This window comes from Scyliorhinus canicula, chromosome 21, assembly GCF_902713615.1.
Source record: "Scyliorhinus canicula chromosome 21, sScyCan1.1, whole genome shotgun sequence".
Lineage (NCBI taxonomy): Eukaryota > Metazoa > Chordata > Chondrichthyes > Carcharhiniformes > Scyliorhinidae > Scyliorhinus > Scyliorhinus canicula.
Genome location: NC_052166.1, coordinates 45456279 through 45587667, shown reverse-complemented (window position 1 = coordinate 45587667; position 131389 = coordinate 45456279). Strand labels below are relative to the sequence as shown.

General features: G+C 43.6%; 2 protein-coding genes across 6 annotated transcripts in view; one reads left to right on the top strand and one right to left on the bottom strand.

Annotated features, from left to right (window-relative positions):
• The first annotated feature begins 10043 nt into the window (after nucleotides 1-10043).
• On the top strand, nucleotides 10044-80090 carry LOC119955546 (proteasome subunit beta type-7-like). Its single transcript, XM_038781822.1, has 6 exons — nucleotides 10044-10181; nucleotides 12230-12370; nucleotides 18342-18457; nucleotides 40361-40419; nucleotides 75555-75706; nucleotides 79826-80090. The coding sequence occupies exons 1-6, from the start codon at nucleotides 10126-10128 to the stop codon at nucleotides 79935-79937; spliced, it is 636 nt and encodes a 211-aa protein (XP_038637750.1). The 5' UTR covers nucleotides 10044-10125; the 3' UTR covers nucleotides 79938-80090.
• Nucleotides 80091-93421: 13331 nt separating this feature from the next.
• The window catches only part of LOC119955497 (serine/threonine-protein kinase Nek6-like), a 373379-nt gene continuing 335411 nt past the window's right edge, over nucleotides 93422-131389 (bottom strand). For all 5 annotated transcript variants that reach the window (XM_038781740.1, XM_038781738.1, XM_038781735.1 and 2 more), the window contains exons 9-10: nucleotides 121380-121493; nucleotides 93422-96665 (exon numbers count right to left, since the gene is read on the bottom strand). In XM_038781740.1, coding sequence (XP_038637668.1) covers nucleotides 96555-96665; nucleotides 121380-121493 — 225 coding nt within the window. In that variant the 3' untranslated portion in view covers nucleotides 93422-96554. The remainder of the gene's footprint in view (nucleotides 96666-121379; nucleotides 121494-131389) is intronic.

The window sequence follows — 131389 nt, the reverse complement described above, 5'->3', positions numbered from 1 at the left end:
CCCCCCCCCCCCCCCCCCCCCCCCCCCCCCCCCCCCGAGTCCCGAGTGAAAGACCTTGCTGACCAAGACTTTCCTCAGTCTAACCTGGTCAGTTACTCTAAGGTGCATCTCCTGCAACATTACCATGTCCGCCTTCAATCCCCTAAGATGCGCGAACACACGTGCCCTTTGCCTGGCCCATTTAACCCTCGAACATTCCAGGTGATCAGCCTAGTTGGGGGGCCCATTCCCCCCCTCCACCGATCAGCCATCCCCTTTTTTAGGCCGCACGGTAGCACTAGTGGATAGCACCATGGCTTCACAGCACCAGGGTCCCAGGTTCGATTCCCAACTGGGTCACTGTCTGTGCGGAGTCCGCACGTTCTTCCTGTGTCTGCGTGGGTTTCCTCCTGATGCTCTGGTTTCCTCCCACAGTTCAAAGACGTGCAGGTTAGGTTGACTGGCCATGATAAATTGCCCTTAGTGACCAATACGTTTAGATGGGTTATTGGGTTACGGGGATAGGGTGGAAGTGAGGGCTTAAGTGGGTCGGTGCAGACTCGATGGGCCGAATGGCCTCCTTCTGCACTGTATGTTCTTTGCCTCCAGCCCGTGCTCCACCTCCACGGTCCCCCAGGCAGCCCCAACCTCCGCTCTGTCCCTCAGCCCAAGTCCCTCCCTCATCAGCAGAACATCCCCCCCCCCCACAACAACACCTGTAACCCAATCCCTTTACCAAACCAAACATATGCACACCCCCACTGCTTCTGAGAGCTAGCTCGCCCAGCTATCTTGGGGCCCGCATCCCTGGTGCCAATAGTCTCCCACCTATTGTTCCCCCCCCCCACGCTCATACAAACAAACTCCAACATCAAACAATCCCCCCACAATTGTCCAACAGAAAAACACCAAGATCAAAAGAACCACACTTCCATGCCTCAACAGTGCAAATGAAAACCGTAACTCACTCAACTCTACCGCTGGTTCTAAATCAATGCAAACGGCATCACAAACATCTTCCATGAAGCCTTCTCTATTTTTGTTTCTGCCCTTACGAACACTTCTAGTCCTTCTCTCCATGCACCGAAGTGGGAATTCAGTAAACAATTGCCACTAACATCCGTTTTACAATTCAAGTACGGTAGAAAAACAGGGGAAAGGCCCAAAAGTCCGACCAGAGCGGGAGCCACCAAATGGGCTAATATTTTTGACTACCACACAGGAATCGCGAATCTATGAAAAAATGGTTTTTGAGCACCACTTTATTAAACCAAGCTTGTTTGAATAATGCACTTAATCCTGGCATTACAGTATTAACTATAAACAAACTGCTTGTATTAAACTACAACTTTCTTATCAGCTTGTGCCATTAAAAAGAAACTTGAGTAACTTTTATGACTTTAACATTGCAGAGCTCAGCAGTTGCGCACAAACTACTAGTGGCTACACAAGAAAAGTGACATGTGACTAGTCAGAAATAATTGGGCCATTCTGCTGATTCTATTTTTTTTCTGCCATTGTATTATTTCACTTGAGATTTCTGATGTTAGAACTTCTGTTTAAAAACCTTAACGCAAAGATCATATTCACAGCAGTAACTAATATGAAATTATTTGTAAGAGCTTTGAACAGGAGCAAATGCTATCACTGGTAGTCCAGAAATTAACTAATAATGTGATATCGAACAAATAATTAATTTGTATGAAATTGCTACATACTAGGCACCAACATGTTGACACTTCTTGTTTTTACAGCAAAGTAATGTTAATGTGAGGGCATTTTTGTACTAATGCTGCACACCATAATTTTTAAGCTATGAGTTACATTTTCATTACAGTTTTTAAAAAGAGTTTAAGTATTGTATTGCAATTACTTTGTTGGGCAATGAATGCCATTGTGCGATACAGTGCACATCTGGCAGCCTTAAGTGTTTGACTTGGAATTAAGGGCTTGATATTCCTCCCCTGACAGTACATGATTTTTATTGATTAAGTTTTGTGTACGTTCTTCTTAAGTAGTCAGAAACTGTTTTAAACCAGGAATTGCTTTTTGCCTCGGAAGGCAAAGAACATGTTGATGCCGATCAAATTTAGTCAAACTATATGGTGAAAGGTCAATATTGTTTACATTTGTACCGTATTCCCAATTATTGTATCAAGAGGAAGTTCTGCATGCTGCTGTGCATTAGCACTCATGATTGCTAGACAATTCTTTAAAAGCATTTAGCTTTCCTTTGAACTCTTCAGAGAAATGTTGAATTTTCAGGCCATGATGTGGAGATGCCGGCGTTGGACTGGGGTGAGCACAGTAAGAAGTCTTACAACACCAGGTTAAAGTCCAACAGTCCAAATGTTGGACTTTAACCTGGTGTTGTAAGACTTCTTACTGCATTTTCAGGCAACTACGTTGTTAATTTAAAACAGTCTGATAGCTTTCTGACGGAATTGTACCGTTGAGAAAATCATAAACTAAGATTCATGTGCCAGATTATCTTGTCATTTCCGCTGAATAAAATCAATCAACAAATTTAGTTGCTTATAGGATGTTTTTGGAGAAACAAAATCAATTTAAAATTAGATTTTGGAGTTTTTTTTAACCTACATGGTCAGGTAGGATTAAGTTAGACCAGGGGATCATTGGTTAATTGGGTCAGGTGATTAACCTTTCAGATGTTGCTCCATTAGTCATTTATAACTACATAATTTTGTAGTGGAACCCGGAAGCCACTTTTTTGCGTTTTTTAGTTATGGCAATTTAGTGCAACAGTGCAGATACTGCTTGTGGAATGACATTAACCCCCTGCCAGCACATCCTGATGGATTGGATTGGATTTGTTTATTGTCACGTGTACCGAGGTACAGTGAAAAGTATTTTTCTGCGAGCAGCTCAACAGATCATTAAGTACACGGGAAGAAAAGGAATAAAAGAAAACACATAATGGGCAACACAAGGTATACAATGTAACTACATAAGCACCCGCATCGGATGAAGCATACAGGGTGTAGTGTTAATGAGGTCAGTCCATAAGAGGGTAATTTAGGAGTCTGGTAACAGTGGGGAAGAAGCTGTTTTTGAGTCTGTTCGTGCGTGTTCTCAGACTTCTGTATCTCCTGCCCGATGGAAGAAGTTGGAAGAGTGAGTATGCCGGGTGGGAGGGGTCTTTGATTATGCTGCCCGCTTTCCCCAGGCTGCGGGAGGTGTAGATGGAGTCAATGGATGGGATGCAGGTTCGTGTGATGGACTGGGCGGTGTTCATGACTCTTTGAAGTTTCTTGCGGTCCTGGGCCGAGCAGTTGCCATACCAGGCTATGATGCAGCCAGATAGGATGCTTTCTATGATCCATCTGTAAAAGTTGGTAAGGGTTAATGTGGACATGCCAAATTTCCTTAGTTTCCTGAGGAAGTATAGGCGCTGTTGTGCTTTTCTTGGGGTAGCGTCTACGTGGGTGGACCAGGACAGATTTTTGGAGATTTGCCCCCCTAGGAATTTGAAACTGCTAACCATCTCCACCTCGGCCCTGTTGATGCTGACAGGGGTGTGTACAGTACTTTGCTTCCTGAAGTCAATGACCAGCTCTTTAGTTTTGCTGGCATTGAGGGAGAGATTGTTGTTGCTGCACCACTCCACTAGGTTCTCAATTTCCCTCCTGTATTCTGACTCGTCGTTATTCGAGATCCGGCTCACTATGGTCGTATCGTCAGCAAACTTGTAGATGGAGTTGGAACCAAATTTTGCCATGCAGTCGTGTGTGTATAGGGAATAGAGTAGGGGGCTAAGTATACAGCTTTGTGGCGCCCCGGTATTGAGGACTATTGTGGAGGAGGTGTTGTTCATTCTTACTGATTGTGGTCTGTTGGTCAGAAAATTAAGGATCCAGTTGCAGAGTGGGGAACCAAGTCCTAGGTTTTGGAGCTTTGATATGAGCTTGGCTGGGATTATGGTGTTGAAGACGGAGTTGTAGTCAATATAGGAGTCTGATGTGATGTGGTACGATGTCGACTGCACTCGATGCAGGGAAGTTAGAAACAGACATCTATCACTGGAGAAGATCCAACACTGTTTTATTCAACTATAGAACTGCTATACATATTCAGCTGTGTGTCAACACTATACTGATCTAACTGGTGACCTTGTAGTAGCCTGACCAGACTTACTAGCTACCGTATGGTGTTTGCACTTGCTAGCTCGTGGACTCTGACTGTCTCAGTAGCTGGGTCCCGAGAGAATGGGAAACCTAGTGCCCTCTGCCTTTATAGTGGTAGTGTCCTATCTGGTGATTGGCTGTACTGTGTTGTATGCTTACTGGTCATCCTATGTGTCAATCACTGCCTGTCTGCATCTCATTATATACATGAACATAGAACAGTACACCACAGAACAGGCCCTTTGGCCCTCGATGTTGTGCCGAGCATTTTCCGAAACCAAGGTCAAGCTATCCCACTCCCTGCCATTCTGGTGTGCCCCATGTGCCTATCCAATAACCGCTTGAAAGTTCGTAAAGTGTCCATTATGACATGATGTAGGAGTCCTTGTTGTCGAGGTGCTCTAGAGATGAGTGTAGGGCCAGGAAAATGGCGTCTGCTGTTGGACCGGTTGTGACGGTATGCGAATTGCAGTGGATCAAGGCATTCTGGGAGTATGGAGGTGATGCGCTTCATGATCAACCTCTCGAAGCACTTCATTACGACTGAAGTCAGTCAGGGACGGTAGTCATTGAGGCACGTTGCCTGGTTCTTCTTTGGCACCGGTATGATAGACATAGAACATACAGTGTAGAAGAGCCCATTCAGCCCATCGGTCTGCACCGACCCACTTAAGCCCTCATTTCCACTCTATCCCTGTAACCCAATAACCCCTCCTGACCGTTTTTGGTCACTGAGGGCAATTTAGCATGGCCAATCCACCTAACCTGCACGTCTTTGGACGGAGGAAACCGGGGCACCCGTAGGAAACCCACGCGGACACGGGGAGAACTTGCAGACTCCGCACAGACAGTGACCCAGCAGGGAATCGAACATGGGACCCTGGCGCTGTGAAGCCACAGTGCTAATCACTTGTGCTACCGTGCTGCCCAATGGTGGTGGTCTTCTTGAACCAGGTGGGGACCTCAGAGTGGAGTAGGAATAGGTTAAAGATGTCCGCGAACACCTCTGCCAGCTGGTCCGCACAGGCTCTGAGTGCACGACTGGGCCCGTCGCCTTCCGGGGGTTCACTTTCAGGAAGGCCAATCTGACTTCGGAAGCTGTGATGGTGGGTATGGGTGAGTTATGGGCTGCTGGTGCACTCGACAGCAGATTGTTGGTTATCTGCTCGAACCGAGCATAGAATGCATCGAGTTCATCGGGGAGGGGTGCACTGCTGCCGGAGATACTGCTCGGCTTCACTTTGTAGCCCGTTATGTTGTTTAGTCCTTGTCACAATCGCCGAGAGTCTGTCTGTGATTCTAGCTTGGTTTGATATTCTCTCTTGGCATCTCGGATGGCTTTGCAGAGGTCGTACCTGGATTTCTTGTATAGGCCAGGTTCGTCTGACTTGAACACCTCAGATCTATCCTTCAGTAGGGAGTCAATCTTGCGATTGAGCCATGGTTTCCGGTTGGGGAACGTACGTACTGCTTTCTTTGGCATGCAGTCGTCTACACATTTGCGTGGTCAAAGAATGTTGCATGTAGTAAGACCTGAAAAGGAGTAAGAAATTAAATGGCATTCTTTAATTTCAGCTGCAAAAATAAATTTAAACGTTGCTTCTGTTCAATTGTTTCTTTTGAAGTATTTCTTGGAATGATACATTTAAAGTTAAATGAAACTGACTTTGAAGGAATGAGACATAAACTGACCATAGAAAGTTTCCTTGAACCGAAGAACAAATAAAGTAATTCCTCTGGCGGGAGGAACCCACAAAAGGGCATAATCTTAAAATTAGATCCATGTCACTCCAGAGTAAAATCAGGAGGCAGCTCCGTATGCTGGGCAGCAGAGCCTCTTTCCTCCAGAAGATCATGAATATTTGACTAATTGATACTTTGCAGACGTAACAGTCTTTTTGTTAGATATCCAGGATTTGGAACAGAGGTGGGTAAATGCAGTTGAGGTACAGATCGCCGTATTCTAACTGAATGACAGAATAGGGTCAGGGCTGAGTAGTTTACTGCTATTGCTAGAATCACCTTAATTTGGTAAGAATGTGCTTTCATTTTTAAAATTTCCCTAGAATATCTGCAATTTAAATTTCTGCGGTTGACCTGGCTATGCTTTATCTACTTTTAGGTGCATATTGCATAAATATTTCAAAACTCTTTGACCTTTTAGTAAGAATGTATTTCAGCAATAAGGCACTGGTGCAGCATTTCCATGAGATATGTGACATTGTAATGACCTATCTAGATCGTAAGTCACATTTTATAGCACTAAGTGCCAGGATATTATGGTTCAAGTAACTAATTTCCTGGGACTTTTGCACTACTGACCATAGCAGTTAACAATAAATTACAATAGCATTCTATCCCTTTAAAATCAGTAATTTGCAAATTTACTATGAAAGCTGTTACTTTGATCACTGCTACCACTTTTAGGACCCCTCAAGAAGCGTGCTTTTGGATTCCCACTGATTTATTTCACTCACACAAAGTGCACTCAAAGATAAAATAAATGAGCTGATGGATGAAATGAAGGAAAATCTTTTCAGGCTGCTTAACCGTTACTCAATGTTTCACTTTAATGCAAGAGCAATTTCCAGTTATAAGAGCACACCCACAAAATTCAGATGAGTTTGAACAAGTCTTTTTTTCTGCCACTTTTTTGTAAGATTTTATATCCAGGTGATGGAATTGTAAAGGTTTAAAAGTTGCATTTTCTGACTCGGGTGGTGACATTTACACTAACGAATGGTGGGGAGATCCTCTCTTGTAGGCAAACATGAATGTATGAATTAGCAGGCTGATGCGATTGTAATCTCAACCCCACATTCCTACCGCCACCGAACCTTTCACCCTCTTCCGAACCAAGAATCTTTTTTTCCCAATTAAGGGGCAATTTAGCGTGGCCAATTAACCTAACCTGCACATCTTTGGGTTGTGGAGGTGACACCCACGCAGACACGGGAAAAATGTGCAAACTGCGCACGAATAGTGACCCGTGTTGGGATCAAATTGGGCCCTCGCCGTCGAGAGGCAGGAGTGCTAACCACTGCACCACTGTGCCACCCTAAGAATCAACAATCTATCTAACTCTGCCTTAAAATATTCAAAGACACCGCTTCCACTTCCTTTGAGGAAGAGAGTTCCAAAGGCACTCTCTGCCTTCGAGAAAAAATAATTCTCATCTCTGTCCTAAACGAGCACTGCCTTATTTTCAAACTATGATTCTTCCACAAGAGGACACAGCCTCTCCACATCTACGCTCAGGATCTTAAAGGTTTCAATCAAGTTGCCTCTTCTAAACTCCAGTGGATACAAACATAGCCTGTCCAATCATTCCTCATTGGACAATCTGCCCATTCCTGGTATTAGTTTGGTAAACCATCTCTAAACTGCTCCCAACATATTTAAATCCAACTTTAAATAAGATGATCCATACTCCAGATGTGGTCTAACCAGTGTCCTGTGCAATTAAAGCATAACCTCCCTATTTGATTTATCAATTCCCCTCATAATAAACAGCAACATTCTATCAGCTTTCCAAATTTGCTACACCTGCCTACTAGCCTTTTGTGATTCATGCACTAGGGCACCAAGATCCCTCTGAATATCACAGCTCTGCAATCTTTCACCATTAAGTTTCTTTTATTCTTCCTGCCAAAATGGACAATTTCACATTTGCCCATTCCGTTTGACAGATTTTTGCCCACTCAGAATCACAGAACACTACAGAGCAGAAGAGGCTCTTCGGCCCATCGAGTCTGCCCCGATGCATTAAAACACCTAACTTGCCTACCTAATCCCGTATGTCAGTACTTGGCCCATAGCCTTGAATGTTAGCTTAACTTAACCTATCTGTCTTTGTGATCTCCTTGCGTCCGCTTCACATTTTATTTTCCTACCTATCTGTGTGGCAGCAAATTTTGCAACCATACCGTTGGTCCCTTCATCTAAGTTATGCCAGTCTTCTATCAATGCCAATATGTTACCCCCTACACCAGGGGTGGGCAAACTTTTCCGTGCAAGGGCCACATTCAGAAATTCACAATTCACAAAGGGCCGCATAGTATATTAAGTAAAATAATTACTTCACCCGGTTATGATTCTGGGCGCCTCATATAGAACATAGAACAGCACAGAACAGGCCCTTCGGCCCTCGACGCTGTGCCGAGCAATGATCACCCTACTCAAGTCAACGTATCCACCCTATACCAGTAAGTAACCCAACAGCCCCCCCGCATTAACCTTAAAAAAAATTTAAAAAAAAAAAAAAAAAATTTAAAAAAAAAAATTTTTTTTTTTTTAATGACTTGGTGGGCCGCAGAAATACCTTTGGCGGGCCGCATGCGGCCCGCGGGCCGTAGTTTGCCCACCCCTGCCCTACACCATGTTTGAAGCTCAGCTACAGCTCAGTGACTCTGAGCTGAAGTTCCTCAAGCCACAGACACTTACTGCAGATAGGCTTGCCCTGACCCACACTGTATCCAGAAGCTCCCACATGCTGCATCCATTTTTAAAAATAAATTTAGAATACCCAATTCATTTTTTCCAATCAAGGGGCAATTTAGCGTGGCCAATCCACCTACCTTGCACATCTTTTGGGTTGTGGGGGTGAAATCCACGTAAACATGGTGAGAATGTGCAAATTTTGCACGGACAGTGACCCAGAGCCAGGATCGAACCTGGGACCTCGGTGCCGTGAGGGCATACATTTAAAGTTAAGTGCTGCCCTGCATGCTGCATCCACGACACATCAACATACTTTTTTTTTTACATAGAATTTACAGTGCAGAAGGAGGCCATTCGGCCCATCGAGTCTGCACCGGCTCCTGGAAAGAGCACCCTACCCAAAGTTTACACCGCCATCCTATCCCCATAACCCAGTAACCCCACCCAACACTAAGGGCAATCTTTGGACACTAAGGGCAATTTATCATGGCCAATCCACCTAACCTGCACATCTTTGGACTGTGGGAGGAAACCGGAGCACCCGGAGGAAACCCACGCACACACTGGGAGGATGTGCAGACTCCGCACAGACAGTGACCCAAGCCGGAATCGAACCTGTTTTTCTTTTATATGTATTCATTTTATCACAACCTCCTGTACTATTTTAAACCTTGAGAGTAGTATAGACTGTGACCACTTGCTGGATACCCACCAGAGTAAAGACCTTTGACACCAAAGTGAATGTGATAGTGACACTAGTCTAGTCTAGTCTCCCTGCAGATACGTCTTTGGCAGTGATTTGCCTCTATAATCATCCGTGGACTATTATAATCAGTTCTCCACAAAATGTTGGTGTAAATTTGTCAATGGAGGAGCAGGGTGATAATGGTAACATCATAGATATACCATTGTCCAATATTGCAGGAGGTCCCTGACTCGTGGCGACTGTCATAATTTTACTGGTGTTGTCTGCCTCACTCAAAGATCATAGTTGTGTGAAATGTGTAATTTATATAGAGTCATGCCAAAATGGCCATTTTTTTTTTTGCAAAGTGGTTAACTTCTCTGAAAGACTTGAGTAAACCACACAGATGTTACAATTTTGTTTTAAGGAGCACGATCATGAAAAGACTTGTTTTAAACTGCACTGTTACATCTTCAGATCTATGACTTGTGAACTTTGTTTTGTCTTTTGAACTGAGGGTCATTAATTAACACCAATTTTTGGTGTAAGCCAACACAATCTCTTCATGCCAGTCTTACATTGGTTTAATTTCAAGCAGTTAGAACTTAACATTGGTTACTTTCCTACATAGAGCTATAAATAAACCACATCATTGCGGGACATGGCTCATACTTTTCAAAGCCTTAAAATAAATCAGAAATTTACTTTGTGGAAAGTAGCTTCATTACACTCAGTGGGTAAATTATTAATTTAAGTAAAATAGCTTTTAAATATGCTTTTAGAATATTCTGTTCAAGCAAACAATCTCAATTATTTTTTACCCTTTTCTTTAAGGATGGAGTAATCCTGGGTGCTGATACAAGAGCAACTGAAGGCATGATTGTTGCTGATAAAAACTGCGCCAAGATTCACTACATTGCTCCCAATATTTAGTAAGTAATAAATTGAACCATAGAAAAGTTATTCTGCACAGGAAGAGGCCAATCCCCCAATCATATCTGTACTGGCCGAAAACTTAATAACCAGCTGCCTATTCTAATCCCATCTTCCGGTACCTGCTGCAGGTTGCAGCACCTCAGGTGCACATCCAGGTACCTTTTTAAATGAGTTGAAGGTTTCTGTCTCCATCAGCAAACCAGGCGGCACATTCCAAACACCCGTTACCTACTGGATGAAGAGGTGTGTCCTTGTGTTCCCTCTAATCCTTATACCAATGACCGTAAGCCTTTGACCCCTGGTAATTCTATCTATCTAAATCCTTCATAATCTTGCACCTCAATTAAGTCACACCACAGCCTCCTTTGTTTTAAGGAAACCAACCCTAGCCTCTGCAAGCTTTTTTCATGGCTGCAAGTTTCAAACCTTGCCAAATTTCATGTACATCTCGTCTGTACTCTCTCCAGTGCAATCTCCTTTCTGCAACATGTCGACCAGAACTGTACACCAGTTCCAGCTGTTGCTAACCAGCGTTTTATGCAGTTCTAGCATTAAATTCTTAATTTTGTAGTCAATACCGTGACCAACGAAGAAAAAACATTCCATATGCTTTCTTGCCACTTTCTCCACCTGCCTTGCCAGCTATAAAAGGTGTTGCATATTTAAAAGCCTAATCACTAGTGGGACCCTACGGCTAGAATTCAAATTAGTTATCACACAGATTGAATGCCTCGGAAAACATGACAGACCTTCCCAAATGTTGTTATCTTGCAAATGTTAAAGTCTTACTTAGAATTGGGTGAGAAAGCTTAGATCTGATGTCAAGCGAGAAAATGCTGTTTAAGGAAAAATATACAGCAGGGAATCAACTTCTGTAAAGTGAAAATCGAGGTTGTGATGTTTTGATTGTGAAACCTTTCTAGATTGTAGAAATCATAGAATTGCTACCGTGCAGAAGGAAGCCCATTGTGTCTGCACCTACCCTCTGAAAGAGCACCCTCACCAGTCTCCCACCCTATCCCTGCAATCCCATAACCCCACCTAATCTGCACATCCCTGGACACTAAGGGAAAACTTAGCATAGCCAATCTACCCAACCTGCACATCTTTGGACTGTGGGAGGAAACCCACGCCTGATTCACTGAGAGATCAAAATCTATTGATCTCTGTTTTTAAAATATACTGAATGACGGAGCATTCCCAACCCTCTGAAATAAAAAAAATTTCAAAGATACACAACACTTTGAAGTAAATACATTTTTCCTCATCAGTCTTAAATGACCAATGGCTTATCTTTGGTCTGTGCATGCCCCAGACAGGGAAATAACAACTCAACATGGGCACTCTTACTTAATTAAGATAAATTCAGAAAAGTATGACATAATGGACCTGAATTACATTGGCAAATATTAGTGGGTCCAATTATCCAACAGCCTTAACCCTGCTTCACTTAGTCCTTGAATCCTTGCGTCCAACGTCATGAAGATGGGCTGGTAGTACTCTTATTTGAGTCAGGAAGGCTATAGGTTGAAGACGCAGTCCAGAGTTTTGAGAACATAACCCAGCTTGATACTTTAGTGGAGTTACTCTGTTGGAGTGTTGCCTTGGGCGTGACATTAAACTGAGGCCTTAACTGCCTTCTCAGGTGAGAGCAAAATACTCCGAGTCACTAGTTGAGGAAGACTAAGGGATTATCCTGTGTTTCATGGTTCCGTATTTATCCTGCAATTTATATCACTGCAGCAGGGTATCTCACCTTTATTTTGCTGCAAGTGTAAGTTCCTTCCGTTTTTTTTCTTTTCTGTCTTACTGTCTTTTTTCTTTTTTTTTTTGCGTTCTTTCTCTTCCTATCCATCTACTAGGTGGCTCAATGTGGTATATTTTTAAAGTCTCTCTCACTACTGACACCATTCACCATGTATAATAAAACATATTAATTAACTGTCTGCGGGTGCTCCCTCTAGCAATTATTAGCAGTTCTTAAAATCATCACCTTTTATTTCACTTATTTCTAACTGGCTGAGATTTCTGCAATTCCCTTTAGTTGCTGTGGTGCTGGTACTGCTGCAGACACCGAGATGACCACTCAACTGATCTCATCCAATCTGGAGCTACATGCTTTATCCACCGGACGCCTTGCACGTGTAGCTACTGCAAATCGTATGCTGAAGCAAATGCTTTTCAGGTAAATAAAACTTGGTGCAATTGCAATTAATGCTTAAATTGCCCCATTTCTTGTAACTTAGAATTCTGCTTTCTAACAGGCTGAGGATTTCTGTAATTCTATTGGGATTTATATGGATTCACCTTAAACTGCTGTTGCTAATTGACAGTCTCCACTTCAGCAGCAATGTGATAAGTATGTAAGCTGCTGCCTCCCAGAGGCTCCAGCACCTCGTTAACAGTGGTTTTCGTAATACTTACAGAAGCAATGGCTACCCTGCCAGCAATACAGATGTTGCTGCTGGAGAGACGCTTAGCCCTGTTGCCTGCTGGCCAATAGGATGATAGTCTTTGACTGCCCATGTAGGCCAGGATGTGTTTTTCTGATCATTAGCCGTAGCATGTTGTAACCCCTAAAACATTGCTGTGGAATCCATTGTGCATTAGAGATGGGGTGGTTTATAGAATGAAATCCTGAGGCAAATGCAGGCTTGTTGATTGTTATTATTCTGTAATACAAGATGCTACTAGACAGTGATTCTCCCTGTGTCTGTGTGGGTTTCACCCCCCACAACCCAAAGATGTGCAGGTTAGGTGGATTGAGTATAGATTATCATAGAATTACAGCGCAGAAGGAGGCCATTTGCCCATCGAGTCTGCACTGGCTCCTGGAAAGAGCACCCTACCAAATGTCAACACTTCCACCCTATCCCAGTAACCCCACCAACACTAAGGGCAATTTTGGACACTAAGGGCAATTTATCATGGCCAATCCACCTAACCTGCACCTCTTTGGACTATGGAGGAAACCGGAGCACCCGGAGGAAACCCACGCACACACGGGGAGGATGTGCAGACTCCACACAGACAGTGACCCAAGCCGGAATCGAACCTGGGGCCCTGGAGCTGTGAAGCAATTGTGCTATCCACAATGCGACCGTGCTGCCCTTAAATTGGCCACACTAAATTGCCCCATAATTGGAAAAAAAATAGTTGGGTACTCGAAATTTATTTTAAAAAGCACTCCACCCAATAAACATTAATTTCTGGCAATCGAGATTGATCATCTCAATGGTTGTTGGGGAAGTCTGACCCAGCTGGATTTCTTGCACATGGTGGCTATTGGGTGAGAGGATGATATGAGAACCAATCACTTATCCTAAGAATGGGCAATATGTACCACTGCAGTTGTACCATTGCCACTTAGATGAGGCTGTACCTCATCACTTCCACTGATGTGCAGGGAATTGTACCGGAGAATTTCAGTTATGTGATTAGTCTTGGTCCAAAAGCAAAATAGTGTGGATGCTGGAAATCTGAAATAGAAACACAAGATCAAGTCACCTCTTGCTCTTCAAACCTATACAAACCTAGCTTTTCCAACTTTTCATCATGAGACAACCCGTCCCATTCCTAGTTTTGGTCCAGTAAACCTTCTCTGAACTGCTTCTAAAGCACTTACATATTTTGTTAAATAAGGAGACCAAATACTGTGCACAATCCTCTAGATGTGGTCTCCACCTATGCCTATAATACAGCTCCCTGTCCTTTTTTCAATTTTTGCATCACAAACTTCACCAGTGATTTATATAAGAAGAACGGTCCCAGCACTGAACCCTGGGGTTATTAATATTCTCACCATGTCATTTGAACAAACATTTATATTTTGCTTTATGTCCCTCATCTAACCCGTACCCACAAGGTTGCATTTCCTTAAATACCATATACCTTGATTGTCTCTTGGTATTTTATCAACCAACTTCTGAAAAATTATACATTCAACATTATTATATCTGTGCAGTCTTTGATTTCCTCCAAGATCCAATTAAATTAGTCAAGTGTGGCCTGCCCTTTACAAACTAATGCTAGCTATACCTGAATATCTGTGCTTTTGGAAGTGTTAATGAACTTTGTCCTATAACTGAGAACAGATTAATTGGCCTATAATTTATTTGTCTTCTACTTTTTTCTTGAGCAGGGCTATACCAATTGCTACCCTCCTAGTGCTTTGGCATGAAAACAGTTTCCAAAAACTATCCAACCAACCTTCCTTACTATTCTGGGATGTGTGGTATATGAGCCTGGTAAAGTTTTTAGTTTTTTTATTTCTTCTTGGGAAGTAAGCAAAATGGAAGAGAACATTTATTTTCATTGCTCAGCTGTATGCGTTCTGATAAGGTGATAATAAACCCTCTTCCAGCATACTACACCAATATATTTTGGGGCCTTATTTGGGGTGTCGGACTTAGCAGAGTTGCAGGTGGCAGATTTTTAGTCTTCGCCTCGATTGCTCTCAGGTGGGTCCTGTTGGGTCGGAGGTCAACATCTGCACCCTGTGCATCGGTATGGCCAGGCGATCTAATGGAATTCTAGTATTTGGAGAAGGTGAAATTTGCTCTGAGGGGGGCGAGTGAGGGGTTCCACAAGAGATGGGGTTTGTTTGTATTGCATTTTGGATAACTGGTTGCTATCTACTGCTTGGGTGGAAGAGTGCGTGTTGGGATTTTGTTTTATTTTGGGTTGGTTTTATTTTGTAAATGTCATGTGTGTTACATATTTAATTGATAAAATATTAAAATTTGAATGAATATATTTTTCAAAAAAAAGATTGAACCATCCTTATGAATATTTATCTATAGGTTGTGACCAATATTCTAATATGACCAATAAATAATGCAACTGTACAACAAACCGGAGATTCTCATCCAGGCTGTGCACAAGTAGACCCCTTTAAGATATTGCACATGGAAGGCCATGCACACAAATTTACAAGGCGTGTGCACTTAAATGAATAGCCATGTACAACAAAATAAAATTAGGATACCTTGGTAGTGATCCATTACATCTTTCTTGGATATTTCTATAGTCCTACTTTCACTTTTCTCTGTAATAAGTTACGCAAAATACTTAGCCTGCATGGCCCCTCTAAATGACCTCCTCCTTTTGATTTTCTTTTCATTTCTTATGCCTTTATATTAGAAAGCTTGGTACTTTCCATTTATATTAACCACAAATTTGCTTTCATATGCTAATTAGCACACCTAATCTTATTTTGATTGTACCTTTAACATTAATATTCCCTTCAGGCTTCCCAAAAGTCCTCACACAGGCCATGCACAAGTTGGCCTTTTAAATTACTATCTGTGCAGAGCCACAAATTTAAACAAATAACCCGTGCACTTGAAAATATCGAAGGGATGGTACAGTGGTTAGCTCTGATGCCTCACAGCACCAGGGAGTCGGGTTTGATTCCAGCCTTCGGTGACTGGAGTTTGCACGTTCTCCCCGTGTCTCCATGGGTTTCATCCAGATGCTCCGGTTTCCTCCCACAGTCCAAAGATGTGCTGGCTATGTGGTTTGGTCATGGTAACATTGCTCTTTAGTGTCCAAAGATGTGCATGCTGGACAGATTGGTCATGATCAATGCGCAGGATTACGGGGATGGGGTGGGGGAGTAGGCCTTGGTAGGGTGCTGTTTCGGAAGGTCGGTGCAGACTCAATGGGCTGAATGGCCTAATGCACTGTTAGAATTCTGGATTCTACGCAGTGTTATTGAATACCTTTTGCATTTTATTCCTCTGTTATTCCCCCATTTCTATTTAATACCTTTTTTTTGAAGAATATATAATGGTGCTGTAAACCACTTTGCTCCCTTTGTTTGCCCCTTTTGCTCCTTGTCAGACTACAATGCATATTGTATTGAAATCTCTCTCACAGTTGGCCTGCAACTTTGTCTGAATGTTTTCCTTTAATCAATTAATCTGGGCTATTTCAGCTCACTGAATTTAGGTAATTTTTAGTTCAATGGCCTTAATTTGAACTTTTATATTCAGTGTACAGATACATACCCAAGTGCTTTGCCTTTGCAATGCTTAAATGTCCTCTTTTTCTAAAAATGATAGTTGTTTTCAGATTCTTTAAAAACTGAATTTAAATTCTGAAGCTTCCTGGTGGAATTTTAAATCACCATTTTTTTTTTGGATAATCAGGTCTCTGGATTATTAGCCCAGTAACATCGCCACTAGATTAAACCCTTTAAACCTGATTTGGCTTTACTTCCTTTAACAGTCATCAATATGCGATTAAATAAACAGTCCTGGATGCATTCAAAGAGCCCTATCCTACTTTGGGCACAGTCTTTTAGCCCAGTTTTTCTTATAATTACTAAGGGCCCCGCAAACCACGTCCATATGTTTTGGTCCCGTCCAAAGCTGGAAGATTACTGGAAGGAGGTTTTTAGGGTAATCTCTAAAATGCCACATGTGAAACTGGACCCCAGGCCCTTGGGAGGCCACATTCGGGGTGTCCGACCAGCCAGGGTTGGAAAGGGTGCGGAGGCAGATGTTGTAGCCTTCGCCTCGTTGATCGCTCGAAGGCGGATCCTGTTGGGATGGAGATCAACCTCTTCACCCTGTGCCCTGGCGTGGCAGGGGGACCTGCTGGAATTCTTGACTCTTGGGACGGTCAAATTTGAACTGAGGGGAAGGATGGAGGGGTTCTACAATTCATGGACGTTATTCATTATGCACTTTCGAGAATTGGATTAAATCGAACATTGGGGGTGTTTGGAGGGTTGGCGAGAGGGGGACTATGTGTTAATGGTGACGATGGGTGATTCCTGTTTCCTCTTTGTTATCTGTTTACGTTAACATGCGGGCTGCTGTTTGGGGGTTTGGTGGGAGGGTGGGATTGTTGTTGATATGGGGATTGACATTGCGTTCATTGCTGATTATTGTTTATTGTTGGGTATAAATTTGGGAGAAAATGTGAAAAAGGAGAATAAAAAATTTTTATATAAAAAAAATAATTGGGCTTTAACTATCACAACTATTACCGTTACATACCTATCTAAATTGTCTACAAATTTTATCTTGGGTTATTTTTTCTCTGTTCTGCTAAATGATCTATAATGTGTTCACTTACAATTTCTTACTGAGAATCACATTAATTCAAACTTTATATGACTGAAATGTTGTATTTAATTATCAAGTGCGTCCATTCAAAATTCTTGTTTTATTTTGGTCATTTTCTTTCCCTTATCATGCGGCTGACCCAATATTTTCTGACCCAGTGCAGTCTATTCATCTATTAAAATTTACTTGTTGGCTCATTGAACATTGAAGAAACTAAGTAACACAAAATAGAAACCTGTTGTTTAAAACCTCTTACCATCAGTTAATTTGAATTCAGAACCGGAAATACTCACTTGAAAGGCAGCACCTGTGGGTAGATTTATGATAATACTTCTGAAATGTTAATTCTGTTTCTCTCTTAGAGATGCTGTGTGACCTGCTGAGTGTTTTCAGCACCTTTAGTTGCAGATTTTCAGTAATCTACAGTATTTTGCTTTTGAATTAAGAGCAGATTGAACTTCAGGTCACTTTTAATTTGTGTTTGGATGAGGGAAAACGTATGTTAGGTTTCAAAATTCAAATGCACCACACTAAACCAAATTGGTAATCTCAATAGCGTCGCAGGCTACGATTGATGTACGGAATATATTGGATGGTAAGATTTGATTTCAGTAGCAGAGCCAGGAAGGAATGCATATTTCTAATTCTCTATGCTAATTCTGATAAATATTGAAACTGAGGGCAAATTATACATGTGTGCCATTTTTGTGTGAGGTATGGGTGGAAAATTTTGATGTTTTGAGTTCTTGTTCTTGGATGAAACAGCAAACTTAGGGCACTCCCCAACAAATTGAGAAAGCTCAAATCTGTGTACCTTCTAGAGGACTTTGGCAGAGTGCCATTGAAAGCCCGTGACCAAGTTCCTTGCCTTTCATTCTTAAGTGCTATGTGTTCAGAAAACAGCTGAATATCATATCAGTGTTGCTGTTGTATTTTCATCCACATTACTTCAGAGCCATTTGCTATCTAGTTGTTGTATATTTTCAGCAGATATGTTAGGTTGAATTGGAATCATCAACTGCCCTCCATGTATGCACTTCTACTAACAAATAAATAATCTGTTCCTCTTTTCTGAATTAGATATCAAGGATACATTGGTGCAGCACTAGTACTTGGTGGAGTAGACTGTACTGGCCCCCATCTGTATAGTATTTATCCACATGGATCAACTGACACATTACCATATGTAACTATGGGTGAGTGATTTTGTTTTAAGATCGCTCAACATTCTTTGCTTGAAAGGAAATAGAAAATTACATTCGGTTACGGTCCGCACATTTTAGAAGGGTCAATTGAATATCATTTTATTGTAACACTATATTTGAGTTAGCACTTTTCATTGGATGCATTGATTTTGAGGTGCTGAGTTAGTTTTAATTTTCCAGAATTCTGTAGATTTTAGAAAGATCACTGCAGATTGGAAGGTAATCTCCCTTGTCAAGAGAGGAGCCAAGAGAGAAAACATGAAACTTTATGGCAGTTAATCTGACATCAGTGGTAAGGAAGATATCAGAATCTGTTATTTGGAGTGGAGTAACAAAGTACTTGGAAAACCATTACAATTGGGCAGAGTCAAAATTGATTTATAAAATGGAAATACGCACTAGACAAATCTGATTTATAGCTTTTTTTGAGAGTTTAATTAACAGAGTAGATAAGGGGAAACCAGTGAATGTAGTGTATTTAGATATTCAAAAAACATTTGATAAGGTATCACATGAGATTATTATACAAAACTAGGATTCATGGGAATAGAGAGAATATATTAGCTTGGTTTGAGAATTCGTTTGGGGACAAAACCGAATGAATAAATGGACCATTTTTGGCTTTGCAGGCTGTAACTAGTGGGGTATAGCAAGGATCAGTGCTATATGGAATTTGTATCAAATACTTGGGTCAGGAGACTGACTAACGTATTTAGGTTTGCTGGCAATACATAGCTAGATGGGGAAATAAGCTGTAGGGAGGACACGGAGGAAGTCTCCAAGGGATATGCACAGGTTAAGTATTTGGGCAAGAATATGGCAGATTAAATACAACAGAGAAATGTGAAATTATCCGCTTCAATAGAAAAATTAGAAAAGCAAGGTTATTTTTAGACATTTAGAGAATAGGGAAACATTGATATCCAGAGGAATCTGGGTGTCCTACTCAAATCCAGAAAGGTAACATGCTGATACAGCAGGTAATTGCTCAAGCAAATGGAACGTACACTACAATCAATTACAGAGGCATTGGCATAAAGGAGTTCTGTTTTAATACAGTTGCATCGAATCTTGTTGAGACCACAGCTGGAGGACTGGTCTCCTTACCTAAGGAAGAAATGTACTCGCCGTAGAGTGAGCGAAACAGAGGTTCACTAAACTGATTCCTGTGAGGGGATTGAGAAGACAGGCCTATATTGCCAAGAATTTAGGAAATGAGAAGTGATATCCTAAGGGGCTAGATAGGGTAAATCCTGGGGGTTTGATTCTCCTTGCTGGAAGGAATAGAACTAGGGATTACAATTTTGGAATACGATTGGCCACTTAGGACTGAGATGAGGAGATACTCCGTGATTGAAAGGGTTGTGAATTTGCATGTACAGTTCTGTTTCTAGACACAAATGCACCCAGCCAATGCAGGAACATCAGATACGTCAACTTATTTTGAAAAATACATAAACTTGTAGTGTAGCATAATTGGTGTTTTTAACACTGAAGGACGTTGAGCCTTGTGCAGCATAATTTATTTATTAGCTCCACCACTGTGTATTTTGCAGTTCCCTTCAGCTTACAACCATCGCCAATAAAATGTACAGAATCTAACTGCACATCCCAGGTTTACATAAATAAAATAGTACATACAGCAGGGTAGTACAAGCTGCAATACCTAAATTATTTTCTGCTTTGCTTTTAAGCCTGCATGTTGCATTTTAAAAATGGAATTCAAGTAGCAGTAGAGTACTTTAGAAGCCAGTAGGTGGTGTCATTGCATTAAAATTGAGCTCCAGCATTGTGCATTAAGAGGCTTCTTAAAAATCTTGACGGTTATAAAAAAATTGATTTTGAAGGTTGCGTGTACAACTGTTATAATATAATTTGCTATGCTTCTCAAGATGTATTGTATTTTCAAATTCTGTTTAGACTCAGCCACATAATTTTATTACGTGAAACGTGTTGCTCTCTTATATTTTAAATAGGTCAAATATGATCGTAATTGAGAATGTTGTCAGCTGCTTTATACAATCTATTGTTGACTGACCCTCTTTTTGAAAAAAAAAGTTTTATTTGCTCTTGATGTAGTATACTTAAGTGGGGAAGGCCCATGTTGGACAGGGAGGAGAGTATCAAGAGAATCATCTTTTGTGTGCGCATATGTGCTTTTGAAAAGATTTTAAACCCTCAACCAGCATGATTTCTCATTGTCCATGCAGAATACTACTTATGAGCTGCTAGGCTTTTGCTGCTCCCATTGTCAATTTCATGAGAGTTTCTGTCAAAGGAAAGCGTCCCAGTGTCATAACTGTTTTACAGGCTGAAATTGTTTTCTAAATTCTAATGTTTCATTAAAAAATGTTCAACAGAGTCTAACTGCAACTTCAAAGGTGGCTGCAGAGGGGAGCTATTTGATGCTTTGTTTTCTATTGCTAATGGTTAAGGACATCCACGAGTGAAAAATAACTTTTCTTCCCAGAAGAATTTCCCTTTCGAAAGCATACTTATGCCAGTGACTGATGTTTTAACTCTGTGTGTCACCATACATTATGGAGATTGGTATAATTTTCAAGCTGGGTGAAAATAAATTCTGCTTTGATACAGCAGTAGAACAGAGAAGCTATTGCATGCCAGCTCTTCTCAGGTCATAAACCTTTATTAATCTGGCTATTTTTTAATAATTAGTTGCATGTTATAATATTAGTTGTATTAAATCTATCCATTATTCTATCAGGTGATTGTGCCTGAAGTTTTTTAAACGTATAGTTTGGATTATTTCTCCTAGGCTAATTAACAGTGACCCACCCCTCCCCCCACACAGGCAGGGTACTGCCTTTTTAAAACAAATCTTACATGGATCTGGGTGCCACTGGCTGGGCTAGCATTTGTTTCCCTGAGGGCATTTAAGAGCAACCACATTGCTGTGGGCCTAGATTAATTTAATTTAATGGGGTAAGACATGGCAGGGGAGCTCCAATCCATGGCCTGCTCTTCTTGCTCCATGTGGAAGACCAAGGAATATTTTGAGTTCCCAGGACCAGCATGTGTGCAGGAAGTATCTTCAGCTGCAGCTCCTGGAAGCCCCGATTTAGGAGCTGGAGTGGCGCCTGGGGACACTAGAGCATCCGCAAGGCGGAGAGTATTGTGGATAGCACGTATAGAGAGGTGGTCACACCGCAGGCTCAGACTCCATAGGGAGGAAGGGAATGGGTGACCACCAGGCAGAGCAAGAAGACTAGGCAGGCAGTGCAGGAATCTTGTGTGGCTATTACCCTGCGAAACAGAAAAAACGTTTTGGATACTGCTGAGGGGAATGGCCTTTCTGGATCAGTAGCAATCAAATCCGTAGCGCCATGGTTGGCTCTGCTGCACGGGAGGAACAAAGGGTGTAGATATGCAATAGTCATAGTGGATTCAATTGTGAGGGCAATAGATCGATGTTTCTGTGGTGTGTGACATGCACGTTTGTGTTATAAGCCTGCTATTCAAGAAGGGAGGTAGCTGGGTGACTACGTTAGTAACAACCAAAACATCACTCGCCGCGTTTTGGGAGGCACTGAAGGCTGTGATTAGAGGTGAGATCATAGCCTACAAGACAAGCAGAGACAGGGTAGAGAGGATGGCCAGGCAACAGCTAGTGGACGCCATTTTGGAGGTTGATAAAAAAAATACTTCGAGGCCCCGACCGTAGGGCTGCTGGCGGAGAGGAAAATGCTGCAAATGGACCTTAACCTGCTAACCACTAGGAAAGCAGTGTACCAACTCCGCCAGACACGGGGGACCTTCTAAGAACACGGAGACAAGGCTGGCCGCCTATTGCCTCACCAGCTGAGAAAGCAGGCAGTCACAAGAGAAATAGCACAGGTAAGGATAGCAGGGTAACAGAGCCAAAGGAGGTCAATTGGGCATTTGAGACCTTCTGCCGGGGACTGTTCACCTCTGAGCCCCCCAACAGGGACGCGGGGATGAAACAGTTCCTCGACGGACTGGAACTACCAGTTGTGGGGGAAGACAGACGGGGGAGCAAGAAGCACCAATAGACCTGGGGGAGATCATGGAGAGCATCAACTCCATGCAAGCGGGAAGACACCGGGACCCGATGGGTTTCCGGCAGACATCTACAAATAAAATTTGTACCAGTCCTGGCCCCACACCTAGAGACATGTTTGCAGACTCACTGGCAAGGGGCACCCTGCTCCCCATGCTAGGGCAGGCCGCAATCTCACTGATACCCAAAGACCTGACGGAATGTGGATCTTACAGACCCATGTCACTGCTGAACGTGTATTGCGAAAATACTGACAAAGGTCCTGGCCAAAAGGCTGGAGGGCTGCGTACCAGAGGTGGTCGCAGAGGACCAAACGGGCTTTGTCAAGGGTAGGCCGTTCACAGCGTGCATCAGGCGGCTGCTGAATATAATAATGACCCCACCCGGGGAGAGAACACCGGAGGTGATCGTCTCCCTGGACGCAGAAAAGGGCTTCGAAAGAGTCGAATGGAACTACCTCCTTGAGGTACTGGAACGATTTGGGCTCGGAGCGGGATTCACCACCTGGGTGAGGCTCCTGTACAGCGCTCCCAAAGCGAGTGTCCGAACTAACACCACCAGCTCGGAATACTTCAAGCTACAGAGAGGAACAAGACAGGGCTTCCCCCTGTCCCCACTCTTGTTCGTGCTAGCGATTGAACCCCTGGCGATAGCCCTGCGGGACGCAAAAAGCTGGAAGGGAATCCGGAGAGGAGACAGAGAGCACAGTGTCTCACTCTACGCAGATGACCTGCTCCTCTATGTCTCGAAGCCATAGGAGGGACTGAAGGCAATACTGCAAATACTAAAAGAGTTTGGAACCTTCTCGGGCTACAAACTTAACCTGGGCAAAAGCGAGGCATTCCCAGTGAACCCAAAGGGGGAGGGAAAGAGCTGGAGGGGCTCCCGTTCAAAACAGCCCAGAACAGATTCCGCTACCTGGGCATCCAGATAGCCAGAAACTGGACACAGATCCACAAGTGGAACCTGACCAGCCTGGTGGACAAAGTAAGAAAAGACCTTCAACGGTGGGGCTCACTCCCACTCCTCTGGCAAGGATCAAGATGAATGTTATGCCAAGGTTCCTCTTCCTGTTTAGATCCATTCCGATCTTCATCCCAAAGGCCTTTTTCCAAAACGTAGACAGTGTAAACATGGCGTTTGCGTGGGTGGGGTAAGAACCCGAGAATTCCCAAACAGACACTGCAAAGAAGAAAAATCAAAGGGGGCCTGGCCTTGCCAAACCTACAATACTAGCACTGGGCAGCAACGACAGAAAGAGTGGGGGAGGATGAGTACAAGAACCCAACACTGATTGAGTACAAATGGAAGGGGCGTCCTGTAAAGGAACGACCCTCCAGGCCCTGGCTACAGCAGCACTCCCATCCTCCTCAACAAGATACACAACAAGCCCAGTGGTAGCAGCCACGCTGAGAACATAGACCCAGTTAAGACAGCACTTCAGGATAGCTAAAAATGGCCCCCATCTGCGGCAGTCACAAAAATGGCCCCCATCTGCGTGGAGGTGGGACGGGGGCACACTGACAGTTGGGGACTTCTACATAGGGCGCAGACTGGCGACACTGGATGAACTGACGAGGAAGTGGAAACTAACAAAAGGAGACACCTCCAAATAAAACACTTCCTTCGCAAAGAGACAGTCGGGTACCCTGGGGCCCCAGAAAACACACTACTAGAAGACCTGATAGGCCCAAGCAGCGAGAAGTGGGGGCTATGTGGGAAAATATATGTACAGCTACTGGACATAGCTCGACCACCACTGGACGAGACCAGACAAAAATGGGAGGACGTACTGGGGACAGAGCTAGGATGGGGACTCTGGAGCGAAGCGCTGAGCAGGGCCAACTCCACCTCCTGCTGTGCAAGGCTAAGCCTAATGCAGCTCAAAGTGATGCACAGAGCGCACCTGACCAGAACCCGAATGAGCGGGTTCTTCCCGGAGGTGGAGGACAAATGTGAGCGGTGCCAGAGGGGCCCGGCCAACCACGCCCACATGTTTTGGACTTGCCCCAAACTTGCTGGGCCCTGGATAGCCTTCTCTGAGGCAGTGTCCAAGGTTGTGGGGGTGAGGGTGAAGCCATGCCCAATAGTGGCAATCTTCGGGGTATCGGAGCAGTCTGAGTTACACATGGGGAAGAGGGCCAACGCCCTTGCTTTCACTTCCCTAATTGCACACCAGAGAATCCTGCTCGACTGGCGATCGGCAGCACCACCCATAGCTGCAGACTGGCTTGCTGACCTCTCGGAATTTCTCCACCTGGAGAAGATTAAGTATGCCATCCAAGAGTCGGAGAAAGGCTTCCTGGATACTTGGGGGCAGTTTGTCGGCGTGTTCCAAAATCTGTTTGAGGCCAGCAACGAGGATCGATCCAGAGGGCAATGAAATGTACATGGTTAGTTAAATGAAGGACAAAATAAACCTCCTCTGTACAGTAAATAAATGAGCACGGGCAAGAAAAATGTAATGTATACACACAGCTGTTTACAAACAAGAGAAAAGCCAATAAAAAGATTTTCAAAAAAAGGCGAGGTAGAGAGAAAAACTGGAACTATACACCAGTCAGCAAAGCAGCGGTAGTAGGGACGTTGCTAGAGTCCATTATCAAGGATTTCATAGCGCAGCATTTGGAAAATAGTGGTTTAATCAGACGAAGTCGGCATGGATATATGAAAGGGAAATCATGTTTGATAAATCTACTGGAATTCTTTGAAGATGTAATTAGTAGATTTGACCAGGGAGAACCAGTGCAAGTGGTTTATTTAGACTTTCAAAAGACTTTGGACAAGGTCTGTCAAAGCAGATTATTATGTAAAGTTAAAACGCATGGGATTGCAGATAGTGTCTTGAGATGGAAAGAAAGCGGCTTGCAGACCGAAAGCAAAGAGTTGGAATAAATGGGTCTTTTTCTGATTGGCAGGCAGTGGCTAGTTGGGTACAGCAGAGATCTGTGCCAGAACCACAGCTGTTCACATTATATATTAATGATTTGAACAAGGGAACTAAATGTTTTTCTCCATATTTGCAGATGATACAAAGTTGGGTTGGAGGGTGAGCTGTGAGTAGGATGCAGAGATGCTTCAGTGTGATTTGGACAGGCTGAGTGAGGGGGCATATGCATGGCAGATGCAGTATAATGTAGATGAATGTAAAATTATCTACTTCAATAGCAAAAATTGGAAGGCAGATTGTTATTTGAATGGGTGTAAATTGAGAGAGGTGAATACTCAGCAAGACCTTGCTGTTCTTGTGCAACCATCACTGAACGTAAGCGTACAGGTACAGTAGGCAGTAAAGAAGGCATGTGGTATGTTGGCCTTCATAGCAAGAGTATTTTAGTAGAGGAACAGGGATGTTTTGCTGCAGTTGTATAGGACGTTGGTGAGACTACACCTGGTATTGTTTGCAGTTTGGGTGTCCTTATCTGAGGAAGGATTGTATGAATTTGAGTTTAGAAGAGTGAGAGGGGACCTCATGAAAATTCTAACAGGATTAGACGGGGTAGATTTCGAAAGAATGTTCCCGATGATGGGGGAGTTCAGAACTAGGGGTCATCATTTGAGGATAAGGGGCAACCTTTTTAGACTGAGGTGAGGAGAAATTCCTTCACCCAGAGAATGGTGAATCTGTGGAATTCACTACCACAGAAAGTAGTTGGGGGATATACTTGCCTGTGCGCCTCCGGCAGGTTCTCTTCGTCCTGCTTCACATTGCCCAGACCTGTTCCTAATGCTATTATATTCCCGCTAATTATATTCAAATGAGGTTTCTGGACCTTCCTGGGCAAGGTTTTTTGTTTTCCTGCTCTGGTGCGATTTTGCTCCTGCATCGCCACTTACCACTCAGGTGAAAGTGGGCAGACCCCCATTATCCTTGAGTATCTGGGTGATCTGCTTTTCCTCAATTTTATAAGTGTCCAGTTGATCCCCTAATTAACAAGTAAACCAGGATTAACATTGCATTGCAGTTATAGGCCTTGTATCACACAAAAGCTATATGTATATTTGAGATGGCTTATTTTAGGGATCTGTCATTGCTGCATGTTGAAGTCGGTTTGGAGCCCAATATTGGAGTTGTACTGTCAGTTCTCATGGAGCAGTAGCCGCGCGTGCAGTGGCAGTAATGCTCATTGTGTATTAATACTGTTAAGTTGGTTTGAATTGATATGCGTAGCCAATAATGTTTGTTGTGGTGCCATCCAAAGGCAAGAATGATGTACTACAAAAACAGATTATAGTTTGGTCAGTAGGAAATATCTACCTCACAACTTCCATGAGGTAAAAATTGTTCACTGTTTTTTTTGCTATTTTCTGGATGAAAACTGGGAGCAAAGGTAACCAAATTTGCAGGACACCCAAGGATACCTGAGGAACTTGAGACTCCATATTAGTCACAGGTGATTTCTGGACACCCCAAGTGATTGCTTAAAACAGCACATATGGGGCCTTTCTATACTTTAGAATACCTCTGAGAAGTCGCGCTGCCTCCAGCAGAGCCAGTGCCAGGTACGGCTAGCTCAGGTTTCCTCGTGTAGATGCAACCTAGGAACTCTCAGCCACCAAAATGGTAAGTTGTAATATGTGTGGAACCAGAAATACCCCTCCTGGCTCCACAGCATTCCTCATAGCTGCTGCTGGCCATAATAGACCTTTCTCAGATAGGAATTCTACCCTCGCGTCTCTTTAGATGTTGGTAACTTTGTTTCATTATGCGGTCGTCATTATCTCTCCCTTTTAAACATTTGTTTCAAAATATTTCATTATTATTCATAAATTCAGAAATACCTGGCTTTCTCTTAAATGTCCTTGTTAGTGCTAGTGCAAAATCTATGGTTTAAAAGTAATTTTTAATAAATAATTACCTTGTACAACTTGTGTTAATTTTTCTAAACTGGGTCCTTTTGTTGTTTGCAATTGGTCTGAAATTGAGCAGCATAATATTACAAAGAATGCACTGTTTTTATATTCAGCACCATGTGAGATATTTAGTAAATCCATTGCTTTACTGTGACCTTTTCTCAATTCAAGAGATTGCACAAGAATTAGGACAGCAAAAAGTAACCCATCAATTTAGAATAACGTGGAAGTATGTCCCATTTGCAATCATTTCGAATTGTGCTTCCTCTCTTCAGCTCACCAATACTCAGTAGAAGATTCCAGCCGTACCTTCATTTTTCCTATTGAGAATAGGCACAATAGAAAGTCACCACCATATTAAAAACTGTTCCTCTCAGTTAAATCAATTGTATATTCAGCAAAATCGTCACTGATGGGGAAATTTCAATAAAATCAAGCTTTTGTTTTGAGATGCTAATATTCCTACATTGAATTTGCGGAGGAGGTTTTGCTAAGTGCAAGGATATGGAGGGGAAACAAATTATTCTTTTTAACCACCATTTTTTTTTCATTCCTGGTGAGGAACTGACTTCTGACAACGCAATGCTATTTTGGAGAAGGTGTGGGATGCATGTGTTGAATGAACATCAGAGAAAATATTACCCTAAGGCCCTGGGTCTTTGAATTTCTTTATCGTTCAGTTCTTTTCACTAGCATTTATTTTCAGAGATTTTCCCAGACAATTTTAGTTGTTGGGTTTTCGAAGGATTTCTTAAAACTGCTGGTTATTGAATTATCCTATATAAGTTTCAGTCTGTCTCTGATTGGCATTGGAAGTAAAAGATGCAACTTTGGTGTAGTAGAAAAAAATTGCCCTTTTCTGTTGAGGATTAAACACACAAAAGAGTAGGAGTAGGCTATTCAGCCCATCGAGCCTGCTCTGCCATTCAGTAGATTGTGGGTGATCATCTATCTCAATGTCACTTTCCTGCGCTGTTGCTATAATCAAAGGACAAAGAAAAGTACAGCACAGGAACATGTCCTTTGGCCCTCCAAGTCTGCGCTGACCATGCTGCCCATCTGACCTAAAACCTTTTGCACTTCCGCGGTCCATATCCCTCTATTCCCATCCTGTTCATGTATTTGTCAAGATGCCTGAAACGTCACTATCGTACCTGCTTCCACCTCCGGCAGCGAACTATAAGCACCCACTACCCTCCGAGCAAAAAAACTCCCTCGCACATCTTCTACAAACCCCGCACCCCAAACCCATGCCCCCCCCCCCAGCAATCAACTTTATTTTATTAGTCTCCATCTGTCTTAAACATGATGGCGCAGTGGTCAGCGCTGCAGCCTCACCGAGCCAGAGACCCGGGTTAGATTCTGACCTTGGGTGACTGTTTGGACAGTCTCCCGTGCCTGCGTTGGTTTCCTTCCACAGTCCAAAGCTGTGCAGGTTAGGTGTATTGGATATGATAAATTGCCCCAAGTGTCCAAAGGTTGGGTGGGGTTACTAGGATAGGGTCTAGGTAGGCTGCTCTTTTGGAGGGTCAGTGCAGACACGATGGACGTAGTGGCCTCCTGCAATGTAGGGTTCTATGATTCTATGCTCCATGATTGAACTTCCATAGCCCTCTATTCACCACTTTGAGTGAAGCATCACTGGCCGCCTTGGTTCTAAATGGCCTGAGACTCTGTCCTCTGGTTCTAGACTCACCAGCTAGGAGGAATATCTTATCTACATCCACCCTACACACCCTGTATTAATTTTGAAAGTTTCAATGAGATCACCTCTCACTCTTTGAAACTCTAGAAAATATAGGCCCAGTTTCCTCAGTCTCTTCTCATAATACAATCCTGGAATCCCAGGGATTATTCTGACGAACCTCCATTGCACTCCCTCCATGGCCAATATGTCCTTCGTTCAATAAGGAGACCAAAACTGTACACCATTCCAGATGCGGTCTTGCCAAGGCTCTATAAAATTGTCAGCTGATCACAATTGTGTCAGCAGACACCTTTACTCTGTCCTCAAATTGCCTTCGATGAAGACCAACATTTGCCTTCCTAATTGCTTGCTGCACCTGCTGTTAGCTTTTAGTGACTCATTATAATAATCTTTATTGTCACAAGTAGGCTTGTATTAACACTGCATTGAAGTTATTGTGAAAAGCCCTGACTGCATCCAGGTCCCTTTGGGCATCAACATTTTCCAACATTTTGTGGTTTAAGAAATTCTCTGCATTTCTGCTTATTTTACCAAAGTGGATAACTTCACACTTATTCACTATATATTGCACCTGCCATGTTCTTACCCATTCACATGGCCTGTTGAAGTCTTCTTGAAGTCTTCTTAAAGCCTCCTTGGATCCTGCTCACTATGTACTTTCCCCCCCCCTAATTTTGTGCCTTCAGCAAATTTGGAAATGTTTCACTTGGTCCCCAAATCCAAATGGTTTATATCAATTGTGATCAGCTGTGGCCCCAGCATTGATCCTTGTGTACTCCGTTAGTAGATAGCCTGTCACCCCGAGAATAACCGATTTATTATTTCTCAGTTAACCAATTCTCAAACCGTGCTAACTATGTTTACTCTCCTGTGATGGACCTTGTCAAAAAGGCCTTGTGACATCCACTGCCTCTCCTTTATGCGACAGGCAACATCCTCAAAAAATCTCCCAACAGATTTGTCAAACGTGATTTGCCTTGCATAAATCCATGTTGACTCTACCCAATCATATCTTTATTTTCCAAGTGTCTAGTTATCACATCCGTTATAATACATACTAACATTTTCCCTAGTACTGACATAAAACTAGAGGTCTGTAGTTCTCAGTTTTATCTTTCCCTCCCTTCGTAAATAGTGGGGTTACATTTGCTATTTTCAGGTCTTGAGGAACCTTTTTGGAATCTATAGAATTTTCAAAGAGAACCCCCAGTGCATCCACTATCTTTACAGCCACCTCCATCAATAGTTTTGAGATATAGCTCATCAGGTCCAGGGGATTTATCAACCTTCAATTATTTTTTTGAGTACTACCACTCTATTAATACTAATTTCTTTTAGTTCCTCATTTTCACAAGCCCCTTCGGCTTCCTAGTCTTTCTGGGAGATTTTCTGTATATTTGTGAAGACAACCACAAGGTAATTGTTTAGTTTCTGTGTCATTTCCCTCTTCTCCATTTTAAATTCTTCTATCTTAGCCTGTAATTTGCCCATGGTAATATTTCATTTCGGCATGCATAAAGGTGCTTTTATAGCCCACATTTAGTTCTTGCTAGCTTGCATTCATATTCTCTTTCCCCTTTCTTTATCAGTTTCTTGTCCTCCTTTACTGGATTTTAAATTGCTCCCAATCCTCGGGCTTGCCACTTTATCGGGCAACCTTATAAGCCACTTCTTTTGATCTAGTGCAATCTTCAACTTCTTTTGAAAGCCACGGTTTCTTGTTTTTTTTTGTCTTAGAGGAATGTATATTTGTTGTCGACCATGTATTACCTCTGTAAATACTTCCCATCATCTGTCTACCATCTAATTTGTTGGGTGTATTTTCCCAATCCACCATAGCCAGCTATTTAAACACACTTAAAGGACACTCTATACGCAGGTTACCCAGCATCTGACTTCCTCCATAAACCTCCGCTCGTCCAAATCTCTGCTATATATATCCTAGCCCACAATGACCATTTGACCCAGCACTCCCATCCTTGCTGATTTACGCTGGATCACTTTCATACCCTAATAAAAGCACCTTATTGAATGAGCTTTTGTCACCTTCCCTAACCTTTCTATCTTTGGTTCCATCTTCATTTTCCTCAACTTGGAATGTTTTTCCGCATTAAAGACGTGACATTAATGCACTTCTTTTCTACCATCTTATCAGAGTACATGTGCTAGAGTGCCAGAAAACTCAAATTTATTTTAACCCCCCTACCGTGATCATTGCCTTGAGCCTGGTACTCGTATTGCTACATTAATGCCCCATTTACTTAAGGGTAACATCTATTAATTGAAAGCAATCAGTAATATAAATTAGAGGACGTTGGAATGTTCAGATGAATTTTTGATACCCTAACCCAGTAATAATCATAAGACTTGATTTTTATTGTGTGCAATTTTTGCACATGGATGTATTCAGGACTTGTAAAAGTACCAAAAGGGATAGCAGCAACCTTAAATAGAATTCTGGGTGTCTTGATAAGATTTGGGATAATCACTGGGAAGCCTGTTTAGTTGGTTTACTCCAGACCATTAGTTTACAGGATTAAATGTTTGATGTATACGGCAGTTTCAATGCAATTTGTAAACTAATATTAACAACAAGTATTGCATTGATATTTCACAAGCTTGGTGATATCTGCTTTTTTTTGGGGAGGTGCAGATTTTGTGTATAACTCAACAATGAAACATACAAAAGTAAGTTCTAGTAAATAGATATTGTGAAGCGTTCCGGAATTTGCTGTGTAGTGTATGTCTTGCTTGAGAAATAACTGAATTTAGTTGTGTTTTCATTCTAATTTTTTCATTCTGAATCTGAAAACATAAAATACCTAATAATTATCCCCTACTGGATTGAATATAGTACCTTGCTTAAAGTTGTTTGTCTATTGCAAAAAAAAAGCTACATTAGAAATTGAGACCCAAGCCACTCGAAAGATTAAGAATGCTCTGCTTACTCAGGAGTGAAATCATCAAATTAAACTGTTTGTGCTGACAAAAGACAAATTTGGTTTTCAGCAAACGGTGCAAGATAGTTTGATTGCTCGGCTTGTCCAGGGATGCTCTTGGCAGACACTTGTAATGAAATGTGGAGCGTTTGCATAAAATTAAAGTGTTGCAGGCGATCAGCAGTTCAGCTATAGGAAGGCAAGAAGAGATCTTCCTCAATCTCTTGTGAATAAACTTACTCCCCTGACACTGAAGTTGTTTCATATTCATAAATCAGCTTTTTGTGCATTGGCAATGTCGGCCTGCGGAGCAAGCATTACCACCTAGAGACTAGGCCTCTCAGCCAGGAACCAGGGTGAAAAATGATCACAATTGATGGGCTGCGGAGTGCACCAAATTTTTACACAGAACAAGCAGCAAATTGAATAACAATGAGTAAGTGTGAATAAGCACTCTGTCACACCATTCTGACACTGATGGATGAGAAGGTCCTAAATGTTGTACTTTCGCCGCTGCACAGATCCTGTACTGTGGCAGGCTTCAGAATAAGGAACAGGCTGAAGTGGCAAATGGGGCCTTGGGTACTTAAAATGGACTGCTGTGTAGCATTACAGCAGGGTTAGGAGAATGCCACAAAAGGCATTTAGGAAAAATGAGAAATCCTGTTTAAAGGAACTAATTATAATGTTCTTGAAAAGGTGACAGCGTTTCAAACAGTGAGACTCGTATAACCCCAAGACCTTCTGTTACGGTTTAAATTTAATACGTGAACTTGCAGGTGTATAGAAAAAATAGAATTCTTTAAGTCATCTTGAAAGTCTACTTATGAGCCTAGCTTGTACATTTTAAAAAGCTAAATGTCTTAAATATTCAAAAAGCAATGTCTTTAAAGGTCAAACTTCAGAATGTTGGCTTGCACCAGAACTTGTGTCACTGATCATGCATGTCAGTTCTTTCATACTCATTCAAACATTACACCAATTTTAACAACTAGTGTATCTTTGGTGCCTGGTTCGTCCATCACACAGAAAATCCCTTGTGCTGCCATGTTTTACAAAACTAACTTTAAGCCCATCAATGTTTAGCTTGGGATGAGAGGATAAAGGAGTACTTGCCCGTATTTCCATATTAATTGTTGAAGTAGACTGTAAGGCATTCAGTATATTTTCATTTTCAAAAAATATTTAAAATCTTGAGCTTTCCAAACTTAATTGAAGTGCTACCATTTTTATTATTATATTTGGGGTAGTGGAATAGGAGTATTAGGTTGTGAGTTTGTGTCCCGCATCTTCTGTCCTGACATCCTGGTCTCTATTGTGCTGATTTTGGGGGAGGAACAGAGTAGATGGCTCTTCGTAGTGGAGGGATATTTGAGAAAGTGTTATCCCAGGTTCCTGTTGTGCAATTCCTGATGACTAGTTTGAAAAGTTGCAATAGCCCAGGCTTGAAAGTAGGTTGATTTCTTGACCGGCAATGCTGCCTGGTGTGGAAAGACTAGAGAAAATTGATTCAGGACTACCAGTTGACCCGTGGAAAGGGAATATTAACACAAACCCATGAAAGCCAAGTTCTGAGACAGTATGGGAAACTAGGGCCAAAGAAAATTTAAATGCTTAATCAAACCACAATGAATAAGAGGATTTGTGTGTTTCACACTATCACTAATTGAAGCTAGTAGGGAGAGCCCATTTTGAAAAGAGGAAGTGCAGTTCAAAACTGACAAGTATGCATTGAGTATAGCACAGTGGTTAGCACTGTTGCTTTACAGCGCCAGGGTCCCAGGTTCAATTCCTGGCTTGGGTCACTGTGCGGAGTCTGTACGTTCTCCCTGTATCTGCGTGGGTTTCCTCCGGGTGCTTCGGTTTCCTCCCACCAAGTCCCGAAAGACGTGCTGTTAGGTAATTTGGACATTCTGAATTCTCCCTCTATGAACCTGAACAGGCGCCGGAATGTGGCGACTAGGGGCTTTTCACAATAACTTAATTGCAGTGCTAATGTAAGCCTACTTGTGACAATAAAGATTATTTAAGAAATTACATGCATGCAAAAGTCGTATATGGTAATCTTTACTACCACCAGACCTTGCTTCCTGAACGTAGCTGCAATAGTAAAATTTTTCTAGCTTGTGCCGTGGGTCCTGAGTAAACCTGTCCTCCTTTCTATGTGACCGTCCAGTATATTATGAACTTTCATTCATTATATTAAAATTTTAAATCCACAATGGCCACTGCAAATCATGTGCGCTTTGGCATTTTGAACTCCAGAAAGTCCTTAGTCGCAAGCAAATTCTTACTTAAATATGGACATTGACAGTCATCCGTCAAATACACATTTGTTTCAGGATGCACCATCAACAAAAAATTTGTAGTATTCCTGCATGAACAAAATAATAATCAAAATTCAACGTATGTTAGCCAAAAGTGAATTTTAAGGTGTCAACTGGCAACAATGGATGTGTAATCAACCTACCATCCCTTTTTGGGGGAAAAGAGACTTTGAACTTATGCAATTCATGTGGTAAGATTGCTATTATGTTGCCTGCATTTAAAATAACTGCAAGAGCTATTCTGCGGAGTTTATCAGAAAGCTATCAAACCAGCTGCACATTATCCAAGCAGCCACGGTAATAAATAGCAATACCATGAAAGTGGGAGAAAGGGCCCTTCCAGGTTGTTCCAACTTTAGTTGCATCTGAGAACCATCCTCCAGACAAATTGACTACAAGAAGCCTTGCAGCTCACTGAGAATCCTCTGCTTTGCAAGATCAACCCATTCAAGAAACTGCAGATCTGCCATGAAAGAGACTTGAGACATTAAAATTGTTGTGTGTGTGTGTTTGCTCCGTGGGTAAGAAAATATACACATTTTACATTTCAACATATTGATCACGGCAACAAAGGGAAAACACAAAAGTTGTTGGTGACCAACATTGCTACTTTTGGAGGATAAATTTGAAGATAGATTACTTGACAATTTATATATAATATTCCCTATCTAAGTTTTTTTTTATAAATTTAGATTATCCAATTTTTTTTCTAATTAAGGGGCAATTTAGCATGGCCAATCCACCTACTCTGCACATTTTTGGGTTGTGGGGGCGAAACCCACGCAGATAGGGGAGAACGTGCAAACTCCACACGGACAGTGACCCAGAGCCGGGATCGAACCTGGGACCTCAGCGCCGTGAGGCGGTTGTGCTAACCACTAGGCCACCGTGCTGCCCCTTCCCTATCTAAGTTAACGTAACCTACAATAGTAATTTTTATCAGCTCCTCCTATTTGATGTGTTGCATCTGCATTTTCCGCCACTAGTGCAGCGTTCAAGATAATAGTTTTGAACAGATACTTGTTTACCAATGAATATTATTGGAAAAGGGGGGGGAAATAATTAAATTATTTGGAAAGGTAGAGGAAATCTGATGCTGAAATAAAATTCTTTAAAGACGGAGATTTATCTTCTGTTTTTGCCAATTGTATTATCACATAGAACTGATAAGGTTAACACATAGAATGAAGAATTATCTTATTTAGTTGCAGTATTTGTTACCGAGAAAAGTTTTCTCTCTCATTTCAGGAGAATCCAAGAGATGATAATGTTGAAAATTATTTTTAAACAATGAACTCAATTTTATACATTATGATTTAAAACGTTCCTTTGGATTTCAGTTTGCCAAATTCGATGAGCACTCTCTTTTGCTTTGTGCTCTGAAATATGGTTCTTTTATATTTTTCACATAAAACCTTACTGCTCAAAACAGTGGCTGTCTGATTGTTTTTCTTGCCTTGTTTCATAGTTGCCCTTTAATCTTTTGGCTTGCAAAGTGAGCAGCTTTCCCACACTGGTCAGACATTATCGGTGGCCAAACTGATGTCATTTGGGAGCAGGGAGGGGAAAATGAGAATTTTGCCAACATTTAAGGGTATGGTCAACCCTTGCCATAAAATGTTCCATTTGAGAGAAATTTCAAATGACTGATTTAGTTCTACAAACACTTTAAGTGTCTCTATTCACAAGTTGCAATCCGATTGAAGTTGCAATTGTAAAATTTGGACGGTGGACTTAATGAAATTTGTTTCTAATTATTTTAAGCAAACTGTTAGTTCATTGTGTTCAACTAACCTTTTCAGAAATTGAAATTATCTTTAATTTTTAAAATGCATACATCTTATAAACTTAATTGCAAGCATGTAAACTGTTCTCTATATGTTATTGGATTTCAGTAAGGCCCTATTAATTGGGTATACAACCATCACTGTATTTCCGCATAACTCTGGAAAAATAACTGGCTGGAGGGAGGATGCAATGTTTTTAAATAATGCAAATGTTTTGCTCCTGTGTGACTGAGGAGCTTGTTTATCAATACTTGAGTGTGGCAAATTAACGTGAATATAGAATATTATAATATATGTTGCTGATGCAGAATTTGCATTTAACACCTTGCTGCCACTTCAGAATGTCAAGAAGCACATTGCTTTTGATGGATTACTTTTTGAAGTGCAGTTCATGTTATGTAGGTAAACATGGCAACCCATCTGTACACAGCAAGGCACCACAAACATCAGATGAGAGAATGAGCAAAGACTGTTTTTGGTGGTGTTGGTTGACACAGGAAAAACTATTTTTTCCCTTATTTTTGAATAGTCCCATTTTCTTTCCTCCTTTTGAATAGTTCCATGGTATATTCCGTTCTTATGCGGTGATATATTCTTATGGAGTCATACTAGCCTAGGTCTTGGTCAGAGAACTGAAATCTTAACTCTGTTTCTCTCTCCACAGATCCTGCCAGACCTGCTAAGTATTTTCTGTCTTTAATATGTCCAATATTTTGCAGGAGATTGTTTTTGTTGTAACCTCAGTCCTCCTATTATTGAAAACCAAAGTTTAGTCTAGTCTGAGCTAAGTCTAGATAAGATATAAACCTAGTGCCACATGAATTGTTAAACGGACTGCATACATTTATTGGATCTGCACTTGTTTGCTTGTCCACGCATGTCTTTACCCCAGCACAACTGTCAATTATGAATAGCTACCCAAGAATGTAAGTGTCCTGGAGGTTTTGGAATTGAACGAGATGGGTGGTTTCATTATTCAAATTCTTTAGAAGAGATCAATCTGCCAGGTGGACCCACTAGTATGCAACGGCAGCAGTCAGACTATGTATGCCCAAGGCTTCAGAACCACACATTTCTCTGCCTTGTCCTGAGGTGTAAATAAAGTTAAACTGTGATGTAAATTCTTGGTTCCTTACAGAAAACAGCTATACTTGCCCTCACTAACTTTAACCCAATTTGTGAACTCCAGGCAGCAACAAAGAATTGAAAATAAGTCTAATGCTGACAAAATGTATTTTGAAATGCATTATTCGTTTAGGATGCTAGCTACAAAGGAACGCTTTTTGTGGCTATAATGTAAATGTACTACTTGGAAGCAACACCGCAACCTATAAAGGTTGTTTCGGCAGCTATAGATTACTTGTTTTAGTTGAAGATTCACAACAATAAATTTTTGCTTCAGGTAAATGTCATCTGAACAAGATGCTGCTGCAATAACATTATAGAACAGCTTTTTGAAAAGTCAGCTGTTCTTTAAAAAAAAAATTTAGAGTGCCCAATTAATTTTTCCAATTAAGGGGCAATTTAGCATGGTCAATCCACCTAGCCTGCACATCTTTGGGTTGTGGGGGCGAAACCCACGCAAACACGGGGAGAATGTGCAAACTCTACACAGACAGTGACCCAGAGCCGGGATCGAACCTGGGATCTCGGCGCCGTGAGGCAGCAATGCTAACCACTGCGCCGCCGTGCTGCCCCATCACTGAATTTTAAACCTAGAATATTTTCTCAAGTTCATGGTTTGAATCCATAACTCTTTGACCGGGGCAGGTGTTTTGCCAACTGAGCTGAGCAGAGGCCTGCTTTCCTTTACTCCATCCCAGTGGATATGCACCCAGAAAATTAAGCTATTTTGATAGATGGTTTAACTCTTCAGTTGACAGTCATTGCTTTATTATATATCCTTTTGGTTCCCTGCAGCTTTAAGCAATAGATTTTGTTACAGAAAATTGCTCCATTTTAATCGTCCTGAATTTAGTGATATTTTATCCCAGGGTTATCTGTCAGATTGAATATGACTATTCAGCATACTGATCAATTTATTTCTTGTAAATCTGGTGCTTCTAGGCATTGTATTTGATCTATAATCAGACTGCTTAAATGTTGCTGATGAGAAAGTCAGTATTTTTTCTCAACACCATAACTGTCAAGTTGTATTATGCCATTACATATTCACCAGAATTGATAAAGTCAGCAGGACATCTCATTCAAAAGCCTTTAATCGCTACCTCTTTTCAATTCAAATCCATTGCGGAGGTCGACCAGTGTTCACAAATCACTTTAAATGGGAAGTGCTGTTCCTTGTGCAGGTCTGCTAAATGAGAAGTAGTATGCAGAGTTACTTAAAACAGTAATAAATGCCAAAAAGTTATTTTAATTGGATTGAAAAATAGGCACCAAATGCATTTTTCAGCAGAAATAGAAGTTTCTGAACCATTTAGTAACTATATAGCAGATGGGATGATGTGTTTTAAAGCCCCATGCTTTGCTCTATGTGGCACAAATTGTTAACATTTCTCATTTTCAAAATGATGCTGAATTGCTTTTAATGCCTAATATAGAAGCTGTTATATATTTGCTGTATGGAGGATTAGGTGTTGGTAAGATTACACCACATACAATTGCAGTCCCATCTCATTGGATATTCACTGACTGTTTGAAATTGACAGATAACCTATTTTTACACAATTTTAACATTTTGCAATTAGTATTTTTAAGAGCTTGGTAATTTCTTTAACTATGGCAGTCCAAATTGAGGCAACAGTGGTTTAGATAATGAAAATTCCTTGGTGTTGATGGACAGATGTCAGTGAAAGAGATCTATAGTTTATGGGAAAGGAGAACATTTTGGAATCCAAACTGTTTAGCAAAGCACAGTACTATGTGCAAGATGTAATTTGACCAGCAATCTGTTCCTAACTTCGAACTTCTGCAGGACCACTGAACTTCATTCTGTCTTGGCTCATCTGCTGCTGAAACCCTCATCCATGCCTTTGTAACCTCTAGACTACTATTCCACTGCACTCCTGGCTGTCTCCCACATACTACCCTTCGTAGACTTAAAGTCTTTCATAACTTTGCCCATGTCTTAACTCCAAGTAAATCCCATTTCCCAGTAATCCATGTGCTTATTTTAACGGTGCTATATAAATATAAGTTGGGTTTTTTCCAATTAAGGGGCAATTTAGCGTGGCCAATCCACCTAACCACATCTTTGGGTTGTGGGGGCGAAACCCACGCAGACACGGGGAGAATGTGCAAACTCCACACGGACAGTGACCCAGAGCCGGAATCGAACCTGGGACCTTGGCGCCGTGAGGCTGCAGGGATAACCCACTGTGCCACCGTGCTGCCCCTACCATCAAAATTTTAAACATGTATCTGGACAAGTCATGGTGATGGGACACAGTTTACCGTCTCATCCAAAAGACAATACCTCCACCAATGCAGCATTCCTCCTTTACTTCATTGATATGTCAGTCTTGACTATATGATCTATTTCTGTAGAGGGTTCAAACCAGTAGTGTTCTGACTCAGCGATGAAAGTAATTCCGAATAAAGCAGGCTGACCCTCCAGTACTTCAGCAGTCATTCTTTTGTCACTGCTAGTCCAACATCAGAGGTATTGTAATCCTGGCCTGAATTTTCTTTCTTATATGTTTAATTTGCTCTTTAATTCTGTAATTGACCTAAGCTTTAATAGCTATAGTATATATGTATTCCATTTTATCTTTTGTTTTGTTTTAAAAATTATCCTTCTAACACTTTTTTATGCTTCCAATAATGTCCCTAGATTTTATATCTGAAAGGGTGAGTTTGTCATAATTGAAACGTGTTCCCACCTATCTGCAGTCTGATTTTATTTTCAAGATTGCATGTGGTATAGTAACCAACACAACAGCCTTGCTTCTGCATCTGCTTTTGCAACTGACTGGACAGCGAATAGAAGGACCGGACCTAATTTGATTTGGAAGTCAATTTCCAAAACAAATTGGAAAAAATGTAGACAGTTACAAAAATTTGAGATTGCATTATTATTAGACCAGCAGGGGAGTAGGACAGGAAAACAAATTGTGTTGTCCATCTGCCTTCAATCCATCCAACCTGTGTACCAATGGTCTTTAAAAGTGTGAAGTTAATTAGTACATGCAACTACAACTAATAATATGCTTAAATATTTTTGCACTTTTATTTTTGTAAAGCTGAACATAATACGTGTGATTTTTAAATTCTTAAACAGGTTCTGGATCTTTGGCTGCAATGGCAGTATTTGAAGACCGATACAAGCCTGCCATGGAGGTGAGTGTGACCACTGTAAATAATAGCTCATGAGCTTGCATTCTTAATGATCCGTAATATAGAAAAAAAGAATCTAAATGTAATTTTCATTTTCTAAATGTTCTGTTCCCAAAAAGATGAAAGGAAATTATTTGAAAATCAGACTTTAAATAGAACTTGTAAAGGAGACCAGTCAGTCTGTTTTTAATGCCCTTAAGTAACAGGGTGAAGACAGTTTTGGATATGTTTTTTCCTTTCCTATCCCTACCTCACATATGAAGAAATTATTACCTTTAATGTGAACGTATGTTTCTTGTCTAGTCTGCATTATGTAACTTTAGATTTGATACAAATAAAGATCCAACCAAAATATCCCTTTTGAACACGAAGACTTAAAAGAATAACATTTATATTGTAGATAAATTAAAGAAATGTGAAACTTAATTTAAAAAAAACATTTTGAAGGATGATAAGATTATTTATTCTACAATAAAGGAAGGTAGATGAGGAACACCATAATCAAATGGAATAATTATTTTAGATGTTAAAGCCACGTTAGTGCAGTAGGTAGCGCGTCAATCTCATAATTATTTTAGATGTTATACAAGGAATTGTTTAATAACTAAGCAAGTTTTGAAAACAGCAAGAAATTTTTCTGGTTCTTAAAAAGCATGTTTTAAATTGCGAAGGGACCATATTTACAGAAGAAAATAAGATTGCGATGGAACATGATTGGTGTCGTCAAATCATTGACCCATATGGGCTTCAAGTGTAAACTCAGATTCTCAAGCATTAGGGCATTAAGTATAAAATTGACTAATTTCAACGAGGCTAGAGAAAACGCTCTTTCCCCAACAAAGTTGTAAAAATCTGAGTTAGTTGCACAAATTATTTACTTCTGTATCGTTCCCTAGTAAAGTAGGATGAAAGAGTTTTTCCCTTGGTGTCTTCTTTATTTTAAATTGGACAGAATAAAGTAAAGAAGGAACAGTAGTTGGCCCTTCAGTTTGTCTGTACCACAGGCAAGACCTGAAAGTGACTGCACTTTTTGAAGCAACAAAATAGGTACGAACAATTGGAGAAATTAGTCCAGCAAGGAGACAGTAAAGTTCAGTGCATTGTTGTACGAAAGGGGGAAAAAGGAACCGTGGAAAAGGACAGAAATATATATCTTTCGCAAGGCTTTATTAAATTTTGAAATTGGTTGTTGATTCATTATTGAACATGAAGTCAAAGAGCTTTTTAATTAAACAAGGTAATTTCGACAACACATGGAATTCTTTTTTTTTTTAAATAATTTTTATTGGAATTTTTTACAGAAAATATAAAATATAGCAACAAACAATGAAATGCAACAAAATAACCCATAACAACTGTAACACCCCCCAGACCGTATCAACGCATGTATCATATCCCCCCCCACCCCCCCAACCCCAACAAAAGAACTTAAAAATAAATTAAAATTAAATAAACAAACATAGTCATCACCTCCCCCTTTTCCCTTCCCCCCCCCCCCCCTCCCCCGGGTTGCTGCTGCTACTGTCCCAGTACCCTATCGTTGAGCCAGAAAGTCGAGGAAAGGTTGCCACCGCCTAAAGAACCCTTGTACCGATCCTCTCAGGGCGAATTTGACCTTCTCTAGCTTAATAAAACCCGCCATATCATTGATCCAGGTCTCCACGCTTGGGGGCCTCGCATCCTTCCATTGTAGCAAAATCCTTCGCCGGGCTACTAGGGACGCAAAGGCCAGAACACCGGCCTCTTTCGCCTCCTGCACTCCCGGCTCCACCCCAACCCCAAAAATCGTGAGTCCCCAGCCTGGCTTGACCCTGGATCCTACCACCCTCGACACTGTCCTCGCCACCCCCTTCCAGAACTCCTCCAGTGCCGGGCATGCCCAGAACATATGGGCATGGTTCGCTGGACTCCCCGAGCACCTGACACACCTGTCTTCACCCCCAAAGAACCTACTCATCCTCGTCCCAGTCATGTGGGCCCGGTGCAGCACCTTGAATTGGATGAGGCTAAGCCGCGCACACGAGGAGGAAGAATTAACCCTCTCCAGGGCATCAGCCCATGTCCCGTCTTCGATCAGTTTCCCCTCCCACTTAGTTTTCAGCTCCTCTACTGACGCCTCCTCCACCTCCTGCATAACCTTGTAGATATCAGATATCTTCCCCTCTCCGACCCAGACCCCCGAAAGCACCCTGTCACTCACCCCCCTCGTGGGAAGCGAAGGGAATCCCTCCACCTGCCGTCTAGCAAATGCCTTTAACTGCAGATACCTGAACATGTTTCCCGGGGGGAGCCCAAATTTCTCCTCCAACTCCCCCAGGCTCGCAAACCTCCCATCAATAAACAGGTCCCTCAGCTGTCTGATGCCCGCTCTGTGCCAACCCTGAAATCCCCCATCAGTGTTCCCCGGGACAAACCTATGGTTCCCCCTTAACGGAGCCTCCATCGAGCCCCCCACTTCTCCCCTATGTCGCCTACACTGCCCCCAAATCTTGAGGGTAGCCGCCACCACCGGACTCGTGGTATACCTCGTAGGAGGGAGCGGCCACGGCGCCGTTACCAGGGCCCCCAGGCTTGTATCTCCACAGGACGCCCTCTCCATCCGTTTCCATGCTGCCCTCTCCCCTCCATCACCCACTTGCGCACCATCGACACATTGGCTGCCCAGTAGTACCCCGAGAGTTGGGTAACGCCAGCCCCCCCCATCTCTACCCCGCTCCAAGAAGACCCTCTTCACCCTCGGGGTCCCATGCGCCCAAACAAAGCTCATGATGCTGCTGGTCACGCTTCTAAAAAAAGCCCTAGGGATAATGATGGGCAAACACTGGAAGAGGAACAAGAACCTCGGGAGAACCGTCATTTTGACGGACTGCACTCTACCCGCCAGTTATAGCGGCACCATGTCCCACCTTTTAAATTCCTTCTCCATCTGCTCCACCAGCCTGGTAAAATTAAGCTTATGGAGAGTCCCCCAACTCCTGGCCACCTGCACCCCCCAGATATATGAAACTCTTCACTGCCCTCTTAAACGGGAGCCTCCCAATTCCCTCCTCCTGATCTCCCGGGTGTACTACAAATACCCCGCTCTTGCCTAAATTTAACTTATAGCCCGAGAAGCCCCCAAATTCCGCTAACAGCTCCATCACCCCCGGCATTCCCCCTTGTGGGTCCGCCACATACAACAGCAGGTTGTCCGCATACAGCGATACCCGATGTTCCTCCCCACCCCGCACCAGACCCCTCCATCTCCCTGACTCCCTCAACGCCATAGCCAGAGGTTCAATCGCCAGTGCAAAGAGCAAGGGGGACAGGGGGCACCCCTGCCTGGTCCCACGGTAGAGCCTAAAGTACTCCGATCTCCTTCCATTTGTAACTACACTCGCCATCGGAGCTGCGTAGAGCAGCCTCACCCATTTGATGAATCCCTCCCCAAATCCAAACCGCTCCAGCACCTCCCACAGGTACCCCCACTCAACTCTATCAAATGCTTTCTCTGCGTCCAGCGCCACCACTATCTCTGCCTCCCCCTCCACTGCTGGCATCATGATAACGTTTAGCAGTCTCCGCACATTCGTGTTGAGCTGCCGTCCCTTGACAAATCCTGTCTGATCTTCGTGTATCACCCCTGGCACACAATCCTCTATCCTGGTGGCCAGGATCTTCGCCAGCAACTTGGCGTCAACATTGAGGAGCGAGATAGGCCTGTATGATCCACACTGCAAGGGGTCCTTATCCCGCTTTAGGAACAGAGAGATCAGTGCCCGCGACATCGTCGGGGGCAAAGCCCCCCCCTCCCATGCCTCATTGAAGGCTCGCACCAACAAGGGGCCCACCAGATCCGCATACTTTTTATAAAATTCCACCGGGAACCCGTCCGGCCCCGGGGCCTTATCTGACTGCATTTGTCCAATCCCCTGACTAGCTCCTCCAACTCTATCGGCGCCCCCAGTCCCTCTACCAGCTCCTCTTGAACCCTTGGGAAACATAGCCTGTTCATGAAGCTCTCCGTCCCCCCTCTCCCCATCGGAGGTTCCGACCGGTACAGTTCCTCGTAGAAGTCCCTAAAGACCCCATTTACTTCTGTCCCCTTCTGCACTACATTCCCACCCCCATCCGTCACTCCACCAATTTCCCTAGCAGCATCTCGCCTACGGAGCTGATGCGCCAACATCCTGCTCGCCTTCTCCCCATACTCATATACCGCGCCCTGCGCCCTCCTCCACTGTGTCTCCGCCTTTCTGGTGGTCAACAAGTCAAATTTGGCCTGCAAACTACGCCGTTCCCCCAGCAACCCCTCCTCCGGTGCCTCCGCGTATCTCCTGTCCACATCCAGGAGCTCCCTCTCCCTCATTTCCCTATGGGCCCGGATGGAGATCAGGTCCCCCCGGATCACTGCTTTCAGAGCCTCCCAGACCATCCCCACCGGACCTCCCCGTGTCATTGGTATCATGATACCCCTCAATACTTCTCCGGACCCTACACACTCCCATCAGCCAGCATCCCCACATCCAGGCGCCAGAGCGGGCGCTGGTCCCGCGCCTCCCCCATCTCCAGATCAACCCAGTGCGGAGCATGGTCTGAAATCGCTATGGCCGAATACTCGGCATCCTGCACCCTCGGGATAAATCCCCTGCTCAGGACGAAAAAATCTATTTGTGAATAAACCCTATGGACATGGGAGAAAAAGGAATACTCCCACGCTCTCGGTCTCCCAAACCTCCAGGGATCCACCCCTCCCATCTGGTCCATGAATCCCCTCAGTACTTTGGCCGCCGCCAGTCTCCTACCCGTCCTTGAACTGGACCGGTCCAGTGGGGGATCCAGCACCGTGTTAAAGTCTCCCCCCATGATCAGGCCCCCTGCCTCCAGGTCCGGAATGCGGCCCAACAATCGCCTCATGAAGCCAGCATCATCCCAATTCGGTGCATATACATTAACCAGCACCACCTTCTCTCCCTGCAGCCTACCCTTCACCATAATATATCTGCCCTCCTTGTCCGACACCACTTCAGCCGCCTCGAACGTCACCCTCTTCCCCACCAGAATCGCCACCCCCCGGTTCTTCGCGTCCAATCCTGAGTGAAAAACATGCCCCACCCACCCTTTCCTCAGACGAACCTGGTCCGCCACCTTCAGGTGGGTCTCCTGGAGCATAGCCACGTCCGCCTTCAACCCCTTCAGATGAGAAAATACCCTAGTTCTCTTAACCGGCCCATTCAGCCCCCTCACGTTCCAGGTAATCAGCCGGATCAGAGGGCAACCCGCCCCCCCTCCCCCGCTGGCTAGCCATAGCTTGTCGACTGCTCGCCCCAGGCCAGCTCGCCCCGCCCGACCCGTTCCCCATGGCGATAACGCCTCTCCTCTACCCCCCCCCCCGGCCCACACCAGATCCTTCCTGGCCATTCCAGCAGCAACCCGGTATCCCCCCCCACCTCCTTGGCACCGCTTCAGCGCAGGAAAGAAAACCAGTAGTGGCCACTCCCCCACCGCCAGCTCCGCCCCCCTGCCCCATGGCGTGGGAAACCAGAGGAAAGCCCGCGCTTTCACACTGCCACACCCCACCCTTCTGACGCAGCTCCCCAAAATCCAGTTTCACCCCCCCCAGCCCCGTACAGAAGAGAACATATAAAATACAAACCCCCAACATTCCCCACATACCCCACCCCCATACCCAACAAACAGACCCACCCGGAAACAGAGCAAAAAGAAAACCAGCATAAAAAACACACATGTCAAAGTTAAAGAACAGCAACAGCGAAAACAGCAACGGCCATAGTGTGTCCCCAGGCCCTGGTTCGAGTCCAGCTTCTCCGCCTGTACAAAGACCCACGCCTCCTCCGGGGACTCGAAGTAGTGGTGCCGGTCCTTGTATGTCACCCACAGGCGCGCAGGCTGCAGCATTCCAAATCTGACCTGCTTGGCATGCAGCACCACCTTCGTCCGGTTGAACCCAGCCCGCCGCTTAGCCACCTCCGCACTCCAGTCCTGGTAGATTCTCACTACCGAATTCTCCCACTTGCTGCTCCTCTCTTTCTTGGCCCAGCACAGACTCCCGGTCGCTGAATCGATGGAACCGCACCAGCACCGCCCTCGGGGGCTCATTTGCCTTGGGCCTCCTGGCCAGCACTCTGTGAGCTCCCTCAAGCTCCAGGGCCAAATGGAAGGACCCCGCCCCCCATCAACGAGCTCAACATCGTGGTCACATACGCCGGGAGATCCGACCCCTCCATCCCCTCCGCCAGGCCCAGGATCCTCAAATTCTTTCACCTCGTGCGAACGTCCAGCTCCTCCAAGCGGTCTTGCCACTTTTTGTGAAGTGCCTCGTGCAACTCCACTTTCCCCACGAGGACCGCGGCCTCCTCCTCCCTCTCAGCGGCCTGCTGCTGCAACTCCAGAATGGACGCCTCCTGGGCCGCCTGGGTCCCAAGCAGCTTGTTGGTAGTTGCATTCAGGGAGTCCAGCAGCTCAGCCTTCAGCTCCTCAAAACAGCCAGAAGAGAGGCCTGCTACTCCTGCGCCCACTTCCACCAGTCCTCGGGTGTTCCGCCGGCCGCCATTTTGTCTTTCTTCCCCCGCTTTTCTTGGGGAGCTGCTGCAGCTTTTTCCTTTGCCCCACTCCGGGTGAGCACCATAAATTATGGGGAATGCTCCTCTAGACACCTTCCCCCACCAGGTTTCGTCGAAACAGCGCCGTTTGGGGCCCTCAAATCGGCCCAAAAGTCCTTAAATAGCGGGAGCCGGAAGTCAACACATGGAATTCTTAGAAGACTAGAAAAAGAATAACTGGAGATTAAGCTGAAACAAATTATTGATATAAATGGTAGAGCTTGTCATAGAATTTACAGCGCAGAAGGAGTCCATTCGGCCCATCAAGTCTGCACTGGTCCTTTTGAAAGAGCACCCTACTTAAGCCCACACCTCCACCCTATCTCTGTGACCCAGTAACCCCACCGAACAATTTTTGGACATGAAGAGCAATTTAACATGGCCAATCCACGTAACCTGCACATCTTTGGACTGTGGGAGGAAGCCCATGCAGACACGGGGAGAATGTGCAGACTCCTCACACACTGTGACCCAAGACGTGAATCAAACCTGGAACCCTGGAGCTATGAAGCACCAGTGTGCTACCATGCCGCCCATGATCCAAAAGATGAGCCTTAAGTTTTAAATTCTTGTATTTTCAAAGAGAAAACCTATTCTTTACTTCTTAGCTACACCTTCCCCTCCACTTTCCCTAATAATTAAAATTTAGAAAATCTGAGTGGAGAAAAATATCTTTGAAATCTTCCCGAGTTTCCATCTGATAACTTGACCTTGAAAGGCTAATAAACAAACCAGATCCCATCCGTAAGTAATAGTTTTTTTCTAGCATTAAAGAAAGCTGGTAACGAGACTATTGACCCAAGTGCACATGTAGTTTTTAAAGTAATTATCTTCCAAGATGTTTTTATCTTGTTGAACAATGGACTATTCATTTGTAGCATGGAGGTTGAATGGTATAGATAGTTGTTATTACTGTAGCTCTACATTACTATTGCTAAGAACAAAAGAAAACTGTTGATAAGTTTGAGTCAGATGATTTCATTCAGTATGCATTCTCCTGCTGCATTTCCCCGAAAGCAGGAAATTTGGAGTGCATCAAGAACCAGTTGCAAAATGTACAGCCTCTATCCGAGGGCATAACATTGCACCAGCTTCACATCACAACAGCTCTTGTATTTTTACCTGATCAGTTGATGGCGTTTTTAAAACTGAAGCACATTAAATGCTCAATATAACACTGTTGTAAGAAGGGGAGAATCTCAACCCCAAAAAGTTAGTTGGGGTTGGTAGGGAGGTTACCAACTGCAGCCCACCACTTTTAGTTTTAAGGGGTGGGAGTAGATGGGTGCAGATTGATGGGTTGTGATGAATCCATTCCCTCGAGACAGATAATCAACTTAAATATAATAATGTGGCGTTGCCGGCGTTGGACTGGGGTGAGCACAGTAAGAAGTCTTACAACACCAGGTTAAAGTCCAACAGGTTTGTTTCGAATCACTAGCTTTCGGAGCACAGCTCCTTCCTCAGGTGAATGAAGAGGTGGGTTCCAGAGACATATATATAGACAAATTCAATGATGCATGACGATACTTTGAATGCGCGACTTTGCAGGTAATTAAGTCTTTACAGGGCCAGATGGAACAACTAGAGAGAGGGATAATCACAGGTTAAAGAGGTGCGAATTGTCTCAAGCCAGGACAGTTGGTAGGATTTGCAAGCCCAGGTCAGATGTTGGGGGGTGAATGTAATGCGACATGAATCCAAGGTCCCATTTGTGGCCGTACTCATGTCTGCGGAACTTGGCTATAAGTTTCTGCTTGGCGATTCTGTGTTGTCACGCGTCCTGAAGGCTGCCTTGGAGAACGCTTACCCGAAAATTATATAATGAGGCTGCATGCCACAAGGCCTTTCTCGCTTCACTGCTCCGTGTTCCAGACCTTACCTTCTGTCCAGCCCTGGATCCCTCTTCCAATCCTCCCCAACCCCACTTTGCAAACATCCTCACCACTGACTTACCTGTGCAATCCTGAGCCTCCCATGTAAGCGTCCGTTTTTGTGCTCTTCTCCCTTGTGCCGTAAGTTAAACAAGGAAAACTGCTGACCTTGCACACAACAGCACATCAGACAGGCGCGCACCACCGTTAAACCATGGTGATCTGGGTGCCATAAGATCCTTGTGCGCCACTGACTTTATTCTGAAAGTAGGGCCTTTTTGAAACTGTTTCATGTTGATGTGTATTCACTCCATGCAGATAGATTACAAGAATGAACTTGCCACAAGATGGCATAATGCTCAACATGCTGCAAATAAACCAGGGGCTGGTTTAGCTCACAGGGCTAAATCGCTGGCTTTTAAAGCAGACCAAGCAGGCCAGCAGCACGGTTCGATTCCCGTACCAGCCTCCCCGGACAGGCGCCGGAATGTGGCGACTAGGGGCTTTTCACAGTAACTTCATTGAAGCCTACTCATGACAATAAGCGATTTTCATTTCAAATACATCATCATAATGATACCTTTTTATTGTCACAAGTATGAAGTTACTGTGAAAAGCCCCTAGTCGTCACATTCCAGCGCCTGTCCGGGCAAGCTGGTATGGGAATTGAATCCGCGCTGCTGGCCTTGTTCTGCATCACAAACCAGCTGTCTAGCCCACTGAGCTAAACCTGCTCTATTGACTTTATCTTGGCATCTCAATGGGAAACTAAAATTTTGCATCTCGCCTAATTAAGTCACGCTGCCCACCACGTTTCCTGCCTTTTTAGGCTTCATAAAATATCCCCATCAGTTTCCTATTGTGACTATTGCTGGAGGAAGGCATGGATTGAAAGTTCATGTTCACACTGTAAAATGTTGCAAAGGCTTTTGTCAATTATGTAATACTGACTAGCAACATCACTATTGCTATACACATCAATATTGAGAAAGTGTAGTGGCTCCATTGAGCCTGCCATAGTGTAATGAAGTTCTATTGCAGCTGTTATGGAGAAAAGGGATTTAAAAGTGCCAAGTAGAAGAGGATCTATGCAAGTACCTACAGCCATATAAAGGAATTAATAAAGGATTAATAGTGGTATATTATAATGTTCTGTAACAGCTGTGGAATTAGATGCGGGAGTAAGTTTATTGAAACAGAGGAATAGGCATATTCAGCTCTCAAGCCAATTCCACCATTCATGGCTGAGCTCTTATTGGCTCTGCCTCCACCTTGGTTCGTAACTCTTAATTTCCTTGTCTAACAATCTGAAAATCTCAGTTTTGAAATTTTCAAATGACTCCCTGTCTCCTAATCAATTCCCTATCGAAGCCAATGGATGTTCCCAATTTCATGCCCAGTCGCTTTGGTTAATAGTTTCATTGCAGCCTTGTCAAATGGGGAGAGCGCTGTGGAATTGGAGTTTGAAAGTAGGAGAGATGAGAGATGGCAAACAGTAAAGTTGCCTTGGTTTGCAGATGGGACAGGTAGTGACATATTGCAGTATGTAGAGTTGATGGTTAATTAAATGGAAGGGCCTTGAAGTATATATGTGTTGTCTTTTGCGGAGAGCTAGCATCAGCCAAAACGTTTTTTACAGTTGCTAATGTCAGATAACAGTTCATGTTTTATGTTAAAGAACCAAAGGTGATGAGCATGCGTATAAATATAGATCGTCAACTGTGTTGCAGGATATTCTTTCCAGTCCTCTTGGAATCTGTTGTCTATGAAATGCATGGGCATGGGTTTGAGTGATCGGGATTTTAGTGCTGGAGGAATATCCTGTAGATTTTGCTTGATTTGTTTTTGGGTCAGGGAAAAAGAGTGTAATTGTTTGGAATTTAGACCTTTGTTCCCTTGGGAGATTAAAGTGAGCACTGTGTGAAATTTGTATATAGTGACCCTTAGTTTGTAAGTCTTAACCTTTAGGTTACTGGTGCTTTCTGTTTATATGCCACTCCCTGCTGAACCATTTTAATATGAACCATAATGTTACTAAATCACATAATTTAATAGGTTACATTGTAATGAGACATCAAAATAAAGGTCTTGAACTGAATTTTCTGTATAATACATGTTTGTTAGCTTTGTTTTTCAAACTGTGGTCACAATTTAGCTGTATGTTTTGCGACAGCTTTATTTTTTTCACTTTGAAGTGGCAGTGTAGCTGTTTTGACCAGTCAGTAATTTGGGAAAGATAATTCCTGTTAAAAGTTTTTCTGCAGACACCTATAATACATAGCCAGCATATCTCTCAACGTTGTTTGTAATTCAGTAGCAAATATAACATTTTTTTCTGGTTCTTGGGATGTGGGTGTTGCTGGCAAGGGTGACATTCATTGCAGGTGAGAAGGTGATGGTGAACCACCTTGAGCCCCTGCGGTCTGTTTGACTTTTCTGTAGAAGTTTGATGTAACAGAGTGGCTTGCCAGGTCATTTCAAAGGTCAGTTAAGAGTCAATCATGTTGCTGAGGGTCTGAAGTCACATGTAAATCACAACTGGGTACGGGCAGCAAATTTCCTTCACTAACGGATTTCATTGAACAAGATGAGTTTTTACAACAATGTTGATCATTGAGATAGTCCCCATTACTGATGCGAGCTTTATACTCCAGATTTGTCATTAATTGAATTTAAATTCCACCAGCTGCTGTGGTGGGATTTAAATCCATGTGCTGAATTCTCCGCCATTGGGATGCTCCGTTTTTCCGTCAGGCCGGAGTTTCCCGACGGCGTTGGGCTGCCCCACAATGGGAAACCCCATTGATCAGCCAGTGAAACAGAGCATCCCACCGGTGTGCATAATCAGAAATCTGGCACGGCAGGTCAGAGAATCCAGCCCCTTGTCTCCAGGCAATTAGCCTGCGACTCTGGATTACTCAATAAGTAAAATTACCACTGTACCACCACCTCCCAGCTATACCCTGTTTAAATAGTCCTGAATTGAGAAGTTTTGTTATTATGTAGTTAAAACACATAAACGGGTAGTAATTTTTTAAAATATTACCGACCCCATTATAAAGTAGTTGGGAATTGGGTGCAAAAGTTTTTTGTCACTGTCTGCATAGTTGTTAGCTGGGTGAATCAATGAAAGGGCTTTTGTTCCATTCTCTAGAACTGTTGGCTTAGGCTTTGCATGCATCCCCTTGGAACCTGCTCCTCCTATTGATGGCCAAGGACACATTCTTCTGAATCCACACTGAGAACTAACTCACAGCCACTTACACTCACACTTGTATAAGGAGGTTGAGCACAGGCCCGCTGGCTTGATCACCATCTGACCCAGACCCCCCGGGGCCTCTAAACCCTCCTAAATCCATGAGTTCTACCCCTTAGAGCCCTGGGAGGAAGAATATACTAATCATCCACCACATCACCACCCAGAGAGCTCTAACCCCTGCCAGAAGCTGTCCAGTAATGAGAAAAGCGTCCATGTAAAAGAGGAACACAGGCACAGGAAACTTAGTCATTTTAAGGCATGAAACAAATTAATGTGAATGTAGGTGAAAACAATGTTGCAAAAGTATGCTACCTGTACCATGTGGATGTCCTTTGTAGCTTTATTTTAGAGCAATTTGGAAAAACAAAACCTGTTCTCTTTGGTTCTTTGCCATATCACAGAGAATTGAGTCGATTTATTTACATTGTGTTTTGTTTATTTCATGTTTAGATTATACATAGCGAAATATCTCCGATTGGCAACACATTTCCTCATTTAAATGTGAAAACTGGCATAATATATATAGTTTTGATTTGAGTAGTGGTTTCCTGGTGTGCACCTACTGAAATGGGATATTCCTGTATTAGTAATTGGATGTACTGTTATAGAATTCTAAGGATATAGAGTGACATGCATTAGTCATGCAATCCCAAGAGTAGCAAGTCTGAGTTGCAGCCTTTCTGCAAAATAATGTGTATGTAGGCTATTTATTTTTGTTATATTGCCCATCTTCACATTATGCCCCACACATCGACCAGAGTGAACAACCTCATTGGACACAACTATTCTCTTAACACTGCATACTCTCAACGTCTCGCAGGCTCGAAAAGAAGCAGTCACTCCAGGAAGCGTGGAAAACGTGCAGGCCTGCAGGTGAGAGTGAAACAACGTGGCCCCAAAGCCCCTCTGCCTAGCTTACTCCTTGCTAATGTCGAATCTGTAGAAAACAAGCTAGATGAACTTAAAGCCAGACTCACTTTTGAAAGAGAACTAAGGGACTGCTGTGTGCTCTGCTTCACGGAGACATGGCTCATTCCTGCTTCACTGGACTGTGCTGTACAACCAGAGGGCTTCTCAATCCACCGAATGAACCGTACGGCGGCCTCAGGCAAGGCAAGGGGAGGTTGGGTCTGCCTCCTAATCAACACCTCCTGGTGCCTAGATGTAGCAACACTGGCGAGTTTCTACTCCCCGGACCTAGAATACCTGACGCTAAAATGCCGCCCCTTCTATCTTCCGCGGGAGTTCAGCTCCGTTATCCTGACGGCAGTTTACATCCCACCCCGTGCGAATGTGAAAATCGCACTGGATGAAATATTCACCACCACAAATAGCCTTGAAACGAAACATCCCGAAGCCTTGTTCATTGTAGCTGGGGACTTCAATCAGACCAAGCTCAAGAGCATACTACAGTAGTCCCCCGTTATAACGTGGGTGTTGGGGTCCAAGACAGCCACCCGCGTTGCATCCGAGCCGTGGATATCCACGATGGGGGTTTTTTGGCTCTGCAACTTTTTTTTTGGACCGGAAGCATTGGATAAAACCTTCGATCAGAGTTCTGATAAGAACTTACTTTAGTTGACTGCAGAATTATTACACTATGCTACCATAAGTTAAATATAAGTTAAAGTAAGAAAGTAGCACTTCTAAATTTATTTAAAAATCTATGCATGCGCTTCCCATTGTGAGTCTACGGGGGTCTGATCTCTCCCCCCGCCCCCCGTAGACTCACAATGGGAAGCGCATGCATAGATTTTTAAATAAATTTAGAAGTGCTACTTTCTTACTTTAACTTACATTATGCTACCATAAGTTAAATATAAGTTAAAGTAAGAAAGTAGCACTTCTAAATTTATTTAAAAATCTATGCATGCGCTTCCCATTGTGAGTCTGCGGGGGGAGAGATCAGACCCCCGTAGACTCACATTGGGAAGCGCATGCATAGATTTTTAAATAAATCTAGAAGTGCTACTTTCTTACTTTAACTTACATTATGCTACCATAAGTTAAATATAATAATTCTGCAGTCAACTAAAGTAAGTTCTTATCAGAACTCTGATCGAAGGTTTTATCCAATGCTTCCGGTCCAAAAAAAAAGTTGCAGAGCCAATATGCAGCAGTGGCTGCAGGTTTGATTGCTATAATAAACTGACAGCATCAATTTCTCCTGGTCCTTGAAACTATATGAATAGAATCTGCATAACCCACCACCTAGTTCCCTTAGTTCATATTAGGAAACCCACAGAAACTTACCAGGAACGCTGCTCCTCTCTCACTGAATCTCCCTCCAATCAGCCGGCAGTGTCAATTTCAGCGGCCGGCTCACTTTGATCCGGAGAGGGAAGCTGACAGTTGGGGGTCCATAAGCCCCCCCCGCCGTATATTGCAGAGCGCGGTATAACGGGGGACTACTGTACCAAGTTACCACCAACACGTCACCTGTTCCACCAGAGGCCCAAACATCCTGGACCACTGCTACACAAATATCAAACATGCCTATTGCTCTATCGCCCGCCCACACTTTGGCAAATCTGACCACAAGGCTGTGCTCCTGCTCCCGGCTTATAAGCAAAAACTGAAGCGGGAGAATCTGTCAAAGAAAGCCGTGCATTGTTGGTCTAAGGAATCGGATGATCTCCTACGGGACTGCTTAGAGTCAGTGGACTGGTCAGTATTTAAAAACTCTGCGACCAGCCTGAACGAGTATGCCACTACAGTAACTGACTTCATTAGTAAGTGTGTAGAAGACTGTGTGCCAAAGAAGCAAATCCGCGTGTTTCCCAACCGGAAACCCTGGATGAACAGGGATATCCACTGCGTGCTGAAGTCTAGGTCTGAGGCGTTCAAGTCAGGCGACCCTGACCTCTACAAGAAAGCCAGATATGATCTAAGGAAATCCATCAAAGATGCCAAAAGACAGTATTGGACCAAGCTCGAGTCCCAGGCTAGCCACACGGATCCCCGCCGTCAATGGCAAGGTCTGCAAGACATAACGGGCTACAAGATGAAGGCATGTAAAATCATCGGCTCTAATGAACCCCGCCCTGATGAGCTCAACGCATTCTATGCCTGCTTTGAGCAAGAGGTCAGTGAGAGCGAGCCCTCCACCCCAGAAGCCGCGGATGAACTTGTATCTGAGATCACCACTAAGACGTCAGAGCAGCCTTCTCGAAGCCACTGGCCCGGATGGGGTACCTGGACGAGCACTCAGGTCCTGCGTGGATCAGCTGACGGGGGTATTCGCAGACATCTTCAACCTCGCTTTACAACAATCTGAGGTCCCTATCTGCTTCAAGAAGATGACCATCATCCCTGTACCAAAAAAAGTAAAGCAGCGTACCTTAATGACTGTCATCCAGTGGCTCTGACATCCATCATCATGAAGTGCTTCGAAAGGTTAGTCATGGCACGAATCACCTCCAGGCTCCCAGATTGCCTTGATCCACTACAGTTCGCCTACCGCTGCAACAGGTCCACAGCAGACGCCATCTCTATGGCCCTGCACTCTACCCTGGAACACCTAGATAACATAGACACCTATGTCGGACTCCTATTTATCGAATACACCTCAGCCTTCAACACCATCAATCCTACAAAACTCTTCTCCAAACTCCTTGGCCTTGGCCTCTGCTTCTCCCTCTGCGACTGGATCCTGAATTTTCTAACCCACAGGCTACAATCAGTAAAGATAGGCAACAACACCTCCTCCATGATCATCTTCAACACCGGTGCCCCAGAAGGCTGTGTCCTCAGCCCCCTACTATACTCCTTATACACCTATGACTGTGGCCAAATTCCCCTCCAACCCGATTTTCAAATTTGCTGATGACACCACCGTAGTGGGTCGGATTTCAAACAATGATGAGACAGAGTATAGGAATGAGATAGAGAATCTGGTGAACTGGTGCGATGACAATAATCTCTCCCTCAATGTCAACAAACCGAAGGAGATTGTCATCGACTTCAGAAAGCATAGTGGAGAACATGCCTCTGTGTACATCAATGGGAACGAAGTAGAAAAGGTTGAGAGCCTCAGGTTTTTAGGTGTACAGGTCACCAACAACCTTTCCTGGTGCCCCCCATGCCGACACTATAGTTAAGAAAGCCCACCAATGACTCTACTTTCTCAGACGACTAAGGAAATTTGGCATGTCGGCTACGACCCTCACCAACTTCTACAGATGCACCATAGAAAGCATTCTTTCTGGTTGTATCACAGCTTGGTATGGAGCCTGCTCTGCCCAAGACCGCAGGAAACTACAAACGGTCGTGAATGTAGCCCAGTCCATCACGCAAACCAGCCTCCCATCCATTGACTCAATCTATAATTCCCGCTGCCTCCGAAAGGCAGCCAGCATAATTAAGGACCCCACGCATCCCGGACATACTCTCTTCCACCTTCTTCCGTCAGGAAAAAGATACCAAAGTTTGAGGTCACGTACCAACCGACTCAAGAACAGCTTCTTCCCTACTGCCATCAGACTTTTGAATGGACCTAAGTTGATCTTTTCTCTATACCTTGCTATACCTGTAACATTATATTCTGCAGTCTCTCCTTCCTTCCCTATGTACAGTATGCATTGTTTGTACAGCATGCAAGAAACAATACTTTTCACTGTATACTAATACATGTGACAATAACAGACATCTACAGACACTGAAAGATGCCCTCGTACGAACGGGATATGGCGCTCGACTCATTGATTGACAGTTCCAACGCGCCACAGCAAAAAACCGCACCGACCTCCTCAGAAGACAAACACGGGCCACAACCGACAGAGTACTCTTCGTCGTCCAGTACTTTCCTGGAGCGGAGAAACTACGACATCTTCTTCGCAGCCTTCAACACGTCATCGATGAAGATGAACATCTTGCCAAGGTCATCCCCGCACCCCAACTATTTGCCTTCAAACAACCGTGCAACCTCAAACTATTGTTTGCAGCAAACTACCCAGCCTTCAGAACAGCGACCACGAGACCATGCACGAGACCATGCAGACGCTGCGACAACGAATGAACGGATATCGCGCGACAATCACCAGGCAGGAATGTTCCCTTCCAGTTGGGGACCACTTCAGCAGTCAAGGGCATTTAGCCTCTGATCTCCGGGTAAGCGTTCTCCAAGGCGACCTTCAGGACACGCGACAACGCAGAATCGCCGAGCAGAAACTTATAGCCAAGTTCCGCGCCCATGAGGGCAGCCTCAACCGGGACCTGGGATTCATGTCGTATTACATTCATTCCCCACCATCTGGCCTGGGCTTGTGAAATCCTACCAACTGGCCTGGCTTGAGACAATTCACACTTCTTTAACCTGGGGTTATCCTTATCTCTGGATCTGTAAAGACTTAATTACCTGCAAATGCTCGCATTCTAAGCATTGTCTTGCATCTTTGAATTTGTCTATATATATATATATATATATATATATGTTTCTGGAACATACCTCTTCATTCACCTGAGGAAGGAGCAGTGCTCTGAAAGCTAGTGTTTGAAACAAACCTGTTGGACTTCAACCTGGTGTTGTAAGACTTCTTACTGTGCTCATCCCAGTCCAATGCCGACATCTCCATATCAATAATAAATCATATCATATCAAATCAAATCAAATGCTGAAAGTCTTCTGCCATGGTTATATCTGGGGAAATTGTTTCCAAACAATTTGGCCATTACTGGTGGTGAATGAATGTATGTGGCATTACACAGTTCAAGAGTGCATTTTAAAAGTGAAAACCGTGGGGAACGAGGAGGAGAGAAGTAAGAACGTATGAAAGGAGCACATATGTCCTCTTCAGCCTGTTACACCATTGAAAATGATCATGTCTGAACTTCTACATCAACTTCACTTTTCTGATCTATCCCTATATCCTTTGATTCCTATATTGTCCAAAAATATCAATGAGTCTTGAATATGTGTGTTGACTAAGCATCCACAACCCTCAGGGGTAGAGTACTCCTAGCCTACAAGAAGAAATTTCTCCTTGGCTGCACCCTAAATCGTTCACCCCTTATCCCGAGACTTTTAGTTACACTTTTTTTTTGGCCAGGAGAAACAGCCTTTCAGCATTTACCCCATCAAGACCTGTAAGTATTATATGCCATCACCACCTCTCATTCTTCTAAACTCCAGATAATATAGGCCCATTCTACTCAATTTCTCCCCTTGGGATAGTCCCTCTCTCATCCCAGAAATCAATCTAGTGAACCTTGTTGCATCCCTTCCAGGGTGAAGTATTCCCTTCGTTGATTAAGGAGACAAAAACTGTACATAATCTCACCGAAGCCCTTTTTAATTGCAGTAGGATTTCCTTACTCTTGTACTCCAACGCCATTGTAAAAAAAGGCTATTTGCTTTCTAATTGCTTTGTGTACTTCCATGTTAACCTGCACGCTTATAAGGACACCCAAATCCCTCTGAATAAAACATTGAAGCGTTCAATGCACAAGATGAACTGATTATTTTCTGTTTACTTGGAAGAGTTCAGTATCTGTATATAAGGGCTTAGTAAATGTGAAGGTACAAGAAAACTATCGCCGAGACTTTATAGCCCTGACAAAATTGGCGATCCATTTAAATCACCGTTGACTTCAGCGGGATGGAAAGATGCACCAGCGGGAGAGGTTGTAAAATCTTGCCGTATGTTTTTCACATCTGTTTAAAATCAATGTGTTTTGGGTGGCAATACTCAGCACATTAAAAAGACAAACGATTATAATTTACATGTTGAGTTCCAGCACATGAAGAGCTAAATCCTGACTAGTTAATATTTCATCTTTTAATGCCATCAAAGTTCATTTTCGCAGGCCACGAAAGAGTCCACATCATATAGATCAAAAAGAACTGAAGTTTTATTTGGAAGAACTATTATGTGTGGCTCCCTGCCGGGTTGGTGCCAAAACCAGTCGACTTTATATCACAGGTGATTGTTCCACATTTAGAGTTCCCACCCCCTTACTGGGGGAGCTCGTATTTTGCTCGCCCAGGAGAGAGCCCCCCCCCCCCCCCCCCCCCGTGTATGGGCCAGCACTGATCGGCATCCCGGCTGCAGCCTCCTTGGGGAGGCCAAAGAATCGCTGGAGGCCAGTGGATCCCAGGTGAGAAGGTCGTAAGTAGGCCATTCGGTCCCGCCCATTTGGGGTGGGGTTCCAACTCTGGCGTCTTGCGGGACTCCGGAGAATCTCACGAGGCGCGGAGGCTGTCAGGAGGCTCGCTGTAGGCCTCGCCCGGCATTCTCCGGCCATGGTACGCTCTCGCTTGTGCACATCGTGGCTAGAGAATCGCGCCCAGTGTCTGGAGCCACTGGATATGTGAGGCTTTGCATCACGCTGTAGGTATGTGCGCCATGATCTCATTTGCTCGGAAAAGGTACTTCATTGAAGCCTACTTGTGACAATAAGCGATTATTATTATCAGTGTCTATATCCGACCAGTCTCCCTCTCGTTGCCAGTTTTCTTGGCCATGAAAGAGTCCACACAAAGTAGACAAGAAATAAATAAAAGTTTTATTTAAAAGAACTGTTATGTACACCACATGGCAACCCCATGCCTGGTCTCTGTCGGTGCCAAAAGTGGCCGACCTTATATCACGGTGATTGTTCTACAATTAGAGTTCCCCACCCCCCTTAACGGGGGGGGGGGGCTCTTACTCTGTGAGGTTAATGGGGAGTCTGATTGTTGCTACCCAGTAAGTTCCATTCTGGTTACGACATTCATGTAAAATTTTACCTTTTAAAACTTTCAATATAATTCTAGTGACTTGTTATTTCTGTATGAACTGGTGAGTTGACCTTCCTAACAGCACAAAAAGGTTTGAGCATTCCTCATTGGTGGAATGACTGTTATTCTAAGTCCTAGATTGCTGTTTTCTTTTTTTAAATATAAATTTAAGAGTTCCCAATTTATTTCCCCAATTAACGGGAAATTTAGTGTGGCCAATTCATCTACCCTGCACATGTTTGGGTTGTGGGGTGCAACTCATGCAAACACGGGGAGAATGTGCAAACTCCACACAGACAGTGACGCGGGTCCTCAGCGCCATAGGCAGCAGTGCTGATCACTGTACCACCATGCCGCCCAAGATTGCTGTCATACTCTTGGGTATTCAGACAGGGAGAGCCAGCTTACAATTCGAACATGGGGGTATCACAAATGAAACAGATACCTACCAACACAACTGGTCATTTGAAACATTGGACTGCAGTTAATTGCAATGTCTATCAGAACAGAGGGGAGACCTTTCTGAACTCTGAACCGTTCCAACCTGGAGCAGTGTATAAATTCTCTGAGCCTTTGTGGAGTTCTATTCTTGCTACCAGCCACAAATAATTCAATGGCTAGTTTCCACCCTTGTTCTGTTGAGCAGCGAGAAAACTGTTTTATGAGCATCCTACAAAGGGTTGCAAATTTACAAAATTGATTACTTCGCATGCGCTACTCTGGTTAGAGATTTTGGGCTACTGAAATGTAAGAGATGTGTAGCAGCTCGTTTTAGCCTTAAGGTGTTATGTTTAAACAGACTTTTGTTTGTCATAGTTCCAAAGTTTTAATGGGAAGTGAACAGATGAATTCTAAAGAAGCATAGCCTTTGTGGGGCTGTTACCTTAATTTTAAATATGCAAGTTCTGTTCTTTTAACAATATTCTCCTTTGTACTAATTGTCAAATGCTATAGCAGGACCAGAGTGCATATAGGGTATGTATACAGCAGCAAATCTCAGGGCTGCAGTTGAAAAGCAAATGAAAGTGAAAATCGCTTATTGTCACGAGTAGGCTTCAATGAAGTTACTGCGAAAAGCCCCTAGTCGCCACATTCCGCCGCCTGTTCGGGGAGGCTGTTACGGGAATCGAACCGTGCTGCTGGCCTGCTTGGTCTGCTTTCAAAGCCAGCGATTTAGCCCTGTGCTGAACAGCCCCTTATGTACTGCAATCCTTGGTTTCAACTTGTAAATTAGTATTAGCATAATTAGGTCAGTTTAATTAAGGCAGCAATTTAAATCCATTGGAAATAAAGATACCTGCTGCACTAAATCTACTTCATTGGTAAAAGTAATCAGTAAATGAATAAGCAACATTAAAAGGAGACTTTTCGGAAGAACTGGCCTGCTTTTTCATTCTCTTGTGTTGTCATATAGTAGAGTCCCATGAGAAGCTCACCACGGCAGACACTGAGCAGTATTTATAAATCCATGACAGGCAATAATGGCAACTTGAAATATTCTTTTGCATGAATCTTGAGTACTACTCAAAACTGCAGCCATATCAGATTTGCGATGGCAGCTGTTGAGCCCTACAGTCACATTTCTAGGCTTTGAAGATACTCCAGCTTAAAGAATAGAGGCTGGAGGCTTACCCGGTTTCTGTGGGTTGCTAGCATTTGGGCCCACTGCCTTTTGAAGATGTGCCACCACCAGTTCTGCCAGCGCCTCAGGCAAGATAGTACCAGCAGGACCTGTTTTCTGCACAGCCTTGGAGTTGTAGTGCTCAGATGTAAGCAGCAAATGCTTTGTCAATGCCAGTTGCTTGATTGTCTGGTCCCTTGTTGCACAGCTGAGAGATAAGCTCTACCCAAGACCCTTCAGAGATGAGTGGTGAGATGGATGGTGATGTGCACAAGTGCCACTTCTGCAGCCTGATTTATGGTATCATATTTTATACTGATGCAAGTACTGGCCTCTGGAGGGACACTTATAGATTGCTGAAGATCTGAGCAGTTTCAGCCCTGATGGGGCCCATAGGCTTCAGAATTGTGATGCCAAGCACCAAACAACGACGGTAGAACGATATTAATTTGTCATTTGGGCAGTTATGGATCTACCTTAAACAACTAAATCAGTTCAGCTTATGCAGTACTTGCAATGCAGTGCTTTTATGAACTAGAATGTGCATATTGCGTGCTTGGATTTTAAAACTAATTTAATATGACAAATCGGGCATGAATAGGAATGAAACACTTACAGTATTGTCAATCGTCACCTCATCAAAGTCACCAGTGTTCCTTTTTCTTATTATCTTTTGCTTTGTTTTTGTTGTACACACAATAGTGCTTAGTGTACAAAAACGAATGCATAGAACAAGTAAGATGTCTGCACTTCATTTTATATTTGCCATTGTTTATACCAAGATTTTCTTTATGTAACATGTTATTATACATTTCTGATTTCTGGATATTTCTTAATTTCTTTCCTTGATTGTCTTCTGACTTTTTATTACCCTTCTCTTGTTATTGTAATTCTTCATTGCTTTATTTTCTATCTATCAGGCCTGTTGCCCTGGTCATTCTCGTCACCGTTTCTCTGCCACCTTCTTTACGTCTTTGGTTCTTAATTCTAATTCGGAGAATTCTAACTTCAGGAGGTTACATCGCCTTTTAAAGAACAGGAGCGATTAGATCCAGGCTGGCGTATCTCACAAATAAACTATAATTTTCTCAGAAGCTCACCCTCCATAGAGTTTGAGAGGTCTGAAATGAGCTGTGTGATTTTTTTTAACAACTGCATGTGTAGGTGAAAGAGAGACAAATTGAAGTCAGCTGGAATTCCTGCTCTAGATTGCAATCTCGTGACCCCACCAGAAAGTACAAGTTTGTGGCTGCAAGATCATAGAATCATAGAATTTACTGTGCCGAAGGAGGTCATTCAGTTCATTGAGTCTGCACCGGCCCGTGGAAAGAGCCCCCTACTAAAGCCCATGCCTCCACCGTATCCCCATAACCCAGTACCCTCACCTAGGGCAGTACGGTAGCATAGTGGTTGGCATTGTTGCTTCACAGCTCCAGGGTCCTAGGTTCGATTCCCGGCTTGGGTCACTTGTCTGTGCGGAGTCTGCACGTTCTCCCTGGGTCTGCGTGGGTTTTCTCCGGATGCTCCGTTTCCCCCCACAAGTCCTGAAAGATGTGCTATTAGGTAATTTGGACATTCTGAGTTCTCCCTCTGTGTACCCGAACAGGCGCGGGAATGTGGTGACTAGGGGATTTTCACAGTAGCTTCATTGCAGTGTTAATGTATACTTGTGACAGTAAAGATTATTATTAATATTATTAACCTTTTGGACACCAAGGATCTATTTAGCATGGCCAGTCCACCTAATCTGCCCAACTTTGGACTGTGGGAAGAAAGCGGAGCACCCGGGGGAACCCCAAGTAGACACAGGGAGAACGTAGAAACTCCATACAAACAGTGACCCAAAGCGGGAATTGAGCCTGTATCTGGAGCTGTGAGGCAGCAGTGCTAACTACTGTGCCACCATGCCGCCCATAGAATATGTTTGATGAACAGGATCAGGCTTGGGTGAAAAGATTAAATAGCTGATCACTGTTAATAACTGTATGAGTACTGCTTTAGTTACGGTAATATAATAATTTCTTTCTTTGCTGAAGCTCTTGCTTGCACAGGTCTGATCTTCTCATGCGCCACATCATTTACCTTTATGGAGTCGGTGAGATTATCAAGGACTGAATGATTCATGGATAGTTTTGCCTTGTGTATTTGTGTTTACTGGAAACTATTTTGAGATTTTTCTTCCAGTTTATTTAAACACTTAATAATCACCTGAATGGAAATTTAGAATTGACTTCCGGTCCCAACATCTAAGTATTTACAATGGCTAAGCAGTCAGCAATCAGTAACTGCAGCATGCGAAGTTGTGTAATAGCAAACTAACCAGGTGCTGAAATGTACTTAATACAAGATTGAACTGCAAATAGATCATTAAATGTCTCTTCACATTGATAAAACTGAAGTCAATCAAGGGACTAATTCCAGAGTTAGACATTTAATTAAGAATAGGTTTGCTAAACTAGAAGCTTAATTTAAGTGGTGTTGGTGAAAGTGGTCAAAGATTTATGAATCAGCATATTGCTGCTGTTCTATCAGTGTTGATGCTCAGAAATGTTAGAATATAATAACACCACCTTCATTATTGTTTTCTGGTATCCTAAAGAAGTATCAATCTTGGACAAAAACATACATTTTTATGGATGGCATGAAAGTGAACAAAGGGAATAAATATTTTCCATTGTCTTCGAAATTTCCAACATTTAAGATTCCATCGGTAGAATAAATATGAATTTGTACACTTGGTCAGTTTTCAAAATATTTGCTAGTCAGATGCTCTAATTTTGAAGAAAAAGTCAAAAGGTGGTGATGAAATACCTTTTTATTTAAAGCTATAAAAGGCTTTCTTTAAAGGGTACATCTAAGTGTCTTCTTTCACTGCAGCACTTTTGGGTAGTTTGAGCCACTAATTTGGTTTTTGCCCTGAAAGTAAAGTATTTGTTTTGAAAGACCAGGGGCTGGATTCTCTGTATTGGAGACTAAGTCCCCACGCCGGCGTAAAAACGGTGGTCTTTTACGCCAGGAAAACTGGCATCAAAAGGTCACCGATTCCCCATTTTGCTGGGGGCTAGCAGGGAGGCAGTGGAGAGCTCGCAGCTCTAGCTGCCCATGCGGCCCACAGCACTTCCGGTTCAGAGGCCGCGCATGCCCGCGGACCTGGACCGCTAAACTAGTGCTCCCCATCGGGCGCTCGGGCGACATGGACGCCCGCCCACGTTGCCCCCTGCCTCGAAATGAAGCCCCTGATCCTTCCCCGACTGTGGTGGACCCGGACTGAGTCCGCAGCCAACACACGTGCTTCCCGGGCGGTGTGAGCACACATAACCCACGCCCTCAGGAATTCTGCCGGTTGGGGACAGGACATCGCAGGGCAGGCCTCAGGCAATGGCCTGAGGCGATGGATAATCGGTGTGACATACTCTAGGAGTACGCTGCTTTTCACGGGGCAGAGAATTAAGAAACCGGCGCCGCTTCCAATTGTGGTGCCAAAACGGATTCTCCGCCTTGTCGCCAAACACGATTTTAGCGTCGGAGGGGGGAAAATCCAGCCCCAGATTCTTGGAGGCAGCAAAATCCCTCACGACCATAGCAAAAGAAAACCGACTATTGGCCAATTATATTGAATTGTACTGCATTTGATACCTTATTTATATAGGAAATTAGAGCTGGTTGAATACATCACAAATCGGCCCCCATTTACCTAATAATAGTGCAAATTCCAGAGCTCAGTGCCACCAGAGATTTATTTCATATTTTGCTATCCTATCACTAAATAGTGGCAGAAAATGCAACATTAGCAACAACAATGATAGCAAGACTGTTCCAAAGCCACACCCCCACTTTTATTAACTATCATGGTTTCACAATGCCAGTTTTGTTACAATAGAAAATTGACTGAAGTGGAATGCATTTTTTTTTCAAATTCTTGAGGGAAGGCATTGAAAACTATTTTGCTGTTAACATGGTAGAAATTAACTAGGAAAACTTTTTTCCCTCTGAATTACACACACTTTAATCAATCTCATTTAGATCACATCTGTCAGACGGAAAATGGGAGAGTAATGACAGGCTGCATATGAATTCAGTGTTTGTTACTGACAGTGATCCAAACAGCCTGTGTGTGCCTGCCACAGGGCTCAGGTGTGGAAGTCCACAGGCTACGACCACCAGCTGACATTTTGAGTTTTAATGACTCCATAGAAAGGTGACCGCTTGCTGTGAGGTTTGCTTACCAGATCAAGACAGCAGGCAATGGAGATAAAGCAAGACTATTAGTGTCGTGGTGAATACTCTGACAAAGCAGTTTTTTTTAAAGTCTTGAGGCTTTTACTATTGTGTCATTATTTCAGTAGCTCTACTCTGTTCTGACTGTTTGGACAATTACACTGCATAACCTGGAGGAAACAAAATTGCCATTTCGTAAAGACTTCAGAATATATTAATTGTTGTTTCCCATAGGAGTACTTACCAGACCCATATTTTATTGAATTATGCAACATGGAGCCAGATTACAGAATGCATTATGTATATTTTAGTTTATTTTCAAGTCGCTTTGTCTTGAGATGTAAAGAATTTATGTCTAAATATTGACACATTGCTATCTGCATTATTTCTATTCTTGGTGGATGTTAGTGGTGACTTTGTGAATTAATCATGCTAAATTTCTGTCGATAATGTTTGTAACCAAGTCAGTGTTATTTGAAAGATATACTGCCAATGAATTTGGAATTACTGATCAAACCTATCTGCCCTAACACCCCTAGGGGTGGCAGATGTTAAATTTCCATTAAAAGTAACATACTTAATGTAAGAACAATGAGATCAATGGGGAAAAGTCATTGTGTTTGAATTCACAATCATAATATTTGATTTTTGTTCATAATAACTAAAAGTAACAATGAAAATCATTTGCTTAAAAATTTCAAGTAAGAAACCAAGGAATACTAAATTTTAAACATTCCCGACCTTGTATATAAATCTTGTTTTTTAATATAAGGATAAATGGCAGTTGAAAAACATTGCTAAAATAGATATCTAACATTTTTAATCATCGTAGGCGCTACAAAATCGTCAGGAGGAGGAAGTAATAGGAATTGTTTTACCAGTTTATACACATGTCGTGATTAAAGAACTCCTTAGTTTTACTACTTCAATACATAAGAATAACAATAAAAGTTTAAGTTCACAAGCCTATAAATACTGAAAACAACTTTTGCAATGAACTAAAATTCAATGTTCTTAGTCAAAAGTAAAATTGTTGCAGGATTGCCAATCGTAAAACATAATATTGGGATTATGAGCAGAATATTGAGCTCTTGAGATTAGTTTTCATTTAAATTAGTTTTTATTAAATAGCTACAGACCAGTGTTCAAACTGTTTTTCCAGGGACCCATTTTTACCAACCGGCCAACCTTCGGGACCCACGCCGGCCGACCTTCGCGACCCATGCCGGCCGACTTTCGCGGCTCACGCCGGCCGACCTGCGCGATCCACCATTTTCTCTTACCTTGTTTGCTGCTGACAAAAATGGAGGAAATGGTTTTGGGCCCCTTTGGCCCTCGTACACGCTCCTCCAATGGAACCTGTTGGTTGAAGGTGAAGCCTTCCGGTGTCGGAAAGTATGGAGTCTCCATCTGTCCAAAGTTCTGCATTTTTTTCCTGTAAAATTTTATCAAATAAAACCCACCCGAACTTGTAAAAAAAAATGAATAAAATAAATGAATTAAACCCCCCTGAACTTGTAAAACAAAAAGCTGTGACCCTTTTTAAAAAAAAACGCCACACTGTGCATTCGTGCCCGATCATCAGCGCGCATGCGCAGTGCAGCCGCAATTTCTTTGCATGTTCGTGGCCATTTTGAAGTCCGCTTGCAACCGCCGTTATTATCAGCCGGCTGTTGCACGCAGATTTGTGCGATCGGGAGCGCCACAGCGGACAGCTCCGTGACACTCCCGACACCCGCCTGCGACCCACCCGCGGGTCACGCCCCCGAGTTTGACAATGCTATAGACTAACAAAGCACTATCAAAGATTGGAGATAAAGTTCTATACTCCCATGGTTTGGATCTTTTAACCCACATGTACCTTTTAATTTGCATAAAAATGTAAATTGTTACTCCATTGTAAAAATATAACTTTCCATTAACTATAGTTTGTATAAACAATTGAGGATTTTCTACTTTTGATCCTACAGTTTAAACTAATTAAGAGTTGAACACAAATAATGCCCGATGATTTTGTAGATTAAATGCAAATTAAATATAAAAGCTTTTGTAGATTAAATTGAGTGCAAAAATCATGTAAAAAATTTATTCCAGTCTCTTGAGCACAAAAAATCAAAGCTGCCGAGCGCATGCAGTATTGAGGGAGTGCTGCATTGTTGGAAGTGTCTCTCTTGGATGCAACGTTAAATTGAGGCTCAAATCTCCTCTCTGGTGTAAAATATCCCATGGCACAATTTCAAAGAAGAGCAGGGAGTCATCCCCGATAACTTGGCCAATATTTGTCCCTCAGTCAGCATCACAAAAAGATTATCTGGTCATTATCACGCTGTTTGCAGGAACATACTGTGCACAAATTAGCTGGTGCATTTCTTACATTGCAACAGGGACCACAGTTCAAAGTACTTCATTGGTTGTAAAGCATCTTGAGACAAATGCTGCTATAGAAATGCAAGTCTTTTCCTTATAGTTTTAATTTTTAAAATGAGTTCAAATTATTGTTAGATTTTTATTTGTTTTAAATGGAAACATTTCTAGTAGCTAGCTTAGGGCTATCAAAGATGTTTACCTTGGAAGACAAAAAATCCTGATAAGAATGAAGTATATGTAGCAGTAGAAATGTTATTCTACGTTGTTCTTTCTTCCAACGACGATGTTTCTAAGATTCAAACACCTAACATTCAAACAATATGTTTTCATATGAAGAGGTTGTCTTCAAAACATATGATAAAATTCATCACTTGGTGATGGCTGCTTCAAATTCCAGATGCTTCAAATTGGTTGTTATTTGTGCACACAAATTTGTTGCTTCCAAGTTAGGAATTCTTGACAACAATGGGCTATTTTAAGGTCTAGACTCTTCCCTCGATAAGCTCCAATTCCTGTTGGTGTGCAGTTCCTCAGATAATGAGCACAGATGCAATATATAGCTGTCAGAAATTAATTTGTATAATCTCAGATCGTATGACCAGGAACAGAACCTACATGAGGTTCCGTACTGCAGCAATATATAAATCACTTTCTAAACTGACAATGCTTAGAGTGCCTCCTTGTATTAAATGCAGCAGATTGGCAATGTTATAAATATTTTATCAAACACAGTTGTTGATTTGCAGTACATGCTGAGATTTTTATTTATTTCACAGTGTTAAATCCTTTGGTACATTCTGAAAGTGGCTATTAGTGGTCAATTTAATGACTTTTGGTGTTGCTTAAGCTTGCTGTGCACTGTGATACAGCTGGGGTGACCGTTACATGTCTGGTGTAGACCTTTTCACACTTTCCGCAAGTGCTGCTCATTTGTCATCTGGCAGTAAATCGAGCTGCACATAAGAGCCCAGGGACACATTCTGTGATGGTCTGATGGAGGTGAACAGATAGTGCTGTAAAGGCTGCTTGTCACAGATGACTTGTGTTGTAGAGCATCATTCTGTGCAGGCTCCTTTAAGGTAAAACACTTAAACTCTCGGGGATGAGATACTGAAAGTAAGTTATTGTAAGCAATTGTGTGTTTTCATTGTGTATTAAGTTAGTGATGTTAATAACTGTAATTGCCAGTGTGTGCAGTTGATCTTGAAAGTTGTTCAAGTATGTTTGATCTCTGTGCTGAAAGCTGAAGGAATTTGCTTTCGATTTAGAAATTGGATTTCACTGGTCGTTAAAACATTTTAGAAAAAATCTGAAGAAATTGCAGCTGAAGATTTCCATTTAGAATTGACTTTCAGACGGGAATGAAAATGGGCATCTAAAATAGTTCATGTAGCTGCATCATGGCTGCCCGTGCAAAAGATTTAAAAAAAAAAAATTATGCCATTATTTTTCCACACCAGTCGATTCCAAAAGCACATCCGTCTCTATTAAAAATCTTGTTTATATGCAGCTGTGGTGTATGTGATTTTAGTAAGCCTGTAACTTTGCTGCTTGATCCAGTTAATCCTAAAATGGCACAAAACCAATTAAGATTGTTGGGGGTTGGGGAGGGGGAGAGGGAGAGAAATCAACTTCCTTTCAGCTGTGGTGACATTTCCTCTCCCCACCCAATGACAAATGTACATTTCCTTAAAATAGACTTCAAAACATTTAAGAATTCTGGGGGGGAATTTTGCTACAGTTATCCTCACTCCAACCTCCAGAGGGCGAGTACTAACGGTAGTGAATGAAGAGAACAGATCGAAAAGAAAGGAGTAATACAGTCTCGGAGGCATCCCAGGGCAGCTTGTCCAAGGAGATGGAGATCTTTTCATTTGTCCCCTGTATGCTGAGTGCCAGTGAGACGAACACACAATCCATAATTCTGGCAAAACCTCCTCAATCCTCAAATGTTTGTGTTAGAAGATGCACAGAGCGGTACCAACAGAACCAGCCCAGCCTCAACCTTCCAACCCTCAAACCCGCAACCTTTAGTGCCTTTTGTTGTCCTGATGGATAAATGAAGCCTGTAAGAGACAGCTGCGAGTATGCGGAAAAACAAACTGGCGGCATCAGCTCAGTGGAGGCAACTTCTCTGGAAAAACATGCTTCAAGCCTTAAAGTACCCATGAGCAATGTCAGAGGAGATCTACTTTACATTTTCTAGCTTTACGAGCAAGGCTGCACTGGAATTTTCAAGACTTTTTAAAAATCCTTATTGAACCAGATATTTTTTTTCCAGGTTCATCAGAATAAATTAGGATTCTCCGCCACGCCACATTTCTATTTCACCTCACGGAGGGATGCTCCATTACGCCGGCCAGTCAATGAGGTTTCCCATTGTGGAGCAGCCCCACGCCGTCGGAATACCCCCGGGCTGCTGGCAAAAGGAGCATCCCACCGACGGAGAATCCAGCCCATATTTCTGAATAATTGATTGATATCAGGGGCCATCAACAATAATTGTGCACTTAAGCAGTTAACATTGTGTTTAAAATAGTGCACCACCATGATATATTTTTATTTGGTCTCAATATGCACTTAATAAGAATTTATTTTGCACAGCCTTCTGTAATTGGAAACCTGAATTGTTCCTACTTGTTCCTGGACTGAGTATTGAAGCGATCTTAATTGTTGACACTCTGTTATGGGCCCTCCAGTGGTGGAATGGCTGAAGATTACAATCTCTTATGGAGTAGTTGAAGGATAAACATAGGCAGTAGACCAAAATTTCAAGACTAGAAGATTGTATCTGACCTATAGGGCTGGAGAAAGCTAGTGTTTGAAACAAACCTGTTGGACTTTAACCTGGCGTTGTAAGACTTCTTACTGTGCTCACCCCAGTCCAACGCCGGCATCTCCACATGATGGCTATCCAAGACAAAGCAGTCCACTTGATCGTCACTCTTTCCAACATTTTAAACACTCTCTTCCCTCCATCACTAATGCACAGTGGCAGCAATGTATACAAATTACGAGGTGCGTTACAGGAGCTCAACCAGGCTCTTTTGACGGCATCTTCCTAACCACAATTTCTTATCAGCTAGAAGAGCCAGGTTGGCAGTGCATCAGAGCATCAACAGCAAGTTCCCCTGCAAGCCACACACTATCCTGACTTAAAACCATATCACCGTTCCTTCGCTGTCGCTGGACCAAAATTTTGGAATCCCTCCCTAACAGCATTGTGGGTGTACAATGTCACATGGACTGCAGCAGTTAAAGAGGATGGATCACCGCCACCACATCAAAGGCAATTAAGAATGAGCAGCAATTGCTCGCCTAACCAATGAAAGTGAAAGTGAAAATCGCTTATTGTCACGAGTAGGCTTCGAATGAAGTTACTGTGAAAAGCCCCTAGTCGCCACATTCCGGCGCCTGTTCGGGGAGGCTGTTACGGGAATTGAACTGTGATGCTGGCCCGCTTGGTCTGCTTTCAAAGCCAGTGATTTAATACCCCATGAAAGGTTTAAATAAAAAAATGCAAGCTGTAAAGTTCTCCACGTGCTGGAATTTTGTCAGAATGGAAATGGGAGGTTGACAATGGGAGTGTTACGGGGGAACCATCGGTTCGTCCCAGGGAGCATTGATGGCGGATTTCTGGACTGGCACAGGGCAGGGGTTAGGAGGTTGAGGGACCTGTTTGTGGAGGGGAGGTTCGCGAGCTTGGGGGAGTTAGAGGGGAAGTTTGGGCTCCCCCCGGGGAACATGTTTAGGTACATGCAGGCGAGGGCGTTTGCCAGGCAGCAGGTGGAGGGGTTCCCCTTGCTGCCCCCACGAGGGCTGCGGGATCGGTTGCTCTCGGGGGTGTGGGTTGGAGGAGGGAGGATTTTGGACATATACCGGGTAATGCAGGAGGTAGATGAGGCCTCGATGGAGGAACTGAAGGGTAAATGGGAAGAGGAGCTGGGTCAGGAGATTGAGGAGGGGACGTGGGCGGATGCCCTGGAGAGAGTGAATTCCTCCTCTTCCTGTGCGAGGCTTAGCCTCATACAGTTCAAGGTGCTGCATAGGGCCCACATGACTGGGACGAGGATGAGTAGGTTTTTTGGGGGCGAGGACTGGTGTGCTAGGTGCTCTGGGAGCCCAGCGAACCACGCCCGTATGTTTTGGGCGTGCCCAGCGCTGGGGGAGTTTTGGAAGTGGGTAGCAAGGACGGTGTCGAGGGTGGTGGGATCCAGGGTCAAGCCAGGCTGGGGACTCGCAATGTTTGGGGTTGCAGTGGAGCCGGGAGTCTAGGAGGAGAAAGAGGCCGGTGTTCTGGCCTTTGCGTCCCTAGTAGCCCGGCGGAGGATTCTTCTTCAGTGGAAGGATGCGAGACCCCCAAGCGTGGAGGCCTGGATCAATGATATGGCGGGGTTCATCAAATTGGAGAAGGTGAAATTCGCCCTGAGGGGATCAGTACAAGGGTTGTTTAGGCGGTGGCAGCCTTTCCTGGACTTCCTGGCGGAACGGTAGGGAAATAGACCGGCAGCAGCAGCAACCCAGGGGGGGAGGGAGGGGGGGGTTTGGATCGGGGGGGCGAGAACTGTGTACATGGGTCTGTGGGATGTGGTGGGTGCTATCTCTTTCCCTTTTGTTGTTGGGTGTTCTTTTGTTTTTCTTTTGTTTGTAGTTGCTGTTGAAGTTGGGTGGGAATTATTCTTGGGGTGTTACCGCGGTTGTCTTGTTAATAGAGTTGAGTTGTTTATATTTTGTAAAAATTTCAATAAAAATTATTTAAAAAAAAAGACAATGGGAGTGTTGAAGAGATAAAACCGTGCAGCAACAAAATAAGAGGATTTCAACAGTAATGTTAGCAAGTAGAAGTGTATGTCAGTGATGATATTGAAGTGGAAGTAAGCAGCCTTGATTATTGAGCTGGTATGTGGTATAATGCTCACATGATTAATAAATTCCTTTTCTTTTATTTCCTACTTTTAGTTTTATCGATTTCCCTCACAGTCACCGTGAAGTTGTCTCTTTCTAAAGAAAGCAATCCAAAATTCAAAACCTGTCCTTACAATTTGGTTTAATGGATGCCTTGTACAGTTTTGATTTCTAAAATGCAGATTCTGCTAATTGCCAGTGGCTCATGTTTGCAGCAAATATCAATACTGATGGTTTAGAGTTTAACATCCCCTAACGGACTCACTCAAAATGTACATGAAATTCAATCTAAAGTAAATGTATGTGCTAGTATCCTTATTGGTTAGCTGAATGCTTTTTTAAAATTCGGTTTGGAAAAAGATCTGTAATACAAAGAAAAAAGGCAACATCTGCAAAATCGTGAGGTTCAATCATTTAAAGTATTGTGTGCCCCTGAACAAATCTCTCAAATGATAAAAGAATTAGAGTATGAATGCTTCTAATAAGTACCACATGTATTGTGCAGGTCACAAGATAATGCATGTGATGCAGGGGGAATCAGCTTGATTGGTGTTGAGATAGTTTTTCGGATTCTCCTCCGATTCACTTGAGCATTGTGTGCACGCAGTAGCTGCATTACCTTTTCAGTGGTCTTTCTGCAGAATACAAAGCCATGCACTATTAGTTCATGTGTGCTATCCAGTCTTTTTTTGGTCAATACAAAGGCAGAAATACGTTTGAATGTGACTTGTGACTTTTTGTACGAGACAGTATTGAGAGTTATCCAGTAATTTGTGCAAACAAGAAGTTAATGAGCTCAATTTAATTTCTATACCTTTTTTTTTCTTTTAACTTCCTACTTTGACTTCCAGACATGCCGTCGCAAAACATTTAGTAGGTTGCACTGATGTTAACAGTGTTAAATCTACAGTGAGCAGATTCACTTCATTGGCAAAAAAGTAATTAAGATAGTGCAGTTTTCTCAACACACACATGCAGTCCTGCATATGCTATGTTGGTGAAAAATAATAGGCAAAATGTCAGTACTTAATGTAAAATAATTGCAATAAGAAAGCAAGTTATGCATGTCAACTCATTTCTGTAGTTCTCCCAATAGAGGGAGCTATTGCTGTTTAATTGTGATATGGAGTAAAATGTTGCACTAAGGATATGAAATGGCAAGTCTTGGAATAATAGCTAACAGGAAAACTCCAGTTACATTTTACAAAGAACCTCAAATTATCCTTCAGTCCAACCCCCAGTTGATGTTATAACTGATCGGGAAGAGCCCTCAAAAGACCGTAACTTTCACTGTAATGAAACATAGAGGATCAAAGTCATAAGATTCAATTGGATTATGGTACGATATTCCTTTACTCCCCCCTTAGCTTAACAATTGCACACTGAGTTTAAGATAAACACCGATTACAAAGTACATCTTAGATTACCATGGTCTCATGAACACACAAAAGTCCCTTTTAAGTACACAAAATGACTGTGGTTAGACACACTCCTATCTGAGCCCCAGTGAATGTCTGTGGTTTCTCCTCAAAATCCCCTCCAAATGATTCTTATACCGCCAGCCACCTTGTCTCACTGAACTCCGGCATCCACACGAGTGATTTCAAATTCACTTTCAAATCTTTTAAATTCTACTTTCTCTCCGTTACTTCCATCAAGGTTTCACTTTCCCATTTTACACCAGTCCCTTCAGGTTTCCTTGGTCTTAAAGGCTTTTACATGAGCTCCGAGGTCCAGCCATTGATTTCTATAATTATTTCAAATAATGTCTCCCAAACTAGTAATTTCTCTCAAACCTTACCATTATCGCAGATATCTTTCTGGACTCTCTCAATCCAATGTCTTTTCGACTCTGTGACTTTACTGAGCAGTAATCTGTTGTGGTTCCCAGTTTCCTCTGTTCTGTAAACTCCAGACTTCTTGGAAACTTTTCTTTATTTCTCTAGTACCCTTAACTAGCTGGACTTGGATTTCCAGCATCTGTTTTCTTCAGCATTACTCCATAGTATGACATTTCTTCTAGCAAGGCAGAGAGAGACATTCCCTCTTGCCTTCTAAACCAGTTGCTTCTAGCAGACCTGTGAGATTTGCCATCTCTATCACTGCCTTTCTCCAACTGCAATCAAATTTGCTAACTAAAAATTAAAAGCTTCTCTACCTTGCAAGGCCCCAGTTGCTAAGTAGCCACTATTGGTTTATTTGCCCTTATGCATTGCCCCTCTAAGCACAATAGAATCACTGTTGGAACTTAAACTTTCTCCCATATATACCAACACCACGTCCAGCATAGATTTATCCTTCCAGGCACAGAAACATTAAATTAAACCCAATTAAAACTGTGCCTTATTTATAACGTTTACCAATACAAATATAAATCCTTACCTTTTTGTTTTCCTAATAATACTGTCTGAAATTAGGTCTTCGAAACTAAAGACAAATCAGTTTATCCTTAAATTATAATCCAACACATATGTGTGCATAGATGTTTTAATATTTAACAATTTCCAAATTATTTTAAATTTCTCTCTTCATTCACTCAATTTGACAAGACATATCTATAAAACTTTCCTAATAGGAAGAAGAAGCTAAGCAACTTGTACGAGATGCCATTGCTGCGGGTATATTCAGTGATCTTGGGTCAGGAAGTAACATCGATTTGTGTGTGATAATGAAGAATAAGTTGGACTACTTAAGACCTTTTGATATCGCCAATAAAAAAGGTGTACGGTAAGCAACTTTTAATTTTCTTTTGCACTATACTTCTTTTACTCCTTGGAAATTCTACAATCTAAAATTGTATAGCAATGATGCAATGCTAGGTGATGGACATGGGTTAGACCTCTAGTTTCTTTGTATAATGATTTCTGGGTGTTTTTTGGACGACTGGGAATCTTTCTTGTGGGGAAGTGGTGTCAGAATGGGCGCAGGTGTGAAATGTGGTAGGAAGGACCGAGACAATAATTGACAGAAGGCTATCTACGCAGTCTTCTAAACATAAAATGTCCAAGTGTGCCTTTGTCGAGGCTTAACAAGAAGCAGACTTACAAAAGAGGATGAAATCTCACTGAATTGACTGTATTAAATGTAGATAATTTTGTTAAGTGGGAAAATTGTAGAAATACTATTACCATTTGTAAAACATCTAATGGTCAGATTCCTCAAGGTAAATATAAACACTTTCATATAAAACACTCTGTCTCATTTAAGTGGGAAAAGAGGAGGAAGACATTGTAATGTAAAAATTCAACCTGAACGATTACAGGTTTGATACTTGATGCACAAATGGAAAATTTGAAACTCTCCAGTGTGTGATTGTGGTAATTCATAACAGATCATGAGTATGCCCTAGTGGCGCAATCGGTTAGCACACTGTACCTGAACAGATCATGGAACATATAACATCTCCATGCCTGATTCATAAATATGAATGATGTAGCGATGCTGGCGTTGGACTGGGGTGAGCACAGCACAGTAAGAAGTCTTACAACACCAGGATTAAATCCAACAGATTTGTTTCGAATCTCTAGCTTTCGGAGCGCTGCTCCTTCCTCGGGTGAATGAAGAGGTGGGTTCCAGAAACATATATATAGACAAAGTCAAAGATGCAATAGGATACTTTGAATGCGAGTCTTTGCAAGTAATTAAGTCTACAGGTCCAGACGGAGAAACTGGAGAGAGTGATAATCACAAGTTAAAGAGGTGTGAATTGTCTCAAGCCGGGACAGTTAAATATGAAGGAAGAATCACAGCGATGCACTTTACTTCTGGTGCAATTATCTGGGTTAATCGCCTAAATGTAAAATTAGAGCTGTTGCTCTACGTCAGCCAGAAGAAGAGTTGGAGAGCTTGAAAGACAACCCAGCGAGCCGGGACCATACAGGTTAAGAAGGTTTCAGATTTTATACAAACGTAAAATATTGCACATGCTGGAAATACTCAGTAGGCCAGGCAGCATCTATGGAAAGAGAAATGGCTAACGTTTCAGGTCAGTGACTTTGTGTCCGAATACATTTTCAGATTTAGTCCCTAGCCTGTGCTGACTTTTTAAAAATAAATTTAGGGTACCCAATTATTTATTTTTCCAATTAAGGGGCAATTTAGCATGGCCAATACTCCTAGCCTCCACATCTTTGGGTTGTGGGGGTGAGACCCATGCAGGCACTGGGAGAATGTGCAATCTCCACATGGAGAGTGACCCGAGGCGGGGGATCGAACCTGGGTCCTCGGTGCCGTGAGGCAGCTGCGCCACCATGCTGGCCTAGCCTGTGCTGACTTAGCTAATCAAAGTCTGAATGGCCACAAAAATACTGTAATTGGGCTGGGTTGCAGAAGAGAAAATTGACCAGAATTTCTACACCTGATTTTGGCATTTGCGGACATAGGTTAAGGAAAATCAGTCTTAGCTGTTATGCTCTCTGGACCTCCTCCACTCTGCACGTCATCCATTCAAACTTTAAAACAATGTTCTTGCATTCCGTATTGGAACCTAAATAATAGTCACTTGTGTGAGATATTGCTAGATACCTGACGCCCACAGGACCATATCCATCCTGTAAACTGAAGCTTTTGGTCAATGAGGAGGGAGAACAGATGTCAACACTTAGCTTGGAAAGTGAATAAACACATTCTGATTTTATGATGCCTTGTGTTTGGCAATAACTTGTAAGTACTGTAGCCAATAGATATGCAACAGATCAACCAATGAGTCTTCGGAAACATCATATGAAAATGAAATGAATGAAAAATGAAAATCATGTTTGCAGTAATTAATTGGTTCAGAGATGTATCTCAGAATTAAGATTTTGAATTTTTGAGCATGGAAAAACTAATTACTTTCTAAATCAGCTTTGAAGAAGAGTCACACAGGCACAAAACGTTAACTCTGTTTCTCTCTCCACATATGCTGCCAAACTTGCTGAGTTCCCCTAGCATTTTCTATTTTTATTTCAGATTTTCAGCATCCATAGTGTCTTGCTTTTACTTTTTAATGAACAGATTTTATTGTATCTGGACTAGAACAGAAAGTGTAATTAAATGATAACAAAGGTTGTCACTAATTGTGCTGCTGTAGGACACTAGCTCATTAACTTCATATATATTTAGTTTCTTTTTCTGACAATATTTTCTCTCTGTCTTCTTCCGCACTCCTTCTCTCCTATGGGTGTTGATTCATGCTGTGATACAATCCTATAATCAGCAATGGTCCCTGGTACTTTGTCAGAGTGGTTATTTTAAATGGAGGTTTTTTGTGAAGGCAATGATTTGTTTTGACCATGGCAAACATCGCAGTCAATCTTATTCACATATATTTTTCAACTGATGTACTGAAAACTTATTAGGAGAGGAACCTGGATGACTTTTTCCCACTTGTAATAACCACACTGTTACACTAGCTGAGATCATCTGCCGCAGTACAGATAACAGATTTGTTCTGGAATCTTTCTTTTCTCACAAGAACCACTGACTCATCAATGTGGCACATGTGAATTTTTTTTTTGGTTGAGTTTACATTGGTGATTAATACAGGAAGAAGTGTTCCATTTTATGTCAGTGTAATATTTTTGTATCAACAAAATACTTTCAATCCTCTGTGCATCATGCAAACATTTATTCACTCTACTCAATTTTCAGTGAAATTTCTTTCATTTAGAAGATATATTCAATTTACAAAACCCATTTCTGAAATGTCAAAGAGCTGCTAGTATCTGCCCTTCCCATTTATCTGCCAGATTTGTCACTCGAGAAAGCCTTGTATAAGACACCAGTTTATTACGTAGCCCACTAATCCAATCTCCTCTCAGCAAATCAACCTCAGACCAAGAAACATTAAATCTATATTGTTTGATCTCTGGCTGCACATAAAATCACACCACAGAGAGGAAGGCCATTCAGCTGATGATGCCTTTGCCAGATCTTTGAAAGCGTTATCCAGTTAGTCCCATTCCCCTGCTTATTTTCCTTTCGAATGCTGCCATTGAATCTGCTTCCACCACCCTTTCAGGCAGTGCCTTCCAAATCATCAGAATTCGCTGTTTATGGAAAAACTTGCTGCTCACAACCCACTGCTAGTTCTTTTGCCAGTTACCTTAAAATATGTGTCTTGTTACCAATCCTGCCAGTGGAAAGTGTTCACCTCCATGTACTCAATTAAAACCTCGTGGAGGTTTTCGCACTGCTGTTAAATCTCTGAACATCAGGAGAATGCTCCCAGCTTCTGCAGTCTCTCCACTTGACTGAAAACCCTCATCCCTGGTTCTGTTGACATATACCAGCACAGGAACATAGGACTTTGGAGCAGGGGTAGGCCATTCAGCCCTTCGAGCCTGCTCCACCATTCACCACCTGGTTGTGAACTCAGCTCCACATTCCTGAACACTTGGCTCCCATGTCTAGCAAAAATCTATCTAACTAGGCCTTGAATAAATTTAAAGATACAGCCTGCACTACCTTCTGGGGAAGAGAATTCCACACCATAATGACCCTCTGAGAAACAATTTCTCCTCATCTCTGTCTTAAAAGGGGGACGTCTTTATTTTTAAACTATGCCTCAAAGTTCTAGGTTCCACCAATAGGTTATTTTTAAGACTGGCAAACCATGGTATTGTTTTCAGCAAATAATTTTGTACAGGGAGAAAATTGAGGCAACTGAAACCAATTGTGCACATCCATATTGTGAAACCAATTGTGCACTACATACTTTAACTTAACAAAAATTTAACAAAAATTCACACATACTGTTATGCCAACGAGAGGATGACTTAGGGAAGAAAGGTCCCATTACCGGGAAAGTTTTTGTTTCTCTGCTGTAGGTTGTCACAGTATTTTCCATCGTTTTTGTCTCACCAGGCAAGGCAACTACAAGTACAGGAGGGGGATAACGGGATTCCTAACGGAAAAGGTTACTCCGCTGGAACTCAATGTTGTGGAGGAAGTTGTTCACGTAATGGACACATCCTGAAAAATCTGACCCCTTTTTCTACCTCCTTCATGTGGATGTACATTAAAGCTCTAGCAGGTGTCTGTACATTGAAATAAGTGAAATGTGTATACTGGAGACCGGTTCAATTTTTACAAATAAAGTTGGTCTCCACGATTTCTTTAACATCCACAATAAGTTGTGTGTTATTTAAATTTACCAGGAAATATTCCCTGTTTGTATGTATAACAGTAGCTTTGTCTCGTTTCTACAAAACCCTTTATTCTGCAAGTATCTGGTTATGACTGTGCAAGTCCGGCTGGGTGAAAAGATCAGTCAATATCGGGTCTAAATTAGAGTGTCAAAAGTTCGGTTTGCATTAAATTTGACATTGTTGTTGTCTTAGCCATTGAGTGGCTATTTGGTTAGCGCAGCAACTTGAATTGTTTATACAATGAAAATGTTTCTCTTCTGTACAGTCACCATTTATTAGATATTACACTGCACACATAAGGTCACTCTGCCAATTAAATAATGAGCAAATTGGTAGTCCATTGATAACTGGCAATTGCAGTACAAATCAAATATCAACATGTTGATTAGTCCAAAGCAAATCCTATCAGATTAGTATGAAAATCCACACTTGCAGATATACATACAACTTTGTTTGCAGCAACGAAATGTAACTACTGACCTGTTTTGTACCTTTTTTTCATTTCCTCTGCAACCTGCAGTGCTCAGTTACAGTTCATGTAAAATTACTATTGGGTGACACAGGTTTTGTTTTTATTGTGGCACGCATCTGATTTCATTATCTTGTTGTTGATATGCCAACAGATTCTGCGACTCTGCCATCATCTGTTTTATTTGGGGGTTTATATTATTTAACTTAACAAATATGATGTACATATTAATAATTAATTATGATCAATTGTTGAAGCAGATTAAATGTATATGTCACGGTGGGAGAGTAAACCTATCCATTAGTCATGCCACATAATTCATTTAAGTTGGCAATTATTTTTGCCTGCAAATATTCTCGAAGGTTCCGAATCCAAGTGATGTATATTCGCTCGATTTACTATTTAATTAGTTTTGGGGTGGGGGGGGGGGGGGGGGAAGACAAGCTTACGTTTATTACAACTCCGGATGTCCCAATGTGCTCCACACACACAGAATTACTTTGAAGTCCTGAATTTACCATCTCATCTGAAGAATAGCATCTCTGACAATGTAGGTTTCCATTATCCTGGAGTTTGCCTTCTGCTTGCTGCCAACTGAGCCATGGTGCTACCAGCAATTATACTATGTTAATCTCTGTAGGTATTGTGAAATATTACATGACTCCCAGTGCAGTCAATGTTTTCTATAGTCTTTCATCAGCAATGGAAAGTCCCAAAATGAATTCAAACCACCTGTGAACTCTGCTATTCAGAGGGACTAGATGTGACTTCAGATTTGCCAAATGTAATATCTTCTCCTCCCCATAAAGCCATACTGATTTCCCCTAATGGCTTAATTTATCTTGATGCTTCATGATGCTCTTCTCCAGCCTGGTCTCAAAACAATGAAGGACAACATTTAAACCGGTGTTCAACAAAGTGCATCAAAAATATATTCCACTAAAAGGAAACCTCAAAGTAACCATTAGCGGGACTCTACAGATGAATAGATAAAAGAGAACAATGGAGAGTTAGAGAGGGGCACACAGGGGTGCATGCATGATGAGCGAGAATAGGAGTGAAGTCAGAAAACATTTGGGAAAGAGGAACTGTGAAATTATCAGTGAACTTAAAACAAATATTTCACAGGCATATCAATTTTAGAAAGGAAAACTGTTGCGACTAGGACCATGAAGGATAGACAGGAAGATGTGGCAGAAATATTAAATAATTCCACTTTGATATTTACTGGGGAAATTAAACAAATAGTCATGGTGTTTGTTGCGGTGAAAAGTACAGCGATTTAGTGTACTTTGCTTTCCCACTCACGAGAAACCAGACAAAGAGTCTTGGAGTTAAAAACTAGGCCTTTATTACAAAGCAGGGACTAGTGGCATTTCAAGTTGGGACGCCAGAGAACACAGATTTAAGAATGGTGCAAGCAGATATACTTTGAGATTTGGTTGCAAGAAATTAGCATATACCAATTGTTTATTACGTGTTTTCAGTGTCCAGTCGTGGCTATTGCTTAAGGTTACATCATACATAGCATATAAGAATAATTAGCCAATCACATCAAAGGTTTGCATGCTTAATCAAACTATCCAACCAGTGCAAAGGCACGTTTATCTTGCCGTGCAATTATTTATATTGATGGTTCGATGCCGATGTGTGGCGATCAATCCCCGCGATGATCGCTGCTGTTTAATGGCTCCTCTCGAGGTATGGATGTTCTCTTTCACTCCTCCCTATCGTTATCAGCAGACATCCTGGAGGCAGAGCAAATGCTAGCCTGTCCCACATTGTTATTACAACCTTCCCCAAAGGCAGATTGTGTCCTTGGGTGTCTTTTTATAATTGACAGCTTGTCTCTCTCAGTCACAACTGAAGATTTTAACCTCCAGTAAATAATGGAACTAGAGTTTTTAAACTGATTGCAGTGTTATGTCTAATATCTAAAAAGGCCCTCATCAACATTGACTGATGAGATCAGAGCTCTTAAGATAAAAAAGGGAATATATTGAATAGACTAATCAAACTCAAAAGAGGGCAAAACCCCTGGCCCAGATGAATTCCATCTATGTATGTTAAAATAATCTGGGGAAGAGATAGCAGAGGCATTACTACTCCTATTTAATACTTCATTAGTAAAACGTGTAGTGCCAGAGGACTGGTGGCTAGCTACTGTAATTCTTGTATTTAAGAAGGGACAGAACATATCCTGATAATTATAAACCAGTCAGCTTAACAGGACAAATAATGGAATCCTTATTAAAAAAGGGAATGAACAACACTTAGAAATGAGAAATATAACAATGACAGAATAGTCATCGTGGATTTCAAAGGGAAACCAACCTTATTGATTTTCTTTAAGGAGGTAGCATAGTAGCAATGGTAATGGTGATTTATCTGGATTTTTAAAATGATAAGGCACCCCATAGTAGACTAAAGAATAAGGCCAGAGAATGTAAAGTCGGGACAAGTGGCAGAATAGTTTGCTGGTTGGCTTCAAGACAGAATGCAGAGTAGGACTGAAAGGTGACTAAAAGTGGGAAGTGAGGTTCCACAAGGTGCTGGATGACAATTTATAGTACCAACTTGGACTTTGGAATTAAACATACAATTTACAAATTTGTGGGTAGCACTAAATTAGGGCCGATGGCCAACACTGAGGAGTTCTGCAATGAATTGCATACAAATTAGGAGTAGGCCACTCTGCCCCTCGAAAAGAATCTATAAATGAGATCAGCCATATTCTTATTTAATGGCAATGGCTGATATGATGGTAACCTCCATTCCACATTCCCATCTACTCCTGAGAACTTTCAACTCCCTTGTATATCAAGAATTTACCGCTGCCTTAGAAATATTCAAAGACTCTGCTTCTACTGCCGTTTGAGGAAAAGTGTCTCAAAGACTCATGCCCCTCGGAGAATTTCTCCATGTCTGTCTGAACAGTTACCGCGTGATCTAGAGGAGGACATTAATAAACTTGCAGAATGGGCAAATGAAGTGCAACACATGAATATAAGGTAATACATTTTGGTAGGAAGAATGGAGAGATCACTTATTATTTGGACGGTGCAAGTCTAGGTGGGGTCAGGAAACAAAGTGACCTCAGAGTACCAATGTACCACAGGTTAGCAAGGCCATAAAAAAAACTAAGCTGTCGGCTTTATTTTTGGAGGGATAGAATTGAAAGTTGAGATGTTATGTTGAGCCTGCATCGAAGCTTGGTTTGACTACATTTGGAGTATTGCATGTAGCTAAGGTCATATTATAAAAAGGATACAGAGGTACTCGGATGGATGCAAAGAAGATTTACATGATGTGTGGATATACATATCAGGAAAGAATTGACAGGCTGGGTATCTTGTCGAAAAATTAAGTTTGATAAGGTTAAAGACTGAAGGACAAGGCTAGAGAATGTAAAGTCAGGGGCCAAGTGGCAGAACAAATTGCTAGTTAGCTTCAAGACATAATGGAGGTCTTTAAAATTATGAGAATGGGCAGGATTCTTTGGCCTCCCCGTGGTGTGTTTCTCAGCGGCAGGAGGCCGCCTGCCTGTCAATGGGATCTCCCACTGAATCCACCCCAGATTGCCTGGAAACCCACGGGGGGGAGGGGGGTGCAATCAGTGGAACCGGGAGCCGGAAGATCTCTAGAGCTTTCCACTTGTGAGGATGAACATAACTAGAGGCTTTCCGATAGAAAAACATTTGAGTAAGGCATTCGGAAGAAAGTGCTTCTTATTATGTGTGTAAAGAATGTGGAACTCATGAACATAGGGAGATGTTGAAACGGATAGTATAGTTGCATCTAAGGGGAAGCTAGATGAGCATTTGAAGGGGAAGGATGTTTACAATTGTAGATTTAGATGAGGAAAGACGGAAGAAACCTCGACTCGAGCATAGCTGCCAGCAGGGATTGGTGGATTGCATGGCCTGTTTCTGTGACGTAAATCCTAAATAAGCTAATATTTTACCATCGACTGATGTCAGGTATACCAGCTTGTAACGTTTTGTAAAAATAGATGTGTTCCTTTTCTGTAATCTTTGGTACAATTCCCAATCCTAATAATTCCTTAAAGTTCCTTACTGGAATGTGACAGATTTTGTTGGCGAATGGCCAGTTCCTTAAAAACTTGTGTGTCGCCCATGCAGCTATTCACCAAATTAGCAAAATGAATTGAAAATTCTTTTGGCACTGCAACAATAAATTGATAAATTGTCAATGGCAACAGTGACCAATTGGAAGAGGAAAAAAAAGTAATGAACGGTAATGGTCGTTCTAAGTTAGGTGTTTTTAAAATTAACTGCTGGGCAGAAACTAGGACAAATCCAATTGAGTGAGCCTCAAGAAAGGTGAAAACACTTCCCTCATGCGGTCCACCAAATAGTAGGCATATGACATGCATTCCCCTCAAAACTATTGATCACTAATAGAAATTGGAGAAATCTCTGACCGAAAGAGATTGAGATTGTGGAATTCCAATCCTGTTGGGGCCCAGGAGCACTTCCACGGATCTTGCGATCTGTGACTATAATGACAGATCTACACCTTTTAGACTCTGAATTTTCTCCTTGAAGTTGTACATATTTTTTGGTTCCTCAGGAGGCAAGTAAGCTTGGGAGAATTCAAGATTGTACAAAGTAGATATTTTTTGTTAAAGGTGATGTAAGTAATTGTTTCTTTTAAAACTTTCTTGAAACAGAACAACGCAAAATCATCGACCTGCGAAAGAATTAGTCTGTGTTCCTATGGGGCTTGTGGAGGGCGATAGCGTTAAGCCATAAAATCTCCATCGGGTTTTCAGTAGTTGCTAAGCAAAGCGTCTGTTACCACTTGCACTGCTGCATTGGCTATTTTCTCAATATGTTAAATATACAAAGCAGTGTCTCACACGGGTTGTACCTCTAGTGTGATATTTGCCTCTTTCAGACCTTTCTGGAGAGAGCTGTTCCATTACTGCAGAGATGCAAGTTTGGCCATGTGCAGAAACCCAATGGACTCCTTTGAAGACAATTTTCATTGATCCACAAGAATGGGCGGGCCACGTAGAATGAAGAACTCCATTGACTGTGGGTGGGATTCTCCGGTAGCCGACTGGACGCGGCAGAAGAATCCCGCCCATTCTTTTTGACTCTACCAGTTAAGGTTTACTGTTTGAGGACCAGCACTCATAAAACTTTTGAGATTTTTATGAAGTGACATTATCATGACTTGTCTATGAACTTTGGATAAATGGTTGAAGGTGGGCAAGTGGCTGAAGTATCAGTGGGGGAGCATTTTGCAGACAGCGATCATAACTCTGTTAGATTCAAGATTGATATGGAAAAGGATAAGGATGGGCCTGAGATCAAAGTTCTAAACTGGGAGAAGAACGATTTTAATAAGATCAGGTCTGATTTGGCCAGAGTGGACAGGGAGCAGACACTTTAAGGTAAAACAGAACAGTACGAGACATTCAAGAGGGATATAGGAGAGTATAGGGCCAATATGTTCCAATCAAGAAAAAGGGTGGGGCCAACAAATCCAGTGTACCATGGATATTGAGGAATATCCAGCATAGGATCAGGAGAGAAAGGGAGGCTTATGGTCGATATCGAGGGCTCAAAACAGCAGAAACCCGAGAGGCATATAGAATGTGCAAGACGGAACTTAAAAAGGAAATTAGGAAAGCAAAAAGGGGACATGAAAGGATACAGGCAGGGGTAAAATAAAAGAAAATCCGAAGTTGTTTTACAAGTACATTAAAGATAAAAGGATAACTAGGGAAAGAGTAGGGCCCATTAAGGACCACAGTGGTAATTTGTGTGTGGAGCCAGAGGAGGTAGTAGGGTTCGAAATGAATACCTTGTGTCAGTGTTCACTCATGAGAGAGACAGTGTGGGTATAGAAATTAGGGAGAAGGGCTGTAATAAAATTAAAGAGATGAACATAGAGAAGAAGTTCTGAGTGGTCTGGCAGGCATAAAAGCAGCAAATTTCCAGGGCCAGATGAAATGTGTCCCAGGCTGCTGAGTGAGGTGAGGGAGGAAATAGCAGGGACACTGGCAATAATTTTCAATTCCTCTCTGGCCACAAGAGAGGTGCTGGAGGATTGCCAATGTGGTACCACTATGCCAGAAGGGAGGAAAGGATAAACCAAGACACTAATCTCAGTAGTGGGGAAGCAACTCTTGAGAGACAGAATTAATCTGCATTTGGAGAGGCAAATATTAATTGAGAACAGTCAGCATGGTTTTGTTAAAGGGAGGTCAAGTCTGTAGCCATCTGGAATGGCCACTTCCAGAATACAAATTGGATGATCGCAATGACTGTCGGGAAATATGGACAATGTTAGGAAAGCAAGCAGGCACAGAGCCTGTATGCGTATTGAGAAGGCAACTCCCAGATGAGACTGAAACTGTAGGTCAATTAACATATTGGTGGCCCATCTCCGGGAACAAAGTAATGACATTCAAGTAACCGATACTATTGCAGACATCCCGGCGCCAGAAAGACACAAACAAAGCAAGGCCAACGGCCACCTAGGACACGCCCAGCCATCAGGGCACCCACCCCTTTATTGGTCAAGATCAATACGAGTGATAAAGATAAGGACCAATTAATTGGGGCCAAGTTCAAGGCCCGCCCAAAAGCACGCGAAACCCCTTCGGGTATAAGAAGAAGCCCCCGAGAGAGAATCGTTCTCTTGGACTCGGCTCTCGAAGTGGAGAGACCCGTCCACCAGCTGCACCAGAAGCAAGTAAGTCCAAGGTCAACGCTTGCTATCAGATGGACGACCTTAGCTGTTTTCCTGTCACCTCTTTGAACAATGGCCATTGTTCCTCTGACTGAGTGGGCACCTGAAGTTAAGTATAGGCGTTAGCGTTAGAGATAGTTTAGTTTATGGTATCTGTGCATGAGTAGATATTACTGTGTGTGTAAATAAATAGTACTAACTTTGAATTAACTAACTGGTGCATTGGTTCCTTGATCAGTATTCGGGTTTGAACCTTGTGGCGGTATCGAAAGATACCTGGCGACTCTAGAGCAAACGTAATTAGGATTAAGGAAGGCGACCATATTGACTGCTATATTTATAACCAGATAAATATAGCAACAAGTCTGACCAACTTGATTGAATTTTTCAAAGCATTGACCAGGTGTGTAGATGATGGAAATGCATTTGACCTAGTCTACTTGGACTTCATCAAAGCTTTTGATCAGGCTCCATGTGGGACACATATCAAAGGTAAAAGCCCATGGGTTCCAAGGAAATTTTGCAAATTGGATCCAGAATTGGCTGAGTGGCAGGGAGCAGAGGGTGATGATCGAGGGGTGTTTTTCTGATTGGAAACCTGCGTCCTGTGGGGTACCACAGGGATCAGTATTGGGGTCCTTGCTGTTTGTGATTTATATAAATGATGTAGATATGAATGTAGGAGGGTTGATCAGTTTGTGGATGGTCTGAAAATTGATGGGGCGGTAAATAATGAGGATAGCCTTAGATTACAGGAGGATATAGAGTGGCTGGTCAGGTAGGCTGACCAGTGGCAAATGGAATTCGATCCAGATAAGTGTAAGGTGATCCACTTCAGCAGGACAAACAAGGCAAGCAAATACACAATAAAAGGCAGAACCCTGGGAAGGACCAGAAGGACCTTGGTGTGCATGTACACAGGTCCCTTAAAGTAGCAGAGCAGGTGGATACAGTGGTTAAGAAGGCATATGGTATATTTGCCTTTATTAGCCAAGGCATAGAGTTTAAGAACAGGGAGATTATGCTGGAACTGTATACAACGCTGGTTAGGCCACAGCTAGAGGTTTGTGTGTATTTCCGGAATCCACATTGAGAGGGATGTAATAGCGCTAGAAAGGGTGCTGAGGAGATTACCGAGATGGTGACTGGGCTGGAGAGTTTTAGTTATGAAGAGAAATTGGATAGGCTGGAATTGTTTTCCTTGGAGCTGAGGGGACAGAGGGGGGACATGATTGAGATGTATGAAATTATGAGGGGCGTAGACAGGAAGAAACTTTTCCCTTTGGTGGAGGGATCAATGACCAGGGAACGTAGATTTAACTTAAGGCAGGAGTATTAGAGGGGATGCGAGGTAAACCTTTTTACCCAGCAGGTGGTGGGAGTTTGGAACTCACTGCCTGAAAGGGTGGTGGAGGCAGAGACACTCATAACATTTAAGTATTTAGATATGCATTTGCGATCAAGCATATCGAGGATCTCTGAGGGCAACGGGGTAGGGGGTTGGGGGTTGGGGGGGGGGGGGTGCATGGCACCATCGGGGAGTAGGGAACTGTATAACACATGAAACACCTTTGACCACAACCAGTATGACGCCTGTCACTTTCTTCCGCCATGCGGGCAGACCTCCAAACCCTTAGTCCATCTCTTCAGGATTCTCTCCCCCCCACCCAGGCACATTGGGTGCAGGTGATGGGTGTGAGTGAGCACTCAGTAGGCAGGCAGGGGTCAGACTATAGCATTGATTGAGGAGCACCGGCACTCAGCTCTCTGGGGATTCCCATCACCCTCCTGCCCTCGACAGTGAGCCGCTGATGGCGCTGACACAGTCCCAGCACCTTGGAGTGATGTGATGCAGACCACCACAAAGCGGACGACTTTCCGGGGGGTGTACGGGAGTGCACCACAGGAGCGGTCAAGGCATCGGAACCGCATCTTTATGCGGTTCCAATTGCACCTCAATCACATGCCGGGTAGCTGCATGGGCCTCGTTGTATCGAGTCTCTGCTTTGTTCTCCAGCCTCTGTACTGCCATCATTAGCCAGGTCCTCATGGGTGCTCCTTAACTCCCAAGAGCCAGCTACCCATCCTGGAGTGGTCCTCAAAGAGGCCAGGACATAGCTGTCGTGGACACTCCCCGGGAAGCAGTGTATGATCTTCATGTGGTGGTTGCACACAAGCTGGATGTTCAGGGAGTAGAACTCCGTTCTGTTATCGTAGGGGTCTCCCAGATGGCCCGGTGAGCGCAGGGCGACATGCATGCCATCTACTACCCTCTGGATGTGTGGCATCTCGGCGGTAGTGGAGAAACCTGCTGCCCAGGAATCTTGTTGGGCTTGGTCCATATCAGAGTTGATGTAGTTTGCCGCCCGGGCAAACAGGGCTTCCGTGACCAGTTTGTTGCACTTGTGGGCTGCGAGATGCCATACAGGTCCCTGCTCAAGCCCTAGAAGGCGCCTGAGGCATACAGGTTCAGGACTGCGGTGACCTTGGCCACAGGGAGCGGGTGTCCTCCTTCTGCATGTGGTATCAAGTCTGCTAGGATATGGCACAGGTGCAGCACCATCTCCTTGTTGAGGTGGAGCCTCCAGCGGCATGTGCTATCTGTCATCTGTTCAAATGACCAGCGACGGTTGTGCGCCCTGCCATTGTGGGACTCCCCTTCTGGGTCCCTCCCTGACCAATGGGTGTCTGGGTCCTGGGGGTGGGGCCCGGCATGTGGGGCCGCCGCCTCGAGGATCGGTTGATGCCGTCTGGCTGTCTGGCCTAGCAGTAGCACCACTAGTGGCACGCATCCATCTTCGGGCCGTGGACATGTTCCTGGAGTTGTGTCCCATCCCCTGGGTGTCCAGATGTTGGTTATTGCCTGTGTGGTGTTGCCTTCTACCGTTTTCAGGCACCGTGTCCAGGCTTCACGGTCTGTTTGGGATGCTAGGCAATGACTCCCACATGCTACATGGCCCGTCTACCCACGGGAATCCACTTTGGTTGTACGAAGTGCTCACTTAACCACGATTGCAATTCCCTATTAGCAATAGCCTTCAGCCGCACGGCCAGAAGCCTCGGCAGTTAGTGGGGATAATGGGTGGTCGGTGGGGCAGACGGGCAGGGGCAAGGATTGCTCCTGGAATGGATACACACAATCCAGGGGTTTGATTGGTGGTGCCCCGTGTGGTTGCTCCCCCCTTGCCCCCACACCTCCCTCCCATCCCGTGGCAGCCCACCCTTGCGGGGGTCCCCCACCCCTAGCCAGGGTTCTCCACCCCCTGCCAAGCACTGGGATGGCACGCCCAGCGTCCCTGAGCTCTTTGCCTGTGAGATAAGATGGTTACTCACCTCCTTGGCTTTCCACAGAAGCACATCCGTCAGGTTCACGTTTTTAAAAAGGAGTAACAATCGGCGCCAGCGTGACCACTTGCTGGGGAGGCTGATGAATCAAGGGAGACCGTTGGATATGGAGTGGCTCCTGTTAATTGTATGGAAATAGGGCTTAGGTGGTGATAATTGGTTTCTCGCCACTCTACGGTGAGGTCCCGATTTCGCCTAAGGGAGTGGGCCGGTTGCATCGCAAACTGTTTGGCCTGGTGAGGTTCTCGTTTTCAGCCTCTCCCTCAATTCACCCACCTCGTTTCGCATGAATGAGAGCGCACTAAGAGTTGGATGTTTAATGCTAAATCTGAGTTTTTTGCAACGCAGCTGTAAATTTTCATAGAATCTACAGTGCAGAAGGAGGCCATTCGGCCCATCGAGTCTGCACCGGCTCTTGGAAAGAGCATCCCACCCAAGGTTAACACCTCCACCCTATCCCCATAACCCAGTATCCCCACCCAACACCAAGGGCAATTTTGGACACTAAGGGCAATTTATCATGGCCAATCCACCTAACCTGCACATCTTTGGACTGTGGGAGGAAACCGGAGTACCCGGAGGAAACCCACGCACACATGGGGAGGATGTGCAGACTCCGCACAGATAGTGACCCAAGCCGGAATCGAACCTGGGACCCTGGAGCTGTGAAGCAATTGTGCTATTCACAATGCTACCGTGCTGCCCTGGATTGTGTAAGATCACGGTGATCTCCCTTGCTCCATTAAAAACATAAATCAAGATATGGCAAATTTCCCTACTTTACTGCGAATACAAAATATCTTACCCTTCATAAGAAAATAGCATCACAGTAGCTGATATCAATCTAAGGTGTTGCACAATACAGAAGTATTTTACTGACTTAGAAAGCATTGTTAGATTGGCCTTGGGAGGCTCAGAACGCAGCAACACACCTTAGTGAGAGCAGATTCAAATTGACTCATGGATTCTTCAAGGAAGTTGTCCCCATGATAATTAGAAGATGGAACTCCCTAAATTAACATTTGCTTTGAGTGAGAACATAATGATACACCAGTTCAGTTCAATGGCTTAAAATTAGTGCCCGGTGGCACAGTGGTTCGCACTGCTGCCTCACAGTGCCAGGGACTCAGGTTCAATTCCGGCCTTGGGTGACTGTGTGGAGATAGCCCTTTAGCCCCGTGTATGCAAGGGTTTCATCCAGGTGCTCCGGTTTTCTCCCACAGTCCAAAGATGTGCAGGTTAGGTGGATTTGATGATCCATAATGCCCCATAGTGTCCAGAGGTTCGCAGTATGGGTGGGGTTACAGGGGTGGGTTACGGGGATGGTGGTCAACGTCCTAGGTACGGTGCTCTTTCAGAGGGTCAGTGCAGACTTAATGGGCCAAATGGCCTCATTCTGCACTATAGGAATTGTATGGTCTAAATGCAGCTGTTACCTTCTCCCAGCCTTGAAAACTTTTGTTGCAGATTATGGGGAGAATGATTAGGATCCACTGGGAAAAACGGTAAGAAGTCTTACAACACCAGGTTAAAGTCCAACAGGTTTGTTTCAAACACGAGCTTTCGGAGCACGGCTCCTTCTTCAGGTGAAAAACGGAACATCCCAAAATCAAACGCTTGAAAAAAGGCAGTCAAGAGGAAAGCCCAAACGAGCAATGAGTAAAGCTGTGAAACTAAATGCAACATGAAATACATGTATTATTCCAACAGATCGATTATCAAAAGAAAATTATGCACCTTTCAGGATGCAGCTGGGGATAAACTAACATCAGGTGCATGTAAAAAGCACCTTTCCTGGCCACTGAACATCTCAAAGCACTTTGCAGCCAACGATGTACTTTTGAAGTGTAGCCACAGTTGTACTTTGGAAATGTGGCAGCCAATCTGTCCAGCAAGCTCCCACAAACTGCAATGTGAGAAAAATCCAATAATCTGCTTTTGCAGTGTTGATTAAGTGAAAGATTATGAGCCCGATCTTTCCAAAAGGAAACAATGTCCTCGAGCGAGTGCGTTCAGCAGCGTGTTTCCCGGCACTCGCACAGCTGAGAAGCACATGGCTATTCTACGCTACTCGCTTTCAATAAGAGGCCTGAGCGGGGAACGCACGGCTGAGGCCACATATAGCCCCGTTTTTTTTAGAATGGGGAGCTAGACTCGCTGAACTCCCTGTTGTAACGAGAGATCGGGATGTCATTTGTAAATGGCGTCCTGTTCTCCAAGGCCCCAAAATGAAATCTCCAACCCCCCTCCACCCCAGCCCAAACACAGCATGGGAGGATCCCATGTGCCTCCCCCCCCCCCCCCCCAACCCGGTGGTATCCCCTTTGCAACGTCTCACGAGATTGCGTTGAATCTAGCGAGGCATTGCGAGCCGGGGTACATCCCAGGACTGGGGTCTGCTGGCTTTCACCGTAGGCAGCAGAGAGGCTTTAAGAAGTCAGCAGGTGAGTCACTCGCTGCAGAACTCCCAGCCTCTGTCCTGTTCCAGCAGAATTCTTTCAATGTTTTTCTGGGCTTCCTTGTAGAGCATAAAAGCTGATGTGAGTTTGGGTTATTTTTGCTCTAAAAACGGATTGCTCATTGCTGTTACTTTCTGCTGGTAACTATTGAGCTGACATAATTTTCTACATGAATGATACGTTGGGAGCTTTATCGAGGCATATGGCTCTGTTTCATAATAACACCTACAATGAGGCAATCACACAAAAAATGTTGAAACCAACATGCAACGTGAAAATAATAGAACAGTGGAAAAAAATCTTAAGCCGCCAAATTATTAAAGGTATTTTTATTCTGTTAGTTTTCTGCAAATCATTATGATTTAATGGCTGGCAACTATTTTACAGAATTTTGCAAGCACATGATTTTTAAAAAAATATGCAGTTTTGAACCAATGATAAAATCAATAGATACATTTTGTCCCTTGCTTTAAGCAACCGTGTTCTTGAACATGTCTAATAGTATTGCTTTACAATGTACACAGTGTTCCTATATTAGACTGCATAACTTTAATTAATGCAATGTTCAGTTCAAAGCATAATCCAATACACACATAAATAAAGAACTGCTTAAACACAGGCATCGTATAAAGGTGCTGATTCTGGCTACACAGGTTGGAGATACGACTTTCATTTGAAACAGCAAGATTGCTGACCTAGAAGTCTCTTGCTTTACCTGTGTATTGTCTAGCATTAATCATTAACAATGGTTTACAATCCCCTGCTGTTGCAGGACTAGTACTGATAAGCACTGAATGAAGCATAGGGAGACAGAACAGACATTCAAATGTCTGTAACATTCGAGCACTACGTCTTCTGTGAGTCATACCAGTTATGTTTAAAAATATATTTTAACTTCAGAAATGACCTTTATTACAAAGGAAATTTTCACATTTTATAAGATTTTCACAGTGGGTAAGCTGTCCAAATTGTTGCAAACAATTGCTCCAAACTAATCAATACTGGGTATGTTGAATCGTCCGTTTTTGGCCTGGATTTTGGGGTCAGTTGCAAAATGACAGTGCCTGTCACTGACCTCAATGAATGCTGCCCATTTCCTAGCGATCTCTGGCATGGATTTCACCTTTGCTAATTTTAATTTGAATCTTGCACCAAGTCAAGGGTATCTCCAGGCTTTCGACCATAAAAATGTCATCAAGCAGGGTAAGCAGCCAATTATAGTAAAGAATTCTCACAGACAGCAAACCAAAGTAAAATGGACTGATTAACCCACACTTTATGTGAATTTAGCAGAGAGCAAAATAAAGATCAAGACCTAACATCAGAAGCTGAAATAATATAAACAATTCATTTAAAAAGTAATAAAAAAGTTGAACTTTTATCATAATGGAAAAAATTGACATGACACAAATATAACATTAATTTTCCTGGGTCAGAAATGTTCTTCAGTAGCTATACCTTAGCACACCATTAAAATACAAAGTAATACCCTATTAACATGGCATAACTTTTTCAGGAGCTTTTAACAAAGAACAAACAAAGAAAAGTACAGCACAGGAACAGGCCCTTCGGCCCTCCAAGCCTGCGCCGACCATGCTGCCCGTCTAAACGAAATCTTCTACACTTCCGGGGTCTGTATCCCTCTATTCCCATCCTATTCATGTATTTATTAAGATGCCCCTTAAATATCACTATCATCCCTGCTTCCACCACCTCCTCCGGCAAAAAAAACAGAGACAGAGGAAAGGATGAATAAAAGATCAGATCAAAACCAGGCAGACCAGGAGATGCTGGAAATATTTAGTAAATCAACAGTAATATTACAATCTAAAAGAGGAACTTTTCATCAGTTCAGTGATTTCTAAAGATTGCTGTCTGTGGGGTCTTCAACTGCTCACCCTGTGGAGGAGCATGGAATCATTGTCAGCACCCCCTGGACATGGGTAGACGCCAGAAGTTGCTGTCGGTTTCACAGCTGTAACAGCAAGCGAATGGTGACAATTTCACTGTCATTACAACTGCAAAATCCAGGCCATTGTGTCTTTTATACATGTGTTCTGACCAGTCCGATACAGCTTTCTCTGGGCCTCTGGGCACAATAATAATGTTAATTTATCCTTTGAACTATGCCCAAGAAATGGTTCTGCACCATTTCTTCACTGAGGATTGACCCTCCAAAGGTTGCTTTTTTAAAAATGATGGTTTAAAAAAAATTTCTTTGCATGTAAAAATATTACAAAACTGATTGCAGGGTAGTCTGCAACAGATAGTGACAGAGTGAACTGACTTAGGCATGGGAAAAATGAAAAGCAGAGAAGCCTGATTGACAAATCTGGTTCCAACAGACATACTTGGACAAAGAAACATCATCATTATGGTACATCAATGAGAAAAAAAGTTCTAGTTTTTTTTCCACAAAACTTAAGCTGCAATTGTCCCGTAATCTTAACTGAAAAGATGGTTAACAGGTGACGATATTTTTTAAAAATCTAGTTACAGCTCAGTGGAAAGAAGTGGATTAATAAAATAATATGTTTGGCTTACCACAGCATGTTTTTCCGATGCGGCCAAAAGGGCACAATAGAAGCACACAAATTTCTAATCCTTTTCAATAACTAAATACTGATTTATCTTACTGGGTAGAATTTTTTCGGGTCTCCAACTAAAGAGTTGAATGCTGACCACATCGAAATTTAAGCACTTAATCACGTTGTTCACTGGGTAAAGTCTGGGTAAATAGTGTCAAATCCCAACAAGACAAGATCTGAGTTAGGTTTCCATTACAATATTGTTACTTGAGTTCTTCTCTACAAAGATGGCATATCTAGTGGGGAGGCACGATTGAAGAATGCTAAATAAATGTGAAAAGAAGTCTGTTTGTTTCTTTCTAAGTTATCATGGTAGTACAACTATCAACTTTTATGTAGTTTTTTTCTAATAGATCACTTAATTTTCAAATAATACTAAGATTACCTTCCCATTTCTGTCCATTTAAGCAAATTATATCTGTATTTTTTTATTATGCCATACCCTGACAGCAATAAGTCCAAAACTGTAGTGTGTGTACTGTTTTTTGTTTAGTCTACGCAGTTACTCTTGTGTGTCTTGCCTTCTTTACTCTATCTTAATTTATAGACAGAAGTGTATGAAATTAGAAAGTACATATATAAATATATTTTTTAAGTAACACAGAACCATGGAGACTATATCATTCCTTCTTCACTTGACCAAATGACGGAGCTTAACCATTCTACAGTTGCTAAAATCTACTCTAATAGTATCAGTTCTTACAGTGCTGTTTAGTTCCAAATGGCTCAACCATATTCCATTAACGATGCTACTTTCTTGAGATCTTCACTGTTCTGCTTCTTTTGCTTTTTAAACAATATTCAAGCAGGAGTGTGACATCATTGTTCTTTTGTAAATCTCCATACAGTTTAATGTGTTCAGGGGCTTTGCGTCCAGCCATGCATCTGCTTAGCTATTTGATGCATATAACTAACATCAGGCCGAAGATCTGGCTCAGGATTGATGCACATGATCACCAACTCTCGTAACTAAAACAAAAAAGTAAAAAAAGGCAGTTTATTAGGCAAACCTATTTTAAGTTATTCTGTCACATTCCATTTTTCATCAAAGAGGTGGGAACATTCGTCTCCATCATCTGCTAGTGGGAATGCAGTTTACTAACTAAGTACTGTGAACAATATGAGCTCCTTAGGACCATAGTTTTATTGGGAATAGAGTCCCGAGCTGAGTGAATTCCATAGTAAGCATTGCAGCAGGAGGGACCAATGCCCCACTCTTTGGGAACAAAGGACAGGGATACCAGCTCATTATTTCCAGCATGAAGAGAACAGGTGTAAACAGAATGACAACCAATAGCCGAGTAAGCAGTTTTTGAAACGGTTAACTTATGGCACCAATATGCAGTCACAATGAAGGCATCACGGTGGCGGAGTGGTTAGCACTGTTGCATCACGACGCTGAGCACCTGGGTTCAATCCCGACCCCGGGTCACTGCCCATATGGAGTTTGCATATTCTCCGCGTGTCCGCATGGGTATCACTCCCACAACCCAAAGATGTGCAGGATAGGTGGATTGGCCATGCTAAAATTGCCCCTTAATTGGGAAAAAAAATTGGGTACTCTAAAAAAAATTTTAATTCAGTCACGATGAAAAACTACTATTTGAAGGATCATTAGATACACAAAGTGATGACTTCCCTATCCAGTTTAGAGCTTGCAAGGTGAAACAGAATGATGATTTTTGGATACAAATGGCAATTTGTAAAAGACTCCCCAAAATTTAGACCTGCAAAAAAAACGTACAAATTCTTTGGCTGTGATTCCAAATTACATTATCTTGATTTAAACCCGTGATTATCAGTATTGTTTTGTGAATCCCTTGCAAAAACGTTTTTTTTTTTGTCACCACTTTGTAATTAAAGTTAAAACAAGAAAAGTGCTTAAAATTGCATTTTGGAGGGCAGCACGGTGGCGCAGTGGTTAGCACTGCAGTCTCACGGCACCGAGGTCCCAGGTTCGATCCCGGCTCTGGGTCACTGTCCGTGTGGAGTTTGCACATTCTCCCCGTGTTTGCGTGGGGTTCACCCCCACAACCCAAAGATGTGCAGGGTAGGTGGATGGAAGATGCTAAATTGCCCCTTAATTGGAAAAAATGAATTGGACACTCTAAATTTATATTTTAAAAAATTTAAAAATTGCATTGGTGATTGATTATTTTACTTTTGAATTAACAATGGGGAAAACTTTACATTTTTAACCTGACTGATTGGGCACCTGGACAGGAACTCTTTGTGAAGGAAGTGAAATTCTTTGTCCTCACACAAACCCTCAGTTCAAATCAGTAGCCCTGGTGTGAAAAACAGTAGCCCAGTGAAGGGAAACATTTTTAAGGTTATTTATCAGGGAGTGTTCTACAGTATCCACAAGCATTATATCATTCTCTGTGATAATTGTGTATTTTATTCTAGAGTAACGCACAACCTGTAGCACTGTGCTCTCATTATTGCTGAACAAGGACATAGAAGATGACTGGAATCATGGGCGGGATTCTCCCCTACCCGGCGTGACGGGGGGTCCCGGCGTAGGGGAGTGGCGCCAACCACTCAGGGGTCGGGCCTCCCCAAAGGTGGGGAATTCTCCCCACCTGTGGGTTTCTCTTCCGCTTCCGCCATGGCGGAGGCCGTGGCAGCCGCGGAAGAGAAAGAGTGCACGCAGGGCACTGGCCCGGAGTCTGAGCGGGGGGCCCCCGATCGCGAGCCAGGCCACCGTGAGGGCACCCCCCGGGGTCCGGTCGCTCCCCGCCCCCCCAGGACCCCGGGGCCCGCTCGCGCCGCCAATCCCGCCGCCACCAGAGGTGGTTCAAACCTCGGCGGTGGGAGAGGCCTCCCAGCGGCGGGACTTTGGCCCATCCGGGCCGGAGAATCACCGCAGGGGCCTCGCCGATCGGAGTGGTGAGATTCCCGCCATCGCCACTTCCCGGGATCTCTGCCACGGCGGGGGCGGATTTTTGGCGGCCCCAGGCGATTTTGCCCCATATCTGCACTTGTCTATATCTTTAACACTGCTGTGAAATGATCAGTTACTTGGGGATATTTCAATTTGCTGAAACACTGTTTAACTAAAAATCTGCTTGACTCAATTATCCTGTACAGGCCAATTCCGTTTCGTAATGTGTTTCGATTGATCTTTAACCCAAAGATATATATTTGCTATATCTTTAAGAGATGTAGCAAATAGCTCACTTAATATCAGCGACAGCCCAGTTTTGCAGGAAATGCTGACGTGCAGGAAATGAGGTGACATGCTGCCTCCTTAAGCTTTGAAATCTATTCTAAGTGATGCTTTTTACTGTAGCTAATGACGCTGCTGCACCCCAATGGTGATACAAAATTGCCACTAAAGTAACAGGTGGCCAACTTGACTACCTGAGTCATAGGCTCGATGGCCCTGCCCAGCTGTATGACCTGTCAGTGAGATTTCCCACTGATTGAAACAATGTCATTGTAACTTGACAATGTGAGTACAAACATGCACATGTTACAGTTGTTTTTCACTGAGCCAAGTATTATGAGGTCTGTTGTTATCTTGATACAGCTGATTTGATGGAGGTATTCAAGATCCTGAAAGTATGGACTGGGTAAATAGTGAGAAACCGTTCCCACTCAAGAGAACCCAGATTCAAAATAATTGGTGCAAGGAGTACAAGTGATGTGAAGATTGAGGCCTTGAATACAATTCCATTATCCATTTCCTTATGAAAGAAACTTTGCTCGGTCTGTTGTTAAATCTAAACCAAGCTCAGTCTGTGTATTCCACTAACCAAAGTCTCCTCTTTATAAATACAACGCTATTCAGTTTTACCTTTGCTAGCTGAGCAACAATCTTAAAAATTACACTTACCAAAAATAGTTTTATATTTATTCTTTGTTACAAAATTGATAATAGACTCGCAAAGGGCAATGACAAGTTGCGTTTGTTCCTGAATCAGCTTTCGGTGACACAAATATCTCATGGCTGTAGCTGCACTCTACAATCCAATGTGAAGCCTCACAATCCTTTCCACTTCATCACACTGACCAGTAAAATGAATTTAATTATCTATTTTTTTCTTGCCGTGTAGTTTAAATATCTGGCAGATAAAACAGGAAGTGGAGATGTTTTAAAATGGCATTTTTTTTTTCCTTTAGCGGATCGATTGGGGTAGATTTTCATCCCCACTGCCTGAGTGTTAGTATCACCTAGGTGGAGTGTAGAAAGGAACGCTTTGTGGAAAGAGCTATACGTAGGGATGGCACGGTGGTACAGTGGTAAGCACTCTGCCTCACAGTGCCAGGGACTCAGGTTTGATTCCAACCTCAGGTGACTGTGTGGAGTTTGCACTTTCTACCCGTGTCTGCGTGGGTTTCCTCCCACAGTCCGAAGATGTGCAGTATGTGGATTGGCTATGCTAAATTGGCCTTAGGTGGGGTTATGGGGATAATGTGGGGTTTGGGCCTAGATAGGGTGCTCTTTCAGAGGGTCATTGCAGACTCGACGGGCAGAATGGCCTCCTTCTTCACTGTAGGGTTTCGATGAATCTTTCAGAATCTGTGGATTTTTCTTCTCCATTTCAATGGGAGGAAATTATTTTTGTTTTGTTCCCCTATCCCTGTTACCCCCCATAATCTAATCAGCACATCCCTGGAAATTAAGGGGCAATTTATCGTGGCCAGTCCGCCTAACCTGCACATCTTTGGACTGCGGGAGGAAACCGGAGCATCCGGAAGAAACCTATGCAGACACCGGGAAAACGTACAAACTCCGCAGAGTCACCCAAGGCCAGAATGGAACCCAGGTCTTTAGCGTGAGGCAGCAGTGATAACCACTGTGCTGCCAATGGGAGGATAAAAAAAAATTTTAGAGTACCCAATTCATTTTTTCCAATTAAGGGACAATTTAGCGTGGCCAATCCACCTAGCCTGCACACCTTTTTGGGTTGTGGGGGTGAAACCCACGCAGACATGTGGAGAATGTGCAAGCTCCACACGGACAGTGACCCGGGGCTGGGATCGAACCCAGGTCCTCGATGTTGTGAGGCAGCAGTGCTAACCACTGCACCACCGTGCTGCCCTATGGGAGGAAATTCTATCGGATTCTGGTATTAGCAATAATTTCCACTGCTGGAGTTTCTTCTGTGTACTGCCCAAGTGATGTTACGTGCCCAGCTCATATAGTCAATAGATACTCTACTCAGCCTCTTATACTGAAATCCTGACGGTTGTTCCAGTTGCAAAATAGGTATCTTCTCTTTTGTACTTCCGAGTTAAAACTTTGAACTTCTATTGACTTAGAAATATAAATGTCACTGAATTGTCCATAGACTCCATTTCAAAACATGAGCTGAATTTACCCGGCCCATTGATGATGGGCTGGGAGTTGGGAGGCCTGGCAAAATGGCAGAGAGGGAGGAAAGCCTGACAAATTCTCGCTGCCATGTGGGAAGCTGGTGGCATTTCGCCCACGTTGGGAGGTCTGCTGCCATATTGGGAGACCATTGTGTAAAATGACCCTCTCCCAGTACGATCAAGGGAAGGCCACGTTTCTGGACATTCCCGTGACCCAGAGAGAGGACAATGGGGCCACCGGTGCTCAACTAGTCTCCCGATCTGCAGGCCCTGGCTGCCATGCCCTGGCGTCCCCAACTCCATTCGCTTATCCTCACGCACACCCTACCACTGAGGCGCTCTCTCCATGGAGCTTCGGCCTCAGCAATATGCGCTGCCATAGGTGGCGCTGCTGAGCTGCCGGCCCTCTGGTATGGCTGCATTTTAACTGGGTGGCGGCCCTGGCAGCTGCCTCTTGAATGGCTGGCACTGGAAATATGTTTTCCTATGGTCCAGCTGCCAACTGAAGGGTGAAAGGGTCAGCTTCCATGTGTGGCCTTGCAGAGGAACTTCAAGGTAGGTGACAAAATTAATCATTGCAAAGCAAGTAATGGCCGCACAGTTGACTTGAGAATGACATTATCTACAGAAAGGTTGCTGCACAACTAAAGAATCCAGGGGAAATACATGATTTATGATGATCTAATTCCACTTTTTAAGCAATTTTGTTTCATTTAAATTATTTTACCGGTGCATTATAATAGATTAGTGAAATGGAGCAGCTGGTTATAAATATATTTATGAACAATTTTGCATTTTATTAACTGTGCTGCTTACACTGAGCAGGTTCAGGGAAGTGGAAGTAATTACTTTTGTATTTCCTATTTTGCACGACCAACTCTCCTCACAATACAGATTTATCAAGTGATTAATTTAGTTATTGAGAGGCAGGCCTGCAAGAAAATCACGAGCTGGATTGTCACCCCATGCACAATGAGAAGATGTTTCCAGTGCACAGCCTAATTTCAAGCTCTGCCATGTTGCTGTTAAATTTCATTGCCATCTGTGGTTCAGTTATCCAAAGCCTGGTGTTTTGGAATCAGATTTTTTCCCTCACCCCCAGATTCACATTATGTCTTGTAGCAGTGCCAGAGAGAGTCCGGCAGAGCTCGGCAGCAGAGGGTGAAGCCGCATTTGTCCATTGTGTTGGGAATTCCTCTCCAGTTACTGGCAGACAGTGTGTGGATTCAGAACTGGACAATCAATCTCTGATGTCTCACCACATCCACTCCCCACCGACCTTTAAACAGCAATGGGAGAGTTGATAAAGCTACATCCCAGAAATAGGTTTCAGTGAAGTTACAAAATCTTGGTTTAATCATTAAGCTGCTTTATTTCCTAAAAGGTGACCATGCAGAAGGCTTTATTGACTTATTTCAATCAATATAATTTGTCTCTGCATTGTACTATAAAATAGTGAACACACTCTGCTTCCCTATCTCGTTTAAGCTCTTCCAGTCCAAGCAGACACTCTTCTCCTTGCAGTATCCTGCCTTTTTCTCACCTTTCTGCGCTTCACTGAATTAGCCGCCTCACCCTCTCATTACCTCGATCTTCATGGACATCAAGCAAAGACTCTTACGATACAATGATTGTGAGGTGCCTTTTCAATTCCCCAGATTAGTTTACAAAAGGTTTATTGTTTAATCTCTGCACTGAACAACTTCCATCCAGCTCAACCAACTGTACTGGAACCATTTATCACCTGTGAGAATACACTTTTGCTTCAAAACAAATGTTGAGCGATTCCTATTTTCAAATCCTTTCTGTAAAAGAGAATAGTCAAAATATCCCGAAATGTGACAGTAAAATAGTTAGAGAATGCAAATATTGAGTTCAACTTTGCTCACGTAGACTCGAATATTTTTGGCTGTTCGCGCCAACGATATCTTCTGGTCCCGCTAATGGCACGGGTTTCCTGGTGGCGAGTGTCATAATATCCACTCATGTATATAATGAGATGCAGACAGGCAGTGATTGACACACAGGATGACCAATGAACACACAACATAGAACAATCAATCATCAGACAGGACACCACCACTATAAAGCCCACAGGGCATTAAGACTTCCACTCTCTCGGGACCCAGATACCGAGACAGTCAGTGCACAAGTTAGTGGGCATTACTGCCATGTGGTAGCTAGTAAGTCTGGTCGAGCCAATAAGAGGTCATCAGTAGGATTAGTAGAGTGTCAACCCACAGCTGAACATGTACAGCAGTTCATAGTTAAATAAAACAGTGTTGGATCATCTCCGGTGTCAGACGTTTGTTTCTAGCTTCCCTGCATCCAGTTGCAGTCAACGTCGAACCAACCTGCCTAACACATCGTGGTACCAGAGTGCTATTAATCCTGCCGAACCTACCTCGAGTGAATCTGCAACGACCAGCAAGCGACCATCCAGCGAAATGGAGAACATCCAGCCTCCTCCGCAGCTCTGTATCTCCGGCAGCCTCGCCGCCGATTGAAAAATCTTCAAGCAAAAGTTCCTCCTGTATATCAAGGCCTCCGTCCTCGAGGCAGCATTGGATGCAGGGAAGATCGCGCTATTTACCTCGACCCCGGGGATCACGCCATCCATATCTACAACTCGCTTACGTTTGCCAATGGCGCAGATGTTCATGAACCACAACCTGAGGACGACTGTTCCAGCCATCCATATTCCAGACCTTGACCACCTCACGGTGCTGCAAAAAGTGCATCGGTCCAGGGACCAGCAGATCACGTATGATGCTCATGCCACGGATCTGCCTGCACTGGCTCCAGCAGATGTTGTTCGCATCCAGTTGCCTGAGGGAGTTTGGTCGGCCCCAGCTGTTGTTGTCAGGAAGGCCGCCCCAAGGTCTTTCATTGTTCAAATGGCTGACGGCTCCATTCTCCGGCGCAACAGGAGGGCGCTGCGGAGAGTTACCTGCCCACCGCCCAACCGTATTGCTCCGCCGGTTATCATGCCTCCTCCGGACGTCTCCTGCCACGAGGCCACCGATCTGCCAGTGATCCCACCTGTCCACGACACCGCTGCAATGCCAGCAATCCCGCCTGTCCAAATGCCGTCGTCTCTTGCTCCACCTCTGCGGTGATCGACAAGAATTTGTCGCCCGCCTCAAAGACTGAATCTATAGGCTTTACTTTTGTAAATTTTGTTCAGTTTGCCCTGTATCTGCATGATAGACACCTTCCCATGTACATATGTTCGTTAACTCACCACTTGTAAATAGTCAGGCATGTATATACCTTCACGTTCCAAAACTTATTTTTTTTTAAAAGGGGAGATGTCATAATATCCACTCATGTATATAATGAGATGCAGACAGGCAGTGATTGACACACAGGATGACCAATGAACACACAACACAGAACAACCAATCACCAGACAGGAAACCATCACTATAAAGCCCACAGGGCATTAAGAGTCCCGTTCTCTCGGGACCCAGATACTGAGACAGTCAGAGTGCACAAGTTAGTGGGCACTACTGCCATGTGGTAGCTAGTAAGTCTGGTCGAGCCAGTAAGAGGTTATCAGTAGGATTAGTGGAGTGTCAACCCACAGCTGAACAGGTACAGCAGTTCATAGTTAAATAAAACAATGTTGGATCATCTCCGGTGTCAGGCGTTTGTTTCTAGCTTCCCTGCATCCAGTTGCAGTCAACGTCGACCCAACCTGCCTAACACATCAGCGAGGGGGGGCATTCAAAGGAAAACCCCATTGACAACAGCGGGAACAGGAGGTCCCACCTCTGGCCAATGGCAGGCCGCCTCCACTCCACGAAACACGCGGTGGATTGCACGGAAAATCCCACCCATAATGTTCTCTACATAATCCCTTTGAGTTAGGAAGATCCTTGTCTTTGGAAGAGGGAGGCTGCATATCTTTTGTATTACGATCCTTATAGAGACCAATGACTGGAAAAAAAAAATTCCAGTTAAAAGCTAAAAGGACAACACAACAGATTTCACGTTTTAAGACCTTTACTATGGGCGGGATTCTCCCACCGCACCCGACCGACATCCGGAAATTCCCGTCCGTCTTTCTGAAATTCCCGCTTGTGGCGATCTTGCGGCGGGCAGGGCGGAAGAATCCAGCTCTATGACAAAGTGACTTAAAAAACTATTGCCTGAACACTTATAACCTAGGCAACTTATAATTTGAACGACAGAACAGAACTTTCTCCTTTTGCTTTTAACACATCAAAAAAATCCACTTCACAGGTCAACTTCACACTATCTCTTAAATATACCTTGAGGTTCTCTGGAACCAGTCCAAAATGGTTCTTGGCTTCCGAGGGTTTATTACTGGTAACCTTTAAACCCAGATTTGCCTTTCACGGTGAACATTTTTCCTGCCGATTTTCTCTATAGCACAAGCTAGGCAAATCTTTCAGTCCCTTTTCAAATCCTCACAAATTTGGATTTTTCATCTGAGCACAAGCTTCCACCCACAGGGCAGCACGGTAGCATAGTGGTTAGCACAAATTCTTCAGAGTTCCAGGGTCCCAGGTTCGAATCCCGGCTTGTCTGTGTGGATTCTGCATGTTCTCCCCGTGTGTGCGTGGGTTTCCTCCGGGTGCTCCGGTTTCCTCCCACAGTCCAAAGATGTGCAGGTTAGGTGGATTGGCCATGATAAATTGCCCATAGTGTCCAAAATTGCCCTTAGTGTTGGGTGGTGTTACTGGGTTATGGGGATAGGGTGGAGGTGTTGACCTTGGGTAGGGTGCTCTTTCCAAGATTCGGTGCTGACTCGATGGGCCGAATGGCCTCCTTCTGCACTGTAAATTCTATAATTCTACACACTCTTGCATGATGAGCCATAGAGACTGTCATCCTCTAGGTGCTAACTCTTTCCCAGATCCCAGCAGACAATGTTTCAGGGATACCTTGGAAACTTTTCCCTTCTTAAATCCATTACAGTAAGAAGTCTGACAACACCAGGTTAAAGTCCAACAGGTTAGTTTCAAACACTAGCTTTCGGAGCACTGCTCCTTCCTCAGGTGAATGAAGAGGTATGTTCCAGAAACATATTTCTGACAAATTCAAAGATGCCAGACAATGCTTAATATGTGAGCATTTGCAGGTAATTAAATCTTTACAGATCCAGAGATAGGGGTAACCCCAGGTTAAAGAGGTGTGAATTGTCTCAAGCCAGGACAGTTGGTAGGATTTCGCAAGCCCAGGCCAGATGGTGGGGTTGAATGTAATGCAACATGAATCCCAGGTACCAGTTGAGGCCGTACTCATGTGTGTGGAACTGGGCTATAAGTTTCTGCTCATAGATTCTGCGTTGTCGCACGTCCTGAAGGCCGCCTTGGAGAACACTTTGGAGAACTCAGAGGCTGAGTGCCCTTGACTGCTGAAGTGTTCCCCAACTGGAAGGGAACATTCCTGCCTGGTGATTGTCGCGCGATGTCCGTTCATTCGTTGTCGCAGCGTCTGCATGGTCTTGCCAATGTACCACGCTTCGGGACATCCTTTCCTGCAGCGTATGAGGTAGACTACGTTTGCCGAATCGCACGAGTATGTACCGCGTACCTGATGGGTGGTGTTCTCATGTGTAATGGTGGTATCCTTGTCGATGATCTGGCACGTCTTGCAGAGATTGCCATGGCAGGGTTGTGTGGTGTCATGGTCTCTGTTCTGAAGGCTGGGTAGTTTATTGCAAACAATGGTCTGTTTGAGGTTGCGCGGTTGTTTGAAGGCAAGTAGTGGGGGTGAGGGGATGACCTTGGCAAGATGTTCATCTTCATCGATGATGTGTTGAAGGCTGCGAAGAAGATGTCGTAGTTTCTCCGCTCCGAGAAAGTACTTGACGACGAAGGGTACTCTGTCGGTTGTGTCCCGTGTTTGTCTTCTGAGGAGGTCGGTGCGGTTGTTTGCTGTGGCGCGTTGGAACTGTTGATCGATGAGTCGAGCGCCATATCCCGTTCATACGAGGGCATCTTTCAGCGTCTGTAGATGTCTGTTACGCTCCTCCTCGTCTGAGCAGATCCTGTGTATACGGAGGGCTTGTCCATAGGGGATGGCTTCTTTAATGTGTTTAGGGTGGAAGCTGGAGAAGTGGAGCATCGTGAGGTTATCCCTGGGCTTGCGGTAAAGCGAAGTGCTGAGGTGACCGTCCTTGATGGAGATGAGTGTGTCCAAGAATGCAACAGAATTTGGAGAGTAGTCCATGGTGAGTCTGATGGTGGGATGGAACTTATTGATGTCATTGTGTAGTCGTTTCAGTGATTCTTTGCCGTGGGTCCAAAGGAAAAAAATGTCATTGATGTATCTGGTGTTTAACGTCGGTTGAAGGTCCTGTGTGGTGAGAATGTCTTGTTCAAACTTGTGCATGATTTTGGCATATTGAGGTGCGAATTTGGTCCCTATGGTTGTTCTGTGCGTCTGGATGAAGAACTTGATGTCGAAGGTGGAATTAAATGAGTTTAATGCATATTGTCTCCTAGTATGAACACCTCACATCTTCTTTCCAGCAAAACAGCCAGTGGCGTGCAGAGGTCTGGTGATGCCCGGGGCAAATCTTGATTGTATGCCCCAAAGACTCAAGTATAAGGCCTAATATACTGAGAAATATTATGAGAAAGGAAAACATTTTGAATATATAAACACAGATGAAACATGAAATAAACGCTTTATTCGATTTTAATATAAATCAATCAAATTTATTAAGTTATTTTCCCCAAATGATACCTCCTGTCACAAAACACCTGAACTACTTCACTTTTTACATCAGCTGTGAGAAATTCTTTTTCAATGCTTATTAAAGCCAGGTTGGTCAGTCGCTCCTGTGACATAGAAGACCTCAGATATGTTTTTATTAATTTCAGTTTTGAAAATGACCTTTCACAGCTTGCGACTGAAAATGCGATTGTAAGCAGTAATCTGTATGAAGCACACAGCGTCGGAAAGACATCCCTCCCATACTGCAGTAAAGACTCCAGAGCATCTTTAGGATCAGGGGGAACTCTATTCCCTCCAGCTCGAAGGAGCATCACAAAATCAATAATTTTGTCATATAACTGAATTGCAACCACATCATTGTCATAATAATTTGCAAAGTCTGAACATTCCTTTTTTAATTTCTCTCTTTCTTGTTCATCTTCAATCACTCCTGAATTCAAGTTCAGAAGAAAAGAAAATCGGTCACTGAGTCTTTGAAGACGGACACTGCGGTCTTCAATTTCAGTTTTTAATCTGTTCACAATCTCTACCATTACTCTATTCATTTCTTCTTGTGCCGTCAGTCCACTATCTCTTGCTGACTCTCCAGGCATTATTCTTCTTCTCCTTGTTCGTGCAATTGGTATTCCCCAATTTTGACAATATTCATTGGCTAAATCTATTGCATTGTGGATAATTTCGTCATTCTTCAAATTCAAGATATGAATAAGTCCTCTCAGATCACAAGAAGCTTCATGGAACCCCATTTTCGGATCCTGCAAACGTTTTGAGACTTTATCCACTGATGATAAAACTGAGTACCAAAAATTTAATAAAGCTATAAACAGGAACTGTTGAATAGAGTTCAGTAGCGATCCTGCATCAGATTTAGTTTCCCTTGAAAATTCTCCTTCCAGCAGGTGTTGAAGGCTTGCAATAACGTTGTCACACTCTTCGTGGATTACTTGCACAGCATCATGGCTGGAACTCCATCTTGTGTCACACTGTCTTTTCACAGTCCGAGTGACAAATGATTTTAACACTTCCCAACGAGAAGTAGATGAAGAAAAAAAAGTAGAGTTTTTCTAGAATGCCAAAAAATGCAACAACAACAGGTTGCACCTCACTTGCATGGACACAGGACAAATTGAGGCTGTGGTTCTCGCAGTTCACAAACACAGCTTTTGGGTTAACTTCAAGAATTTTTTGTTGAACACCTCCTCTCACTCCAGCCATAACTGCTGCGTTATCATATGCTTGACCACGACAGTCATTCATGGAAATTTTGTCTTCTTCCAATTTTTCCTGAATTTTATTTACCAGGCTGACTGCATCTTTCTTGTTGACTTGAAAAAATCCCAGAAATGTCTCCTTTATTTCTACTTTTCTGTTTTCATCAATATGAACGTAACGCAGAATTTCAGAAACCTGATCTTCATGGGCAATATCTGGAGTTGAATCCAGCATTATGCTAAAATATTTTGCGTCCTTAATTTCGGAAATTATATTTTTCTTGACAGTTTCACCAAGAAGATTGATTATTTCGTTTTGAATTCTGTTGGACAAGTAGGTGACACTTTTTGGTTTCTCTTTCCCTCTCTGCAAGTGTTTTGCTAAGATGTCATCATATTTGGCCAAAAGTCTGATTGTTGCTAGAAAGTTTCCTGTATTTTCACTGACTGTCTCCCCTGGCTCTGATAACCCAGATATTCCTTCTCCTCGATGTCCACGATAGGCCAGATTCTGTTTTGCCAGAAAGGATATAACCTCGACAATCCGTTCAGTTATAGCTTTCCATCTTTTCTTTTCAGCAGACATTTGCTGTTGAAGTTCAGCATCTATCGTAGTTGAATGATGGAGTCGAACTACAAGGTTCAGGTATTCCCTCATGTGAGCTCTATGAGAAGGGCTTTTCTCATGGTCAGGTATTGTTGGATTTAATTTTCTCCAAGTGGAGAAACCGTCTTCCTTTCCAAAGTTTGACACAGACAACAAATGCTCCTTTGAAAACAAAAAGCAAACAAAACAGTAGCATGCTTTCCGATATGGAGAGTATAACAACCATTTTCTCTCCACAATTTCTCCGTTTGTGGAAACTTTATCAAACCACTGTTTGGAAAATGATCTCCCATCCTTCTCAGCAAATGGACCACTTTTATTCTGATATCTTTCAGGGCCATGTTGTAATATTGTCATCTTCAAATGATCTGGAATTGGTTTCTTCAAACAGTCAAAATCGCTTCTTTGCAAAAATATGCAAATATCTTCTTTATTTTCTTCACATGGATCATCATCCTGACAACGAGACTGAGGAGAGAGAGTATTATGTTCTGACCGAGCTGAATCCGTATCAGAAAAATCCTTCTCTGCACCCACATCATCTTTTACTTCTCCAGGTTCTCCTACTTCTTCTTTACTTCTTTTTATCCATGCATCTAATGCCCCTCTTTGATGGGACTCTTCTTCGACTCTGGCCCTCTTTTTTTTCCTGTTCTGTGCTCCACTCGGTTGTACACGAAATACTCGTAACATTTCATTTTCTATCTCAAAAACCGTAAGACGCATGAGAAAATGGGAAGAAAATGGTAAACAATCGGTCAGTTGCAGACAGATAAACCATATTTCATTTCTTTGTTCCTTCGTATCAAATTATTTCACACTGATTCTCCACTGATAATTTTGTGCAATTTATATCATAGACTTGCAAATTAGTGGTATCTGTATTCGAATATTAGCATGTTAAGGAATAAATGTCTCCTATTCCGAGATTAAATGCCATAGCAGTCCTCTGATCATCCAGGCTTCACTCTTACTACATCCCACGTAAATATTTCATTAAATATCGCCAAAAAACCTATAAAAACCGTAGTTGCACCTGTTCTAGAGCTATTCACTGACCTGAGTAGGTAAAAGAACTAATCTAGATGCACAAAAAGCTGAAGAAAAGACGAGTTATGACTCGAGGAAACGCAGAAATGAACAGCCACGTCTGCTTGTTGCTTTTGATGGTTGCACCACGTACATCATGCGCATGCGTGTGGGGGGGATGGGGAGAAGGACCATTTTCTCTAGACAGAAAGGGTACACCATGTTAAAGGAATAAAGGGCTAACAACTGCCTCTGCAGTGTGGTGAACCTTCAAAAATTGATTTATCACCGCTGAAATTTTAAAATTACTATCTTATTTCCTTCTCTGGGGCAGCACGGTGGCCTAGTGGTTAGCACAACCGCCTCACGGAACTGAGGTCCCAGGTTCGATCCCGGCTCTGGGTCAATGTCCGTGTGGAGTTTGCACATTCTCCCCGTGTCTGCGTTGGTTTCGCCCCCACAACCCAAAAAATGTGCAGAGTAGGTGGATTGGCCACGCTAAATTGCCCCTTAATTGAAAAAAATAATTGGGTAATCTAAATTTTTAAAACAAAATTTTTTTTATTTTTTTTAAATTTTTTTTTTTCCTTCTCTGATTGGATGCCCCCATCCAATGGATGCCCGGGGCCAATGCACCGTCGGCCCCCCCCTCTGCACGCCACTGAAAACAGCGCATGCCTCCCTTTAATCGTTAGCTCCGATACCCAGGCCTGTTATTCGCCTCACTTCAGAACAGTCATTTAATCCTCTTCATTTTACCCTAAACTAAATACCACATCACAAAACATGACAATCTTATAAAACCTCATCGTTGTGACATCTTCTAATGATTTGAAGGCTGGAACGAAGTCCAGGGCACCATTGATGACTGACCCACAAACTTGGCTAATGATCAGGACATGGAAGAGTACATTTTATATGCTGGACTTTACCAGGTATAAGGCAAACAGTACAAGCTCATTGTGCACTCTGAGGTAAGAACACCATAGCATACTGGGAAAAAAATGGAGAAGTCTTTTGAGGCGAGCTCAGGTATTGGCCCTGCCTCGCTCTTCCAAGTCACCACAAATGACACAAAAATATCTAACGCTAGACCGAATTTACACTTTAAATTTCAAAAAATAGCAAAAGAATAAGTGAATAGTCGTGGACATGCAAACAATTCTATTCGAGCTTCTTATTTGATGCAAAATAATAAATAGTTCATGGCTGTAGTATTAAAATTATTTCCTCATTAACCACAAAAGTCACTGGGATTGACATTCATCCCACTTGATTCTATATAACTGCAAGTTAATTATTAAAATTCAGTCAAGGGATGTGGACGTCGCTGGCGAGGGCAGCATTTATTGCCCATCCCTAATTGCCCTTAAGAAGGTAGTGGTGAGCTGCCTTCTTGAGCTGCTGCACTCCATGTGGTGTAGGTACACTCACAGTGTTGTTCGGGAGGGAGTTTTGACCCAGCGGCAGTGAAGGAATGATGATATATTTCCAAGTCAGGATGGTGTGTGTAGGGGAACTTGGTGTTCCCATGCATCTGCTGCCCTTGACCTTCCAAATGGCCATGGTCAAAAGTTTGGAATGACCAAATGAGTAGCTGGACAATAAGTAGCAGAGACCTGGGGCTGGATTCTCCGTTTGCCGACACCGAAATCGCGTTTGCCGACGAGCCGGAGAATCCAAATCCCTGACAGAATCCGGTGCGGCGCTGCTTTTTCGATGCTCCGCCCCCTCCAAATCGCAGACTCGCAGAGCTCACCGGGCCACGTATCCAGGCCTGAGGCCCACCCCCCCGATGCTCTGCCCCCTCCAAAGCGCAGACTCGCAGAGCTCACCGGGCCACGTATCCAGGCCTGAGGCCCACCCCCCCGATGCTCCGCCCCTCCAAAGCGCAGACTCGCAGAGCACACCGGGCCACGTATCCAGGCCTGAGGCCCCCCCCCCCGATGCTCCGCCCCTCCAAAGCGCAGACTCGCAGAGCACACCGGGCCACGTATCCAGGCCTGAGGCCCATCCCCCCGATGCTCCGCCCCCTCCAAAGCGCAGACTCGCAGAGCACGCTGGGCCACGTATCCAGGCCTGAGGCCCACCCCCCCGATGCTCCGCCCCCTCCAAAGCGCATACTCGCAGAGCACACCGGGCCACTTATCCAGGCCTGAGGCCCATCCCCCGATGCTCCGCCCCCTCCAAAGCGCAGACTCGCAGAGCACACCGGGCCACGTATCCAGGCCTGAGGCCCACCCCCCTGATGCTCTGCCCCCTCCAAAGCGCAGACTCGCAGAGCTCACCGGGCCACGTATCCAGGCCTGAGGCCCACCCCACCGATGCTCCGCCCCCTCCAAAGCGCAGACTCGCAGAGCTCACCGGGCCACGTATCCAGGCCTGAGGCCCACCCCCCCCGATGCTCCGCCCCCTCCAAAGCGCAGACTCGCAGAGCTCACCGGGCCACGTATCCAGGCCTGAGGTCCACCCCTCAATGCTCTGCCCCCGACCAGCCAGGTTCCCGACGGCGTGGGTCTCTCACGGTCTCACCCCTTGGGAACTGAGTGTAGCGGCTGCGGACTCAGTCTGCCATAGTGGGATTTGAACCCAGGTCTTTAGAGCATGACCTCTGGTTTACTAGCCCAGTGAGAAAACCACCTCCCCCTACCAAGCATTGTGATAAAATGATTGAAACTAGGTGTTTCAGGCTGTGAACAAAATTCAAATAACTGGCAGGGAATAGAAAATATAAACTAGAAATGAAGGTAATGTAAAGTGAAATGTGAAAGGGAAAGTGCAGATCTGTCAAAAGTCATTGAGAGAATATTTCAAATGAAGCTAGTAAAGAGGAATCTGAGATTACATAAAGCACACAGATTGCTCGTGGTAATCCCCAGTGAGAGTTACAGTGCAAATATTATACCTGCTTTCTAAATCCAAACCCTGGGAAGATTGCAAGAAAGATTTGTTAATGAGACAATGGGATCAAGAGTTCTGGAACATACGAAATTGTAAATATATTTCCCATAAACAAAGGGGGAAATAAGAAACAGCAAGAAAACAGTTGTGACACCAAATCAGTGCGAAATTTGCTTTAAAAATACAGGAATAATGTTCAATCAATTAAGAAGGCCATTTTAACACCGCAAAACCGTTTCTGTGAAATGTTTGAATTTTGCTTTTGTTTATTTACCTCATAATCCCGGATAATTTGTAAGGTTCAAAGCACTTCAGGTTTTAAGGTCTTACGGTGTGAGTTTACATGGTTCCCATGGAACGTATGTGCTTCTTAAGTGGTTTAAGAGGTGGAAATAGAATAGAATAGAATAGAACAGTACAGCACAGAACAGGCCCTTCGGCCCTCGATGTTGTGCCGAACAATGATCACCCTACTCAAACCCACGTATCCACCCTCTACCCGTAACCCAACAACCCCCCCCCCCCCCCCCCCCCCCCCTTAACCTTACTTTTTAGGACACTACGAGCAATTTAGCATCTCCAATCCACCTAACCCGCACATCTTTGGACTGTGGGAGGAAACCGGAGCACCCGGAGGAAACCCACGCACACACGGGGAGGATGTGCAGACTCCGCACAGACAGTGACCCAGCCGGGAACCGAACCTGGGACCCTGGAGCTGTGAAGCATTTATGCTAACCACCATGCTACCGTGCTGCCTATATTTATATAGGATAGATGTACGTGTTCTGAATTTCATTGGGCATGAGTGTAATATCCCGCATTGAACCTACGGGGTGGGGGAATGTTTGTCTTCCCCGTGCTCCTTGCGGAGTATGAGCTCCCCCCGCTAGGGGGTGGGTTATCTCTATTAACCAATGTATAGAAGGTCGGCCAGTAAGGCACCTAGCATGAGGAACCCGGTAGGGATCTACCGGGCAGTGTACATGTAGTTTGTGTAAATAAAACTTTGTTTCTTATATTTGTCGGTGTGGCCTCCCCGTGCTCTTATTAAAATGAGGCAAACCGTACAAGCTCACTGTGCATCTTTTCTGTAAGGTGAGAATATCATAACATACTGGGACTAACAGAGGAGCAATTTTAAATTACCTCAGCTACTGGCTCTACCTCGTTCCGCCAAAGAATCCGCCTTGCCTTTGAAAGACACCATACGTAACACTGGACCTTATTACATTTCTTGAATAGTAAGTGAACAAGTCAATAATAATAGACATGAAACATGTATTATTCTAGCTTCCTTATATGGCACAAAATAATGAAAAGCTCATGTCTGTGGCGTTGAAAACTGTTTTCTCAATAACTACAATAATCTGTTGGAATATCTTTTTCTTCTCAGAAATTCCAGTCAAACATCAATTTTTTTGAAGATTCTAGATCAAAGTTTCAGATTTGAAAAGCACAGCAAATTTTGTTTTATTTATTCAAAGGATGCAGGCATCGCTGGCAAGGCCCATCCCAAATAGCCCTTGAACAGAGTGGTTTGCTTGGCCACTTCAGGGGCCAGTTAAGAGTCAACCACATTGCTGTCGGTCTGGAGTCTGCAGACCAGTTAAGGACAGGTTTCCTTCGCTATCCAGGTGGGCTTTTACAACAAACGATGATACATTCATGGTTGACGTTACTGAGCCTATCTTTCAATTCTAGGTTTGTTTTTTTAATTAATTGAATTTAAATTGTGCCAGTTGCTGAGCTAGGATTTGAACCCATGTCCCTAGAGCCTGGGCCTCTGGGTTGCTAGCCTAGTGACATTGCCACTACGCACCCCTTCCGCCAAGCTACATATTGGCTACATATCTACTCTTGTACTTCTCTCAGACTGTTTGCTGGGAGTGTAGTATTCACACTCCCAGCAATGTGATTGCTCTCTTTTGGTTTTTACGTTCTACAAATGTGAATTCAGTTGAAGAGATTTCTAAGCTGTTGTCCCTCCTTACTGCTGTAATTAATTCCCTGATCACAATTGCGATGCCCCCTTCTCTTTTACCTCGCAGCCTATCTTACCTGAAGATTAATTTCTATATTTCTATGTGACGTTGCACCCACCCACCAAAAAAAACTCCCTGGCTCTTTCATATGAAATTAAAAATGAAAATCGCTTATTGTCACGAGTAGGCTTCAACGAAGTTACTGTGAAAAGCCTCTAGTCGCCACATTCCGGCGCCTGTTCGGGGAGGCTGGTACGGGAATCGAACCGTGCTGCTGGCCTGCCTTGGTCTGCTTTAAAAGCCAGCGATTTAGCCCAGTGTGCTAAACCAGCGCCGCACCTTCCCATCCAAAGAGTAATCATTGCTCTTTTTCACCAAGGTGTATCATTTCACATTTAGTACTCCATCTGTCATATTTTCTTTTTTTCTTTCTTTCTTTCTTGTCTTATAGTTTATTTTTGGTTCTCAAAATTAAGATACTTGAATAGCCTGAGTGGTTCATTGGTAAAGAGTAGATGAAGGTTCATGTACGTAAGGTCTTCAGTTCTCTCCCCATCTTGCACATCTTCCCCAAAGATACCGGTTCTGGAGCAGCCCACTGTAACCACCTTTCACCTGTGCCATGGATTTGACATCCTGCCTACAAGCAAGTATGGTTAGACCAAGGCTAATGGGTAACTCGGGAATTAGTAAACAGGGTCACAGCAGTTTGAGGGATACAGGCGAAGAAGGTCCTCTGGTCAGCCAGCCCCAGTTCATCTCTTTTTTTTTAGAAAAAAGGCTTTATTTCTTTATTTAAAAGATGAAGTTGACTGTCATGGCCCATGGTGCAGGTCAACTCGAAACTGTAAAGAGTAAAAGACTTGGGGCAACAACAACTTGCAATTGTACAGCGCCTTTAACACAGTAAAGAACTACAATGCACATCATAGGAGTGTTATCAAAGAAAATATGGCACCGAGTTCCATGAGGAGGTATTGGTGCAAAAGACCGGGGGCTGGATTTCTGCAGACCCGCGGCAAAATCGGGTCCAGCGCGGGGGCGGAGAATCCAATTTCACACTGAAATCAGGCCCGGCGCCGGTCCGGCGATTCTCCGGTTCCAAGAATCGGCGTGATCACGGAGTACTCCGCGCGGCTGGGGGCCCACTGACAGAGGTCGCCCAGTGATCCTCCGCTCCCGACCGGCCGAGTTCCCAATGGCCGGTCGGGATGCTCGGGTGGCGGCTGCAGGGGATCGGACACCGAGGGAAGGGGGCGGCCTTATAGGTGGCTGGGGGACAGATCCGCGTGGTCAGATGCTCGTGGGGGTCTAGTTTTTATGTGTGGCTCCGCAGTCCGAGTCCGCCATGGCACTCGGCGCAGCCGCTGGAGGCCGCCAGTGTGCGCATGCGCGGAATCAAAACCGTGCGGGAAGTACGGGGCCCGTATCCGCAGCTATAGCTGTGTGAATTACTCTGGGTCCCTGCTAGCCCCCAGGTCATTGAATCAGCTCATCTTTTTTGCAGGAATCTCCAGAGTAAAACTCCAGTGTTTTTACGCCGGCGTGGGGACATAGTACCAATTTGGGAGAATCTAGCCCCAAATGCTTGGGCAAAGAGGTAGGTTTTAGCGGGCGTCTTAAAAGAGGAAAGAAAGGAAGCGATGTGGAGTGTTTTCATGAAAGAATTATAGAGTGCCTTGGTAGCTAAATCAGAAATTAGTCGTTAGTTGACGCTGATGTTTAATTTAAAAAGCCTAAAGTTTGTGAAAGGGAAAGAAACACAGAGGGAAGTAAAGTTCTGCACAGTTCTGAAGCTGTAGGCAGGAGCTACGTTGAGTAGGAGACGGCACGATGGGCCTTCACTTCAATTCAGGGAGGAAGAAGTTGCTCCCGTCCCTGTCACCCCCACACAATGCTGTATGTGTGTTGGATGCCCAGTCAGTATTGCTGCAACTTGGAGAAACATCAGTGGTTAGTTTAACACACCTGTAGAGCCATTCCTGTCGCACATGGACGGATTTGGTCTGCTCCATACCGCAGGCTTCAAATCTGCCCAAATTAAAGGAAAGGTAAGAATTCAGAGTCAGAGCAAAGAATGGAAGGAGGCAAGAACTCAGGAGTTCCACTTTAAGAAGGGGAGAAAGGGCAATCAGAAACACAATGCACAACCATAGTGGTTGTTCTTTCCTTGTTTCCAGAATGATGAACCTTAATTTCAAATAAACCTGGGGACCTGTGGGATCCGGGTTCAAATCTCACCACAGCAGATGGTGAAATTTGTATTCAATAAAATCCTGGGGCTGGATTCTCCGATTTTGAGGCTATGTCCCCACGCCAGCGTGGGAACTGTGGCATTTTACGACAGAGAAAATGGCGTAAAATGGCCATCGATCCTCCGTTTGGCTGGGGGCTAGCATCCAGGCAGCGTAGAACACCTGGCTCTCGGGGCCGATATGGCCCGGAGAATTGCAGGGTCCGTGGACACGCATGCACACAGCGGCGGCTTGCAGCGGCCGCGCCATGCAACATGGTACCGGCCGCTCGCGGACCCAGCCTGCAAAATAGTGCTCCCACCTTTGGCCGGCTCGCCTGTCCCGGACCCCCCCCCCCCCCCCAACAGTGCCCCCAGCATCTGGCAAAGTCCCCACTGCCCGCGGATCGGCCCTCCTCCTCCGACTGTGGCGGCGCTGGACTGAGTCTGCAGCCGGCACGCTGAGTTCCCGACAGATGAGACCACACGCGACCGTCGCCGTCGGGAACTCGACCGGTCGGGGACGGAGCATCGGGGGGTGGGCCTCAGGCAATGTCGATACGGCACGCGGCATACTCTCCGAGTACGCTGCTTTGTAGGGGCAGGAGAATGGGGATGAGAAAATATCAGCCATGATTCAATGGCGGAGCAGACTCAATGGGCCGAGTGGCCTAATTCTGCTCCGACATCTTATGGTCTTATGGAGCATGGCGAAAGCGGCGCCGCCCCCAATTCGTTCGTGAACGGGGATTCTCCAGCCAATTGTTAAACGCGATTTCTGCGGTCGGCAACCGGAGAATCCCGCCTCTGGAATTAAATATCTAATGATGACCATGTTGTAAGAACCCATCATCACTCACTAATCTCCTTTAGGGAAGGAAATCTGCCATCCTTATCTGGTCTGGCCTACATGTGACATGGAAGGAGTTGGTGGACTCTGAAATGGCCGAGCAAGACAATTAGGGATGCCAGTGACACCCACATCTCATGAATGAATAAAAGAAAAAAAATCTGTCTTGTCTCATCACAGCTCTCGGTCATGTATGTAGCGTGATGCCGAAAGCATGTCAGACGGATTGACGAGCTTGCCTTGTCCGTTATCTTTGTATGACTGGAAATTATATTCATACAACTTGAACAGGCTGTATTATTAAATTATTTGCATCCTTAGACAAATAACGATGGGAATGGAGTGAGATTAATGCTCTGTCTTCACTCCTAAACACTAAACTGTGGAGAGCTGGCGATACAGATCAAATACTTTATCAAATAAAAACCTGAATTTTGCCATAGGGAAACATTATCTATGCGAGTGATCTTAAATTGAGCATGAAAAGGATTGGTTATAATTTTAAACTAAAAAGCACGCAATCCAGTTTTAAAATCCTGCTGAAGTCTTGCCTCCACCTTCCCAGCCTTCCTTCGACGCGTGGGGCAGGACTTTCCTTCCGGGGGGATGGAAAATAGACATTGGGATTATTTCTGGGTCCTCATCCCTCCCCTGGAAAAAGCAGTCGCAATTTTCATGGGAATGGACTTTTAATTAGATGTACTGGAGCAGTGGGTAGAGGTGCCCGAGTGCCGAGGCTGTCTCGCCGGGTAAACCACTGAATGAGTCACGAGTGTGTCTGTCACTGTACCTGTGCACTTATTGTCTTTTTGAACACTATGTAAATATCGACCCACAAAGCTAGATATGTGAGCCTTCATTCATTAATGACAGGACAGGAAAAGAGGGTTGAAATGAAGAAGGGGAACAAGGGTCTGTAAATGGTGAGAATGAAGCCTCTGGGCAGATGCCATGACCTTCCATGTTGTGTCTTCATAGAACATAGAAAAATACAGCACAGAACAGGCCCTTTGGCCCACGATGTTGTGCTGAACTTTTGTCCTACATTAAGAACAAATTAATCTATACCCCATCATTCTACCGTAATCCATGTACCTACCCAATAGCTGCTTGAAGGTCCCTAAATGTTTCCGACTCAACTACTTCCACAGATGGAAGTGTTTTCACTGGCAGCTCAAGATGAGTTCCCAACTATGCTGTTTATCCCGGGTTAGAAGGAATCAGCTGAAACAAACCCGGGTCAGATGATCTCTGACACTGAGAACATTGTGATCAGACCTGCCTATCGAGCCTGGCAACTCCCCTATGCGGCTGGAACATCTCTGTGCTCTGCATCTTCCTCTAACTCTTATCACCGGTCCCCAACATTTTGCCCATGTAGTTTGGGGGCCAGAACTGTAAAGGATGAAGAGATAGCATCTGCCAGGAAAGCGAGTGCACATATGTAGGACACTCTTAATGTGGTCACAGATCAGTGGACCGTTAAGGGAGTAGAAAGACTTCCTGGTGAGAAGATTTACAGGCCCATCATTCGATGCCCTGATGGCCATGTGGGTGCAGTCGATGACACCTTGCACCTGTGATGTGCTGCCGCTTGTAATATACCATAAAGGTTCGCCGCTGATCCTTAGAAGGAGCCACAGGCGAAGAAATTGAAGACCAAAGTGACTTTGACAGCTATTGACAGCGCATGGTGGGCATTGCTGAGAGAGGTGTGAGGTCTTCCATCACGAGGATGCAAATCTCTGTGGCCGTCCTCCTGGAGACTCACAGTCCCATGCCCCACTGATTCTCTGAGGTAGCTTCGTCTTCGCAGTACAGCCTGCGTTGAGTACATGGTGTTCAAGGACTCCTCAACCTTCTCCTCTGCCTTTCCGATCCCTGGAGTTCTGCCCTTCCTGCGAAGGATCTTGCTCTTCATCTCCAGTGGACTCGAAATCTGAGAAGCTTGCTCTTACTGCCTTCCTTGCACTAAAGTGGCCTTCCAATTGTGTTTGGAAGGCCAATCTCCTCCTGCTATGCCCTCTGATGCCAGTCGGGTGATGACCCTTGCACTGCCCAAATACTTAGTGGCTACATTCCTTGCAACTTGCACTGACCCGAAGTAGCAGAGTTAACCTTTCTCCCTCTGATGAGGCCACCTAGCTTCTCAGAACTGCCATGACTGACTCTCTGTTGTGTACTCGTCTCCATGTACCTTGTTTGTCCCTGACCCAATGTTCAGCCTCTGCACCCCAGCAAGATCTCAGCAAGTCCTTTGATGAGCTTTTAAGGAGCTCTTTAACGACCTTAGTTGCAGTTATCAATAGATACGTAGGTTCTTAAGGCCGCTCGGCGTCACCCCCTCCCACATTCCAGTGAAACTTTTTTTTTTCTACAAATTTAGAGTACCCAATTATCTTTTCCAATTAAGGGGCAATTTAGCGTGGCCAATCCGCCTATCCTGCACATCTTTTGGGTTATGGGGGTTAAGCCCACGCAGACACAGGGAGAACGTGCAACCTCCACATGGACAGTGACCTGGGGCCGGGATTCGAACCCAGGTCCTCAGCGCCATATGCAGCAATGCTAACCTCAACGCTGCCCCATTCCAGTGAAACTAACTGGTGTTGGGAACATCAGTTGGAAATTGGCATGCTGTCCGGTGCAGGTATTTCCGGCCGGTGCTTGCCTTCGATCCTGCTACTAGACCTAGAAAATGCAGCCCCACAGTCTGACAAATGTGTTAGCACTAATGTAGTCACTTTATTCAAATACATTTTCCAAACAACAGTAATTGTCTCTCTTGCCAAACAGTTCCTTGATCAGCTGCTCAGTTGAGCACTTACCTTTTCAGAATAGTGCTCTGCTGGAAGAGGCGGGTAGTCACATTGTTCTATCTTTTTACAAAGAGAAAAGAGATTCATTTTATCTCCATAAAACGGACTCTGGAGAGCGGCCATCTGAGATAGGAAGGAAGCAAAATGATGAGCAATTTCAGATGATTACTTTCAGATAGATCTTGTACTGTACTTTTCACACATCAAAAATGCAGCTAGATTAACATTTACAACTAGATCTCCATGTCACAAACGTTATGGTTGTAAAAGCTTTGATACCCATCAAACAGATTCATTGGTGTATACAATTTCCCGTGTATTTGTGCCCAGAGGAATAAAATATTGTGAAAACTCAAACAAAGGTACTGCATTTCCTTTTCTCTGACAGTCTAATAATCCCTGCACCTGAACACTTGATTCATTAAAAGTGAGGCCGTTTCCACACTGAAGAACCAGACGAGCAAATTTCCTGCAACTAATCGGGTTCACAATAGATGTAAAATGATGGCCCAAATTTTAAACACAGCAGCAAACAATAATTTATTTGAAGTTTTCTTACACATTTACAGACTTAAATGGAAAATCTCCTCACGGAGACCAGCACTTTATTTCCTATTTCTTTTTGATGCATTTGTATGGCGCCAGTGTGAGCCTCATTAAAATGGAAATGCTCCCGTACTTGCCTATTTTTGGGCTGAGTCCAAAGTACATAAATGATATTGAGATGGTTTAAAATGTCAAATTCTACACTTAAAACCGAAGGGAAAGTATATTGGGGGCTTGGGGATCCTCCAATAGTGCGTTCAGACTGGGGGGGTGGGGGGTGGGGGGGGGGGGGAGGGGATTGTTTTAGGGAGCTCGTCATTTAAAAATGGCGCCCCGATCTCTCACTATAATGAGGAGTTCCGGCTAGCGGAGCTCCCCACTGTACGAATTGGGGCTATGTGCGGATTCGGCCGTGGGCTCCTCATTCAGGCCCCTTATTCAACACGGCTAAATGCACTCGCTAGAGGACTTTGTTCCCTTTTGGGAGAATCGCGTCCTCTATTACTAACACAGTATTAAACCCTTTAACATCACACCAGACAATTCCCTCTTAAACAATACTACTCAACACAGTAAATACAATACCCTTACTTGATATTTTTATTCTCATTTAAAAAACAAGAAAATAGACCATCTCAGCTCTCAATCCACTCTAAATACCAATGGCACAGAGTAAACTTGCTTTACAGAATTATTCTTTGAGAAAGAAATCTCTTGACACCGCTTTACAGAACAGATCTGACTCTGGTCTGAACCCCTGCAGAACCTCTGCCTGGATGTCTTCAAAAGCTGTTTCAACTGGCTTGTTTCAGCTTCCCCTTGTCCTCAGACAAGTCTGCACTGCTTAAATACAGTTAATATCTTTTATCTAAACCACGGTGAGAACAAACTGCCATACTTGGTATCAGCTTCAGCCAGAATCAGAACTGAAACTGAAAATGGCAATCTCCAAAAGCATGATGCCGTAGCTCCACTCAGAAATGACATCATCTGACCAAGCCTAAAACAAATGAACTTCCCAGGGAATCCCCTTGATCAAAACAAAATTGCATTGGCCCAAGCTTTTATGATAGCTAATTGCACCTCAGGCTCCGAGAAGCTTTGTTGTCTTTCAAACCAAGATTCTTTTATAAACATGATTGAAGCAGTCAAACACACTCTAACCCAGACTTTTAACCCTAACTGCGCCAAATACTTGAAATCCAATGGGCTGTATTCTCCGTGTCAAAATCGCGGCCGGCGCAGGGGTGGAGAATGCTTGTTCCCGCACAAAATCGCAGCTGGCGCAGGGGTGGAGAATGCTTGTTCCCGCACAAAATCTGGACCGGTGCAGGGGTGGAGAATGCTTCTTCCGCACGTAATCGGGACCGGCGCTGGTTCCTTGATTCTGTGGGCCCCGAAAAACAACGTACTCGGGCCCCCAATCAGTCGAAGCCTTGATGGCATGGAACTGATGTGCTCCAGCCAGGCGGGATACTCGCGTGGCGGCTGCGGACTCAGTCTGTCCTGGTTGGGGGGGTGGGGGGGGGCTTATAGGCGGCTGGGGAATGTTTGTGCAGGGGTTGAGGGTGAGGCGCACGGCCAATTGGGAGGTCTCTTTTGTGGGTCTAGCTCCGCAGTCCGAGTCCGCCATGGAGCACGGTGCGGCCGCTGGAGGTCGCCGCCGTGCACATGCGCGGCCTCTGACCCGTAAGTGCGGGGGTTCCTATCTGCAGCAAAAAGCTGCTAGTCTATACCGGGTCCCTGCTAGCCCCCTGCAGGGCTGGGAATTCGTGTCCCTTTGATGCCAGGTTTTCTGGTGTAAAACTCTACCATTTTGACACCGGCATGGGGACATAGTCAGAATAATGGAGAATCCAGTCCAAGATATCTAAAATCCTACATTCATCTCATTAGTCCATTAATAGGACCAGAACATTGAACCTGGAGTTCTGATATCTCTGCTTATTTCTCAAACCGCAATGCTTCATATGGTAAACATGACTGACCCTTTTTAAATGTGTATGTAGAGATGTGACTGTGATTTGAAGGTAGAAAACACATCAACTGCCTATTAACACTGTTTACATCATTGTTCAGAATGAAATATCATGTATAGTTTTGAAATATTCAAAGTAGTTGAGGGATGTGATGGCCATTTACTATCCTCTGGGTTACAGGAATGAATTTAATACTTAGAAAATGAGGGGATTATTCCAGATTTGAGGTGATTTATGGCACTGAAAAGATAATGGCTTACATTATAGCTAGTTGTCTTAGTACTGGGAAAGGCAATAATCAGCCAAGGTTCTTCTTTACCATCCACTGAATATTGCTGAAAAGGATACAAAATGACTTGGACTAGAGCAGGATTGGCTTTATTTTGATGCCTTCAATGCATGTTCAATAGCTTTTCATGGATAGAATGCTTCGACCAATCAGAATTGATTTATCAACGAATCAGCACTGCTAGCCTCTTGTTGCCTCTTTTGAAATTAGGTATTCTTGCACCTGTCCTGATGAATGCAAGGTGAAAAGCTTCTCCAGCTTGTCTCTATTTTTACTCAAGTTCTGTATCCAAATGAGTACTTCGAGATTTGTTGTACAGCAATCAGATGGTGCGACTCAGGTAATATCAGTGAGTTGCTTTTATTGCAAGGATTTATACATCAGATTAATCACAATCTTAAGTTATGGGGTAACAAACTTCCAAATAGAGAATGAACCAAGGAATCTCATGGGCATAAAGTAAAACTCAGAAATTGTTCAGCGATACTTGTGAAATTTTATTTGGAAATATAGTTGTGTGTAGACAGGTAACAATAGCTTGAAACAGCAGTCATCAGTGTTCAATGTAATAGTGACAGGCATTTATGGTGCTGAAAATGGGATGGAAAGGCGGGGAGTTAGTGATTTGGAAATTGTCCAACTTCCACTTTTTGCATATCGGGGCTGATTTACTGCCTTCCCCAACACCCACCTCCACAAACCCTTTCAATGTCTATCAAAAATTGTTACTCTGGGCCATTAATTCAACACGTGCCCCCAGTGCAGGTCTGTCTCTTGGAATAACCTTATGTTTAGAACCCTGCTGATGGTTAATACGAGGGTATCCAAAACCCAGAACAGTAACTTGGAACACTTGTTCATAGTGGTGTATATTTTCAATTTGGTCTACTGTGGGAAAAGATATGCAAACCAGTGAGAAACAGTCAAGTCTTGTTTTTATCAATTACTAAAAAATATTTACTAATGTAAAAGGAACACATAAGAAAGACAATACAAAACAATACACTTAACTATAAATAACTACACACATATAGCATCCAATGAAGTTAAACCCCGTTCCCAGCTATCTACATTCCTGAACTCCGAGAAATATTTGTTTCCCAAATGATATCCAAATATCTAGTAACTTTATGAACTAAATCCGGCATATAGTTACCATCCACAGGTTATCTTGCAGCTTGGGGGAACCTTTCTTAGGTTCAGTGTAGTGTTTCTTCTCTGAGTTTTTTTTAAAAACAGCGGCTTTCTGCACCAATTTGTTTCTGGTAGACGAACTGCCTTTCCAGCTGGGTGTCCTTATGGTTGCAGTTGCCCAGCAGTGATACCTCTCTTCCTCCTCTCCTGCTGTACTCAGTCAACCTGCCGTGGATGTACTGTTTCTCTCTTTTGATGCTACCTGACCCAGAACACCCCTTGGGCCAAGCTTTTAGCATACAGGTGCAAATTGTATTCTTCTCTCTCCATTTTCAACTCACTTCTTCTACAGTTCTAACACCTATTTTTAATACACAATTGTTTATCCCCTAGTCACTTAGGTAAACACTTACGTATCTGCTGCTACGTTGATTTACATTTCAAAGAACCCTTTCAAACGGATGTACTCATATCAATCCTATTCTCCACTTAATTTTATCCAAATTTAATTTCTATTTTGTTCTATTCTTGAATATTCCTTTTACTCCAGTATCTTGACACGTGCTAGGATTTGAGGGTGAAAATAGGACTACAGTTGGAGGATTTTGATTTGATGCCTGCACTGTGGGTCTGGCTACCAGCCCTGGAGTCTTCTAGCTGGCATAACTGGTTATCAATCTCCACTGTTGAATTGGATTGGATTGAATTTGTTTTATTGTAACATGTACCGGGGTACAGTGAAAAGTATAGTTCGCGTACAGTCCAGACAGGTCATTCCACACATGAAAGAAAAGACAAAGGACATACATAAATACAAAATGCAAACACATAGGCACAGGCAATGGGTGAGCATACGGAGTGGAGTACTAAGTAGAGAAGATGTGCAAAGAGATCAGTTCAGTCCATAAGAGGGTCATTCAGGTGTCTGATAACAGCGGGGAAGAAGCTGTTTTTGAATCTGTTTGTGCGTGTTCTCAGACTTTTGTACCTCCTGCCTGATGGAAGACGTTGGAAGAGTGAATAACCCGGATGGGAGGGTTCTTTGATTATGCTGCCTGCTTTCCTCAGGCAGCGTGACGGATTGGGCTCTGTTCACGACTCTGTAGTCTCTTACGGTCTTGGGCTGAGCAGTTGCCATTCCAGGTTGTGATGCAGCCAGATAGGATGCTTTCTATGGTGCATCTGTAGAAATTGGTAAGAGTCAATATGCACATGATGAATTCTCTTAATTCCCTGAGGAAATATAGGTGCTTTCTTGGTCGTAGTGTTGGCGTGTGTGGACCAGGACAGATTTTTGCTGACCTAGGAATTTGAAGCCGTCAACCTTCTGCACCTTGGCACCATTGATGCAGACAGGGGTGTGTACGATACTTTGCTTCCTGAAGTCAGTGACCAGCTCTTTAGTTTTGCTGCCATTTACATTTAGGGACAGATTATTGTTGTTACACCACTCCACTAGGTTCCCTATCTCCCTCCTGTATTCTGACTCATCGTTGTTTGAGATCCGACCCATGTCGTGTCATCAGCAAACTTGTGGATGGAGTTGGAGCCATATTTTGCTGCATAGTCATTTGTTTATAGGGAGTATAGTAGGGGGCTAAGTGCGCAGCCTTGCGAGGCCCGGTATTGAGGACTATTGTGGAGGAGGTGTTGTTTATCCTCACTGATTGTGGTCTATAGGTCAGGAAGTTGAGGATCAGTTGCAGAGGGAGGAGCCAAGTCCTAGGCTTGGAACTTTGATAAGAGCTTGGCTGGGAGTATGATGTTGAAGGCAGAGCTGTAGTCAATGAATACGAGTCTGACTTGGGAGTCCTTGTTGTCGAGATACTCCAGGGATCAGTGTAGGGCCAAGGAGATGGTGTCTGCCGTGGACCAGTTCTGGCGGTATGTGAATTGTGGGAGCATGGAGTTGATGTGTCTCTTGACCAACCTCTCAAAGCATTTCATAATGATCAATGTCAAGGCCACTGGATGTTAGTTATTGAGGCATGTTGCCTGATTCTTCTTTGGCACCGGTATGATGGTGGTCTTCTTGAAGAAGGTGGGAACCTCGGAACGGAGTAGGGAGAGATTGAAGATGTCCGCGAACACATCCGCCAGCTTGTCTGCACAAGATCTGAGTGCACGACCAGGGACACCGCCAGGACCTGTCGCTTTCCGAGGGTTCAATTTCTGACTTTGGGAGCTGTGACGGTAGTAGAGGTGTGTCCGAGGCTGCTGGGGCAGTTGATAATGGTGTGACGGTTTCCTGCTCAAACTGAGCATTAAATGCATTGAGCTCATCAGGGAGGGGTGCGCTGCTGCTGGAGATTCTACTTGGATTTGGTTTGCAGCCTGTTATGTTGTTTACTGACGAGTTGTCAACTGACGAGAGTTCATGACATTGATCTGTGACTCTAGCTTAGTCTGGCACTGAATCTTGGCATCCCTGATGACTTTGCGGAGGTCGTACCTGGATTTCCTGTATAGGACCGCCTGTCTTGAACGCTTCAGACCTGGCCTTCAGTAGGGAGTGAATCTCCTGATTAAACCATGGTTTCCGGTTGGGAAAGGGACGTACTACCTTCTTTGGCACGCAGTCTTCTACACACTTGCTGATGAAGTCTGTGACTGTGGTGGCGTATTTGTTTAGGTTGGTCGCTGAGTTCTTGAATATGGGCCAGTCCACTGACACCAAGCAGTCACATATGAGCTCTCATACATCATATAGCATCCTCCAAATGGAGTCCCCTAAAACCCCCATGAAGTATTTATATTCCTAGCATTGACAGAACTTCAAAAGTTACAGTCACTGAAGTTTAACTAAATCATTCTCTATTTCAATCCTGCAAATTGCTTGTATCCAAAAAGTTTCAGGTCTCTCCCATAGGGATAGTTGAAAAGCTGACAGTGGGACTACAGTTATGTCATCACTGGAGGTCCTCCTATTGGCCCTCTAGCCTCGGGAGACGGCCTGCCATATTTAATTGGATGGCTCCCTGGTCACTAATTGAATATCCCTAAAAAAAAAGTTCACCAGATGTTGGGTCCCAACTCCACAACGGAAATTCAACCCAAAATATCATCACTGCTGAAAAGGGGCAGCACAGTAGCATTGTGAATAGCACAATTGCTTCACAGCTCCAGGGTCCCAGGTTCGATTCCGGCTTGGGTCACTGTCTATGTGGAGTCTGCACATCCTCCCCGTGTGTGCGTGGGTTTCCTCCAGGTGCTCCAGTTTCCTCCCACCGTCCAAAGATGAGCAGGTTAGGTGGATTGGCCATGATAAATTGCCCTTAGCGTCCAAAATTGCCTGTAGTGTTGGGTGGGGTTACGGGGATAGGGTGGAGGTGTTGACCTTGGGTAGAGTGCTCTTTCCAAGAGCCGGTGCAGACTCGATGGGCCGAATGGCCTCCTTCTGCACTGTAAATTCTATGAAAATCTTCGGGGCCTTGGTTTAAAGTCCCATCTGAAAGGCAACACCTCTGACATTGGGCGGGACTTCCTGGTTGTTTCTCCCGGCGGGATCTTCCATTTCCACTGACAGCGAGCCCCAACTGCAGGTCACCTGGCCCGTAGCAGTTGCGAACAATGGGACGCCATGTTAACAGCCAATGACTGGCTGCCTCCGCTATTGCAAAACACGTTGCGGGTGCGCGACAGAAATTCCCTTTGAATGTAGCACTCCCTCAGTACTGGAGCGTACTCATCACCCTTTGACTCAGTGAGAATGCTGCCAATGAGCCACAGTTGAACCCCATTTGGTACCCAACTTACCGTTCATCCGGCTTCCTGGGTGGAGAGGGTAATGGCTCATGCAGAAGGATAACGCACGGACAAAGTAGAAGCATAGTAATCTCTCCACTTAAATGTAATGAATTCCAAAATAATAACAGTGCCCTATTGTTTGTACATTTTAGTTTCTCTGTCATTAAGGAACATTAATAAATCTGTTGGTCAGAACGTTCAGACCCTTTTCCATTGTTACTCACAAACCCTTGTTGGATGTTACTGTTATGGACTTGGTTCTTTCCAACCGGTACAAATAATCCAGGTGTTGTTTTGATACATCCATTGGAAGTACAGCATCTGCCACTGTGACTAGTTCCGACTTTAGACCTTTTTGACTGATTCTAAAAATAATTGCAGAAGCCCTGCTGCATTTACATACTGAGGAGCCAACAGTACTAATGGGGGTCTTTCTTCAGGAGCCAAGATTCAGCTGAATGCAGGCTCAGTAAGCAAGAGGTATGTCGTCGCAGCGGGCAGCCCACACAGTGCCCCAGCTGCTTATTAATCCATAATGTGATTCAAGTGCTTCTTGTCACTCTCACTCACTGTCACATACAGAGCCATATAATGGAATAATACCTCACTCTAATGAATCACCACTGGATAATTGTTGATATTATCTACTCTGTTTAGAGTGTTCATGCAAACTGCTTGCTCAGACCTGTGACACCTCTCATCTTATGATTTTTTTTTCTTTGCATGGCAGCTGAAGTTGATGTAACTTACTGTTTTTAATAAGGTATTATTTGATAATTGCTTTGACCTTTCACCCTGGGATGTGTCTTTTGCTCATTAGCATGCACTGCAAGTGCCAGCCAAGGGGTGCTGCTGTCTTGCTGCTGACAGTCGCTGCCACCTCATGTCAGTGCTCAAAGACGGCCACAGACTCTGCTATCGCTTTGCAAATGATAAGTAGCGCTGACAGAAAATTAGCTGTATGGTAATGAGCATGTTCTTTAACCCTTCAAGCATGCGGTGTGTAAAGAGCTCGACTGCCCTTAGGCACTAAATGCACACGGCTGGCTGACTCTAAAGCTTAGAATTAGCACAAGTTCGGTTTAAAGCCACAGAGTACCATTTTCCATCCTCGATGGCCGAAATTTAACCCTTTCGATGTTTGTTCCCTAAAGAACAAGAGGTTACTTATGTTTAACATTTCGAATCATGGGAGCAATTTTTGGGGGGGGGGGGTGCTCAAGGAACATGACAACATTTTTGGAGTAATAATGGGACCTTTACAAATTTCCAGAGAATCCTTTTTCCCGGCTGTTGTACATGTCACTTGAAAGCTGTAAAGGGAATTTGGTACTCCGACTAGAAACCACCCTGTCATAATATTTAAGGTGTTTGAAATTGCTCACCACCTTTTCTCATTGCAGCGATGTGCGTATTGATGGCCTCAATTCAAAATCAGCTGACTAAGCAGGAGATTGCTGATTCTGTTAGATGGAAAATTTCCAGTTTCGGGTCTGGCGAGGTTAAAATCCCAAATTGGGATGATAATACCTGGGTACAGGGTGGCAGTGAGACTTAGTTGGTTTCCCAAAGAGGCGATTCGTGAACCCCACTCCTCTGACTCCAGTCCTTCAAGAGGCTGAATGAGTATTTCAGCATAAAATATCACACATGGATCAGCCTCAACACCAGGCTGTTTCCACAGAGGATTGGACATTAGTTCAACATAAGGGTTAACATGTATGCCAGTAACCCCAGATCACCACAATTTAGGCACAGATCCAACACTATCCTCAGTGTTGGACTATACCTGGTCCCTTTCCTCCTTTAGAAAAAGTGACAGCCTTTCAAAAGTACGACGTTAGCCGTGAATGATGCAAATATCAAAGCAAATCTTTTTTTCCCCCCCTTTTCTTTCATATCCTCTGTTACAAAACAGGTTTTAATGTTAAAAAGTACTTCCGACAGCAGAAAACATTTCTTTATAAAGGGCAATGTATAATGGAATATGTTTGGTGATGTTTTTTCTTCAGAGGGTGAAAAGTTACAAGAGCTATCCATTATTATCATCACACTGACTTTATCAGTATGTGATGTGATGATGGGGCCAAATCTGCTTAGCTTTCTGGCATACCCCTGCCACTATTTCAGCTGGGGGTCCCTGTCAGCCATTTAAGCAGGGAGAACCTTTACTTGTCTCTTACGAAGCCAGTGATGCAGAAAGGGTAGGGCCACGACAGAGATTTGTCTAGACTGGGAGTTTAGGGATAGTCAGGGACCTCCCTGCAACCCAGTGAGACTGGGGGTGGCTGCAGCTAGTGAGATGATGCGGGCTGACCTCCAGT

Excerpts from the sequence above, each read along its gene's own strand:
- LOC119955546 (XM_038781822.1), top strand. The coding sequence starts at position 10,126 with ATGATTGTTGCTGATAAAAACTGCGCCAAGATTCACTACATTGCTCCC. Across the intron at positions 10,182-12,229 it reads TACATTGCTCCCAATATTTA|TTGCTGTGGTGCTGGTACTG; the intron begins GTAAGTAATAAA and ends AATTCCCTTTAG. Across the intron at positions 18,458-40,360 it reads ATTACCATATGTAACTATGG|GTTCTGGATCTTTGGCTGCA; the intron begins GTGAGTGATTTT and ends ATTCTTAAACAG.